The following is a 110,311-nucleotide window of genomic DNA, read 5'->3' as shown; positions in this document are numbered from 1 at the left end:
GAACATATAGACAATATCACTGCAACAATCCCGGAAACCCCCCAAAAAAATTTTAATCTAATAAACTCGAGGAAAAATAACAGTAGGATTCCAGCTGAAATTACGCATGATAGTGAAAGTGCGATAGGGGACCGAAGGGCAGAACTCTTCAACGCTTATTTTCATGGTAACTTCTGCCCCCCGTCTTCCCTTGCAGCGTTTCCAAACGTAAGATCAGTCTGTTTCTCCTCCCTAACAACGCTTGTCACTACACCCGATGAGGTGAAGGATCTATTGTCGTCTCTTTCACTTCACCGTGCCCTAGGACCGGACGATATCAACACCATGTTCCTCAGGAAAACTGTGCAATCCGTGTGCTATCCCCTCTCCATTCTCTTGAACAGATGTTTTTCGGAAGGCATCTTTCCTCACGCTTGGAAACAAGCTAACATCACACCGATTCACAAAAGTGGTAACAAAAAATTTGTTTCATCTTACAGACCAATCTCCTTACTCTCTCCTCTGTCCATCATCTGTGAAAAAGTAATCAAAGACAGACTGTACAAATTTGTTTCTCCGTACTTAAGCTCTAAGCAACATGGTTTTCTTCCTGGTAGCTCCTGTCTCACAAACCTGTCTGTTTTACTCTCACATGCTATGGAATGCATTTCAAATAATTCACAATTAGATGTAATATACTTTGATCTGGCCAAAGCCTTTGATACTGTTAGTCATCGTCTTCTGATTCACAAATTATGCAATAGATTCAACATTCATGGCAAATTTCTCACCCTTCTCACAGACTACCTTAGCGATCGCCAACAACGTGTTGTTCTTCCTGGAACTGTTTCTAACTTTCTTCCTGTCCTCTCTGGAGTTCCACAGGGTAGTGTTCTAGTACCTCTCTTGTTCATATTATTCGTCGATGACCTTGCCGACCATCTCACAGCTCCCTCTAGCAATTACCTTCTTTTCGCAGATGACTGTAAAATTTTCAGGGAAATCTCCACTTCCGACGATACTCATCTTCTTCAGAATGACATAGCAACATTTACTTCCTGGTGCCTGACATGGGGCCTTACATTACATCCTGACAAGTGTACTACTCTCACTATCTCTCTCAAGAAGAATCTGTTAAAGTCATCTTACTCCATCTCTGGCAATAACATCAAAGCAGTATCCTCTCACAAGGACCTAGGCATTGTTTTCGACCAAAAGCTCACATTTGAGGAACATATTTTATGCACCACAAAAAAGGCCATGCGTCTCTTAGGTTTACTCTACCGTTTCACTGAAATTAGTGACATCTCAGCCCTCACCTTGTACTTCAAAACATTCATCTCCCCAATAATAGAATACTGCTCTCCCGTCTGGTCCATGGCATGTCCCACTCACCTCTCCAGATTCGATTCAGTCTTTAACTTCTTCCTAGCTATAGTCCGTCACAGGGTTCCCTCATTACGCAATTTTTCATCTCCGCATATCTTGTCTTTTCTAAATTTACAAACTGCTTATCAGCGACGTTTGCAGAATGATTTCAGTTACTTATACAAAATTGTGAATGGCAAAATCCGCTGCAACACACTCCTTGAGGAATTCCACTTTAGAGTACCTATGCGCACAACTCGCAATACAAGGTTATTTTATACTAAAAAACCTAGACTCGAAATTCAAAAAAGATCTCTCTTTTATAGACTTGCAGCACAATACAATGATCTCCCCTCAAGTATTGATATATTTTCCTCCGAGTTTGCCTTTCGGTCTTCTATCAGAAGAAATACTTGTAATTAATATCACATAGTGCCATCTCTTACTTATTTTTTGTTCATTTGCTATTCACTTTTATGTTGTTTTGTTACTCTTAATTATTTCTTATTTATTTATTTTTTATTATAATTATTGCTTTCTCATTGTTGACAATTTCAGTGTAAAATGGCCACCTGTGCTGTATCTGAAAATTTCTCAAATAAATAAATAAATAACTATTTACAAATTCGTCTTAAAATGTTTCGTCACTTCAAAGTTTGTTTTTCACACATCTAGTTTTTGAATATAAGAAATTGCTTTCAAGCATGATCTGATGTCGCCTGTTTGCTCATACTTTCCAACAATTCTTCCAATCCTGTCATCCAGCTTAACGTACTTTCTCTTCCTCTTCTTGCCGTCCATGGCCAATTCCATTCTCATGTACATATAATTTGTGGCCTCAGCTTCTGTCTTCAAACACTGAACGACGTTTTTTACTTTAGGTTTTGAATGAAAAAAATGTTAATTTTGTTGTGCCAACCCTCTACAGCATTGGTAGTTCTGTGTCTCCTTTCATAACATGTCCAAAGCGATATAGGTATATCTGCATTTTCTACCCATTGATCGACGAAATAGTCAAAAAATTTCGTGAGATTCTCATTACAGAAAGCTGTGGACTGAATCTCGACGAAACCTTCTTCTACGTGTTCTGGCCGTAGAAAGGCAAGGGCTGCACACATCCTAACGTGAACACTGACGTCTTGATCTTCGCGGTAGTCAGTACTGAGTCCTAGTTCCTGCACTTTCCTCCACAAGCATTTCTTCATATGGAAGTGGCAACCATTGATATCTGTAAGAGGGAACACTTTTTTCTTTCAGGCATGCCCAGGAAATAACTCCTTTTGTATTTTCACAGTTTCCTATAAGCATATCCCATGTAATGTGCTGATTGCTTCCCCTTGGTAGTGTTGATAACTTCCATTGCAATAGAAGCTGTGTCTACAATTGACTGATCCTCGCGAATACGCGAGCAAGTTGTTTGTGACCTTGGCATGTGCAGGCGTTGTCCGCTTATGTCTTAGGTGAAAATTTGAGTATCGTCTCCGCTCTTCCCTCTCCCCCTCCTCTGTGCGCTTTTGACGCGGAATTTCCTTTGTCCGCATATGTCACTGTTCGCATTTGTCGTGAATTCAAATTTTTGTGTATAAATTAGATTCATTATTATTATTTCTTTTAAAGATATACACGCTGAAGCATTTATATTTTTTAATATTTACTCTGTCTTTTCTTCCGCTATAAACTAATCGCGGCAATGATGATAATGATGATTGCATGAAACGACAAGGGGAAACCCACAAAACGTCCTTAATGCCATCGACATGAGTGTAAGGAAACTTTAAGAGCAATGGAACAAGCGACACGGGATGTTTACACTGATGGGACTAGTGACACAGACACTTCCAGACTGTAAAATAGCATTCATTGCGCATGAGGGTCGAAACAGCAAACGACAAATCCATATGTCGTATTCGCATGCTACTTGTTACTTCGGTCGGAAAGCTCCTTAAAGGAAGGGTGCTCAGACCGAAGCGACGCGCTACAGGGGGAGTTCCCAACTAAGTGACAAGCTACAGCCTTGAAGCGGCACTTCAGTCTAGTAGCAAGCGTTTGCTGCTAATTGTGCGAACAACAGAGGCGACACGATAAGCCACACGTGTCGCTTGTGTGTCGCTCAAACTGGGCCATTTCCTCAATAGCTTGCAACGTGTTGCCGTGGTTTGTTGTTCGCGCATGCGCGATGCAATGAGTGTCTTGCTTGAGGGATATTGCGCACCAAAGCGGCACGCGACACTTATTGCTTGAGGATTTCACCAACCGAACGCTGGCCTGTGCTGCCCGTCATGCCTTTACAATGTGAAATGTTGCTCTTGATTGGATCGTTTCCAAGCGACATGTGTCGCGTCTCGCTTCGGTATGAAAGTTGCCTTGGAGCGAAGGACCCGTGTCGCTTTGGTCTAAAATCTCCTTGAGGAAACGGTGCAGTCAGAGCTTGTGTCCCTACGGTTCGAAATGCTGCATTGATTACCGACTGCTCGCTTTCAAGCGACACTTGTGGTTTGTCGCCTCGGTATGAAATATTTCTCAGGATACTATTTATACAAGGTACCTTTATAAGGTATGCCATTCCCGAGGTTCCGAGATTTTCTCCCATGATTCTGTGCGCGCTATGACGTCATTAAGAGGACAGAATGGAACTTACTTCGTTATCGTATACGGAAGCTTGAGATAAATGGGTCGATTATTTACTTATACACACTTTTTCTTGAATGCCGGTAGAATGAGAACAAATCAACCTGTTTGTGCTCTTGCCACGTGCAATAATAATAGAAAAAAATCGCCTGGAATAAAGCGATCATCGCTTCCCAAAAAGTTGCTGCAGCAGGATTGATTCAATTTGTTCCTCCAAATTTCGGACTTACTCAGTGGTGCAACCTCAGGGGAGGGCAGGGGCATTGTCCCCCAACCTTCGACGGAAGTCAATTCTAAGGGGGGGGGGGCAAACATTGATGGCCAAAGGCACCTGCAGGGGGCACAGAGGAGAAATTGTCCCCTTCTATTTCAAATTTTATACAAATAAAAATACATTTCGTAAAATTTTCTTGCTCGCTTTGCTTGCAGTGCCAACTTTTCTCAGTCTCGTCAAGTTCAGAGACGTAGCTAGGGGGCGTCGGGAGTCGGCCATGGGCGCCAAATAATCTAATTTTTAAAAAATGTGAAAGAGAGAATGCCTTGGCGCCATGTGATATTATTTGTTCCTTATTAAATCAATATTGTCTTAAATTGCAAAAATTGGATCAAAAAATTTACTTTCTCGCTTCGCTCGGAATATAATTGTTTTTTGTAATGTGATGTATTTAAATAATATGTCTTGTATATGTATAATGAAAAAAAACTTTGAATACGTACATAATTTAGTGTTAGCATCTTGCATATGTATTTTCTTATTTTATGTCGCTCCATGTTGCATATGTGTAAAACATATGAAAGTTATACATGTTATATGTACAAAAAAATATCTTCGGCATGCATTTATCATTCATTTTCTGCCATTCAAAAATACAGTTTGTGTGCTTGTTTTCAATTATTAGCTAATGTAAAATTTCTGGTGATGAAAAAATATTTCAAATCGTTTGTTCCAAATAAATGCTTTAGCACAGACATCTACCTACCTTTTGCGTAATTTATGAGGATAATAACGTCTTTGATACTACCACTACTACCACTAGTAATAATAATGCCATTATTAATGTTATTATTATTACTATTATTTTTGTTTTGTATTTGTATTGCTTTTGTTTTATTTCAAGTATAATTTACCCCTTGGCTAATCGCAAAGATGAAAATGAATGGTGAGTAGATGAAATGGATGATCACAAATCCATGTGGATCACAAACAGTACAGAGTACTACACAGATTGTTGGCCCATATGCCAGAACCTAATAAGCCCGCAAGAATGAAGTTCCTAGGATATATTACCTGGAAGAAATATTGCTATTTGAATGTTTCCCGAAAAGACACCCTTTATACAATAGCCATCATCTAATTCATTCTCCGGCTCGGTAGCCGAGGGCGTTAAGTGGTCGACTTTCGATTTCGCCTCCGAAATGCCCGGTTCAAGTCCCAGTATGGGCATAGGTGTTCTCTGCGAGTCAGGCACGTATCCAGGAATTCCTTTCGTAGGGGGCTAAACACCATATTTTAAGGGGTATAGATAGAACCTCACAATTGTATGTTTAAGGCCATTGGTGGTAATTAGGTTCAAAACGGGAGTGGAGGGTGCAAGAAAAGTTTACTTTCTCTTCCCTTGGTATACAAGGGTTAGGATAAAGAGGTCATAGTGTGAAGGCAAAAAAATGGGGAGCAACTATCCCAAAAATCGTCGCCACTGTTCAAGGCTGCCAAATTATTCAGAACGTGAAATCGGAACATTTTTTACCACTCAACTCCTCTGTTTCCATGCATTAACATTGTGTGCCGGAACCATCTCAGTATGTGTGTTGGTCCATTTCTTGTCATCAGACATCAAAACATCTATGGCGTCTTCGAGTGTTTTTACGAAGCTGTTACACATGCACGGGATGGACAATCCACTCGACAACGCGAGACTCAAACTGTGGGCTGCGAACTGGACGCAGAAATTTCTCGAATATTTCTCTCTGATTCGAGCCTGAACACCACTACTGTGTCTTGTCCTCCCATGTTTACAGTTCTTATAAAAGCCGAAACCCACCAAATTATTCATATTGAGGCCTAAGCACTCGCAAGTGTTCACAATTGTCTGTCACAACTTCCGCAGTCTTCTCATATATTGGCACAAAACAAAGTAAGTCTTCTCGAATACAGTTCGAAACAATTAATTCACAATGAAAACCCTTCCGATCCCAACACATCTAGTGTTTCTTCTCCCAATATGATTAAATGCTTACTCATTTATCTCCAGTGACGTGCCCAAGGGAGGGTTGGTGAGGTCATAACCAAATTTGACCAAGTATTCTTTAAAAAAATGAACGTCAAAGAGAGGAAAAGATGGCAAAATGAGGAATGACCACCAAAAAATAGTATGCATAACCCTCCTCTTCTAAAATTCTGGGAAAATTTGGTCCGGGCACAACTAACTCATCACTCAAAACTTTGATTTTCAGTTGATCTGTGCAGCTTATTTCTTTTTTAATTAACCGCTCCAATACCCGTTACTGCTTAAATATTCACTTTAGAGAGAGACCTTCGATCTCTTCGGTCCTCGACCCGAACTAGCACTACACTGAGGCTCCGGAAATTCCGCTGTCGTTAATGTCTTCTGCTTTGGACCCGAACTGGAACTAGTAGTAGACTTCGTTACTTTATGCTATTTAGTCCTTTTCATTTTCGAATCACTAGATCTTATAAAGCCACCAATAGACACTGACTGATCACTAATCGACTGTATGAACTATCACACTTATCTTTGAATACTCATTAAGCGATTCTGTTGTACAGATCAACCTGGAAATTGAAGCCGCGTATTTTAACCTCATTATATTCTAGAACGTCCCACAGATAAAACGATTCGTTAATGTTGCCAGTAGTTCGACTCCTTCTCTTATTCAAGAACGTTCCCTCTCGCGCTTTCCAGAGATTAAAAAATTACAATGAATCGCCCTACGTGTGGCGCTACGTTTGCAGCTTCCAAATGCTGACAAGTCTTTGCATAGTGTTGCGACAACACCGAAAGCGCAAGAAAAGTTTTAATGCAATATTATCAACAGGGTTATAGAACATTCTCCGTGTTGCCTTGGTAAGTATTTCTCTCCTTATATATTATCGGCACACTATTCAAGAAAACAAAAACCTAATTTTGCCGGACCCTGTGGTTGAGTGGTTAGTACATCGCGCTGCGACGCCAAGGGTCCCGGGTTCGAATCCCGCTCGGCCATGGTTGAGTGTGAATGTCCATTTATCATTTTCATAATTTCATCACTCATTCCCATCTTCGTAAATTAGCTAAGAGGAACAAAACGAGAAGTAAAATGAAATAAATCAAATACAAAAAATAATTTTATGTAGTGTAAACTGAAAAAGTAAAGGGGGGGGGGGGCTCCAGCCCCCTGATCCCACCTTGGGTGCGCGCTATTAACAATAACAGGGTTATAGAACATTCTGTGTCTTGGCTAGAAAATTATTTATCCTAAATTATCATCACATTATTTAAGAAGCCATGAACCTAATTTTATGTAGCGTAATTTCCTGAATGGGGTGCTGGAGTCCCCTGATTCCCACCTTGCATACGTGCTTGACTCGATAATTATTTCTCTCCTTAAATTATCGTCACGTTATTTTATTTCACACCACAAGAAACCAAAAACCTCATTTTAACTATTGTAAACCGCAAATTTTCGAGTGGCTCGAGCCGCCTAAGCTCCCCCTTGGATACGTGCCTGCTGCGAGTGTCCCTTCATCAATTTAAACTAATCATCACTCATCCTGTTCGTCGCGATTAGCCAAAAGTGGAAGAAGACGCTAAATAACAAAAACAAATTTATCCTCACCGTGGCGATCAACTGGAGAATCTGAAAAGTAGCGTAAAAATATTAAAGGGAAATTCCAGGACATTCAGTAAAAATTCATATCAGAATATGCCCGAACAAGAACTTTACTTATAATTAGACATTTAAAATAAATGCAATAGGTTAGCTGGAAAGAAAAGCTGGCAGTGGAATATAGCCTACAGGGACAAGATATCACGCATATAGTGTATGAAAAATAAACTATGCATTGTTTCGGAATAAGTGTATTCTTCTATCGCGTATTTGATCTCTTGTTGTCAAATTAAATTAACAGCTTTGGTGTATAATATCAAAAGATGCATGAAAACACATCGTTTCCTGAGCCATCTGCTACATTCTACGCATAGCTTTCTTCCGCTCGTGTCCGCTTGGTGACGTCACAAGCTCTAGCCAATAACGTGCAAGTCGCGGAGTGGCCCCCTCTGCTATTTATATTCTAATAACATAGAAAAATAAACTCTAATACACAGTCCAAGACCTGACGTCCGTAATCACATTGCGATGTTTCTTCTTGTGTTGCGCACGCATGCTATTTATTTATTCATTTTATTTTACTTTTCTTTTCAAATTAATGCCATTTCGTGACTGCAAATCACTCCACAAATATAACTGTTTCCATCAATTCACTTACCGCCTTTCAATACAAATAAATCTACACAATATATTCAGGGCCGTATAATAATAATAATAATAATAATAATAATAATAATAATAATAATAATATATCTTTATTGAGCGGGCGAGGTTCAGCGTACGCTGTTCTCCCACCTAACCCTTGTCAGAATACAGTCTACAGTTACAAAAGGTATATAGTATATCCCATAAGAAAAAAGAAAGAAAAACAATAATAATAATAATAATAATACAGACAATAGTAAATAAGTAAGAAAGATGAAAAAGAAAAAAAATGCATGGATAATTTGAAATCAAATAAGAACTGTAAAGATACAATTAATGAGTATATGTATACACAAAAAGAAAAAATACATAAAACTAAATTCTAAATACAATTTTAAGTATATATATATATATATATATATATATATATATATATATATATAGGCACACACACATGCACACATAAATGCATATTTGTTAATGTTTGAAGGCTGCAAGAATAGAAATATTTGACATCAAGTAATATCAAATTCTTACATTGACATTAATACATTGTGGGATGTATTTTTATTCGTGTGTGCTTCTAGATTCAAACTGTTTACATAGTAGATAGTCCTTTGCTGTGGATTTAAGAGCATGCAGTGTTGATTGGTTAGTTATTGTTATGGGCAATTTATTCCAGGTTGAAACTGCATTTACCGAGAATGATGATTTGAAGGAGGCGGTACTGTGATGACATGTAAAAAGTTTGTTATGCCCTCGCGTGAAGTGTGAGTGTATTCGAGTGCCTACTTTAAGTTTTCTAAATAGATAATCTGGTTTACTTACTTTCAAAATTTTGTTTGTGAAGGTGATATAGTGCAGATGCCTTCTTCTGTCCATTGTTAATATTTTCTTTGTGTTCAAATGAGGCAGGATATGTTCATATTTCCTTATGTTCAATGCAAATCGTATCCAAGAATTTTGCATCACCTGAATTTTCCTTTTATCTCTGACTGAGACCCCAGGACCATAAACTACATCACAGTAATCAAAGAGTGACCACAATAAGAGCTCAACGAGCTTCAGTTTAACTTTTTCTGTTAGATAATTTTGAGACCTATATAAATTTCTGAGAATGTAGAATGATTTTCTACACAGTCCATTGATGTGTTCTGTCCAAGTGAGAGAACTATCAATCACCAAACCCAGGTTTTTAGATGTTGTTTTATGCGGTATGCACGTCTCACGTATCTTCAAGACTATGTCGTTATACTTGTCGTTTGTAATTGTTTGTCTGTTCCCCAGTAACATGTATGTGGATTTTTTGGGATTTAATATCAGTGCATTGGAGTCACACCAGGTGGAAATTCTTTTTAATTCATCGTTGAGGACCATAACATCACGTCTAACTGTAATTGGCGTGGTAGGTAGGTATATCTGTGTGTCATCAGCATAGAAATGATATGTACATGTTTGTATTGCTCTCGATAAGTCTGCTGTGTATAAAGTAAACAGTAGTGGCCCCAATATTGATCCCTGAGGCACCCCAGTTTTTATTGGCACAGATTTTGAAAATGATAGTGGAGTGCCAGGCATTTGTACTTTCTGGTGTCTGTCTGTAAGATAAGAGTTGAACCACTTGATTGCTAATGGGCTGAAGTTATAATATCTGAGTTTAGCTAAAAGTAGATCATGCCGTACACTATCGAAGGCTTTGCTGAGGTCTAAGAGGACTAGTATGACTGCACACCGTTCATCCATGAAATGAAGGAAGTCATCTACTACTTTTGTGAGTGCAGTGGCTGTACTATGTTTACTGCGAAAACCTGACTGTAATTTTGGTAAAATATTGTTCGCATCAACAAATTTGGTGAGTTGCTGACACACTACTTTTTCAATAATTTTGGAGACAACAGGCAGCAAGCTTATTGGTCTGAGGTCATCAAGACTTTGAATATTCTTCTTCTTTGCTAGTGGGATTACGTGAGCTTCCTTCCATACGGAGGGAAATTCTCCAGTGCAAATAGAGAAATTGATGATTTGTGTTAGTGCAGGTAGTACAAAGGGAAGCGATAACTTTAACATTTTAACTGTGATTTTATCAGCTCCAGCTGCATTTGAGTGTATACTATGTATTGCCTTATATATGTCAAGTTCTGTTATTGTTTTAATTGTGAAACATAAATCTGTGGTATTCTCATTCCTGTTTGTCATGAAGTAATTGTACTGTTCTTGGATAAGTGTTTCAGAAAAATTGAGATTCTGTGTTACACTAACAAAATGGTTGTTTATATCTAGAGGGGGACAGTTGCCCCCCCCCCCATGAGACCCTGCCTTGCCCCCCTATTTAAATATAGAACACATTCTTATCCGGAATTCTCACTATTCTTATTGCTATCCTATATTGCTCTAGCAACACAACAAAGACACTCATTGATTTGGTGATTTATTAAGGAAGGTGCGTTGGATTCCGTACTGTCATACAGAATTGGGAAAAAATTCCTTTCCAGATCCAGATTTCTGAGAATGATTTCCAGATTTTCAGTATCTAGAATAGTTGGGAAATTCTGAATGGTCTTGTATTATTGAAGGTGTGTAATGTGCTTGGATGTTTTTTTTCTTGGATTTCTATGAAGTTTGAAATGCTCATTTTTTTTGTTTCTTACATCTACCTTTTGGTAATAGTGACGCATGTGGTAGAGAGAGAGAGAGAGGATATTTGATTTTTCTTACTTAACGTCTGTTTTCTGCCACTTCTAGTTAATCGCGACGATGAGAACGAGTGATGATATGAAATTGATTTAGGGACACTCACAAACAACACCCATGCCCAGGCTGGGGTTTGGACAGCGGCCCCTGTGTAACCACCCCACCACGGAGGTCGGCTAGTGAAAGATGTAGAACAGATTACTGGGCAAGTTATCAAACATGACGAAAATGTGATAGTGTTTCACATTTATTATTTCTGTTAGAAAGCAATAAAAATTGTGGTGTGATATGGGTTACGCCAGGTAGCTTTAGAGTGTAAATAGAAAAGGTTCTAGGAAGGTTTTGCAATACACCTTTCATTTTCAAAATCTTTGAAAATACTTTCCACCACTTCTTCATCCTTCAAAACCATTAGTCGAACCAACTCTTCCATATATCCTCGGGGAAGTGGGTACACTCGTCATCACACGCCCTAAGAAAGTTCTCTTAATTGAAAAACCTATTTCTTTAAGCCTGTTATTGGCGTGAGGAAACAGCGCAGAGTCACATGGAGCGAGGTCTGCACCGTAGGGAGGATGCTCCAGCACATTCAGCCCCGTACGTGCCAAATACTCGATGCAAACTTTGGAGTGGTGCTCAGGAACTTTGTCATGGTGGTAAAACTAAGCGTCTGTTTTTGAGCGTTGACGAGTGTTTTTGAGAGCTTGAACTACTCTGGGCAGGCACTCCTCGGTGCACCACTTCGCGGTGACGGTCTTTTGTGTTAATAGCACTACGTGCTCCACAACTCCCCTTACAGTAAAGGCAGCCACCATCCTCTTCTTTACTCATCGAGATTCTTGCACAGAGACGGGCATGTTTTCATCGCCGAAAACCCAGCTTTTTTCTTAGGTAAAGCCAGGTTTCATCGCCTGTTAAGATGCTGTTGGCGTAGCGAGATGTTGCATTTTCCTCAACACGCTTCAACTTGTCACAACGTGCGACCTTTGGTTGCACCATATTGCAAAACTTTACTAGTACACTTTGTATCAATTTCAAATCTTGTAAATTATTTCTGTTATGCAAACGCATCAAATATGATAAGCAACATGGGTGTGTGTTATGATAAATGCATTTTATAAAGGAAAGGGTAAGTGTTGACTTACTGTTGGCATGCTATCATTTCCATAGTATTCTATTGCTTTTAGAATTTTAAGCGGCAGTAAAAATAAATGCCATTTGAAACCGTGAAGCTAATTGGGATTGTATACATTAAGAATAGCAGATGATGCCATTTTTCGATGGCTTGTATTGTAGCATCGAAACAAGAACTGGACGAGCAAATATAAGAAAGGTCCTTTACACACTGTGAAAATTGCCCTGCGTATATAGGTTCAAGAAAATGATGCTGCGTTGTCAGAGGTCCCGGGTTCGAATCCCGGTTTCGACATGGAAGTTTGTGTTTGTCCAAAAATGGGAAAAACAGAAAATGTAGTAAAAATGACAACCTGATAAAAAGTGAATAACAGGGCATACTACCGCTTAGGAGTATTCCTTTAAAAAATAAAAAAAGTCGGTACGGCGTTTGAATGCCACGTGGGAGACCCGGGTTCAATTCCCGGGGGGATCTAAGATCGGAATTTTTCCGGTCTTGTCCCGCATAAGACAGCTCTGGGACTCATCCAGCCTCAAATTAATGGGTACCTGGGGGCAACCCTGGGTAGTAAAGGCTGAAGGAGAATGGTGCTGATTACATCACCTTCAATTTGGCCGACGTCGAGAATGTGTGGGGATCTATCCCCACATCACCTAAATGTGTCTTCATGGCACGGTGTACAGGAAACTTTGCCTTTATTATAACCTAATTTTTTGCCAAAATATTCTGTCAACTATTCTGCTGTGGAGTGGATTTTCCTAATTTTACTCATCTTAAGCCATTCTGTGACTCACAGAAATCAGTATCAGTATTAAGAAACCCTGATATATTTGGGGTTTGTACGCTTTGATGGTGACAGGCATCTGTGAGACCTCACGCAGCAAGGATGGAGTAAGGTGAAGGAGGCCCCTTATACACTGTATAGTTGATTTCATTTTATAGTCATTAAGGAACATATTTTTCGTAATGTAAAGAGCATACGAGATTCCCCTGTATGCAACTTAATATGAAATGACACATTAATCCAAGAAGTCATTGATCAATCAAAGGGATTCCCATTTGTTTGTCGGGTGTCAAAGAAATCTGTTATCAACAATAGAATAATACTATTTACACAATATTGTGCAAATTGGTTAACGTAACCAGTAAGCCAACATTTTCTGTAGTGATGTAACAGTCCCCCTTTGAAGCAAATGGGATCCGTGGTAGTCCTAAGAGACCCATGTTTTAATGTACAAAAAATGTAACAGACGTTGTACGTTACAAATTTTACAGTCTTCATCAAAGTGTAGATAATATGTAACCATTATTATTAACTTTATTCGATTTTTATTGCTTAACACAACACATTGGTGTTATTGAATTCTTATTTATACGTTTCCTACTGGAAACTAGAGAAAAACATTGTGAAGCACGATTTATAAAGTTGGTACGTGTTAATCGTCTATTAACATTATCGACCTGCAATCTAAGCCGCGCGTCAGGTCAAGTTTGCAGCAGGTTTTATGTATTAATCCGCGCGAGTACGGCATGGTAAGGCGCTCATATCAACCATGCCGAGCTCTTCGTATCGCAGACAATGAGAGAATTGGCAGTATTGCCAACCCATCAACACATCAAAACCCGTACATGCATGTCAAGCGGAATGTATTTCTACCTCTTTAGTCTCCTAAACCACACAATTTTTAATTTTTAAATCACTTTCTGTGCATAAACTGTGTAATAAATGTGTTATCGTTTAATCGCGAAATATCTTCGAAACATGAGGGTGCGTGTGCGGGGGAGAATTAGGTTGTATCGAGCGATCAAAAAGAAAGAAAGTAAAAGTAAACGATAGGCGTCCCTTGAATTTATGGTGAGTTATTGCTTTCGGTTTACAAAGATTAAATTTATTAAAAAGTTTGTTGCACCATTTGCAAGCATCCGTTCCTTATAAGACATATAAACTTGAAGTTTATATACCACAAAAAACAGCGTGATTTGTTATTGATGGTGTTATACAATGTACCAGTTAACGACAAGTATGTTACGTAAAATAACTTTTTGAAAATCCGGAATGTGCAGTACAATTTTTGTATTCAAAATTAAACTAATTTTTTGCTAGAGAAGGGCATGCACTTCTCACAAAACTATGCCACTTGTGCTACTGATTCCTTACAATAGCAGAAGTTACTGTTTGCGCGATAATATTAAGGGGGGTGCTAAGCAAGGATAATGATATTTCATACATCAGCACGGGTGTTCTTTGAGTGTCCCTTCATCAATTTTTCATATTATCACTCATCCTCATCTTCGCGATTAGCCAAAAGTATCAAAAAAGCTAAGCAAAATAAATCAAATAAAAAAATGTTAAAATAACTTTTTGCGAGGAAGAAAGGTTCTGCTACTCTCCATTTGTTTGTGAGTGTGTGTCTTCGTTTTCGACATAAGAACTACTGAAAACATTGTGTTATGTTCATAAATGATCATGCTTCCTACACACATGCACGCCCGCACACATTTCTTTTGTTAAAAATGTCATTAATCAATTTTATTCTCAATTTTAAAACGCGCTACGACGCCAGAGGTCCTGAATTCGAATCCCTGCCTGGGCATGAATGTGTGTGTGTCCATTCATCAATTTCATCATATCGTTACTCATCTCCATCTTCGTAATTAGCCAAAAAGTGACATAAGAGCGAAGTAAAATAAAGCACATGTAAATTTTAAAAACAAGCCTCATTCAAGCAAAATATTATCTTTGTTTCAAAGTTGGTTCATTCATTCACGGTAGAAAAAAAAAAAGTCCAGCACAGTTATACCCCAAGTCCTGAATGTATCGCCAGTTCGGCATCTTTGACAGAACCCCAGACGAAGCCGACCGGAACCGTATCTGGTTTCGAGCCACCACCTGTTTTCCGGCAAAGCGCTGTTGTCACTTTTACCTCCAGTGTTTAGACATCCATTCATTCACTGTGACGTTTTACTCCCAAGGTCTTTATATTGCATGAAAAAATAGCAAAACACAATAACACAACCTAGCAAAGATAGAGAACCGCAACCTCGCGTTTAGAAATCTCTAAAGAAACTGAATTAGCAACATCTCATTTAGTCCACGTGGACTTGATGAGAGCTGTCATTTCTTGGAGGGACGCTATTGGTGGGAAAGGTTTCAGGGGACGATTTATTGCAGTCCACGTGGATCTGACATGTTGTTCTTAGGGGGAAAACTGATCTTTCGGAACTTTCTTTGAAGTAAAGTGAGGTTTCTTTGGGGACCAGCACTATAATTCTGCCGTGCGATGCGCGAAACAACTAAAGAAGCAGTGTTGCTAATGGAGCAGATAGAAAAATCTCTGCAGTGCGCCGATGCACAGCTGTTACGTACAACAATAAAATTAGAGAATTCAGGTCTATCTAACGTTGAGTTTTAAACGTCATGCATTATACCAGGACTAGGATTAATATGTACTAACAAGTGGCTTTGTATGTAGCTACATACATATGAACTAAAAATTCGCAAAATATGAACTAACACATAAGTAAAATTACCAAAAATGCTGCAAAGAAGACTTCTTCATACGATTCCTTATTTGAGTGATTTCAAACAAAATAAAAAAAATATATACGTATATATTATTTTTCATTGCATTAATGCACTGGTGGCGTTCTAACTTTTCACTCCCAAAACCTGTATACACTGGTATGGAACTGCAACGGCAGATAATAACATGCCAACGTGTTAAACCGCTACAATTGCACCATAACACTCCTCCTCAAACAGTATTATTATTTCCTCTCTGAGATCTGCGACAGTCGGTTGCCTTTGTTGTACATTTACAAAGGATGCCGGCTTCGACAACAATAACAAGTACATATACTCTCACTAGACGATAAGCTGCGCGGCTTTTTCTTTTGTTATGAACCAGGGCCGGCGCTAGTCATTTTGCCTCCCTGGGAGGTGGCGGCAGATGCCGCTCTATTTCGACCCCCCCCCCCCCGGTCATTACGCAGCAACGGAAAATTGAAAATCAATATATTCCTAACTAAAACATCAAAATATAAAATAAATAATGAGACTTCTTATGCTATTTCAATACTATTCAGCGCAAAAGAATATCTCGCTCGATCACAGTTTTCAATAGGCTTATTTTTTCTTGTCTTCAAATTTTGCCGCTCGGTTTTGCCCTTCCGCCGGCCCTGCTATGAACTTGGTCACCCATCAAAGCATGGCAATTTTAACACAGAAAACAATATGTATCGCATTAAGCAGCAAAAATGACAGCCTCCTCTATGCAATTTCTACAAGAACATGTGCCGGAACCAGAGTTGAAATGATGTTGGAGCCACATAATTTATTTATTTTGAATAATTCCAAAATTATGAAATATGAACAATTTGTTGCTGCTGTTCGCTGCTCTCTTGCCAAAATGCCCTATTGGGATGCTAACACCACGACTGGCTTCCTCCTTCATGAACTCGTGCACGTTGCTTAGAATTTCCCGAGCTTGGCTATGCAAGGTTTTTGATTTCAACTTCGACAGAACTGGAGGCATTATGGAATTTAACGTTCATTAGCAAACACACACTTTTACATACACACACGCAATACACGCACACAACGTCAAACCGGTCAAATACTTAGTATAAAATAAAAATATGGTGCTTCCAATCCAACAAAACTCACCGCCAATTTACCTGCCTTTTCCCCTTCCGTGACAGAAATAGTGCTTCATTATTACAGTTGGCAACACTAGTTACTAGCTAGCCAATGAACATGCACTGCATAAAAGAAGCAAGCACTACGCCGTGCTATATTGCCACATTAGCGTCCCTACCGAACGGTGGGAACCGCGAGCTGGAGCGCTATTCAATTGTTTTCAATGATGTTTGCGCGAGTGTGTCCAGAAATGGAGTGACAATGTGGCAACAATAGCGAAGGTTTTCGAGCAGGGTAGAACACATGATGCTAAGAGAGAGGGAGACGAAACGAAAATTCGTTTCTACGCAACGGCAAATTTACGTGTGTGGCACTCTACAGTAAACAAGCGTCTTCGACAAAGCCTTCGTTGCTGCCAATGTGTGTAACAATAAGCCTCCTACCCCCCCTCCCAGTCGGCTGCTTTAATCCAGTCCTCAGTCCTTCAACGAAAGCCTGGCGGTGGTTTCGCACAGTGGTATCCTCCCACGCTTTATTCAAAGTGTGTCCCGCGTTGACCCATGTCTCGTCCAAATAATAAATGTTTCTTTTTCTTTTTCGCGGCGGTACCTTTTTATAGCGCGCAGATACTTGTGTCGCCAAACAACAATATCTTCCCTCTCCAGCAACACAGATGATCGTTTCCTCCCACTAAACTCAAAACCCAAATCATTCAACACCCGACGCACAGTTCGGGTGCTCATCGGCGGTAAATCACTCTTCCTTCTTATTGCCTGCGCCAGTTTTTTTGAGGTTGGAAGTTCATTGCGAAGGTAAAATTCGTGTACTTTCTGGCGTATAAGTCGCTTGGAGAAATCATCCAACACCACCATTCTTGAACGATTTCCTTTAGCAAGGGGCCCCCTTCTTGCCTGGTGTTTCCATATTAACCATTTTCAAAAAAACACTCTTCGCCGCGTAAATGGAACGTTCACTGACACCTATCAACACCGACGTCATGCTCATCGCCTCACGTCCTGTCTTATACGGATATTGTTGCCTTAAGGATGGATGAATCTACATTTAAAACAACTTGTTTGGCTTGACTTTGGAGAGCTTTCCCTCTTGAATGCTGCTTAAAATAACATTCGGGTGAAACCGCGCGCTCAACAGGAGACCTCGATTTAGCCATTCTCGTTGCTGTGCAGATCGATTAGCAATGAATCACGATACATGTAGGGTTAAAATAGTACGATCTTCAACACTGGTGTAAAACGGATTGGTGATTCCACGCGTACTGCAACCGTCTTCAAGTCCACCTCGACTCGCTCTTGAGTTTGTGTTCATTGACCGCTATCCAGTGGCGCAGGAACGTTTTTCATTTCGGGGGGTTACAGAATTCAGCCTCCCATATATATATATATATATATATATATATATATATATATATATATATATATATATATATGTGTGTGTGTGTGTGTGTGTGTGTGTGTGTGTCCAATCAAGTGTCGCAATAATAATAATTAGGATAATTATATTAATTAATTAAATATGTACATTAATTAATATTGTATTGTTATTATTACATGAATAGGTAAAATATAGTAAAAGAATAGAAATATAACAGCAAGTATTCATTATCTAGCGTACGTGTAGTTAAGATCGCCAATATTTGCACAAAAACAACTGCCCTGGCAAGGAATTTAATGTCAGATAGAAAAATAATTGAATATTTATTGAATAACAAAAAAAGGAGTTAGATCCAATTAACGAAAAGTAAAGTTCCTGATTAATATTTTATGGATATTATCATTAGTAGTGTGCATAAATCTTTGGAATCCTTGAAAGCCGTATGAGCCAAATTCCTTGCCTTCCAATAAGTTCAGCGGAGAAAACCATCGAGTATACAGGGTGCAGCAGAAATAACTCCCGGATTTAATTTGTGAATAAGAAAGCAACGATAGATGTTATGCAAAATTGTATTTCACAGTTGGAAAGAACAAGGATTACCATTTTGTTTCCCATATGTACCGAGACAACTCCACGAACGCCCCTACTTTTTTGATGAAGACGGCACGCAGTTAATGTAACGTCTGACCGTTATGTATGGATGTTACGCAACTTCCTGCAGCCGAAATCGAACGAAGGTGGCAAATTGGCTGTGTGGTTTCAACAGGATGGTGCCACAGCACGCGTATCGATGAACGTGCTACGTGAAATGTTTCCAGGGCGTCTGATCTCACTTCGAAGTGACCTTCCATGGCCAACTCGTTTCCCCGAGCTCGCACCCTGCGACTTCTTTCTGTGGGAGTACCTGAAGGCTAAAGTTTACCAAGGAAGGGCGAGGACAGACAATGATCTGAAAGATGGTATCAGACAGGAAAGAGCGGCAATACCGACCAGATATGACTAGGAGGGTAAATCAGAACTTCAGGGCGAAACTTCAGAAATGCGTACACTGTGCAGATCGGCATTTAGACGATATCATTTTAAAACAAAGTCAACTATGTCACACAAAATGGTGACTTGTGGCAATTTTGACAAAAAAATAATTGGAACATTTTGTTCTTTGCAAATGTGCAATAAAATGTAAACCTTGTTCTTTCCAACTGTGCAATAAAGTTTTGCATAACATCTATCTTTGCTCTGTTATTCACAAATGAAATCCGGGAGATATTTCTGCCGCACCCTAACTTTTAATTGTTACGCTGTTCAAGCATGGTATTGGCATTGATGGAAACTGAGTATAACAAATGCTAAACAATTATATTTTGATAAATTACTTTTACTACTTGGTAAGTCTTTTTGGGGGGAAGGGGTCCGGACCCCCTGGACCCCCCACAAAACGTCCTTGATACCTAGGTATAATGCAAAGCCAAGAGAAATATTCTCTTTTAGAACAGCACACACGAATGTCCTGTTATTTAATGCAAAAATATGCATAAATATTTTTCATTGTTTTTGTTAGAATTTAAGTTTAAAAAAACAAACAAAAAAAAAAAACAGATTTTAAAATCAGATAACACTCTGAAACATATAAGGCTAAGCTCTGGACCTCATTCTGGGCTTATTTGGATTTCACGGAACGGAAAATCAGGAGTGAGGGGGATCTTGAGCCACCCCAACCAGGAATAATCATCTCCCACCCACTGGATATAGAAACTACATTATATAGAGTTCCACTTCCGATCCGTTCATTCTAATTTTAAAAGTCCCATAGCTACGCATAAAAATATCTTTAAACAATTTATGGCAGATGTGTACCACATCCAATGCCTTTTAGAAGCCATGTATTTGGTATTTTCTGACTTCTAAAGGGCGTTGTATTAAAAAAGAAAAAAATTAGTTCAGATGGTTCCCAATCAACTCGTAAGAAGTCTAACTTTGAAATATTTGTGAAAAATTTGACAAATCATTTATTTGTAATATAATTAGCTGTACCTAATGCCGCTCTTCAAGTACTGAAAGTAATATCATTCGGTACATTTACAAAACCGAAATCTTTCAGCTCTCAGAAGTAGCAAGGAAAGCCATACGCTCAAAAGTTTATTCTTTCTTTTCAATTTTTGGTGGACAATGTGAAGAGCCGGCCAAGGTTTATTTTCGTATGTAGTGGTATTAAATGCAGATACATGCGTGTGTTTTAGGATGACATGTCAATTTCTCGTTTATGTGAAAAGGTAAACTTTAATGTAAGCAGAAGCATGTGCGCGTCACAGTTAAAGATTTTCGCATCTACAAAGAAAATCCAAAACACATTCCCACCTCGCCGGACTCCGTGGCGGAGGGGTTAGCATAGCGCGCTATGACGCCTGAGGTCCCAGGTTCGAATCCTGGCCTGCCCATGGGTGTTATTTTTGAGTGTCCATCAATTTCATCATATCATCATCACTCATCCTCATCTTCGCGATTAGCCAAAAGTGGCAGAAATGCGAAGTAAAATAAACCAAATCAATCAATCAAATATTCCCATCTTACTCCCAGAGACCTTGTAAATCCAATCCAAAATCTACCAATAAAACCTGCAGTGAGTCTCATTTATCTCGTCCATTTATCTGACTAATGTAATTTTCTTACAATTTGACTTTAGACTTTAACATAAAATGGCGTTGTGTTTGTGTTGCATTCGATATCACAATTAGATTTTAAGCAATTAATGTCCAATTATAAGTATACCTAATACATAGGTAAAAAATAGTCCCTTCTCTGATAAAATCGCAAATTGCACCCTGTTTAAATGTCTAGGAAAGATTTCATTTCACCTAGGAATGATATCGCGATGCGATGAGTCGAGAATTGTCACAGCCTCATCTCGTGTCCTGTGTGGTGAGGTCCTTCTCGTTCTTGTTTGTGCTTATTTTTCTTTCGGTTTCCACTCTGAAGTTATGAAAACTTATTCCAAATTCACCTCATTCTCAGATAGGCTAATCGGCACTCTATTTAAAAATATATATATATATATATCTTAATATATAGGTTTAAGTATAGTTTTCCCAACACCCTCTTACAAATTTATGAAAAATATGGGTGAGGTACAGGAGTGCATTGTAATCCCCCCCACCCCCCAAGTTGGTCTGTCGTGTCTCGTCTCGTTCGTGTAAGTGTTCCGTTTCGGAAAATTCCATTATAAATATTCAAAAGAAAATGGGGTTAGTCATATACTCTTCTGATGAAGATTTGTATCTTATCTTCGAATCGACGCGACCACTGCTTTAGAAATGTGTACCCTCCCTTACGCAAAGCAGCAATCGTCTGCAGCGTAATTGCCTGAGAGTGAATCTGATTCCATCGTTCCACACACATTTTAAACAATTTTTATCTCCTTAAAGAGGTTTCCAAGAACATAGGTCAATGAACTAACTACTAGCAAGCACAATGTAGTATAATAAGTTTACAATTAAATGTTTTGAATGTCTGTGGTAAGGACTATAATGCTTAAAATTTATAAACAATAATACATTTTTTTATTGGGCGAATTGATAATTGGTAATTTTAACAGTAGCACCTTCCGTCTGCTGTCAAATTACCAAAGGGGGGTACAACTCGATTTACGGATTTAGGGGGGTACAGTACCCCCCTTCAAAAATTTGCGGGGGTACAATGTACCCCTGTACCCCCCGTTCCTGCGCCACTGCCGCTATCGACAGCTTAGTTGGCGATCTGCGGTTCCAAGTTCGTCTGCTCAGTGATTGCAACCGATCAGGTACATATCTGCTAATGTATATACTATTTTGTCTACATATTACAAATTTATTAACTGTTTCCTTGCAAGTATGCAGTTATGTCGGAATAGAACCCGTCTCAACGGAACTATATTCTGCGCACACGTTTGGAACAACATGTGCGAAAAGTTGCTGCAAGTAAAAATGTAAACATAAACATTGGTGAGGTCTTGTCCGGTCCCCTTGGAACTTCCGGTTTAGGTCAGTCCCCGTTGTTGCCAGTGCAGATTCACCGGCATAGGAAGTAAGAAATGGGCGCTTGTTTTCATCAGTTGTGCGACGATAGTCAAGAAAGGTATTTGTTAAAGTTCTACCATGAAGGGGTGGACGTCTAGAAACCGTCGGGTGATCAACTGCAGAGCAGATTATTGAAATATGACGTGTCTTTGTGGCCGCCAGTTGTACCTATAGCATAATACATACAAGCATGATACAAGTATCTCATGTACGCGCACGACGAACTCAAAAGGTACGAAAGTTTAGATATTGTAGAGATATGGAGACTATTAGACCGAGAAAACCTCGTCATGTTAATATTCACACTTGTTCATTTCCTGAACTTGTCCGACCAGCGAGTGATCTCAAGAATGCGCTAGCTTGTAACTTCCGTAAAACCAGGAACTGGAAAGGCAAACGCGTGGATCTAAACAGGATCTACCGCGTTTGAAAGGTTTAACAACCTTTCGACGCCTAGAATGATAAAAGCAAGCTCCTACCCGGAGCTCGCTCTCTTTTGGATTCTGACACTCATCGACGCTACATGGAGAACTAGTCCGATTACATTACAACACGTTACACTGCTAACTACGACGATGGAACATGGAGTTACCGCTGCCTAGCATGCTACAAGGCGCAAGGGATCGCTTGGCTTGGTGAACTGAGGGTCGCTGGATAGAACCTTGGAACTGTCACGATTCGGTCTGCGAGAAGCATTAGGACAAGACATCACACACATCTACCAGGTATGAACAAGCGTGAATAACCTTTTACACCAACTTTCCATATCTCTACCCTCCTACGGAGCAGGTTCAGCCATCAGATATTATTAAGCTCTACCTAAATGTTTAAATGAAACTTCCCTGTGACCTCTCAGAGCCCAGGTAAACGGGCTTACAACATGGTGGAGGTGCTTCAGGCCCTTTTTGCAATTAAGTACCCTCCTGTACGAATTGCTTTACATTAAATTATTCTCTCCCCCCTCCCTCCCACTTTGGGAGCATTTTTAAAGTAAATTTTTAGTAATTCCAACTCATACTCCCACAAAACGCTTAAGATGCGTCAGACCCAGTGACAATTTTGTGTATTACCCTATGGAAAACAACCCCTCTTTTTCTTTTATGCCGAGACCCCCCTTTTTCAACAAAATCTAGTTCTTCTGCATAACATGTATTCAAGCATCATTCACACAGGAATGAGAACACTTGCTTATACTTATTTGACCAGCGATATCTTAATGACATAAATAACTGTATACCCATACTTTCATTTGTTCTTTGGTCAGCACGACGAACCTTCGTTTATGAATACGTCACAGATAGCGTTGCACGAACACCTAGATTCCTCCCTCGACCAAATCATAGAGTTAGCAACTGCAATCACGGCAAATCCAATAAATTCACGACCTTTATCCCCAATTCCCTCCCCTCCACTAACACGGTTAAGGTCTGCTAATAGAAATTACCCTCAATTTGTCCTTGGACTAGCAACACCCGACAGAAACCAACCCCAACCCTTAGCAAGTACCCCAGCTCCCGTTTCAACTTCCTCTAACACTGTTAATAGTTCTAGTAACGTAGCTGTACAAATTTCCACCACTAACATGGCCACCCCAATCCCAACTGCGTTGTACCCGGCACCATTTAGCGGAAATGACCCTAAGCACATTGACTCATTTTTCCTCAAGTTTCAAAACGTAGCACACGCCGCAGGATGGTCGGAAGCTAAGCGTAAAGAAATGTTACCTTTATTTTTGACTGACACCGCTTTAACTTATTTTCATGACATACAGAAACGACCCAATTTTGTAGACTTGACATACACCCATATCAAAGACGAGCTAAATACGCTATTTAAGGGATCATACTTGTCAGCAGATCCTGTACAGATAATTCTCCAGAGAAAACAGGTGGTAACCGAGCCCATTCACACCTACGTTATTGCTAAAAAGGCATTAGTCCAGCAATACTTCCCGAACGCCACTGAAGAACAAACTCTCTCTTACATCATCACGGGACTGCGAGCCAAATACATTGGCTGTTTAACCAACAAACATTTTGCTAGAACAGAAGAATTAATTGCCCACCTACAGAATTTCGAACGCCAGCAGTCATTAATTAATTCACGTATGTTGGAAGAGAAATTGGAAATAGATCAGGCAATTGCACAGGCAAGCTTACCCCAGACATTCACCCCGTCATCACTTCACAGCTGTTCGCATGCACAGGTCTATTCCCCCCTCCCCAGTAATTCTCACACCTTGACTCAGCACTTTGTACCATACAACCAATGTCCATCTCCTTCTCTCCCACCATTAACACATCAAGTCCAAAGTCCACAGTCCAATCCGGCTCTCATAAATAATTCCCACACAGTGTATCAAGGAATGTATCATATACCGAGTTCTGATAATGTCCGCTGCGCGGCGACACCATCCATAGCCGCTGTAGAACACGCTCAAAATGCCGCCTCTGGTGACGAAATAAACAAACTTTCGTCACAACTCTCGACCTTAGCTCTGCACTCAACCGAACAGATGAACGCAGGGTCTCTCTTCAATCTTTGCTCAAATGTACTGAAATTTGCGAAAATGGCTAATCAAAACGCACATAACAGAGGTTTCAACAAGGGGAATAATACGTCCTCTTCCTACAGAAATAATAATAATTCTAGAGCTAATCACAGAGGTAACTTTCGATCGAACTCTCGAGGCCAATTCAGAGGTAATAGTAACAAGAGGTTTCAACGTCGAGATCAGGCTAATCGCGACGATGCAAATACCTCAGCCTGCAGGTTTTGCGGTCGTTATAATCACGAGAGCGACAATTGCTTTTACAAGCCACAACGAGACAGTGATTTAAACTAAAATCGTCTTCGACTTGCAGGAACGAAATCGAAGATAATAGCAGATTAGATAAAGTTCCTATAATTGAGAGGAATGGCCTATACTTTATTAATAGTAGCATACAAGGACAACAGGTAGATTTACTTATTGACGTGGGTTCCCAAATCTCAATTTATCCTTCCCATCTTCTCCCTACTGAAAGAAAAACATACAAGGTACAATCCACAATCCAAGGTGTGTCCGGATCGAAACTGAGTGTGTCTGAAATTGTAGTTCTTCCAATCATAATTGGAAAGCGTAAATATTCGCACCCATTTAGAATAGTAGATTCACCTAACGTCCCTCCCCTTTTAGGAAATGACTTTTTACGAACGCAGAGGTGCGAAATGTCGCTAAAAGACAATACAATAACTATTTATCATTTAGGACGTACTCCTAATTATAGTATTTTAAGATCAAAGTACAAGACTCACCAGCTGTCGCATGACATATTTACCCAAATTGAGAATGTAAATGTGTATGAGGGAAAAGCTACCCTTTCAAACACAGTTCAGTTAAGTCCACGATCCAAGACTTATATCAATTTGAACATTACCACTACGACACCTAATACCCATAAGCCTGTCCTTTTTACACCATCAGCTTCCCTTATGAGCCAGCATCCAGTAGTCCTTCCCAATGCTGCAGTAAACCCGCAGTCACCTGTCATTCACATACACAACCCTACGGAAACCACAATCACTTTGGAAAGTGACACAATATTAGGCGAAATATCGACATGTGAAATTTTAACTGACGTTACTTCCGTTTGGGAACATAAAAGTGAAGATGTTGCATTTTCATACTCTTGTAATGAAAATACTACAGTAAAGCAACAACTTAGTGAAAGTCAAAAGAAATTTGACCCCTCCCTCCTCACAGTTAACCCTGATATTCCCCGAGAAGAAAGAGAAAAAATCCTAAAGCTCGCATACACGTATGCAGATATTTTTCTCTGGCCAGGGGATAAATTGACTAAAACTAATGTTTTGGAGTATGATATCAAACTGACAGATGACACCCCAGTGTATGCCAAAACCTACCCTATTCCTTTTCATTACCGAGAACCCATGAAACAGGAAGTTCAGAAATTACTAGACCAAGGTGTTATAGAACGCTGTGAAGGGAGTCCCTATCGACACCCAGTCTTATTAGTTAAGAAACCCAATGGGACCTACCGTTTTATTTCTGATTTGCGCGCGCTTAATGAGGTAATAGCTCCGATTTCCTTACAATCCCCAGACATAAAAACCATCATGACAGAGATGGCTGGAAAGAAATATTACTCAATTTTAGATATGTCCTCTGCATTCTTTCAGGTATCATTAACAGAGCGTTCTAAGGACATTACCGCCTTTTCTATTAACAATCTGGGTAGTTTTAGGTATGCTAGGTTATGCCAGGGATTGAAAACATCGCCCGGTGTAATGAACCGCGTAAGCGAACTTGCCCTTAGCGGAATAGACAGTTCAGAACTTTCTGTTTACACTGATGATATTATTATTTACAGTTCAAATCTCCCCCACATGCTTAACATACTGGACAGAGTGTTTCAAAAGTTACGAACAGCATCCCTTAAATTATCACCCTCTAAGTGTAGGCTAGCTTTTACCGAAGTAAAAGTCCTTGGTAATTTGGTATCTCAAAAGGGAGTTAAGATTTCAGAACACATTCTTAAAGCTATTTTGGAATATCCCACCCCTACCACCAAACGCAAGCTTCGTAGTTTTCTAGGACTTGTCAATTTCATTCGACGATTTGTGCAAGGTTTTGCAGGACCAACAGAATGTTTATTTAAGCTTCTTAAAAAGAATGTTAAGTTTCAATGGACTGATGAACACCAGAAGAGCTTCGAAACACTGAAAGAAATGATTACGTCCGCCCCTATCCTCCGCCCTTATGACCCTAAACGCCCCTCATATGTATACATTGATGCGAGCGGAATTGGCATTGGAGGAGCCTTGTTACAGCCTGATGAAGAAGGAAATTTACATCCATGTGCCTATTGTTCACGAGCCTTAACAGACACAGAGAAAAGAGCTGACACATTTTCACTCGAAATTGCAGGTGCATATTATGTTTTGAAAACTTTCAAATTTTTTCTTATGAATCAACATTTTGTGGTTCTCACAGACAATAAAGCCTTATCTTATCTTCGTTCAACTAAACACCATAGTTCTATTTTAGGAAGAAGAGCCCTTTATTTTCAGAATTTTGATTTCGAAATAAGGCATGTCAGCGCTAGTAAAAATGAACTTGCGGATGCACTCTCCCGTGCAAGTTTACCGCTTGACAAAACTAATCATGACAAGAAAAATGATGATGATGATGATGATGACTTATTCTTTCATCAAGTATTTCATGCACAAGCAGCAGATTTTGATATTAGTTCAGAACAACGTAAAGACCCCTATTTCAGAGACATTATTGATGTATTAGAAAACAAAGATAAAGCTAGTGACCCTAAACTAGAAAAGCTTTCGTATTCTTATGTACTCAAAAATGGAGTCTTATATAGGACTAATAAAATCAAAACTGGTAATAGGGATAGACTTTGTATTCCTCATGCAGTAAGAAATCAAGTTTTCGACCTTATTCATGCACACAAAATGAACGGAAGTCACCAAGGTGCTCAAAAGACATATAATTTAATGCTTATGCGTTACTTTTTCCCTAATATGAAGAAATTTGTGTACGATAAGGTTCGACATTGCATCCCTTGTCAGATCTCAAAGAAACCACAAGGTTCTAAACCGCATACGCTGCAAACATTTCAACCAGCCCAAATCCCTTTCCAACGAATTCATATTGACGTATGTGGTCCTTTAGTCTCTTCAAAAACGCACAAATACAAATATTTCCTATCAGTAGTTGATAGTTGTACAAGGTACGTAATTACAGCTCCTTTGGCTAATCACGATGCACAAAACATAGCAACAGCCCTAGTTGAGAAAGTCTTTTTAGTCCATGGCATCCCAGAGACGATCTATTTAGATCGTTCAACACCCAATTCAAGTTTACTCTTACGAGAATTAGCTAATATTACAGGCGTACAACTAAAATATGTAGATACTTGTGCCCATTTCACGAATGGATTAGTTGAAAGTTCATTTAGTTACTTGAAGAAAGCTATGAGAGTTTTTGTGTTGGAAAAGAAGGATTCATGGTGTGACTATTTAGCTAGCGCAGCGTTCAGCCACAACGTTACAATTCATTCTGGATCCCTCCAGAGCCCGTATTTTACTTTGTTTGGCTACAACCCAAGGATCTTAGCTGACGCAGTCCTTCCTTCGAACCCCGACAATGTTTCCCAGACGAACGCACAGAGACTTGAACTCCTGACCTCCATACGTAAGACAGCACATGACAACTTGCTGCAAGTTGCTGCAAGTAAAAATGTAAACATAAACATTGGTGAGGTCTTGTCCGGTCCCCCTGGAACTTCCGGTTTAGGTCAGTCCCCGTTGTTGCCAGTGCAGATTCACCGGCATAGGAAGTAAGAAATGGGCGCTTGTTTTCATCAGTTGTGCGACGATAGTCAAGAAAGGTATTTGTTAAAGTTCTACCATGAAGGGGTGGACGTCTAGAAACCGTCGGGTGATCAACTGCAGAGCAGATTATTGAAATATGACGTGTCTTTGTGGCCGCCAGTTGTACCTATAGCATAATACATACAAGCATGATACAAGTATCTCATGTACGCGCACGACGAACTCAAAAGGTACGAAAGTTTAGATATTGTAGAGATATGGAGACTATTAGACCGAGAAAACCTCGTCATGTTAATATTCACACTTGTTCATTTCCTGAACTTGTCCGACCAGCGAGTGATCTCAAGAATGCGCTAGCTTGTAACTTCCGTAAAACCAGGAACTGGAAAGGCAAACGCGTGGATCTAAACAGGATCTACCGCGTTTGAAAGGTTTAACAACCTTTCGACGCCTAGAATGATAAAAGCAAGCTCCTACCCGGAGCTCGCTCTCTTTTGGATTCTGACACTCATCGACGCTACATGGAGAACTAGTCCGATTACATTACAACACGTTACACTGCTAACTACGACGATGGAACATGGAGTTACCGCTGCCTAGCATGCTACAAGGCGCAAGGGATCGCTTGGCTTGGTGAACTGAGGGTCGCTGGATAGAACCTTGGAACTGTCACGATTCGGTCTGCGAGAAGCATTAGGACAAGACATCACACACATCTACCAGGTATGAACAAGCGTGAATAACCTTTTACACCAACTTTCCATATCTCTACCCTCCTACGGAGCAGGTTCAGCCATCAGATATTATTAAGCTCTACCTAAATGTTTAAATGAAACTTCCCTGTGACCTCTCAGAGCCCAGGTAAACGGGCTTACAACAATATATATTCAATTATTTTGTAAATGGAAAAGTGAGGGAAAGAGAATTCTATAAAACTAGTGATATTATTATATTATAAAGTATGCTTAAGTGAATCTTTGCCAACAAATCTGCAGAAGTAATGAAATGACACATAACAAATGCTAGTAAATATATGTGCTTTCAACGTCGCCTTTCCGCCTGAGGGATTTAGGGAAAACCTATGATATGGCATGCCTCTTTCACTTGCACGAATTTACTTCAAACAACAAGGGAGTTTTCAGACTGAAGCTAACTAACTAACTAACTCCCTAGCCTTCTTAAACCCGAAGGTTCATGGCTGCAGCAACACAGGACTTCCATCTTTCCCTATCTTGAGCAAGTTCCATATACTCTTTTCCATCTCTACCGATTTCCCGTAGGTCCATCTCAACGTTGTCCCTCCATCTTCGTCTTGGCCTTCCTACAGGTCTCTTACCATCAGGTTTCCCAACAAGAATCCTGTAAACTCCTCTTTCCTCTCCCATTCGTGCCACATGGCCTGCCCACCTAAGTCTTCTTGAATTAATTATTCTAATAATATCTGGACATGAATACAAATTATGTAGTTCTAAATTATGTAACCTTCTCCACTCACCTGTTTCCTCATCCCTTTTAGGTCCAAAGATTTTCCTAAGGATATTATTTTCAAATACTCTCAATTTATGTTCCTCTTTCAATGTAAGGGACCAAGTTTCACATCCATATAATACTACAGGCAAAATTACTGTTTTGTATATTTTAACTTTTAGTTTCTTAGATATTAAATGAGAAGACAAAAGTTTATGAAGAGAGAAGTAACATGCATTTCCTGAATTAAGCCTACTTTTTATTTCCTCTTTAATATAATTTTCATTTGTTAATATTACTCGTAAGTATTTGAATTTGGAAACTGGTTCAAACGAGTTGTTATCAATAATTAGACTTTGATTATTACCTAACACTTGGTTTCGGCCTGTAAGCATATATTTAGTTTTCTCTTTGTTAACTTCCAAACCTATCTCTTTAGCAGTTTTGAAAAATATTTTAGCATTATTCTTAATTGTAATCACATCATCCCCTAGTAAGTTTCAGACTGAAGCGATATCCCGATTTCGCATAGAAGCATTCCATTCACCAGTCACGCTTGCGCAAATAACAGGCCGGGGCAACACAATGCACGGTATTGATGAAACGGCTCATTCCGAGAGCTTCCTTTCGAACCGATTCACCACGAGAAAATGCACGTGTCGCTTGGACTGGACTGTTGTTTTCTCAGTACCTTGAATCGTGTCGCCTTGGTAGAGTAAAGGGGCTGCTGCTTGTTGCTTCGGCGTGATCAATGAAATTTTTCGAACCGAAGCGACACGACAAGCTGTACGTGTCACTCAGATTTCAAATGGCGTGTATTGTGGCGCCTGAGACTTGATTTCCCATGAGCGGTAAATGCTTATTTATAGACTAAATGTGCCTGTGTCGCTTGTCACTTCGGTTTGAAATCTCACTAAGAGGCGTGCTTTTCACCACAACACAATACGCAGATAAACGATCAACATGTTTGTAACAAAATGCAAGTCGTACAAATTTGCAAGGGTACCAATCCTTTTTTCGTTCTGCTTGTATCCACAGGTTTCGTCTCTCTTCGGAAACCTATGAAGTGATACTTGACTCAATAAATTTGTTCCCGATCGAACTGTGCAACCATATGCTATGCAGCTGACACGCTATTTCCTTGTAAAAGAATATCCACTTTGCCGTTTCATATTATCGTCCATAGCACCGTAAGCGTAACCGGATGTTCGAGGGGGACCAGACGAGTGCGCATGCTCCGCAGTAGCTCCGCCTTTAACACCGTCTATTAACATTATCGACCTGCAATCTAGTTGCATCAGATTTTATTTTCGGTGGCAGCACATTTAAATTTCAAGTAGATACAGTCCGGATTATCCTATTTATCTTAAAGTTTATTGATATTTGATGTTGTTCGATTTTTGTGTGTTTGTTTGTTGGAGTTTCACGAAAACATCCCTTTCCGGTTAGTAATTACTTTGTGTGTGTGTGGGGGGGCAGATATAGTGTACCCCACTATATCTGCCAATGCGACACAATATATTAAAAATTTGCCCTCTCAAGAATTGACTTTGTCCCCCCCCCCACTAAGAATTCCTGGCTACGGGCCTGAATATATTCCAAAAACTAACAAAGCCGCATTACTTTCATATGAAAATTAGCACCGATACTGATCGCACTGCCATCTATCTTCTCATCCGTCTCGGGAAGCAGTTTCTTGGATCGTTTTCAACACTACGTTATTCAAGGCGCTGTAATTTGAAACCATGATTTCGCTGAACAGACATATAGGAAAACTCGTCGACCATGTTTGACACTGTTTGACAATGACATTGACAATTTGAAGTTTGCTTTCGACGTTAGACGTGAAGCAACGTGAAGGATGATTGCATTTACTGTATATTATATTTTTTAGTGCAAGAGAATTAAAAATGAGTAAAAAAATATCAAACAAATCTATGAATCGGCTCAATGAAATCGGAGAAAATTACGATACATTGTGTCGGTTATGTTTATCAAACACCAATTGCAAAATCCATATACATTACGAAGGCCAGAATCGAGATATTCAAGGAAAGATTCTGAAGTGCTTGTCACATATTGTGAGTACATTTCTTAGAGGGTGATAGTTGTGTGTAGTGGTGCGAGAGTAACTGCAGAATGTAATTAAGGGAGCGATTTTACAATTCCGGGAATTTCTCAATTTTATTTGAAATTCGGCACACTCACTAATTTTGGCCCCCTAATCACGAATCTGCAGTTAAATTTTGGCGCTCACACGTGGAAATAGGAAAAATAATCTAAATTAAGTTCTTATTTCTACACCCTCGATTTCCAAATTTCCCACCGATTCCGGGCTCCGCCCCTGGGGTAATTGACCTACCGCACCCAACCGCTGACGCGGCCCCGCCTCCGCTCCACTCCGGCTCCCCGGCTTTCACTACAGAGTCGCTGTTGGTAAACATTTAGGTACTTGTTTACTATTCTTCGGACACATTTATTTATTTTTACAGAAGAAACTGCTTACCGTAATAAGTTCCTGTAGCATTGTCGAACATCGGGAAGGTGTTTTGTGTGATGTGGGAGTGTTTCATAGCTGAAATTCATGTTGTTCGTTGAAAATTAATTCTCCGACGGAGAATAGCTAGCCCCACGAACCATTGGCGCGTGGATAGGTTAGTTCTGTTAGGTTAGGAAACATAGTTAAAATTTGGTGTCGTGTTAGTATCAGGATCTAGAAATTAGAAATAATTGCGAACCATTGGCGCTAGCCCCACGAACCATTGGTGATAGCCCCATGAACCATTGGCACGTGGTTAGGTTAGTTCTGTTAGGTTAGGAAACATAGTTCAAATTTCATCAAAACAACGTTGATACACCTTCAGGGATGTTCCGCGAAGCAGATACATAAGTACGAATGTCAAAAATTGACGAAACAAAAAAATTAGAGGTGTCCGAAGGATAGTACATTTTTACCGAAACACTGGATTCCCAATGAACATGAACAAAACACAATCACGACATGTGATGATGTACGAAGGTGTACGCACCTAAGGCTATTGTCCGTCGGAGAATTAATTTACAACAAAGAACATGAATTTTCGCTATGAAACCTTTCCACATCGCACAAAACACCTTCCCGATGTTAGACAATGCTACAGGAACTTATTATGGTAAGTAGTGTCTTCTGTAAAAATGAAGAAATGTGTCCGAAGCATAGTAAATGAACAGTTTAGTATATCGGAGGCACTTTTCTTCAATTTAACAGAAGAAACTACGGTAAATTTCCCATATCCGGAAAACTGCTGAAATTTCCTAGTTCATTTAATTTCAATATTCGTACTTACGTATTCTGCATTGAGAAACATTGTTGAAGGTGGCATTTCGCTTATTTCACGGAAATATGCTCTATTTGAGACATATCGAGTAAGTTTTCTTCGTTGTTTCTTCCCTTCCGTAACACGCGAAATGGAGGTCAAAGTTTCACTACCGTAGTCGGCATGCAGTGTTTCCACCCCACTCTACCCAAAAATACCTAAGCCCCACAAACCATTCATACATAGCCACACGAACCATTTCTGGTAAGGTTAGGTTAGAATAGTTAAAAATTGGTTTAGAAAATAAAATGCATAGCCCAACACAACATTCTCGCATAGCCCCACGAACCATTTGCTGAAACGTATCTTCTTCAGTCACAAAAACACGTGTTTGTAAATATTGACCGGGATTACGTCATCACACACAGGCAACATCCGGCTGGAAGGAAATGGATGCAACAGCTTTCGTTGATCGGTCACACATTTATATCGAAAAATATATGATTTACCAGCAGAATTCAATGAACGATGCGCTTCCCCGAACTTCCAAACTATAAAGAAACTGCATTCGGTAAGTAATTTCTCCTAAATTTGAAGAAATCCATTTTCCGGATATGGGAAATTTACCGAAACTACTTACGGAAATGAGTTTCTCCAGGGTTTACAACGTTCGTCGAGGTATTTTATTTCATCGTGGAATATATTTGACCCGGAAATCATGCATTTTTCAAGAGAAATATCTCACCGACGCACAATTGCCATTGCTTTCATTTGCCTCCCGTACTTAAACCGGATGCAGCATACGTTTCATGACATAACCCCCTGTCAGTGTTTCCAACCCCGTTTTTTTTTTTCACTATGCTTGCCTAACCTAACCAAACCTAACCTTATCGGAAATGGTTCGTGGGGCTATCCGTGAATGGTTCTTGGGGCTATCCGTCAGCTACCCGTGCATATGCACAATTTGCACACGTGACGAACACGATAGTAGGTATTTTTCGGTGAGATGGTTGGAAACACTGCATGCCCACAACGTGAGTCAAGATGTGCCTGCCATATTGTGTGTTACGGAAGCGAAGAAAGGAATAAAAAAAATCACTGTATGTGAAAAATTGTGTTTCTTTTCATGTAAAAAGCATAATGGCACTTTGGACTATGTTCCGCAATACACAATTGGTAAGTACGAACCATTCGAAACACAAAATATTCGATTTTAATGTGTGTCTGATATACTAAACTGTTACCAAATGACTAATTATTGTAGAAATTTTTAAATCATTGTCACACGAAATTTCAACCTTCTTTAAAGTAAAATGCACAATTTGGATTTCGAAAAAAAAAGTTAGTTATGTTGAAAAAACAACTTAAAAATTACCTTATTCAAGCATGCAGGTTTCCCATGGACAATGTATTTTCCATTGACAAGCGACTGTAAGTATCTGAGACTAGTGGGAATAAAATAGAATCGGAACATTAGTAGAATGGATTTAGGGATTTTATTTTAATGTTAAGAGAACAGAATCTCACGTGCCATACATTACCACGAAGCATAGCCTATATTGCACAAAATCTTAAGTAATCACTAAAACTCTGCAGTATGTGTTAACAGATGTGAATCGAAATCAAACATGTAAAAATTGCATTTGTAGCATGATGAAATTGCAATAAAACCAAAGAAACTTGGGCTGCCCTTTATCCCCACAGAGTTTCCTCCAGGTACCCACTTGATATGACACTGGGTGAGCATCGGACCCACTTGAACAGGTGGATAAATTCCCAGTTCTCCCACACCCCCTATATGCCTTCATGGCATGGTGTTAAGCATAGTGGAGCACTTTTCCTTTTTTTTTTTTTTTTTATCCCAGCCGGGTATCAAATCTGGGTGTCTCACATGGTAGTCAGGCACCATAATGACAGCTACCATATGTAAATAAAGTCAAATTTTGGAATGAAAATTCACACTGGTACATTGAAGCACTTATGAATTAGAACCATAAATAACAATTGACGGTCCTTGGACAAAGGGTAAAACTTCGAAACGGTCCCAACGGATTTCTTAATTTTTACACAAGAAACTACTTACAGAAATGAGTTTCTGTAGCATTGGAATCTATTTCACCGGGAAATCATGTATTTTTGAATAGAATTATCTCTCCAACGCACAATTTTCGTTCCTTTCATTTCCTTGCAGTACGTGAACCAAATGTTGCGAATGTTTGATGACGTAACTTCCTGTCAGTGATTCGAACAATGCCATTTTTTGCAAGAACGTGAAAATTTTAACTATGTTTGCCTAACGTAACTGAACCTAACCTAACCTTACTGTGCATGGTTTGTGGTGCTATCTGTGCATGGTCTGTGGGGCTATCTGTGAAGGGTTTGTGGGGCTAAGCATGCATGGTTCTTGAGGATTTTTCAGTTTCTGAGGCTATACATGCATGGTTCATGAGGCTATTCATGAGTTGGGGCTATCAGTGCATGGTTTGTGGGGCTATCCGTGAATGGTTCGTGGGAATTTTTCGGTTGACAAGGTTGGAAACACTGCATACCCAATGATGATGTACCATGCTAGTCAAGCTGTCTCACCATAATGTGTCTTACAGAAGCGAAATAAGGAACAACATTAATTACTCCTCATGTCACAAATTGAAATTATTTTCGTGAAAAAAGCAAAATACCAGTGGCGAAGCTCCTATGAGGCTTTTGAGGCTTAGCCTACCCAAAAAAATGTTGAAATTAAAATGTTCTTATACCCTGTAACAATCAAAGTTCGTTAAAACGAATTAAACTATGTAATCCGAACGTTTGGTTCCGCCGATCCTTCCATATATCTCGTCAGGCAGGCCAGAAAGAGAGAGCGTGTTCGGGCCGAACAGTGAGGCTTTTGACGAAAAGCCTCGCGTTTAAAAGGCAGCTACAGCGTGAGCTCTGTGTACTGGGAGGGGAGGGGAAGGGGAAGGGACCGCCGATTCGCTGGGTAAAAGCGGCTAGCCTCAGAACCAAACCTGTTGTGCTTCTTCTCGTGCAAAGTGCGTCCGTCGTTCACGTGCTGCATTGTTGAATGTTAATTTACTTCAAGTGCATCCGCGCGTGTGTTTGTGTGTGTGTGTCACATAGTGTATTTATGTTATAAAAATATAATACTGTGAAATTGTGTTGGAAACTCTAAGATGATTTGCAGTAAAATAAATGTAAGTGGACAAGACTTCGTGGCTCTCAGATGCTTAACCTACGAAATATTGGACACACTGACTGTGCAACTGGAAATACATTTTGGAGATCTTGATAAGATAAAATTTGTTGAATTGGTAGACCAAAATAGCTTTGGGGAATATAAACTACATTTTCCTGTGATGAAATTAATTAACCTTCTGTCCACATATCCATTTTTCAACAAAGAACGATTAAAAAATGATTTAAAGAATATCTATGATGATGAAGAAAAGCATTTACCTCCTGCAGACCTTCTAAAATTCATAGTTAGCAATGATCTTCAAACAATCTACAAAGAAGTAACACAACTTATCAAGTTGGTCTTGACATTCCCAGCTTCCTCCGAAAGAAGTATGAGCACCCTCAAGAGAGCAAGAAAAATATCTCCGTAATTCAATGAAAAATAAAAGATAAAGTTCTCTCAGTACAATAGCCATTGAAAAAAAAAACTGGTTAAAGAATTTTCTATTGATCAAGGCTTCAAGGAAAGAGTAATTGATACTTTTGCGACCAACAAGAATCGACGCATGAACCTGCTGTATAAAAAAATATAAGCAGATTTTTCAGCCTACCCAGTATTTACGCCTTAGCTTCGCCACTGCAAAATACCACCTTGAACAATCGTTCGTAATGCAGAATAGGTAAGTACAAATGTTAAAAATGACTAAAGAAACGAGTGAGAGGTGTTGGGACCATACCGAAGTTTTACCGGACAAAGAATTTTTGAACTAAAGTTGATTCAAACAAGTGCCCGTGTCTTTGCGTCGATGTTAACAGCATACCAAAATTGCAGAAATTTTCAGCTTTCGTGTTGTAAGGTAGAAGGTGAAGTTCCCAATGCACCTTGCACCATGCCATGAGGCATATCTAGGAGAAATGTGGGGCCAGGTTTTACACATCCTGTGATGTTGGCTGTTTTGGAGGTGCTCGCTCCTGGTGCCTTTAACACCCTCTGCACCCATTCATTTGAAGCTGGGTGAGCCCCGAGCCATTTTATGTGGGAACATGGCCGGAAAAATTCTGACCTTAGATCAACCACAACAGTAATTGAACCTGGGTCTTCCTGTTTCAGTCGCTCTACCGACTAGATCACTTTGGCTCCATCTTTTGTGTTGTGTTAACCTGCATTTTTTACTCAAATGGATGATATTCAATTTGAAGACAGCAGCGCAGGGCGATATAGGAAATCTGACCAAACCAACACGATGTATGGCAAGCAATAACAAGTATGTAGCAAAATAAGTGCTGTGTGCATTATTCTGTGTGTGTGGATGGATGTGTGGCATAGTTGATTTGCAAGAGATCATGCCTTCATGCTTTGTTTGGTGATTAGGATAGTGCGATTTTCCAAATGATGTTTCTTTATGCTAAGTTTTATGTTATCAATCAGCATGTGCATTGAACTACACATACAAAAAATGACACTATGTTGCTGCGTTTTTTAAAAAGTGCACAATTTGACACTTTCGGAACATAATTCTCATATTCACAGATGGACTGGACAGTAGGCCTCCAGTTAAAAATTTAATATGGTACTGTAATGTTCCAACAATCATGCAAAGTAAGTCATGTTTAAAACAGTTACATACTTGGTAAATAAAAATATTAATAAAAGTTCAGTTCCTGCTGGATATAGCACCGTGCCATGTAGGCTCATATAGAGGATGTGCGGTAGGGACCGATACATTCTCAATTTCATCCATTTTGGAGGTGATGTGATCAGCACCACACTCATTGATCTGCCCCCAGGATCTGAGGCCGTTAAGCCCCAGAGCCATTTTAGGAGGGGACAAGGCCTGAAAAATTCCAACCTTAATTCACCCATCCCTGGAATCAATCGGGACTAATCGACACTAGGCCTACAGTTAAAAATGTGCCTCCACCGGGAATCAAATCCTCGACCTCTTATTATTATTAGGTGTCAGCATTAGCCACTGTGTTACTGGAGAGGCCCAATTTCCACAAGGAACTTACAGTGGTTCCGGCCAAAGAATGGAGTTCTATTTTTATCTTTTCTGTTGAAGCCAGGGAGGGTCACATGAACCGCAAAGCCATAGCATAGCAAGCGAAGGGGGCATGTTGACAGGAAGAGGTGTTGTGTACAACTGGACAAAAATCAGGCATGAAGAAACCGGTACCAACACCGGTTTTTTCCACATTGAATGGAGGTGGAAAGTCTGGGTTTCCTCAAGTCCGTTCTTTGGCCAGGCAGACTTTAGTGTCTATCTAGTCTTGAATTTCTTTCGGGTGTTACTTACACACAACATAGTTTTTGGTCAAATAACAACCTTTTTTTAGATACTCTGGTCATTGTTAAAGGACTAGGCAAAATGCTAGGCTACATTTAGTCGATGCTTGAAATGGAAATTCCTTGCTGGGGGAGGTGGGTGGTGCTGTTTGTTCGAGTTTGGGATGAGAAGGTTCTTGTATGATTCAACTTGGAGATTATGGATCGAGTTAGGGATGGTTTATGCATATCTTAAATGGGGTATAGCATCCGTTTGCATTTCCTCCACTTTGAGCACTGTATTTAACTTGCAATTCTTATCAAATGTGTTTACAACATGCTAGGAAACATTTCCTGGAAACATGGTGGTGAGTGTAATTTTGCACAATGAATTTAGGGGAAAGTTGCAAATTGAATATCATCCATTACTGTGAAATATGTCTCCTGTTTGGCACAATTCCACCCTCTTTTTTGGGTTTCTCTAATTCTTATTTTGTCTTCTCTCACCTAAAAGGTTTGTAATCAAACTGAAATCACTTTACCCTCTCAAACACATGCTGAGCAATGAAACAAAAACTCACTTAAGGGGAGGAGTTATAGTTTTGCACCAGTTGGGCATTTATTTCAGTATTGTCTGAATGGGCACTGCGACAAAAAAAAACTGGGCATATGCAAGAGTATGAATTTTTTCCCCATGTTGCAAGTGGAAGAATTTTTTTATGTTGATTATTAAGCTAAACACACTTTTGAAAAATATGTTCAATAAGAATTTTACGAATCCCATTTATGCCTTATGGAGAATGAACTTCAACATCAAGTTACGGCAAATCAAATAGAAGTTTTGATGTTTTTCTAATCCATCGGAAGTTTGATATTCCCAAGAGAAAAAATCAAACAATACTCCCATAAGTGCAATGCATTTCTCCTTGCCTCCCATGGCAATCCTGGCAGTGTTGCCAAACCTGATGCACATGACAGAGCTAAATTTCTCCTTAAATGGAGTTAAAACTGACTTTCAAGGAGCAAGTATTATGAAGGCTGGATAATGTGCCTCCTAGTGTAATGTTAGTTGTCAATGGGGTGGGAGCGCTTCTGTTACCGTTAACTTTAAAGTGATGACACTTTATTGTTAGTTTTCACCGTCTTGATCTGGCAAAATCACCAATGTCAATAATCCACCAATGGTCGTATGAAATCGAAAATAAGGGATTCTCTGATAACAATATTATGTCATTCACATCAAACACGGCACTATAAAACAGTTGCTGGGGAGGTAAGAGAGGGTGGGGCAACTCGGCCAATACAACAACATTACGTCACGTGCAAAATATATATTCATGGCAAAAGTTGGTCTATGTGGGCCGGAGCCTGTGATTGCATCATAGATAGTGGGGCACGGGGGCAGGTGCCACAGTTCATAGCCAAACGAGTACACAAAAGAGCCAGATCTGGCTCCAAGAGAGTTAAGATGGCAACATTGCCATGGAGGGAACGGCCTCGCGGAAACTGTTCCACATGCTCTTCATCAACAAACTTCTTATGACAAAAATTGATTCCACATCCCCCGTATATCCCCACATAATATCCACAATCCAACTAGATAAGATTACCCTGCACTGATTGCTAGTTCATGTGCATGCACAAGTTCATCTTTTCATGTTTACCATGGGGTGGAGCTACACTGGTGTCCCACCAAGCAGTAATCGGAAACTTGTTTCCCTACATTTGATGAACGAAAGAATGGTAAGGTTCAGGGCAAAGTCACAGCTGTTACAGACGTAAACTGATAATGAGTTAGGGCTCAATAAATCTAAAATGTCTTAATCGCTATAATGTGAAGTTATTTTTTTCTAAAAACTTAATATTCTGACCAAGGCAGAATTTATTTTAAAACATAAAATAGACGACGTTTTAGTTGTTTTAAAATAAAATACATTCTGCCTTGGTCAACATAGGGTCAATCCATATGAATTCATACAACCTGGTTGCTTGACCATTTTTAAAAACGTTTATTTTTTGTGGGGTGTGAGCCTCATATATTGACAGTTCAGAACCACTCTTATTTTATTTTTACTATCACCGATTTGAAGATGGCGGGCATTTTTTTATCATGGCGCGCGTCATTTTCTCCATTCGTAAGCAACAGCGGCAACTTTTTTTTCTCAGCTCTGGTAAGTCCTACGACAATGAGACAAAATCTGTGATGTTAAGCACATTATAGGTTACAATTATATTTCTGTGTAATTTTCTAAATATTATTCCTTCATAATAAATTTGAAGGTCAAAATTGTGTATTTTAATCGCTCAAAATGACATTTTCGGACATTTTTTTTGGGGGGGAAGGCAGTTTGACACTTGAATTTTTTTGTGCAAGTACCTTTGTACCAATAAAGTATGTCAAAATTATTAGAAGCTTGAGACTTTAATATTTGTTTTTCTACAGGGTCATAAACATGTACTTTTTCTTAAAAAATAAAATTCCAAGTTCAGGGTTAAATATCTCTGGTGGGCAGTTGTTTAAAAATCTGAAATTTGTACACAATACAGTACTTCATGATAAGTAACTTCAGTAAAAATTTTGAGTTTGAGATTTAATTGGTTTAAGAGATACAAAACTCGTGAAAAAATTCAACATTTTGCATTAAATATGGCATGTCTAATTTCATTTCTTATTAACATTTTGTGTTGAAATTCTGCAAACTGTAATTTGGAATGTCAATGAACAACATTACAATCCTGAAATGGCTCTGCAATAAAGTATATATACGAGGGCATGCTGAAAAGTAACGCTTCCTATATTTTTATTTTCTTTGTTACCTTGTAAACGCATTTTGGATTTTGAGCAACCATACATTGCACTTATAAGACTTTCCCGCTTCTCAATTGAAGGTTTCAAACTTCTATCGCCAGGGGGTGCTGAACTATTGCGAGGAAAATGGCAGCATGTAACCATGCAATGTCGGTGAATCGCCTGAAGTAGCTTGCAGTGATCGATTCCGATGACCTCCATCAGTTGCATTTCGTGCCTTTCATTCCATTCTCTCACATAGCTGAGATTTCTTTAGCTGGGGTTATCTTGACGAGCATGAACAGCCCACGATCGCACAGTACTGATGTCTACACATTCATCCCCATAAAGTGCCCTCACTCTCAGATGAATGTCAATTTGTAGCACATTTTCTGCGTTTAGAAACTCAATCACTGCACGCTACTTCAGGCGATTCACCGACATTGCATGGTTACATGCTGCCATTTTCCTCGCAATAGTTCAGCACCCCCTGGCGATAGAAGTTTGAAACCTTCAATTGAGAAGCGGGAAAGTCTTATAAGTGCAATGTATGGTTGCTCAAAATCCAAAATGCGTTTACAAGGTAACAAAGAAAATAAAAATATAGGAAGCGTTACTTTTCAGCATGCCCTCGTATATATACTTTATTGCAGAGCCATTTCAGGATTGTAATGTTGTTCATTGACATTCCAAATTACAGTTTGCAGAATTTCAACACAAAATGTTAATAAGAAATGAAATTAGACATGCCATATTTAATGCAAAATGTTGAATTTTTTCACGAGTTTTGTATCTCTTAAACCAATTAAATCTCAAACTCAAAATTTTTACTGAAGTTACTTATCATGAAGTACTGTATTGTGTACAAATTTCAGATTTTTAAACAACTGCCCACCAGAGATATTTAACCCTGAACTTGGAATTTTATTTTTTAAGAAAAAGTACATGTTTATGACCCTGTAGAAAAACAAATATTAAAGTCTCAAGCTTCTAATAATTTTGACATACTTTATTGGTACACAGGTACTTGCACAAAAAAATTCAAGTGTCAAACTGCCTTCCCCCCCAAAAAAAATGTCCGAAAATGTCATTTTGAGCGATTAAAATACACAATTTTGACCTTCAAATTTATTATGAAGGAATAATATTTAGAAAATTACACAGAAATATAATTGTAACCTATAATGTGCTTAACATCACAGATTTTGTCTCATTGTCGTAGGACTTACCAGAGCTGAGAAAAAAAAGTTGCCGCTGTTGCTTACGAATGGAGAAAATGACGCGCGCCATGATAAAAAAATGCCCGCCATCTTCAAATCGGTGATAGTAAAAATAAAATAAGAGTGGTTCTGAACTGTCAATATATGAGGCTCACACCCCAGAAAAAATAATCTTTTTTAAAAATGGTCAAGCAACCAGGTTGTATGAATTCATATGGATTGACCCCATATTGAGTTTTTGGTTATCATGGAATCAAGGCTTAAATGGTGTTATTATTTTTTCTCTCAAAAATTCTTTCCTTGGGTGATTTGAGAAAAAATGGCTTTATAAAACACACTGTGACTTGTGTTATATTAATTATTTTGAGTATTATAAGCTCTGCTGAGCCTTTTATTTGTATGTTTATTTCAAACTGTTGACAATTGTTGAAGAATTTTGTTAAAAATTATAAATGGGGAATATTTGGCTGGACCACTTGGTTAAGGCGTGGTATGTAAAGAAGTCTACTTGAATATGTATTAACAAATTTTTAATAAAAAATAAAGTATGTAATAAGACATCACATAAAATATTATTAACGCTAAAATTGAAAAAATGAAAAATATATGAGTAAATTGAACAATTTCTTCACACCACCTTCCAGCCTAACATTTTTCATATACTATGCTGCAAAAATTACAACAACATGCAATTACAATGATGATGATGATGATGTATACAAGAATTATGGACATAACAATGATGATTAGGTTAAATATCATGTTACTCGCTTGATTCCACAGCGATCAATCATAAAAATGTCACATTAGAAGGGCAAGAACCATTTAAAACAATGCAGTGTCCGACAGACACTGCTTGCCCGGACACGTTACAAAAATAGCTTGCCCGGATAAGGGTTAATGTGAGAAGTAGAATTTAATTGTTATTGATCGTGCATGTTTTCGGGGAAGACTTATGACTTCAGTTTCTCTATTCCAGGTTGAAAAGGATGACAGTTTGCCAAAGTTTGTGTGCTATTCGTGCATATACATGCTGGAGGAATTCCAAGACTTTTGCGACATGTGTCATGAATCAAGAAACCTCCTCAATGAGGATATCTTATCTGTAGAAGAGGGAAGTAAAAGAAAATCAAGTGATGAGGTAAAGGTTTTTTCTTTTCTTCTTTTTAAATGGTGAGAAAGCAAAATGACCATGCGTGTTTTACGCGTTGGTTTCCAGTGATCTTAATTTTTTTAAAAAATGAAATATTTATTTTATTATTTTTTCTTTTAATATGAATGAAATCATTAACAGGGTGATAGAAATGATGGTACAAACTAAATACACATAAGAAGAAACAGAAAACAGTTGCATTGTACAGGGGCTCACAAAGGAACATGCTGAACAATGTGTACATTTTATTTGTTGTTTTTTTTCTGTACTCTATTTATACTGAAAGTGGCTGCGGTGGCTCAGTTGGTAACGCGTCTGACTACCATGCTAAAGGTCCCGGGTTCGATCCCCGGCCAGTTCAAATCCGGGAACTTTTCTAACGTTGGAAGCGGCCTCGGTGCCCACCCAGTGTCGAATGACATGGGTACCTGGGGGGGAAACCCTGGGAGGTAAAAGTGGTCAGGCATGGTGCTGATCACATCACCTCCACTCATGACCGGATCAAGAAAGTGTTGGGCATTACCCTCACACCCCCTATATGCCTTTATGGTGTGGTGCTAAGCACAGGGGAGCACTTTTTTTTTACTTGTTTATTTAGACTGAGGCACCCAGTAGTGCACATATAGTGGGCAAGTGTGCAAGAATTGGATTGATTTGTTGTTTTAAGTCCACTTTATGCACAGTAAGGCTAATCGGGACTGGACCTACAGTTTAAAGTGGGATCCGAACCACTACGTGCCTCCACCGAGAATCGAACCTGGGACCCCTTGATTACAAGGTGATGACGCTACCACTGCGCCATCGGGGAGGCAAGTGTGCAAGAAGTTGATTGCATTATAAGCATAGGTCAGTGACGGATCATAACAGTACATTCATTCATGCATACATAGAACACGCAGGGGGGGGGGGGTCTATCAGTCTAGAAATGTCAGGAAAATTTACTGTTTTACTGGAAAATTACAATTTTTGTAGTAGTGCACTAAGAGGAGGTTTTTGAACAAGCAAAGAAAGGGCAAGTAAGAAATTCAAAATTTGTTGTGAACAAACTATACCTCAGTGTAATTTACTGAGTATTGCAGGTAGTTACAGTTGAAATTGTATATTAAATGCTCTAGGAAAAGGTCATGTTTTGAACTATTTCACGTAGAAATCAACTACAGTGACTATTGGCATTTATCCCTTTCATGTTGTAATTTGTGAGTTGTGTTTGGTTGCATTGAGATTAATACGTATAATAATACTCATATTGCATTACTAAACTTTGCTATATACAAGGGTCGTTCAAGGTTGATCGGGACTTTTATTTCTGCAGAGGAAATAGGTAGCAGAAGAAACACCAAACTATGTCAGTTTTTCAAAGTATTCTCCGTGCGCGCCGAGGCACCGTTGCCATCGTTCTGGCAGCTCCCGAATTCCTTTGGCGTAGAAAGAACTTGGTTGTTGTCGTAGCCACTGGAGGACATCGCTCCGCAGTGCTTCATCTGTCGTGAATTTCTTCCCTCCCAGATGGTCTTTAAGGGGTGCAAACAAATGATAATCACTGGGGGCTAAATCCAGACTGTAGGGGGGATGGGGCAGAACTTCACAGCGCATGTCGGCCAGAGTTGTTGTTGTCACATTGGCCGTGTGAGGGTGGGCATTGTCATGGAGAAGAATGACATTTCCAGACAACATCCCTGGTCTTTTCTTGCGAATGGACTTTCGTACAGCACCACTCAACAATGTGGAGTAATACTGGGCATTAATCGTGCTCCCTTTGTCCACAAAATCCACAAGGATAAAGCCCTTCATGTCCCAGAAGACACTTGCCATGATCTTTCCAGCGGACGGCTGCGTTTTGCTTTTCTTGGGGGGCGGGGAACCTTTATGCCGTCACTCCATGCTGCGTCTTTTGGTCTCTGGGGTTGAATTGTGCAACCATGTTTCATCACACATGATGATGGATTGCAACAATTCATCACCTTCTGCTCGAAACCGATTCAGAAGCTGTTCACAGACCGTCCTGCGTGTCCACTTCTGATCGAATGTCAGCTGGCGGGGAACCCACCTTGCACAGATTTTCCGGAAGCGTAAGTGGTCATGAATGATTGTCTCAACACTCCCCACACTGATATTCACCTCGGCAGCAATATCCCACACTGTTACTCGCCGGTTCTCAAGAATCATTTGCTCAACACGTGCGATATTCACTGGTATGACTGCAGTCGGGCGAATGTGTCCATGCACTTCATTTGTCACCAGCTCCCGTCCTTCGCGAAACTGCTCACACCATTCGTACACTCTTGTCCGCGACATCGTTTGTTCACCATACTGTGTTTGCAATCGTCTGAAAATCTCAGCTGGTTTCACTTTCTCCTTCACGAGAAATTTGATTACACACCGCTGCTCCACAGCCACAGACACACTGCTTGCCGCCATGTTCGCTGCAACTGCTGCGCATGCGCGAAATACATCATGCCAGGCGCTAGTTACTCGCGAAGGAATACATTACGTCACCCGCACGTTTCATCATGATCCGGCTATTCATCGATTTTTTACGTACGAAAATCCCGGTCAACCTTGAACGACTCTTGTATATAAAAAAAATAACCATTGGTCAATACATAAGTGCTCAACCCTGATTGGCCCTGTCCAGCAGTTAGTATCTGTTCAGTTTCCCGTGTCATTATTAACTTTAACATATGAGGTGAATATTCTAAAAACTATGTTAAGGGGAAGAGTTACAGTTTTGCACCAGTTGTGCATTTATTTCAATATTGTCCAAATGGCACTATGTCAGCAATCTACTTCGGATAACTTTTGTTTTGCAGCTAGAACATCAGCGCATGCAACCGTGTACAATTCGGAATGCCGGGCCGAGGAAGGGGGCTTGGGGGGCACGAATCCTGAATTTCAATGCAAAAAACATAAAAATCTTAAGTTTGCCCCCCTCTTCTCCTGCTATTTTGGGGAGAAGGTGCGAACTTTAGTATTCTTTTCAAAGAATGGACATTTTTCAAGAGAATGAAACATGTTTCATGTTCTTGGGTGCCATACAAGTTGAATAATAAGCCAAAATGTGATTTTTTAAAATATTTTTTTTACGAAAAATAGGTAATTTGCATTTTTGGAGGAAAATTGTGATAACTCTGGCACTATGGGAGCAATCTACTTCAGATAAGTTTTATTTTGCAGCTAAAACATCAGAGGATGCAACCATGTACAATTCAGAATGCCGAACCGAGGAAGGGGGTTTGGGGGCTGCGACCCCTGAATTTCAATGGAAAAAAACATAAAAATCTGGAGTTTGCCCCCGCTTCTCCCGCTATTTTGGGGAGAAAGCGCAAACCTTAGTATTCTTTTCAAAGAATGGACGTTTCCAAAGTGAATGAAACATGTTTCATGTTCCTGGGTGCCATACAAGTTGAATAACGAGCCAAAATGTGAAACTCTGTTCGGAAATGTGGCATGGATATGTTGCAGAGGGGGAGAGGTTGGTTATCAACGTGAATTTCCCAGGCTTGCTTCAGACCTGTGTCAGAGTTTCCACCCAAACATAAGAGTATGAAGGTCCAAAAAGCACATTCCTTTCGTAACCAGCACCATGATACCATAAGGGATCGTTGGACCAGTATGACTTTACTCTGATGATACCATATGGTATCATGGGGGAGTAAAGGTTAAGCTAGATATGATATTTGAAAAATCTATGATGAATAAGAATTTTCAGAATCCCATGTATTCCTTATGGGGAATCAACTTCAAGTTACTGTTAATCAAATGGAAGTTTCAATTATATCTTCAATTTGTCCTCTTTCCGTTGATATATTTTTCTTTGCCATCAGAAGTTTGATATTCCCAAGAGAACAAATCAAATGATACTCCCATCATCACAATGCATTTTTGCTTGCCTCCTACGGACATCCTGGCAGTGTTGCCAAACCTGATGTGCATAAATGAGCTAAATTTCACCTTAAATGGAGTTAAAACTGACTTTCAAGTAGCTAGATTTATGAAGACTTCTAGGGTAATTTTAGTTGTCAAAGGGGTGGTGGGAGCTGCTATTACTGTTAACTCTAAAGTGATGACAATTTATTCTTAGTTTTCACCCTCTGGATCTGGTGGCATCACCCAAGTCAATAATCCACCGATGGTCATATGAAATCGAATGTAAAGGATTCCCAGATAACAATATTATGTCATCTTTGCATCAGTCACAGCGATGTAAAAAAGTAGCAGGGGAGTTAAGGGGTGGGGTGACTGAACCAATATAACAATATCATGTCACATGCAAAATGTATACTAATGTCAAAAGTTGGTTATTTGGCTGGAGCCAGTGATGGCATCATAGTGGGGCATAAGGGCAGACGACCCAGTTCACAGCCAAACAAGTGCATTAAAGAGCCTGGACCTGGCTCCAAAAGAGCTAAGGTGGCAACATTGCTGCGGAGAGAAGAGCCAGGCGGAAACTGTTCCTCATGCTCTTAAGTGGGAATTTAAGTGTGCTGTTTAGCCAAGAACACATGTATACAGGGTGTTTCTAAAGGTCGTTTACAACGCTTGGGAGGTGATTCCTCACACGAAAACAAGCAAAAAGTATAAGTTCCATTTTTATGACTGAGGCTTCGTTTCCGAGATAGGAGCCTCGCAAAAGGTGACAAAGTGAACGTCACACCTAACTGGGACGAATACTATCACAGATAGAGAGGCGGTTCCAAGGGAATCATAAAGGAATCGTATGTGCTCAGTCCGGAAGTCACTATGAAAAGTTCACTGCACGCATGCGCAATGGAGTCCTCAAAGGAATTGGGGATTTCCAGCAACAACAATGCATGGAAAAGGTATGTAACGCAGCAAGAAGGACCGTGACAATGAGAAATGCGTTCAAGACAACACATCCCGACCTCAAACATCAAAACATGACCACCGAACACAAAATCCGAAAAGTTGAGCATGGTTGCATACCCCAGTTACACGCGAGGAATGAACGAATCATGTCATGTGGCATACGAGAGACAGGAGGAGGGAAAGAAAAACACAATATCAGATGATTGCGACAACGTGTATTTTTACACGCGACAACTGCGTAATATCCCCCCCCACACACACAACAAACAACAAATGCTACAATATCTTACGCACAGACAGTCCGTGTCACTGTACACCAACTAAAGATGTCACTTTCACCTTACAAAGGGGGTGGGGAGCAATACCAAAAGTGTTCGCACGCGATCATTGTGACGTAAAAGAGACCAGTTTTGGAAGCGCTGCACAGGCAAGTCTGGCTCTCGTAGTCTACGTTTGACCTTCATGACTGCTGTTCCCGCGAGAGGAGCTCGAAGGGTTGGTTCTCTCCGGCAGTCGTCCCAATCGTGTTGCAGGTGCTGGGATATGATCAGCAGTTCGCTCTAGGTTGTCATACGCATTGAAGAGTACTAGTATGTTGCATTGAAAGAAGTTGACGTGGTGGAGTGGGCAAGTCAAGTATCGCAACAATTGGTCTGTGGTGTTCGTACGGTGATACGGCCAATTTGTGCAGTGTGCCAGTGTTAAACAAAAACAATACTTTGCAGTTCCAGCTCCCTATTACACAGATGGCTGCGTATACGACCCAGCAGCTAGCAGACATGCATCTCATGTATGGGGAGGCACGTGGTAATAGCCGTGAGGCAAGGCGTCTTTATGGAGAACGCTTTCCACATAGACGTTTACCGTCTCACACCTTCTTTCAGGTAGTGGACAGTCGACTGCGTGAAACAGGGTCAGTGTTACCACCGCGACAAGAAGTTGGAAGACCCCGAAGTGTACGCACACATCAGTTTGCAGAAGATGTGTTAACAGCGGTCGCAGAACATCCTGGCACCAGTACGCGAGTGCTCGCTCGGGCACGAAACACGTCTCATGTGAATGTTTGGCGAGTGTTGTCAGATGAAGGAATGCACCCTTTTAAACTGCAGAAAGTACAAGAACTGTTACCTCGTGACTTTCGCCCTCGTATGGAGTTTTGCCAATGGTTGTTGCATCAGCTGGACACAAACCCTCACTTCGGGGCAAACGTATTGTGGACAGATGAAGCCATTTTCACCAGGATGGATGTCTTCAATAGTAGAAACAGTCATGTATGGGACTTTGACAACCCACATGCACTTTTTGTGGCCCATCACCAGCACAGGTTTTCAGTGAATGTGTGGTGCGGGATAGTACATAATCATTTAATTGGACCATACATTCTCCCTGTTCGCCTGAATGGTCGCACGTATCATGCATTTCTTAGTGAGGTTCTGCCTGAACTGTTGGAGACCGTACCTTTGGCACTGCGGCAAGAAATGTGGTACCAACACGATGGTGCACCAGCTCATTTCGATCGTAATGTACGACATTTCCTGCATGACGTGTTTCGCAATAGGTTCATTGGTAGGGATGAGCCTGTGCCTTGGCCACCGAGGTCGCCAGATCTCAACCCTCTCGATTTTTTCTTCTGGGGAGAAATGAAAACCCTCGTATACGACACACCTGTCACATCAGCTGAGGACCTCGTTGCTCGCATCAACGTCGCCGCCGCGACGGTAGCAGATACACCTGGCTTGTTTGCTCGTACTCGACAATCCTTGATTCGTCGCTGTCATCTCTGCGTAGAAGTAAACGGCAGACATTTTGAAAAACGTCTGTGATTATTGCCCTCGGCAAATACCAGTGAGAACACTTTTGGTATTGCTCCTCACCCCCTTTGTGTGGTGAAAGTGACATCTTCAGTTGGTGTACAGTGACACGGACTGTCTGTGCGTAAGATATTGTAGCATTTGTTGTTTGTTGTGTGTGTGTGGGGGGGATATTACGCAGTTGTCGCGTGTAAAAATACACGTTGTCGCAATCATCTGATATTGTGTTTTTCTTTCCCTCCTCCTGTCTCTCGTATGCCACATGACATGATTCGTTCATTCCTCGCGTGTAACTGGGGTATGCAACCGTGCTCAACTTTTCGGATTTTGTGTTCGGTGGTCATGTTTTGATGTTTGAGGTCGGGATGTGTTGTCTTGAACGCATTTCTCATTGTCACGGTCCTTCTTGCTGCGTTACATACCTTTTCCATGCATTGTTGTTGCTGGAAATCCCCAATTCCTTTGAGGACTCCATTGCGCATGCGTGCAGTGAACTTTTCATAGTGACTTCCGGACTGAGCACATACGATTCCTTTATGATTCCCTTGGAACCGCCTCTCTATCTGTGATAGTATTCGTCCCAGTTAAGTGTGACGTTCACTTTGTCACCTTTTGCGAGGCTCCTATCTCGGAAACGAAGCCTCTGTCGTAAAAATGGAACTTAGACTTTTTGCTTGTTTTCGTGTGAGGAATCACCTCCCAAGCATTGTAAACGACCTTTAGAAACACCCTGTATAAACGTGGATTAACCTTATGTCTTGGTCTGGAAAATTTTGGTGCTTGTTCTGTAAATCCTGTAAAAGTCGGGGAATTTTGTTTTTACGAAATTGTAGACACCCTGATTCACCATTTTCTAGAATTGCGAAAGTTATAGTCTGTACTTTTCACTCCTACAGTTAGTATTATCAGCGGCACGCCGTGCCATGGCTCTACCCTCAGAAAAAGAAATAGCACTTGCTTTGCCAAAATATAGTTAAATTAATACATTTACGAACGAGGAGATTTTAATCTCGTAAGCGTTCCAGCTTACGGCCGCCTCAATTCCTTCGCCGTATCCCCAGCTGTTCTCTCACTTGCTCTGGGCCAGCATAGTCTGGTCTGCGCACAGAGGCATGCGCGGAGGCATGAAAAAGTCTTCGCAGTCAACGAGCGAGGAGGTGGGGTGGTAGCCCAGTGGCAGCCATGAGACAATCAACCGAGCCAGGTCGCGTCGTGCCACAACACAGAGCTTTCGCATTGTGTTGACATAGCTGCAAACTTCACAGAGAAGTGACTAATCCTGACCGATTTGTAATACTCGTTGGAGAAATAATTCGCGAGAAAGATACTTTCCTGCATACTTGGCAAGAATGAACGTAATATCTTCCCCAAATTTATATAACCATTTAGATAGATGCATCTAGAGAGCCACCCAGACTTTTTTGTTATCGATTTCTTCCTTAAGAAAAGATATATCCCTTGCTGTCACGCACACAGACACTCACGTGTTGCAACTGACGTTGACAACATTGAAGACATTTACTGTAAGTACAAAAGAATTGCCTAAATATCAAAGGGAATTCGCATCACCAGGGGATTTTTTACTTTAATATTCGTAAAAATCACACAGAAAATCTATCAGTATAAGAATTTCACATGGAGATATAATTCAATTTCTTGCATTGAATTCTAAAAATTGTAGATCTACAGTTCATTTAGCAGATAATCATATTTCAGTTGTTAGTAACACCGATTGTTGATGTACCGTCTGCCGTACTGGGGTTGCAAATTATAAACAAAGCAAGGCGAGAATACCGATCGACTCGGTGTCTCTAATTGTCCAGTGTTTTTTTTTTTTTAGTGAAGTGAAAGTGTCTGATGGTGTGTGAAAGTAAGGGTAGTTAGTAAAGATGAGTCAGATTAGAACACTATTACATACACAGTTTTCCAAGGAACTATACGATATTAAATTAAAAGTTAAACAACTTGGCTGTCCCACGCCAGATTTAAACATCAATTCTATTTAAAAATATCAAAAAAATGGTAAAGGTGACAGGCGTCTAAATTTTAATTGTCGCATTTATTGCTTAGAAACTCTGGCCAACCTCCGCACAGCATGCTTCGACGCCAGGGATTGCAGGTTCGAATCTCGGCCTGGGCATGAGTGTTCTTGGTGAGTTTTCACTCATCCTTATCTTCGCGATTAGCCAAAAGTAGTACAAATGCGAAGTAAAATAAACCAATCTTAGGAACTCTGAATTTTTGTCTGCAATTTTAGTAAACAAAGTTCCATTAAAATGACCTCTTTCATTAGATTTCTATGACATACGGTAGCGAAAATTTTTCGATTTCTTGATCACGTTGGCACTACCCATCATACTAGCTGCCTTGCCGCCACTGAGCATTATCACTTCTGAAACACCCTTTATTCTTTCATGAAGAACCAAAGTGAGAGGCGTAGGTAAGTATAAGGTCCTTGTGTATAAATTTTTGTTTCATATTACGTTATCTGTCGGAATGTCATCAAAGTACAAAACCTAGTGTGGGCATGGGTGCTCTTTGTAAGTGTCCCTTCATCAATTTTATCATGTGACCCATCCTCATCATCGCAATTAAACAAAAGTGGCAGAAAAGCAACAGAATTACCAACGCAAAATTATTACCTTAGTAATCCTTGTATTTTGAATAGAGATTCATTTTTGCATGTTATATGGGTCTCAATGTAAATTATTTCAAATTGAATTAGGAATGTAAAATATATGAAAAATATATTGTATTCTTTTAAAAGTAATTGTAAATTAAACGAAGTTACATAAATTGCATGAATTAGGCATATCTGTTTCTTTATATCTTACTTTAAATTCTTAGCAAATGTCCATGTTATTGCACTTATTATAATAAAATAATGATTAAAGCATAAATGGAAGTACTAAAGAGACCAAATTTAATGTTTCTTCTAAACAGGGCTGCTCAAACAACAGCATCTGGGCTTTACTTATCCCACCAATGTTCTTTAGTACTGAAAAAAGCAACATATTTTCCCGGTGGAGGCACATAGTGGCTCGGATCCCACTTTAAACTGTAGGTCCAGTCCCGATTAGCCTTACTGTGCATAAAGTGGAGTTAAAACACCAACTCAATCAATCAAAAAACATATTTTATTTTTAAACATTATCTTGAGTATAAGCTAAATGCAATATACCTCGTGACAATTTCGTGAAATTTAATGTAGGCACTGAATACAAAGCTGTTTGCACACCCCTGTTCTAAAGAACCTTCATCGTGAATCTTGTAAAACCGGGAGGTTAAAAGCTCTTCAGGGTACTTCCCAATTTTGTAACATTAATGATAAAGACCTTCATTGAGAGGTTCGAAACATTAAACTTATATTAATGACTCAAAGTATATTGGATGTGTTTATACATAAGACTAAGGTTTGGCTGATACTGATGCCAGTCTATCACTATCGCTTGATACCCAGTGCCATTAATAACAGTCCAAGTGGGTGTCTTGCTGAGACTGCAAAAATGCCATGGAGTGTAAATATTGTGGAAATAATGCAATCTCGCAATTTTTGCAACAACATTGTGGGAAGAAATAGATTTTTTGATTGAATGATGATTGGATGTACAATTATAATTATTTTAAAACAAAATTCTGGTAGATTTCTGTAGTTCCAGTGGAAAGCTAACATTTTGAAATTGATAAATATTCTTTTGTCTCCTTGGTTCAAATCTTGGCCTAGTAGTGGATGTTGTTCTTGAGTGTCTTTTCATCATATCATCACTCATCCTCATTTTTCTGATTAGCCAAAAGTGGCAGAAAAGTAAAGTTCAATAAACCAAATTAATGGAAATTCTTATCTACTTTCAATTGGTACAGTTTTCAAGAATTGTTATCAGATGAAAGTGGAATCAGCTCAGCCTTAGATAAAACCAATTTATGGAGTTGAGGAGAATAAGTTTGACCTCTCAGAAAACATACTGGCTTTTAATGGTTCCTAATGTGCATGACCAGGATATTGGTTTCTGTAGGACAAGTGATGGGTCAGCAAAATTTCAAAAAGTTAAAGAGACTATCATAAAATTTATATATGTATTATGTTTTTATTTCAGAAGTCACCTCCTTCATTGTCTCATGATAGTCAAGAAACTGATGTTGCAACAGTGTCTGACACAGGTTGCCCTCCTGAACTGATCATAAAGTCTAAAACGGAAAAGGTAAATCCATTAGTTTGTGAACAAGATATGTGGCCTTTGGATCAACTTTATGTCAAGACTGAAACTGCATCATCCCTTATGCCTCCTGATGTTGATACCTCAGTTGACTGCAAACTGTCCAATCAGTACAAGCAAGAGACTTCAGTTGGTAAAGTAGAATGTTTGAGTGATGGTAGTCTGATAAATTTTGAGGGCACAACTCGGGTGGTTCCTGTTGGACAAGATGTAACTGGAAGTGAAGGATTTTTTCGTTATGATCGTAAAATGTTTGTCAAAAAAGCGCCAGCAGAAGATAGTGATGATGAAGACATGAAGAATATGGTAGCAAATCCTGAGCAAGCGGAATGTGAAGTACCAGATCATGGAGAAAGGTAGGTGAAGGAAATTTTAGTACGTGCATTGAAAATAAGCATGGGAGTACTGAGGTTGAAAACTGGACCTCATCATTTTTGAGTTATGGTTCACGTAATTTATTGTATGTTGCCACTGAAGCTACGATATATCCACATCCATCTCTAACTTCTAGTAACCAGCTGGGACGACTATCCCAGAAGCTGTAAAACCCTTAAGTCTCAGCTGAACCTTTGGCTGACGCAAGGGCAGCTTTCATCGATTTTTCCTCACCGCTATGATATTCCAAAATCTGATAAATTACATCTTAGAATTTCGTCTAGAGCATTCACATAAATGTTCATGTTCTTTGTTTTTTATGTTGCCTACATATTTCATATTAGATCACACATATATTATCTTTATATTGCAATGCTAACTGATCTATCAGATACTTGGTTAATGGATGAAAATAAATCCAATCAAATAACACACTTATATTTTGTGTTCCGTTTTGCAGAGCAATATATGTATTATCAATATTGTAATATTTCCATTTTGGAAATTTAACATGAAACACATATCTTTGTTTAAAAAAAGAAAAATAATTTTCTGTTGCCTTCTTTATGCAGTTTGGTTTTTGTAATAATGATAAACTTTCGACCGGAATAAAAAAAAAAAAGTATTTTACTATGCCAGGGCTGCCGTTAGGGGTGTGCGACGCATGCCACAACACAGGGTCTCACACTTTGAGAGGCCTTGCGCTTCCAAAATATTTATATAATATTATTGCATCTTGTATTCACAATTACTTCTTGTGAAAACGTGATCAAAAGAAAAGAAAAGGCATCTCTGTTTTTAATTAAGCTTACGTACTATAGAAAAAGGAAACATAAGTTTCACATGGGGACCGCATGCCTGCTGCAAAATGATTTTGTGTAAGAAGAACTTCCAACATCCGTAACACATTTGAATTTCTTGTTTGTGACTCCAACCTTCTACTAATTTCCTGTCATAAACATTATTGTTCAAGAGGGTACAGCACTGTCGTGATTCTTTGTGTGGAGGCTGAGATACACTAAATTACATGGTGCACCGCCTCCTCTTCCTTGGCTAAACTGAGAAATGATGACACGAGGGTAGGCCGTGTTAGGGACACTCATCTCTTTGGTGTGGAACAAATCCGCAACTAAAATTGAAATAAAGACTAGAACCATGCATCACATTAATGGATGCCACTATCATTTTCTTCTTGACGAAAAATAACAAAATCTTTAGGACGCAGTGGACAGACAGAAAAGAATCGCTATCAGAATATAAATATCTTCGAATAAAGCTTAACAATGAATAGATTCTCTCGGGCTATCGACCAGGTGAGTTCTGGAAAATATTCTAATCTAACGTCAAGATGAGAGTTACGTTAGCTCTTGAAAGCTTGGAATATTTTCCACAAATCACCTGCTCGTTAGACCGAGAGAATTTATTCATCATTCATCGCCAAGAAAGCTTCGAGTCTTACTTAAAGCTTAACAAGTCTCTCATACAAAGGCATAAAACATAATAATCAACGATGAAAGGATTGAAAACCAGGGTTTCACCCTAGCAGCTTCTCTGCCAGCATAATCTCGCTTCCATACAGTACTAATGTGTGTAGTGTATCTGACAGTAAAAAACTGTCAGTTGTAAGGATGAATCTGTAGTGCATGGTTACATACACACAGGATAAAATATTGTTTCTCGAGGGCAGTAGTGCCGCAAAAACTGAACTAGGAAAACGTTAAGAAGAGCTGTATGCCTTGATTCCCTCTAGTCCTTGTCAAGTTTTGTCTGAAGGGGGTGCCTGGAGCAAGTTTGAGTTAAGTTTTAAGTTCATTTTATGCGCAGATAGACTAAACGGGAGTACACCTACAGTTTTAAATGGGATTTGAACCATCATTTCCCTCCACCTGGTATTGAATCCGGGTCCCCTTGATTTGAAGGCATTGATATTACCACTACTCTTTCGGAAGGTACAAAAGGTAAAGGGGAGGGTAATAATTACCTTGGTTGTGTTGTAGGTGTACAAATTTTTAAGTTTCATAATATTAGGGCCTCACGAGTATAACTTGCACAAGGGCTCGCATTTCCTAACAGCGGATCTGTACTATGCACACCTGAAAATTCAGACTAGTGAGTGATATGTAGATTCTTTAAATATCTTAGAAATGATAGTGTTTGCTTCTGAAATGTGTAATTAGAAGTGTAAAATGTACTTCAAAAGTGGTTGTATAATATATAAAATTCGAAAGAGTTATCAGCAGGAATCCTGAATTTTCTCAACCTTGTTGAGTGGTTATAAATGAAAAATAATAATAAAATGCCATGTGCATTTTTAATGCTCATAAGTTGAAAAATAATGCAGGTTTGTCTTATTCTTTGCAAATACTATCAGACTTTCATGTGCCTACATAGTGAAAACTAGTGTCAATATCTGAATTTCACTAATCTTATAAAGAATGGCTAATATGTCATATTTTTATTATGGATGCTATAAGAAACAAAAGTGAGGTTTTAATCTGGACAAAGGTTCTTTGGACAATCTGTTTTTGTAATTAACAAGCCTCAGTTATATGTTGGTTAGTTTTGGAATTCTGCCCCTCAAGTTGTGTAATGAGTACAAAAGGTTAAATAAGGAATTAAATGTTTTATTCTAATGCTGTGCACATGTATCAAAAAAATGAAGTATTGCAGGTAAATCACTGAAAAGTGAAGATATAATAAACACCATTTTTTGTGAAAAATAACACCAAAAAATTTAGGTTCATTATATTTTGTACTGCTGCAACATAGATTACAATGTGTGCTAAGTTATATAACCATAGATTGAAGGGCTTATGTGCTAACAGGACAAGTCAATTGATAAATCTGGATATCTGCTGCAAGTGGAATGCAGACTGGGAAGTAAGTTCCGTGAAATTAGTAAAGGTGCTGCAGTGTGAAGAATTGAAAAAATTGAATACAGACAAATGATATGTTGATTTGAAGCCCATGTTTCCTGCAGATTTCCTCCTGCTTCCATCTTCCAAGTTGAGATTCAGCTACTCCTCCACTGTGTGGCCTCCCCCATGGCGCAGTGGTAGCGTCATTGTCTTGAAATCAAGGGGTCCCGGGTTCGATACCCGGTGGAGGCACAAGCGGTTTAAACTGTAGGTCCAGTCCCGATTAGCCTTACTGTGCATAAAGTGGACTTAAAACAGCAACTCAAACCAAACCTACTCCTCCACTGTGTACACACCGTTTCCAGATTATCTTCCAGTTCTGGAATGCCTGCTGGAACTCCAGTTTTGGAATGGCCTGTAGGTCCTGTAGCGAATTCTCCTTGATATCTTCTATTGTCTGGAATCTCTAACCTTTGAGGGTTGATATCAACTTGGGGAAGAGTAAGAAGCCTGCTGGTGCCAAATCAGGGGAGTAGGCCAGTTTTGGGACAACGGGTGCCTCATAAATTCCCGAACAGCGAGTGAGGAGTGAGCACATGGATTATCGTGATGAGACTTCCTACACCATTTTCAAGTTTCAGTGTCAGTAGAGGTGAATGGGCATCCAGATTTTTGATTTTGTTCTCGATGGAGTTTCGACCCCATCTGAAATGTCCATACCATTCGTAACACTGTGTTCGACTTAAACATTCCTCATCATAGACTTCATGTAACATGCCATATGTGTCTCTAAAAGTTTTCTGCAATTTCACACATATTCGCTGCTTTTCATTTCAGTGTAACTGAATATCATGTGGGCACTTAACGTGATCTTCTATGTTACTGAAGCCCGGTTCGCTCAAACATCATTAAAACGTTCTTAGCAAGCTGATAGTGAACGCATCACTAAAATCTTAGCAGCATGTTAAACTTTTAATGTTCGCTCAAGCGATTTTATAGGCCCATTAACTAATGACATATTAGAGGGGTTTTGCTTTGATTCCTTGCTTTTCTCAATTTTGATACGAGAAATGCAACGTTTTGATTGGTTGCACCATGGACAGTAGACTGTGTGTAAGCGCGTTCTCCCGAGACATTTGTTTTGGGCTTTTTTGTATGAAATCCCAGGAACAACAATAATTAAAGTTATGTGTAACACATCAATACATGTTTAAGAAATGAATGTTAGTTAGGTATTTACGTCTGCACACCAAAAATGTTATGTATTAAGATTAACAGTCACAATGTAATTTCGTAAGTTAGATTTAAATGCGTGCCTGCTGACTGCCAGTACAAGATCATAAATATACAAATAAAAACTACTGTTCTAGGTTAGGGTAACCTGTTTGAAGTTTGATAAATTTAATTATATTAAAATGGCATTTCAAAAGAGGCCTAAAGGTGGAAATGAATGTGTGTTTGCTATAACAATTTTCCTCAAGAAAACAGAGCATTTCACGAAATGTACACCATGCATAACTTAACTTGCTGTGCCATGGCAATTAAAAGATATGTAAATATTGCAAGTCACTTCTTTTGACATTGATGTGAATGTGACACTGCAAACAAGTAATCTACTGTTTCCAAATAATCACTGACATAAAGAGAAGGCGAGTATAATGTTTACCAACGTGCTTACCGTTCATGCATACGTGCAAGGGACATTTCTGAATGAATGGTTGTGTGTTTTGTTTTGTACAAATATTTTTTAAAGAAAACATATATATATACAATACAATATTTTATATTTGATTTAACATAAATGGTAAAAAGAAGGACAAGTACACTGTTAGACAGTATCCTTACGAACGTACCATACAAGGAATAATTTCCGAATGGATGGTAGTGTGTTTTACAAACAAATATGCATACTTTTACAATGTCCATGCACAAAACTACAATACCTGAAACTGCATAGGATTGAGTTTTTTGCTTAATGAAACATACATGTGTAGTACGGTACTTTACATTATGTTTGGTTATTCATTGTGTGATGAAATGGTAGTCATTCAGAAAATGTACCTTGTACATGGAAGAGTTGATTAATATGACATTTTATATTATATTTGATCCTGCATATGATTTATCATAACTGGTGAAAAAAAAAAAGTGCACTGTTACACAATATCATTACCACTTGTACGCATGTACAAGGAATAATTTCCGAATGGATGGTATAGTGTTTTATGTAACTGCACAATGTCAAAATGTTACAATGTCCATGCACGAAACTATATACCTGAAACTGCTTAGGACCTCGAGCTTTTTTTCTTAATGAAACAACATATGTATAGTAATCTATATTATGTGGTGAGATGGTAGTCATTCGTAAATGTACCTTGTACATGTAACGGTTGATTATTTCTTTCAATTTTTCAGTGCTCCTTCAGTTTGTTACGAATATGATTTAATTTCCATTTGCACCGTTATTAGTCAGCTCACTTTCAGTATGCTGCATAATAATTGTTTTGATTTCGTGATTATATTAAGACTCACATTATATTAAATAATATGTTTTATTGTACAGTACTTAAGTACAGCTACGAGCTAAATAAGTAAATAGGTTACGCAGGTTTTCTTTATTTCTGTTCTTGGTTAGGTTAGGCATGTCAGGTTTTGTGCTTTTAGCATTTATCTCCAGGTTGCTACAGCTGTCTGCTAGCTGCTTGTGGTTGCACACACTGTGATTCAGAATATAGAATAATGAACATTTGTGTCGAGCATTCTCTTCACTGCAAAATCATTTTTTTCCATTATGTTAATTGGAGTAGGTTGAATAGTTCGAAAGAACAATTCCCGACTACTTTGAAAGATTGCAGGCTACATTGTGTAATGTCACAGGTTTCTTTTACATTAAATGAGAGTACAGGACCTGTATTGACTATTTCTAGGACAGTTGCTTCATTTTAGTTTTATCTCTTACGTTTTCTGACATTTTTCAGTTAAAAAAAAGAACATAAAATTGGAATGGTAGTTATAAGCAGACATAAGCATAAACACAACAAACCACGACTTTCTCCAGTTTCTATGTGATTGTGATCCACTGGAAAATGGCGTGGACGACGACACCGAAATATTTTGGTGAATAACTTTACTTTATATAAATTGAAATATGTAAAAGGAGGTTACATTATTTTAAAAAGTCATGAGATATTTCGTGTTTGTGTTACAGTGCATTGAAGGTGGAAAACCAATATGCATTTTAAAAAAAATCAAGTTCGTATAATATAACTATAAGTATATATTTTTGGCTTGAGAGGCAAAATTAATAAAATTTGGATATTGTGTGATGATCACGATGCCATTATTGACAAAACTTTAAAAAGTACATTGATACAATATTTATCATTTAATATGAATTTATAATATGAAATACGAAATGGGAAAATTATTTTTGTTGTAGAAGGAAATCAAACTAGTGTACGTTTTGCGATGGTATGCAAATAATGTGTTCAAATCGGTTTGGGATAACCTTTCAACACAACAGCTGGCATACGCAATTTCGCCATCTTATTTCCGACACAACACAATGCGCTGTTAAGCATGTTAATGAAGCCAAGGAGTGCCTTTAGATTTAACGATGACATTAGAGGTCTGTTAGCCTTAACGAAGGTTGGAGAAATGCCTCGATGTGCTAATGTAGCGTTAATTTGATTTAACACTTTTTTAAAATTTAACACATGTTGGGCAAACTGGGCATGAGTTTAGTAGCAGTTTTGAAACTGGACCCAGTTAACTCTTTCGCTGCGGTCGTCGCTTTTATGCACAGCATGCCAGGTGCCTTGCTCCGCGGAAGTCACATTATTGCGAGTTCATACTTCCATTCGCTGCGGGTGTCGCATTTCCGAAGTACGTCGCTTTTAGTAGCCTTCTGACATCTGTTGATAGTATTTTGAACTATTTGAACTTGTAGTTTTGTTTTTATTCGTATGATGTCGCTAACTACGCGTCCGTTTAGAATTCTTTGACATACGAGCGTAGAGTGATTTGACTTGTCAGTTTCAAATGCATGTTCGAATGTAAACAACATAGCTTCGTCAAGTCGTCAACACTTGTCTGATAATGATGTTACTCAACTGTTATTTGCCGACTCAGAATCAGAAGATGAATTGAAGTTGTGACGATAATAGTGACAGTTTTTATGAGACATCAAGTGGTGACAGTGATTGTGTAGTGTCTGATGAAGAATTTGTACCGCCGTCCATAACATCATGGAGCAGAGTGCAAAACAGCATTGATCTATGTGCGGGAATTTCAAAATTTTTCAAAATATCATATCACCAGGGACTACAGAATGGTTTGCCGGTGCAAGAAATGACTTTTGCAAGTTCTCTATAACATATTTTGCAATGTAATTTTGTAAAATTATTCTTTTTAAAAAAATGGTTGTTTTTTTTCAGAATTTCAAAATTTTTCAAAATATCATACCACCAGGGACTACAGAATGGTTTTCCAGTGCAATGATTGACTTTTGTAAGTTCTCTCTCATATATAATGCAATGTAATTGTGAAAACTATTTTTTTTATAAAAAAAATATATTTTCAAATTTAATTACGCAGCCAAGGGATATTGTGTGCCAGAGAATTCCGCAGCGAAAGAGTTAACAATGAATTTATATACAAACTTTACAAAAAGAGTTCGGCTTCTCTTTGAACAGGCCTTGTAATAAACATTTATTACTGTTTGAAAATATTTATCTTGATGTAAGGTACAAACAGATACTCATTCTCTGATTCTTATGTTTAGTCTACCTTTTTCTGCAAATAAGGCACATTTTCCTGTTATAAATTTCATTATTAAGATGACAAAGTTGAGGAAGTTCTGTAAAAAAAAAAATCCATATCTGTAACTTATTATTTCTTCTTTTTTCATAGGCACCAAAACAAAAGTGACATGGAAAAACATTTTGAGATGGAAGATAGCTCAGGATCAGATAGTCATCTGCCATTATCTTCCAAAAAGTTCAAAGAAACAAGTGTGCAAGAGCAGCATAATAATAATTTAGAATGTATCGGTGAAAAAGGATTACAGGACCATGTATCTTCACCCAAATCCTCTGAAATTGAAACTCATTATAATCACAATGCCAGTAGTAATAACAAGAGGAAGCAATATTTATGCTCCATCTGTAACAAATGTTTTGTATACAGAGCAGATTTCAGGAATCACAGAAGATTTCATGCCATGGAGAAGACCTTTAATTGTTCAATTTGCAACAAAAGTTTCACTCAAAAAGGATCTATTACTGAGCATATGAGGATTCACACCAAAGAGAGGCGTTTTAAATGTTTATTTTGCAACAAAGAATATAGAAGTAAATATAGCTGTAAGGAACATATGAGAGTACACACCAATGAGAGACCCTATAACTGTTCAATTTGCAATAAAAATTTTGCCTATAAAACTAGTTTCAACATGCATATGAAGCTTCATGGCAAAAGGAACCCTTCTAACTGTTCCATTTGCAAGAAAGAATTTAGCTCTACAAACAGTCTCAAGAATCATATGAGGATTCACACCAAAGGGAAGCCTTTTAAATGTTTATTTTGTAACAAAGGTTTTAGACTTAAATATAAGTCTAAGGAACATATGAGGGTTCACACCAAAGAGAAACCCTTTAATTGTTCAATTTGCAATTCAAACTTTACCTATAAAGATAATCTCAGAGTGCATATGAAGCTTCATGACAAAAGGAACCCTTTTAACTGTTCCATTTGCAAGAAAGAATTTAACACTAGAAGGGGTCTCATTAGACATGTGGAGGTTCACAACAAAGAGGAGTGTTTTAATTGTTCAATTTGCAACAAAGATTTTAACACTAGAAACACCCTCAAGATACATATGAGGATTCACACCAAAGAGTGTTTTAATTGTTCAATTTGCAGCAAAGATTTTGACCGTAAAAATAGTTTGAATATACATATGAGGATGCACACAAAAGAGAAACCCTTTACCTGTCCAAATTGCAACAAAAATTTTCGACAAAAAGGCCATCTCATTATGCATATGAGGAGGCTTCATACCACAGAGAAGCCGTTTAATTGTTCAATTTGCAACAAAGATTTTGCCGATAAAAGAGGTCTTAGTATACATATGGGAGTTCACATCAAAGAAAAGACTTTGAATTGTTCAATTTGCAACAAAGAATTTAAGAATAGAACTAGTATCATGGTACATATGAGGTTTCACACCAAAGACTGTTTCAATTGTTCCATTTGTGACAAAGATTTTGGCACTAAACACAAACTTAAGAGGCATATGAATGTACACACAAGGCAGAAGCCTTTTAGTTGCTCAGTTTGCAACCAAGATTTTGCCTACAAGGAATGTCTCACTTTGCATAATATGAGACTTCACACCAAAGAGAAGCCTTTCAATTGTTCAATTTGCAACAAAGATTTTATCTGCAAAGGAGAACTTAATATGCATGCGACAGTCCACACCAAAGTAAAACCTTTTACTTGTTCAATTTGCAACAAAGATTTTGCCTTGAAAGGATATCTTAAAAATCATATGAAGGTACATACAGGAGAGCAACCTTTCAATTGTTCAATTTGCAACAAAGATTTTGCCTTCAAAGTAAATCTTAAAAATCATATGATGTTACATACAGGAGAACAACCTTTCAATTGTTCAATTTGCAAAAAAGATTTTGCTTTGAAAGTATATCTTAAAAATCATATGAAGGTACATACAGGAGAACAACCTTTCAATTATTCAATTTGCAACAAAGATTTTGCTTTGAAAAGAACACTTAAAGAAACACATGAAGGTACACGTTAGTCCCATCACATCCGATAACCATTAGTTGTGATAAGTCCACATTATGAGTATTAATGTAGCTCATAATTCCTTCAGCAATATCACTTGCACATGACCGTGTGAGAGCTATATGTCCGAAAAACAAACTTCCTGGTTCTTCAATTAACGCTACGTGTTCCTCAGTTTTAATACTCCGGCTACCATTTTCCAATAACATGGTTTGATCTTTTCTCCCGTCAAAGTAGAGGCCTTTAATAGAAGCTATCCCATCCTTTTTAACTTCTTGAAATTGACGTCTATTTTTATTTACTTCTCTTTGAATTTTATTTTTATCCACGACTAAGGCTGCTGAAATAAGATTTACATCTTCCAAGACGGCATTTGCTATTTTAGCTGCACTAGACACACCTGTCAAATCGATGGCTTTTGCCGTATGGGCCAGAGAAAGTCTTTTTTGAGAATTATTATCTGTCAGTTTTGGTCACTTTTCAAGGGAATAAGACCACATGAAATCTTTATCATTTGAAACTGTACTCAAAGAACTGTCACTGTCATTGTCACTAGATACCAAAGTTATATTAGAGACCTTGTCATCACAGAATCCACTGGAACCTGCAACAGGTTCGTTAATCACGTTCTCAAATTTTGGCTGACACACTTTAAATTTTCTGTCCATTTTCTTTTTCAGCTTAGCCGTTACCTGTCTGTCTATGTTACCAATTGCCATCTTTCTTTCACTTCTCTGATCTATGAATCTCCATTGTAATTCAGGTATCTTCTTTGTCTTCTCGCAGTTGCAGGTAAATCTGTTCAAACATTTACAAGAACAAATATCAAATAATTGTTTGTCGTAATCTATAAATATGTGTAATTTTTTATTTAAAAATGTCGTATTTCTACTGTTGAGTGGCTTAATATCGGTTTGATATTTATTATTGTACTGTACAATCATATCCACTATTCTTTTATGGGAAACAATTGGAAGAGATGCTCTATTCCAAATATCTTCAAGTTTTGTGGAAACAATGTCAGCAACCGATCTTGTTTCTGGCTGCTTGCTTCCTTCGCCTTTTAGCTCCAAACGAACACTTTGAAAACATCGTATCATGTCTTCAAAAGTTGGCAAGTTTTTTCCGGTAAAATGTCTTTTTCGGTTCCGAATAAGTACATACTAACATTTGCATGTGTTTTCTTTGACATTGTTAATTAGTTCAAAGTAATGACATTTCAATTAAACACACAAACTTACTTATTATGCAGTATGAACGAACGCACACTAGTTATAACACAACTTAATACACAACACATCCGAACAACAGTGCTAATAAACATCAACTGATTCGTGAATATTTAAAGGTAATGCATTCATAGACGTAAACGTGTCTTAACTTGACTGTGTGCGCTGTTGCTAGCTTGTATGTAAATTCTGTTAGTATTACAGGCAATATAATAAAATTATATTTTGTTGACAGGGTTAGGTTGAATGTTTTAGAATAGTGAAAAAATATTTTTAAGTATTACTGGGCTAGTTTACTAGCCTTTCCTTACTATCCCGGTGAACGTTTGGAAATATTCAAATTTCAACTTCCCAGGGCCCGGCTAATTTTTGTTTAAGAATCTTCTTATTTGGTGAGGAATGTAAGTGATACTAGTCACAACTTTTCCAATATAGCCATAGTTGAATTTAAAAAGAAAAAAAAAATTCGGCCCACCCTACTGGGCATCCTCTCTTATCCAAGCATATCCTTCATACCAGGTGTGCCGGTTAATAATTCTTAATTTCATCGCTGGATGGTGCTGGAAGCAAGGGTTGGTGCACAGTCTCAACTGTTACGTCAGTGTGTTGCCAGGACAGTACCTATCAAAACGCCGTGGATGTGCAATCGAGTGTGAGTGATTGCCATATTGGGTTTGTGTGGGAAACATGTTGACCTTGAAACCAAATAAGGAGCATGTGCAGCACGTCCTGCTTTTCTTGTTCAATCAAAAGAAAAACGCGAGTGAAAGCCATCATATCCTTGTGGAAACGTACGGTGACAAAGTCCTAACGCAAGATGCGTGTGCGCGTTGGTTTCGACGATTCAAAAGTGGTGATTTCGACTTGAAAGACGAAGATTGCCCGGGCCAGCTGAAAAAATTACAAGACGCCAAATTGCAAGCACTGTTGGACGAAGACGATACGCAAATGCAACAACAACTGGCAGAGAAGTTAAATTTTGGTCGCCAAACCATATCTGATCGTCTTCATGCCATGGGAAAGATCCAGAAGGCAGGAAAATGGGTCCCACATAATCTGAACGACAAACAAATGGAAAAGCGAAAAACTGTGTGTGAAGTGTTGCTTTCTCTGCATGAAAGAAAGTCTTTCTTGCATCGGAGAGTTACTGGGGACGAAAAATGGATCTACTTCGAGAACCCAAAATGCAAAAAGTCATGGGTTGACCCAGGACAACCTTCAACATCGACTGCAAAACTGAATCGCTTCGGAAGGAAGACAATGCTGTGCATTTGGTGGGATCAGAAGGGTGTGGTGTACCATGAGCTTCTGAAACCAGGTGAAACATTGAATGCCGTTTGCTACCGTCAACAACTCATCAATTTGAACCATGCATTGATCGAAAGGTGCCCAGATTGAGCGACAAGAAACTGAAAAGTGTTTTTGCAGCACAACAACGCTTCATCACACACAGCGAAAGGCATCAGAGACACCATTTCTGCACTTGGCTGGGAATTCTTGCTCCACCCGCCATACTCACCAGACTTAGCCCCTTCAGACTACCACTTGTTTTCATCGATGTCTCACTCACTTTCCCAGCAACACTTTAACAATTACGAAGATGTCGAACAATGGTTTGCTGACTGGATCATCTCAAAATGTGAACGATTTTTCTGGAAGGGCATCCACAATTTGACGGACAGATGGGCACAATGTATAGCTAGCGATGGTGCATACTTTGAATAAAGTATTTGTTACCTTTCTCCTCAGATAAACTTGTTTTCTTTCGGATCAATTAAGAATTATTAACCAACACACCTGGTATATTCAGCTCAGGCAGGAAATGTCATCATATAAGTAGCATTACAAACTCATCTGTCAGTTGTAGAAACAGGGATATGATTTATTTTGTGAGCACATTTATTACCCTACTGCATGGCATCATTGGTCAAGTACCAATACTTATCGCAGTGCAAATGTTTAACAGGCTTTCCCATAGATGCCAGCACAATTGACTGATAATAGAAATTTTTTTTGGATAATTTTGTAAAATGTTTGATATTAGTGCAGAATAACATGAAACATTTTAACTGTCTTCAACGTTTTAGAATTATATTTTGATCCCAAACTGATGTGTTGAGAAATATTGTATATTCAAGAAGTATGCTTGAAAGCACACATAGCAGAGGAATTGTGTATAAGTTTGTGAATTTTGTAATGAAGGATTCCGTAATTTTCAAATAAAAATATATCAATTTCACATTATTCACAAGCCCATTTCTTAGTCGAGTGTATTATTTACTGTGGATGATTGTGTCCTATTTTTGCTTACTGTGATCTGGTAGTCCTAATTTTAGTAGGCTTTTATTATGTTCAGTAGAAAGACAAGTGAAAAATGTTGTGTCAGATTCATTACGTGTTTGAATTTCTTTACATTAATTACAATTTGAAGAAATTGTAGTGTACGAATAGTGGCTAGTATTATAATGATTGAGATTAGTTTATTTTCCTTGAAAATTATAATTTTAGTTTTAGTTTATGTTTGGCTTGCTTGTAGAGTTACTTTTTGTGTATTATAACTAGAGCCCAGAAGTTCAGGCATTTATTTTCATTAAAATAGGGAGCCAAAAAGGCATTTATAATGTGGAAAATAGGCACTAAAAATTAAAAAAGGCAAAATAAACAAAAAAAATGGCACATTTTGAAGTCGCTTACTTTTATCTATAATTTCTGGCAAAATGTTAAAATCTACATTGGGAAGAGCATTTCAATTTTCACCAAATTCACGCACGTAACCATGTAACTTACCACTTAATGGCACACTAAATTTTGGCATGATGACAAATACATGATCGTTTCCCTCCAAAGTGCAGAACTAAACTAAAGATAGAAAACTTGATTTTGGAATCCATGCAAAGGCCCTTGGGCATTAGTGCTGTTTCGTGTCAATAACGTCCTGACACGGACACTGGACGTGATGACGTAATTGTGCAGATGTTCTGCAACAGGTTTTCAGCAGTCAATCATGCACAAGGAAATGTTAACCGAAAGGCAATATCCTAACTCAACATCAAATACTTTTCTCTCACACTTTTCTCCTTCAGCAATGTTGAAACATGCGTGAGTTCAATATTACTTAAATAAAGCGAAAATTATTCACATAATAAACGGAAGTAAAATAAATGCCAACAACGTTTTTTGGGAGAAAAATAATTTATATACACACTTTTTTTTTAAAAAAAATGGTCCAATTTCATTAAAAAAGGCATTATAATTAAAAATAGGCAGTGGGGTCCCAAATAGGCAAAATGAAAAGTCTTCTAAAACACTCGAAACAACATAAAAAATGTATATCCGGAAAAATTTTATCAATATATCCAGTAGATAACAAGAGGCATTTTGCCAAACTTCCGGGCTCTAATTATAACATATTGGTTTTTGCAGGTTGAAAAATTCTGTAAGTCGGTAACATAATATTATATTTCAAGCACTTCCATTTGTTGAGAAATCAGCATTATATTGTTAATGAAAACTTACAGAACATGAAAATATGTTGTTTCTTTTTATATTGTTATCTCTATGCAATATCATGGCTTTGTATAATAAAGTACTACATATGACTTTATTTAATTATTACTAACACTGCACATCATGATTGGTGTTGAAATGTACATGTAAGTATTCATCACAATGAGAAGCCTTAAATTCTCACATTCAAATTTCATGTATTATAGAAGAGTGGAATTAGGACACAAACTGGAAGTAATAACTAGGGAGATGTTTTTTTTTTAAAGTGTCTACAGGGTGATACAAAAATCCCTTAACACCTCCATAAAATGTAAAGGAGTTAGACTGGGTACAATTGGTCATAATAGAAACAGGTTAAGCATAAGGGTAACCATGTTGGTATGTTCCAAGCGGACATCCACTATATTGTTGGTCGTCATATTGAATTCAACTCACAATTTTTAAGTGAGAAAGAGATGATGTGGCATATCAAATCACGTTAGAATTTCATGAGAAATGCAATGGTGAAAATTTTTTCTACCTATCTTTAATTAGGAAATTGTTATGGCTGCATGATTGTAACAAATGTCGCATACTTCATGGAACAAACTGATGCTTCATCGGTTGTAATTGAACAAAGATGCTCTTCTTTAAGCCTCCACTCCCATATTATTGGGTCTTATTTGCTGGTTGATAAATTTTTACATTGTTGAACTTGCATGTAGGTTCTCAAACATTTGTAATGTATAGCTCTGGGTGATTGGGTGGTGGTGGTGGGGGGGGGGGTGCTCTGGTATTGGTTTATTATTGTTATTTTTCAATTTGCAGGGATTTCTACTGTTCATTTACAATATCATAATACTGTGTTTCAGAGAGATTAACCCCATTTTAAATAATTATAGTCAATAATGAAAATGTGTTAACAAATTACAAAGTATCAAGTTAGTCCTCAAGTTTCCCTCACTGCATTATGAATGCTCTAGGTGCCCTCCACCATCAAGACAATAGCTTAATTCGTTCCAAACATGTCTGAGAGTGTCTTCTTCCACAGAATTTACTGCAGCCGTGATTTCCTTGAGCTCATCCAAGTCAATGAGTAATGGTGGAACAAAACCTCGCTGTTTTACGTATCCCCACAAGAGAAAGTCACAGGGTGTCTAGATATCTTGGGGGCCACGAATGTAGTGCCAACCAAGTCTTCTGTTGAATAGATGCCATCTTGTGAACAGCTAAGGTTAGTGTCTATTTGGGCACTACTAGTGGTCTCTAGCAGCAGTCATTTAAAACTCTAGGCCAGGGGTTCCCAAACTTTTTCGTTTCATGGTGCCCTTGGTCTCAAAAATTTTCTGGAGCACCCAAGTCAGAATGTAGGCCTAACACTTGCTACGCTCAGTTAGTGAGGTTAGGTAACTTGCCTGAAGTAAACACATATTTCGAACATTTCATGTGTAAAATGTACTAAATAAGCACATATTTGGAACAATCATATAATTTTAGTGAAAGTATTGGAACATTTCGCGGCACCCCTGTAAGCCAGTCATGGTGCCCCAGGGCTCTGTGGTGCACACTTTGGGAACCACTGCTCTAGGCCATGGTGGTTCAAGTAGTGCAAGTTCCATTCACGGTTGCACAGATATAAAGTTTTAAGGTTTGCTTCATTCTTTCTTATACACACTGTGCAATCAAAACTTTCATATCACATTTTTTCACTTTATTCCAAATTGCCCCTTTATTTGCAGCTTAGTGAACTCTAGTGCAACTTTATGCATTGACAAAACTGGAAACTTCCGACTTTTGATTACCCGCATCTTCAGTGTAGCAGTAAAACATCCTATCAACGAAAATGCTGTGGCTCAAATAAGTTTTCAATATATTGTGGGGAAACCAGGAAAACTGCAAAGTTGCCTTCTATGAAAAACATCCGGCCCTCAGTTTTTAGAAAAATCACATATTTTGATTGTCAATATGCAATGCCATCATTAAATCCAGGGTGGGATTTGAAGGGGGATAAAGGGGAATTTCCCATTCTGGTCTCAATGTGTACATGGGAGATGAACTGGATATAAATTTCTGTAAAAAAATGTAGTTTCGAACAGGACTTGAATCCAAGAATCTGGAATACCATGTTATTGTCGTACCAGGTGCTTTACCAAGCCAGCCTTGGTTTAGCCTGATTTTTCTCTGTTATTTTTGTACCTGTGTAGAATTGTCTCTTGTTAGTTCAACCAAGGATAGTATGTAAGAGGATAAGAGACTCCCATGAGCCATCGTGGACGCAGAACTCACTAAGAGGATATGGAAGCTGCTATACGACATTTCTGTTGGAGACTGAAGTGGCTAGCGCCATCAAATTGCTTGGACGAAAACTAACAACCCCAAAAGTGATGGACAAGTAATAGGATCTACCCTGACAAGGTTAGCAATATGTCCATGATAACTTTAGAAACACTAATAATTCCTGAATGGAAACGAAACAACAATCGATCAACGTGCGGAATAAATAACAAGAAGTATTATGTTTGCAGTAAAGGAAACTAACAACCAGCAAAGAACACAAACAAGCAAACCATACATGCAATATTCAAACAAGTACACACCATGGACAGAACATTTAACGCTTCTCAGGAAGAAGTGCAGAAGAGCTAGAAAGATATACCAACAAACAAGACAGGCACAACTACGCATGAGGGCTTTGGACCAGTGTAGACGGTCAAAGGAAACATATCTTATGAAACTAAAAAAACATGCAGGAGAAATATTGAGAACATTTCATTGAAAGCAAGCTACAAATGAATAAATGGGGCTTCCCATATAAATTGGCTACTCAAAAACTGAAAACAGCAGAACCATTAACGACAATGAAAAATGGACACTTCACAAGAGATTGGACAGAAACCACAAATTTACTTTTACACAAACTACTGCCAGATGATACAGAGGAAAATGACACAGAAGCAGACTTACAAGGGGATATTAGAATACACACATAGGGATAAACAGTATTACTACTCCTTTCGAAATCCAGGAGGTGATGACCGCAGTAGCGGAACTCAAAAGGAAAAAGGAACCTGGACCTGACCAAATAACAACAGAAATTCTTCAAAACGCAATTCACATAATAACACTACATCTAACAGAGTTATACAATGTGTGTGTGATACATAGTAGGATACCTCTCAGCTGGAAAAAGGCAAAGGTGCTGATCATCAGAAAAGAAAAGGACAAGTACCCAACAAATTCAAAATCTTACAGACCTATATGTCTGCTAAATATAATGGGAAAAATAGAAGAAAAAGCACTGGTAAAATGACTCTGAGACATAAGAATAATGAAGGGACTTTCTGGCTGCCAGTATGGCTTTACGAGGGGCAGAAGCACACAAGATGCCATTTGCAAATTACAACAAGTTGTGCACAGCTCTTCGTCCAAATACGTAATGTCGATACTTATCGACATTTCAGGAGCCTTCGACAACCTGTGGTGGCCATACATTTTAAAGTTCTTGGCACCATGGGTATTTGTTTGTCAACGAAAAAATAAATTTTGACTAAGTAATAACCTATTGTCAAAATTAGGTATTAGTGATCAGCAAACAATTTCCTACAGAGTTACTTATACCCAGAAATGAATAGAGATCAATGTATTTTCCAATTACATATCCCAGATTTTTATGTAATATCAAAGTACAAAATATGTATGTAAATATGTAACAATAATTGATAAAATTTGTACCTAAATTTGTATTATCAAAAGGATATGTAGCTAAATATGTAGTTGGCTATCAAAGAATATGTAATATTAATAATAATAGAATATGCAGGCAATTTCAATAATTCTGCTAGATATTTATTTTATTTGAACATATTCAACATAATTTTAAGCACATATAAGTTGTTCAAATTAAAATTTGTATCAAATTTATAAACTCTAAAAAGCACAGCAACATGTACATATTGCCAACTATTAATTACTTATCACATCACAAATTATTGTAGAATATATAAATATGTAAGAGAGCTCTTTGTAACTTTCAAAACAACTTGTTTAAAAAAGCATCTATGGAAAGAATAATCGAATGAAAATACATAGCTACTTTTGTACTATTTTTACAAGGAAATATATTGTGTAACTTGCTAAGAAAGTAGCTTTCTTGTCTATCGATGCCAAGTTTCTAGGTGCTTTGCCTAAACCTAAAAGCGAAATGAAAATATGTAACCAAAAGGTTTGGGGGCAGGGGGGAGAGGTACTACTCCAGCACATTTTGATAAATAACAGTTCCCCTAAAAAAATATTTTTTTGGTCTTCAGTCTGTCTTTCGACTTGGCAGTCAATTTTAGGTGACAGTAAGCACTATGCATCTCATTGATTAGACAGTGTGACATCACATGAGCTACAAATTTTCTTCTTCATGTTTCAGAGTTTGACAATATAGGGAAAAGGATCAAGATAGAAAAAAAATTACCAAAATATGTTGTTTTATGTAAAGTAATTAAGCAAATATGCAATCCTGGCAAATATGTAACATAAAACTTGTGCCAAATCACATCAGTTACATAATTCGGTAACATTTTCCTGTTCAAGAAAGGAATAATATATATATATATATATCTACTAGGGAACGGATTTTAAGGTGCAGCACCCTTCTAAAAATATAGTTGTTTTATACCAATCGTTTAAGATATGTATTTTAGAGCATGAAATGAAGTGATCACACTTTGTTGCACGATTTTCCACCTTTTCGTGAGATTATTACATTTATATAGCCCAACACATATATTTCTGCCGTGCGATGCGTGACACAACTCAAGAAGCAGTGTTGCTAATGGAGCAGATAGAAAAATCGCTGCAGTGCGCCGATGCACAGCTGTTACGTACAACAAGAAAATTAGAGAATTCAGGTCTATCTAACGTTGAGTTTTAAACATCTTGCATTATACCAGGACTAGGATTAATATGTACTAACAAGTGGCTTTGTATGTAGATACATACATATGGACTAAAAATTCGCAAAATATGAACTACCATACGTAAAATTACCAAAACTGCTGCAAAGAAGACTTCTTCATAGTGATTCCTTATTTGAGTGATTTCAAACAAAATAAACACTTTATTATTTTCCATTGCATTAATGCACTGGTGGCATTCTAACTGTTCACTCCCAAACCCCATCTACACTGTTACGGAACTCAGGACCGTAGCCAGGAATTCTTTGTAGGGGGGGCAAAGTCAATCCTAGAGGGGGAAAATTTTTAATATATTGTGTCACATTGGCAGATATAGCAGGGTACACAGAGGCACTTTTTTCCCCTCCCCCAAAAGATATAAGTATCAGAAGAGGGATGATATCTTGAAACTGCAACGAACAAAAGAAAAAAGAAACCTTCCAGCAACATCAAATAGCAATAATTCGATGCTGACCTTTCCAGATTGCTAAACAATATAAAGTTTAACATAAATAGGCTAATAGGAACTGAATCTACTTGATATTTACAGGTCGATAATGTTAATATGCAAATTAATATGTACTACCAACAGCTTTGAGCCTCTCTGCAACTGATAAAGGAGCCCTTTATAAATCGTGCTTGATAATGTTTCCCTCTAATTTCCAGCATGCAAGATTTTTACGCACAAAGGAATCTAACGAGAATCCAACAACACCATTGTGTTGTGAAAAACTAAATATGCTGACCAAGGCAGTAATTTATTTTATTAAAAACATAAACTAAACGTAACGTTTCAACCTTCTAGCAAGTTCTTCTTCAGACTCTGTATCAAGTACAAAAGTAACAAGATACAAAAACAGGGTATTATATATACACAAACATTACTCCCTCCAGACTATTTAGAAAGTTGTTTGGAACTTTCTAGCAGGTGACTTTCACTTGCCAACTTTACTTTCACCTAAAAGGCTAAACACAATTACTTCCATATAGAATGTGGATGGACTTTTAATCTCACGCTCTTTTCCCTTCATTTTTCTTCCTTCTCCTCTCCTCTTTCTCTCTTGTCCTTTCCACTCTTTCTAACATCTTCTTCCATTCTTTGTTTAATTTCAGTCCCCCATTCCAGTTCATTGTGTCTTCTTCACCTTTCTTCTCTATTTCCTTGGCTTCCTTCCATTTTCTCACTAGCATTCTCTTCTCCCTTCCTATCTGCTTAGCCTCATCCCACTCTATGTCATGTCCTCTTTCTCTCGTGTGTTTAAATATTGCATTTCGCTCTCTCTTAAGTCGTACATCATCCCTATGTTGTTTCAACCTGTCTTTCAGCCTTTTTTTTCCGTTTCTTCTATGTACACACACTGACATTCTTTACATTTCACTTCGTAGATAATCCCTTCCTCTTCCTCTTCTCTGTTTTTCTTTTTCTTGTTTGCATTCCTTGCTATTCCTAAGATGCTTCTCCCTCCCTTCCTGTAAGTTTTAATTCCCGCTTTCCTAAGCACTTTGCATATCTTTTCTGTGGTCTTCCCCATACTCCTTATTCCAAAGAAAAAAAGAAAAAAAAAAGGTTTGGAATAAGGAGTATGGGGAAGACCACAGAAAAGATATGCAAAGTGCTTAGGAAAGCGGGAATTAAAACTTACAGGAAGGGAGGGAGAAGCATCTTAGGAATAGCAAGGAATGCAAACAAGAAAAAGGAAAACAGAGAAGAGGAAGAGGAAGGGATTATCTACGAAGTGAAATGTAAAGAATGTCAGTGTGTGTACATAGGAGAAACGGAAAAAAAAGGCTGAAAGACAGGTTGAAACAACATAGGGATGATGTACGACTTAAGAGAGAGCGAAATGCAATATTTAAACACACGAGAGAAAGAGGACATGACATAGAGTGGGATGAGGCTAAGCAGATAGGAAGGGAGAAGAGAATGCTAGTGAGAAAATGGAAGGAAGCCAAGGAAATAGAGAAGAAAGGTGAAGAAGACACAATGAACTGGAATGGGGGACTGAAATTAAACAAAGAATGGAAGAAGATGTTAGAAAGAGTGGAAAGGACAAGAGAGAAAGAGGAGAGGAGAAGGAAGAAAAATGAAGGGAAAAGAGCGTGAGATTAAAAGTCCATCCACATTCTATATGGAAGTAATGGACATTTCCACTTTGACATGTAAATCGTTTTAAATCCATTCATTTTACAGATAATGACACAAACATGAGATGTGCAAAATATCTCGGCGATATTTGTTTCGGTTCTCGAGAAACACGCCTTCAAACACCGCTGAAATTCACCTACTATGTCACGGATTTGAAAACGTCCTCTCCACAGACAGGAGGTCCTCTGACGTCATCACTTAGAAATGCGTGGAGGCGGGGCTTCTGCTCGTCCCGTCAACTTAGCATGAGCCACGGAAGTGACAGAAAATTCACTTCTTACTGTGTAAAACAAGTATGTTACAACTTCCAGTGCAAAAATCTGTGCTCCATTTCTTGGAGATGAATTATGCCCTAGCAGTATAGTAGTATTTACTATAATTCAGCCACTCGGTAGAGGGTTTTCCCATTAGGGTGACAAAGCAAACCTTGTAACAGTCAATGACTGAACACGTGAACAGCCTTGTTCATTGCGAATACATAGGTTAGTTCTGACTGGCAAGAACTTAATGTTATAGGAATGCCTTTATTGGAATTACAGTTATTTTCGTCATAATATTTTCTTCACAAATTTTAAGATAATACTTTTAGAACACACTGGTTTACACGCCAATTTCTGCAATATAAGAGGTAATACGGTATAAAAAGATACGGTGAGTTTTTAAATTTCCTGCAGTAAATGACAGTTTTCTTCAGTTAATATATATATTGCAAATTTTTGTATTTAGCCTACTTTTACGTCGCTTTTCCGTTCACTTTATTTAACCGCGATGAGAACGCATGGTTAATTTATTATGTATCATCTCTAACTTCACATTTCTTCCCACTTTTGGCTAATCGCTACAATGAAGATGAATAACTACAAGCTGTATTCGAAGTCGGGGTGCAGGAGTACACCCCCCCCCACACACACACACTACCACCAACTGCACAATCTAAGTATCACCCAACCTGCCATGGTAAGAGACGAACTTTTTCTTCTGTCCCATCTTATTTCGAAAACATTCACTTGTCCCATCTCCTTTTATGAGACGAGACGGAACATGCCTCCTCTCGTGAGCAACACTAACATTAACAATAGAAGCTGTCCCCAAAGTCTCGAGCAAACATCCTCCCATGTAAGAATTTCCAGTTCAATGAAATGTCACTCACAAGGAAACAGTCATGCCCAGGTCGAGAGTCAAACCTGGAACATGCGACTTCCTCAGATATATCATGAATTTTGTGTATAATAATTACAACGCTAGTTCATTCCTGCTAATTCTGAATCTGCAGTTTGGTTTGCATATATAAGCAGGATAATATTTAGTTTTCAAGGGCTGTACTGTCGAAACGAGGAATCAAAAATAATAATAATAATAATATTAAGAAAGTTTTTTTTGTATTTATAATGATAAGCCTCTGCATACGTTGGTAATTCTACATTTTTCTAGACCTGAGACGAGAACGAGAATTGCCCTCCCAAACCGAGACGGATGTTTATAAATTGAGACGAGACTGTCAATGAGACATTTACTAATAAACACGAGACAGACATTTACAACTCTCAACGAGAACGAGACCAAGGCTGCCATGTCTCGTCTCGATAGGATCCTTAGTGGTGAAGTTGTGAACCAACCAATTAATGCGTTCGGGGTAACGAGATGAGGCTCCTTTTTTCGCAGTACAAAATTCAAAATAATTATATCGTACCATTTCAGTATGGGATATTGTTATACACATGGGCGTATATATAGTTCAGGGGGGGAGGGATGGATCAACTTTTGGTATGATTAGGGTTGCTTTATTTCCTAAGTGAAAATCCAGGACACTACTGGCCGGAAGCTTGTTGGGGAGCATGGGGGGAGGGGATGTTGGACCCGACAAAGTTGTGTGTTTGTACTCACGAAGTATTGATACTTTTCTGTTCATCTTGTGTCACTACGTTTTTAAGAACCAAATTTCTTTAATATGATTCGAGGGGGAAAGATAACTGATTTGATAGTCTCAATGCAGTTTCTTATCGCAGAAATTCCGAAACTATCAGGAAATTGCAGATATTGGTCTGTAGTCCCATCTGGTGTGTGGAATTACGAAATTTCCTTTCCATCCGTATCCCGTCCTATATGTCTCTAATTTAAGAGAATGAAATAAGTCCGAAGGAATTTTTTATGAACAAGCGGATAGAACAAGGAAACTGGTAATTTTAGTGAATAAGAAAAGAGGGGGGGTTGACCCGTTGAATCTCCCTTAAATACGGCCATGGTTATACACATTATTTCCTTGTAATAATTATACATAAACTAAGTATAGATATATACTGTGCAACTAATGTAATCTTCTCAGTGTATTTTCTCTTATCTGCACAAAAATATTTGATCATAATTTGCGCAACAGAAATGGAACACAAACTGAAATTGCTTTATGGAAAAGAAAGTTAAATAGGCTTTATAAATAAAGTGCAGAATGTGAAAATTCCTATTTTGCACTACATAGGTTACGGTAAATATCGATAAATATAAGTTTAAAAAATATTTTTGACTGTCTGGTCAGCAACCAATTTTATAAGCAATATTTTTCGCATGGCCTGAGAACACACGCAGCTGAACCCTTTCATTTATCTTGCACGTGAGCAGCACGGATATTTCATAGAAGAATGATCATTACAAAGCATAGCTTTCCTTTCTCCTGTCGCTCCTTCTTCCATTATTTAAATCTGTACAGATTTGTAAAACTGCTGCGCACGTGTTCGCTCACCGTGGGCTAGCCATCCGGAACTGGACGCTCGAAGCAGACGACAAACGAGCTGTCCCTAAGGAGTGATGTAGTAACATGGCGGCGGCATGTTTTCAGCGCAACGCTAGCCTCGCAACTTTGGAAGTCTCGTTTCTGCCTTAAACCGGATGCAGAGAAATGCGAGAACTTGCAGGGGTCATTTTTCCAGGGTGAAATTTTTAAAATTGTTGTAAAAAAAATTGAGTGGAAATGTCCATTGTGTTTAGCCTTTTAGGTGAAAGTAAAGTTGGCAAGTGAAAGTCACCTGCTAGAAAGTTCCAAACAACTTATGTTTTTAATAAAATAAATTACTGCCTTGGTCAGCATATTTAGTTTTTCATAATCATGGAAACAAGGCTTAATGGTCTTAACATTGTGTTGTGTTAATAAAATAATAATGGTTACATATCTACACTTTGATGAATTGTGTAAAAATTGTAGTACTTTTTTGTACTTGCTAAAACATTAAAACATGGGTCCTTAGTCCACCACGGACTCTATTTCCTTCAAAGGAGAGAGACTTGCATCACTACAGACAATGTTTGCCTCCTGGTTACGTTAACCATTTAGCAAAATAGTGTAAATTGTATTATGTTATAGTTGAAATACATGTTTTGACACCTGACAAATAGGAATCCTTTGATTGATCAATGACTTCTTGGATTACAGTGTCATCATTAATATTTCATATTAAGTTTCATAGAAAATTTTACGAAATATATTTTTATTTGTATAAATTTTGAAATCGATAGGGTGCAATTGACCCTCTGTGCCCCTTGCAAGTGCCCTTGACCATCGGGTAGAGAAATGCAAGGAACACGTAAAAACTAATTCCATCATGGGTATCCAATTGTCCTGCTATTCTTAGATTCTCCTAGTCTTGTTTTTTTACTTCAATGTTTGCTTGCCCTGGAATGAACTTCAGTCCAAGGTTGTGGGGGGGGGGGGACAATGCCATATCTGCACACCTGTGGTTGCGACACTGTTTACTGTTTATGAGTGTCTCTTTATCAATTTCACGTCATTACTCATTGTTGCGATTAGCTAGAAGTAGCAGAAAAGCAATGCTAAGTAACAGAAATCAAATATCCACTCCCTCTCTCTACCACATGCATCACTATTACCAAAAGAAAGACTTGGGAAACAAAAATTTAAGCAGTTCCAAGTTCATAGCAACACATCCAAGAAAAACATTCGAACACATTCGAACACAACTGTTCTAGATACTGAAAATTGCGAAATCATTTACTGAAGTCTGAATCTGGAAGGGAATCCCCCCCCCTCCCAGATACGACATTATACGGAATCCCATACATCCTAATAAATCACAAAATCTTTGTTGCTAGAGTAACACATGATATTATTGTAAAGATTAGTGAGAATTCCAGGTAGGAGTGTGTTCTGTATTTTTCATAGGGGGGGCAATTACACCCCTCCCCCCCTCTAGCTACGGGCCGGGCGGAACTGCAAATACACAACCGTCACTACCACTGCTTTGAGAACTAATAACATGCGAACGTGTTAAACAGCAAAAATTGGACCACAACACTCCTCCTCAAGCAGTATTATTACCTCTCTGTGATCGGCGACAGTCGGTTGCCTTTGTTGTATATCTACAAACGATGCATCAAAAATGACAGCTTCCTCTATGCAATTTCTACAAGAACACGTGCTGGAGCCAAGAGTTGAAATACTCATGGAGCCACATAATTTATTTCTTTTGAACAATTCCAAAATTATGAAATATGAACAATTTGTGAATTTCCCGAGCTTGGCTATGCAAGATTTTTGATTTCAACTTTGACAGAACTGGAGGCATTATGGAATTTCATACAAATCTGGACTCTACTTATAAGTGCTGTAGATCATATTTACAATAATTGAAAACAGCGGTAGCACCAGGATTAATCATCTAGGGGTGCAGAATGAAATATAGGGGGTGCAATGTTGAAAGTAAAGAAAACATAAAATATGCATATACATATGTTTTAGTCCCTCAATCAAATAACAATCAACTTTTGGTAGGCATCTATGATAATGTGCTAATGAAACTGAAGAATATTAGCGACTTGCTTAATATTTGCCAAATTTAGCACAACAACGACGTTTGGAAATTTGAAAAGAACAGTTTGTTTCATGGAGGCCAATGACATGTATGAATGACTGGTGGATTTTTTCCATCAAGAGGCAAGCAAGGCAATGCATTTTTAGCTGGAGAGGGGTCGAGGTATATTTCTCCCCGTAATAGTGTTGCTCACTCTCTCTCTCTCTAAAAAAAAAATCCTTTTTCAAAAGCGTTTATTAAAAGTAGAAATAATAACTGTTATGTTTTGTTATCCGAATATGTCATACACTCATATGTATAAAAATGAAAAAGAAAAAACTGAAATATCACATGTAGTGTTGAAGAAATGGCGTGTTATTCACTACCATGTGGTGGTGGGAGAAATTTCTCCCGCGTGTTCTTAGCACAATACACATGGTGGAAGAAATTCTCCAGTCAGTTGTAAGGAGATTAAACTTTTAAGGAATTGCCAAATTGTCATATTATTACCATGGATCTACAAGAAATAAAAATGAGGTTTTAATCTGAACAAACATTCTTTGAACAATCAGGTTTTGTAACAAATCAATTTGAAGTTTCAAGGCGTAATATGTTGCTTAATTTGGAAATTCTGACAAGTTGTGTAGCGACTTGTAAAGGCTGACTAAATAAGTAACTAAATATTTTATAAATACAGAAAAATTAGTACTAATTTTATCCGCAAAATGGTTTTCTTCTTCTTTGTTCTATTAATTTCAGAGGCCACTGCCACCATCCTTGTTGGAACTTGTTGTACTGGTTCCATATTTATCTACTACTGCAACTCTCTTCTCCCAATTACAAATAAATATTTTATTTTTATGTTGAGGACAGCATGGGTCAAAAAATTGAATTTTTTCAGGTAAATAACACCAAATAATGAGGAAATAACAAATACCAATTTTGGTGAAAAATGACAATAAATTTAGATCCGTATAATTGGTACTTCAGCAACATAAATTACAATCTGTCTTCTAAGTCATATAACCATAGACTGAAGTGCTTATGTGCTAACAGGGTAAGTTGACTGGAAGAACCTTTGATGTCTGCTGCAAGTGCAGCAGACTGGGAAATAAGTTCCATTTGAAATAAAAAAAAAATTGAATACAGACAAATGATATATTGATATGAATCACAAGAGATATTTCCTCCTGCTTCCTTTTTCCAAGTTGAGATTCCCCCACTTCAGCTATGCGCATCATCTTAGGTTGGATAGTACCTTAATGTACCTAAGATGGATTAAACACAGCACCCTAATACTAGAAAATGAGAATAAACAGTAGACTATAAGGAAGAAATGAAAACTTAAGAAGGTAATAAATAAATAATAAACATTTATTACTTCTTGAAAATATTTATCTTAATGTGAAGTACAAACTGATACTCCTTGTCCCATTATCCTGTTAAGATGGCAAAGTTTCGGTTGTCACTTAAAGAAATTCATGTTTGTAACTTATTCTTTCTTCTTATTTCATAGGCACCAATACAAAAATGGCATGGAAAACCATTTTAACATGGAAGATAACTCAGGATCAGATAGTCATCAGCCATTACCCTCCAAGAAGTTAAGAGAAACAAGTGTGCAAGAGCAGTGTAATAATTCTAAAGAATGTATTGGTGAAAGATTACAGGATGATGTATCTTCACCCAAATCCTCTGAAAGTGACACACATTATATTTACAAGGCAGTGGGTAATAAGAAGAAGCAATATTTATGCTCTGTCTGTAACAGATGTTTTGTATACAGAGCAAATTTCATGAATCACAAAAGATTTCATACCATGGAGAAATCTTTTCGTTGTTTAGTTTGCAACAAAGATTTTACACGTAAACATAGCTCTAAGATCCACATGAGGGTACACACCAAAGAGAGACCCTTTAATTGTTCAGTTTGCAATATAAATTTTGTCTATAAATCTAATTTCAATAGGCATATAGAGCTTCATGGCAAAAGGAACCCTTCTAATTGTTCAATTTGCAAGAAAGAATTTTACACTAGAAGGGGTCTCATTAATCATATAAAGGTTCATAGCAAAGAGGAGTGTTTTCATTGTTCAATTTGCAACAAAGATTTTTCTTGTAAATATAATTTGAATGTACATATGAGGTTGCATACAAAAGAGAAACCTTTTAACTGTCCAAATTGCAACCAAAATTTTGCCCATCAGTGTACTCTCAGTAATCATATGAGGAGGATTCATACCAGAGAGAAGCCTTTTAATTGTTCAATTTGCAACAAAGATTTTGCCAGTAAGGGAGATCTTAGTATGCATATGCGAGTTCACACCAAAGAGAAGACTTTTAATTGTTCAATTTGCAACAAAGAATTTAAGAATAAAATTAGTATCATCATACATATGAGGCTTCACAACAAAGACTGTTTCAATTGTTCCATTTGTGACAAAGATTTTGTCACTAAACGGAACCTTAATAGGCATTTGAATGTACACACAAGGGAGAAGCATTTTAATTGCTCATTTTGCAACAAAGATTTTGCCAACAAGGGAAAACTCAATATGCATATGAGGCTTCACACCAAAGAGAAGCCTTTCAATTGTTCAATTTGCAACAAAGAGTTTGCCCGTAAAGATTGTCAAAGAATACATGTGGCAGTCCACACTGAAGAGAAGCCTTTCAATTGTTCAATTTGCAACAAAGGTTTTGCCTATAAAAATTATCTTAATGTGCATGTTAGGGTTCACACTAAAGAGAAGCCTTTCAATTGTTCAATTTGCAAGAAAGGTTTTGCCTATAAAAATTATCTTAATGTGCATGTGAGGGTTCACACTAAAGAGAAGCCTTTCAATTGTTCAATTTGCAACAAAGGTTTTGCCTATAAAAACTATCTTAATGTGCATGTGAGGGTTCACACTAAAGAGAAGCCTTTCAATTGTTCAATTTGCAAGAAAGGTTTTGCCTATAAAAATCATCTTAATGAGCATGTGAGGATTCACACTAAAGAGAAGCCTTTCAATTGTTCAATTTGCAACAAAGATTTTGCCCATAAAGGAAGTCTAAGAATACATATGGCAGTTCACACTAAAGACAAGCCTTTCAATTGTTCAATTTGCAACAAAGATTTTGCTTTGAAAAGAACACTTAAAAAACATATGAAGATACACACAGGAGAGAAACCTTTTAATTGTTCAATTTGCAATGAAGACTTTGCCAATAAAGATAAATTTAATAGACATATGGAGGTACACACAAAATAGAAGTCTTAACAATTTGTATGATAGATTTTACCCATTGCAAACTCAATATACATATGAGGGCACCCACAGAATGGAAAACCTTTATTGCAATTGTCCAATTTACAACAACTTTTGGCCAGTAAAAATGAACTTGATATGCATGTAAGGACATGTGCATAAGAGAAACCTTTCAATTGTTGAATTTGCAACAAAGATAATGCCTGTAAATGAAAGCTTATTACACATGTGAAGAGAGTGTATACAAGAAGGAAAAAAAACATTAATGCAATATGCACGGTGATTTGGCAGACATCCCAAGTAACCAAAACTGGTTGGCACAATGTTGGGCCAACCATACTGAAAATGATTGGCCAACGGTAGTTTTGGCCGTGGTTCCAATGTTGGGTCAACGTATGGTTTTACTACGTTGGCCCAACGTATGGTTTTACTACGTTGGCCTAACATACTGAAGACTAAAGAATGGATAGGTTTGTTTTCTGATATATATATAATTTATTGCGAGGCCAAATGTAAACAATAGTTCAAGTTATTTAAAAAAAAAATTACACAGCACTTTCTCAGACACATGGTATCATTGTTTTCAAGGCACCATACCTTCAAGTGGTAGCACAAAGACCTTCTAGAGTTCACTTAGTTTTCCACCTTTCATGGAATTTAGTGTGCACATAACATTGCTTAACCGCCTTCACAAAATTCCTGTAAGAATGTTCTTGTTCTACTACAGCAAAAGAGAGAAACAGTAAGCTATTCCCAACACATCTTTCATCCATGGCGGCTGACAAAGGACTGGTGAGTGACTGGAAGTTAAAAATAGCTTCTACTTTCCATAAAAATATATTATATTTCCAGTATGTGCTGTGACTGAAATATTTGAAAGGAAACACTGTTACATATCACTTATTGTACACTCCAGAATTTTCAGCATTCTCCTGAAAGTTGTCTTAGCATTAAAAAGGTGTGTTTAAAAGCGATTTTGACTCACGTTTCCATTGTTGGGCAAACGTTGGCCCAACGTAAGACCAACGTCAATTTGCCAACCAACGTATAGCCAACCTTTCCCACATAAAAACTGACGTTGGCCCAACGGTAGTGGTTACTTGGGATTTAACTATTGAAGGATGTTCCTAATGGAAGTCACTTGAGAATCTCTCGAGTCTGTGCACATCTCACTTGCAGTAAGATACAGATGTCTTTGTCTACAACTCTGGAACAGTATTTTTATTGTCTGACAGGGATCTCAAATGAGTCTGCCAACCAGTAGCAATAGTTGCAAGATGGTGGCCATAAATTACAGGGTGGGGGCTTTTTAACTGGTGAGGCCATAAATTACAGGGTGAAGGCTTTTTAACTGGTGAGGCTATTGTTTCTTCTTTTTCCTGACAGGTATCAAGCAAGGAAGAAAGCTGTCACCTGCATAGATGGATAGTTGTGGTTAAGAGATTTTATGACTGAATTTGACTGTCAATTCGATGTATCCTTAGATGCTCAGTATGTGATAAAACACACATTAGACCGACATGGTAAAATTTTGGTTTGAAAACCACATATGTAACATCTGCAAAGAATGTTCCTATGAACATAGAGAACTTTTGTATTCTTTCCAGCGCTGTTGCAATGGGAAAAATGACTGAATATTATTATATGAGGTGAAGGTACAGTTTAAAATATTTAACCCTCAATGTTGTACCAACCGCGATCTGCTATGTGGGACATGGAGGACAATATGCTGAATTGAAGGTACATAAGTTCTTCATGTTATATAATGACCTGACAACTATCTTGTTGCCTTGCCTCCCCCATACCTCATTCTTTCTCAGCATGTGGGAGGAACAGGTCAGATCAACATGGCTTGGTGTGTCACAAATTGTGACCAGAATGCAGAAGAAAGTAGAGCATGATAACAATATGATCAAATTTATCTTCATAAAGCACTGATTTGCATGCAATTTCTGCAAATTATGTGTTCACAATATTGTTACTTTCTATTTCAACCTCAAACATAGTGAATATCATAACTAGGACTGAGTCAATACTACTTCTAATAATCTTACTCTTTCCCACACTGAACACTGTAACTATTATGATTGTTCAGAATTTTTATAAATATTGAAATATATATATTCTGTTGCAGAGCTAATCTTTAAATTTTTCATTGGTTCAGAAATGATAAAATCAGAATATTAAAATAGGGATATTTAGGTTTGGAGTATCTGCTGAAATCCCTCATCATGGAAATCTACAACAATGACTGTGGGTTCATCGTGCTAACCACACGTCACCCTGTAACTTGTTGGACGATCGCTGCCTCTGCTGAGGCATGGAGTGAGACTGGCAGTCGATAGGTGTGCCCTGACCCTCATGGGTTGTTGCACCACAGGTTATTTATTATCTGTTGAAATCATTTAAATTTAGACACCTGCTGAGCATCTAGCTTTTCAAGATCTTGATGAGTTCAAAAAAGTGATAATGAAGTAATCACTTGTAAGTGGTAATGAAGTAATATCTCCCCACCAATGTCCATAATATGCAGATATTGTGGTGGTTAGTAAGGGGCCAGGCCTATCCTGCAGAGGAATAATTGTTGTAGGTTCACACACACAAATGCTAATCGGGATTGGACCTACACTTCAAAGTGAGATCTGTACCACTGTGTCATGTGCATCCACTGTGTATATGCCATCAAGGAGGCCCCTATCCTGCAGAAGAAGGATTCCATGGTAACAAAACCAGGTGGTCTCTCTCCTGCAAATTGACAGCAGGTTATCTGTTGATTAGTCAGTGTCTCAAGTCATAATTGATATGTTTGATATTTTTATCAATAGATGTCAGGGGCTTTCAGTTTTGTCTTATGTTTACTCTCGAACAGAGAGAGAGAGAGTAACGCTCAGTCAGTTCGCGAGACAATATGGCCGAGTGTGCCAGGTGATTTTCATTCAGTCCATCGCGTTGCATTGCAGCAAGTTTGTACATACATGTAATCTTTTGTTTTAGTCAATATATCTTCGTTACTATCAGCGAGTGTCATTTGCAATCATCCAAGTCGAATCACCTTATGGAGTACAATATGTCCTCCACTCCAGAGGTATGGGTTTGTGATAAAGCGACACACAGTAAGTACTATCATTTTCTTTGGCATGCATCGTACAAATTAGACAGACCCATCTCGGCCCAACAGGCAAGCACATTTTGGTTCATCAGTGGCCACATAAAAACACAATCCATTCATTTTGGTCCTCCAGTGACCGGATTCATTCAGTCAGGATTAGACACTTTACATACTGAATGTTCTATGGATGACTCCTGTGGGCTTTTAACCATCACAGCTAGAGTTGGCACTCAACAATGGTCCGTACGATGGCATTGAAAGCATTTCAACCATACAAATATTTTCAGCAACTGATTATCCCAGTACTGCACTGTGCCTGAAGTCTGTAAACAAGCATTCTTTCCTAAGGAACTTCATCGGAATATACTCCTATTCATCTACACTATTGCCCACCACTTCCAATAACCTACTTTCAATTGACTTGAGATATCCATGCTGCCTAATGGTTATAGAAGACCCTTATCACTAACTACATTGAGCAGCACATCATGGTTGCATTCCTTTTTTATGCATATGAAACAGAAAGTACAGGTTTGACGTGAGTGTTCCTTGTCCAGTATAAGAATAGAGTCAACTTATGCCACACATATTTTGAATATTTCCATAATATTTACACTCCCCAGAAGTTTCATGTAATATTTTATAGAGTCCAGGAAACATCTCCAGAAAAGTATATGATGAATTGACTTAGAACCAGTAGTTTCAGACATTTCTTTGTCTGTTCCCTGTACTGACTTAGTCCCAGTTATAACTTACGGTCTTGTTAAATTCAGAATACTTTATGTTTACATTGATGAAAAGTGCTATGCAGTGTAAAGGTATTTGTAACTTCGTAGGAAAAATTCACTATGAAAATTATACTGCATATTTCTCTGTAGTTTTACATAATATGTACATGGAATACTGTCCTGATAAATATTAGTGAAAGGTATATAATACCCTGATTTGTATTAATATTTCTTTTATTGTTTAAACATATCATATTTGAAGCCATTGCTTAAAGATTCAATGTGTTTAGAGAAATTTGTAAGCAAAAAAAATGTAACATTATATTTTAGTGGCTTCCATGTTTGAATACTCAGCATCTTTGTTTAAAGCAAACATTAAAAAGTTAAAAAATATGTTTTGTAGTTTTTTACCTTCTGTATGCAAATTTCATTTAATTTCATAATAAAACAATTTGTATCCAAAATGAGGTGTTCTGTTATTGATACTACTGCACATCTGAAGATTGTAGTCTGCTTGATTTGTCATTACTCATTATAAACTAATTTTTGAACCCATCATTATTATTTGAGCCAGGGGTTTATCCAGGATTTTTCCCTTGGGGGGTGGGGGAGGGTGTTGGAAAATTTTGGGGTGGTGTAAGTTTGGGGAAGTTAAGTGCATATTTTGGACCGTTTTAGAAATGTTCGCCCTAATTCAATTTGTTCATGGATGTTTCTAGAGATTTACCCCCTCCCTTCCCTTCACGTAACATTTCAGAAGAAAAAGATGTCAAATACAGGAAAAGATGGAAAATAGATTAATGTTAACATTTCAGTTTAACGTTTCGAGTATTGCTTTCCTTCCGATAATGTTCAGTACTTTATTTAATCAATCGTTAGACAAAATACAAGGGATGACATTAAAAAACACAAAATTTTACATATTATTACCAGGAATCATTTCATGCAATTCTTAAGCTAGTTATAAAGAAATTAGGAACACTTGCGCAATATTTAAACTGTATTTGTATCGTTCTTGCCATAGGTGTAACTCTGAGTTCAACTTGGGAGTGCCCAATTGAAATATCAGTGAGAATGCATTGCATTGCATGGGTGTGCGCGCACTTGCCTCTCTGACGTAGTAGTAATAAATACAGATATAACATGACTTAAATAAATTATGACACTGGCAGTGAAGCGAGCGAGACATTTTTTAGGACTATTTCTTTGCAAACTGATTATGCATATCATTAGTTAAACATAGTGACAGTATCCCATGATGTTTACTCTTTACAATCTTACTTTACTCATTCGTTGAAGACTTCAACATGAAATTCCTTGACCGATTTGGTTCAAAAGCAATACCAGGTATCTATCAAACGTGCATCCCAACTTCCCAAGTTTCATTACTTTATTTCAGTTAGTGAATCATCGTTTAAACAGAGATTTGAAAACACCAGCAGAATTTGGAACTCACTCGCTACATAGAACTATTAAAATTATACATGCATATTTTCTAACTGTTAGAACAGGAGGGGGCAAGGGGCACGTGGTGAGGTAAAGAGGATGCCGAACGAGCAAAGGAAGATTGTAAAGAGTAAACATAATGGGATACTGTCGCTATGTTTAATTAATAATATGCATATGCATTATACCATTACAAAACTTTGGAAAATACGCTTGGCGGTTTTGAGAGTTTATCTTTCAAATACTAAATGAGAAACTCTAGGAAATTAGGAGTCACGTGCCTCTTTGCCTTAAAAGAAAACAAAATAACATGTGCAAATAAACGCATGGCATGTTAACTGCAAAAGGAAGGCAAGGAATTTTCACTTCTAAATTAAGGAAATGCTTTATTTTGAATTACTTAAAAATTTAATAGCATTTATTTCACTATCCAACACAAAGGGCACAATGAACCAAACAAATTTTCTCTCTCCACGTTTTCCAGCAGGCAGTGGCAAGCGCGTCATGCTCTCACTGGTGCACCTATGGTCAGATATAAATTTGGGACTTAATGAAAATTAAATTTCTTTTATGTTTAATTCCTTATACTGAGGCCCGTAGCCAGGAATTCTTTGTAGGGGGGGGGGCAAAGCCAATCCTAGAGGGGGCAAATTTTTAATATATTGTGTCGCATTGCCAGATATAGCAGGGTACACAGAGGCTGACACCTCCCCCAAAGGATATAAGTAATAGAAAAGGGATGATATCTTGAAACTGCAACGGACAAAAAAAGACTTCGAGCAACATCAAATGGCATTTTTTCGATAATGACCTTTCCAGATTGCCAAAGAATATAACGTTTAACATAAATAGGCTAATAGGGACTGTATCTACTTGATATTTACAGGTCGATAATGTTAATAGACAATTAATGGGCCTCTCTGCAGAACTGATTAAGGGAGCCCTTTATAAATCATGCTTCATAATGATTCTCTCTAGTTTCCAGTATGCAAGATTTTTCCGCACAAAGGAATCTAACGAGAATCCAACAACACATTTGTGTTGTGTTATGCAAGAAAAATCGAATTAATTAAATAATAATGGTTATATATTATCTACACTTTGATGAATTATGTAAAAAAAATTGTAATACATTTTTTTTGTACTTGCTAAATCATGGGTCCCTTAGTTCACCACGGACTCTATTTCCTTCAAAGGGGAGACTCTTCCATCACTACAGACAATGTTTGCCTACTCGTTACGTTAACCATTTTGCAAAATATTGTGTGAATTGTATTATATTATTGTTGAAATATATGTTTTGACACCTGACAAACAGATAGGAATACCTTGATTGATCAACGACTTCTTGGATTACAGTGTCATCATTAATATTTCATATTAAGTTTCATAGAAAGAAATTGTTTTAATAGGGTGCAAATAATTTTACGGGGCGCCATGGTATTCTCTTTAACATTTTTTTTTCACATAGATCGTTTAGCTCCCAGAGCCGACTTCCACCACCCCATAACTATGGCTCTGAACTTGGACTATAAGAATAGAAGATATTGCGAGCGAAGCGAGCAAGAAAATTTTACGAAATGTATTTTTATTTGTATACAATTTGAAATCGAGAGGGGGGGGGCAAATGCCCTTGGCCGTCTAGAAGAAAAATGCAAGGAACTCGTAAAAACTAATTCCATCATGAGTATCCAATTGTCCTGCTATTCTTACATTCTCCTAGTCTTGTCTTTTTTACTTCAATGTTTGCTTCCCCTAGAATGGACTTCCGTGCAAGGTTGGGAGGGTGGGGGGAGGGGGGACAATGTTCTTTGGTTGCGGCACTGTTTATGAGTATCTCTTCATCAATTTCACGTCATTATTCATTGTTGCGATTAGCTATAAGTGGCAGAAAAGCAACGCTAAGTTACAAAAATCAATTATACACTGCCTCTCTCTACCACATGAATCACTATTACCAAAAAGGGAATTCCCCCCCCCCCCCCAATCCTGATACGACATTATACTAAATCCCACATACCTTCATAAATCACAAAATCAATAAGTGTCTTTGTTATGTTGCTAGAGTAATTGTAAAGATTAGTGAGAATTCCAGGTGTTCTGTATTTTTCACAAGGGTGGGGGGGGGGGGGCAAGCAGGCTCTCAGGGGCTACAGGCCTGCTTACGCTTCCTTTGCTTCCTCTGAAAAGTCGAATAAAATTAAACATGTCATTATGTCAGGGAACCGACTAGATACAAAGAGAAAGACAATTTTTACTAAAGCTATAACTTTGCAAACTGACAATAACTTTAATTTAATAGGGTGCCAGTAATTTCACAGGGCACCACGACGTTAACGCTTTTCTATTTTTATCTGTTTTGCTTGTTCGGCACCCCATTTGTACTTAGCGCCCAGGCAAGCACCCCACGTGGACCCTCCCCCTTTTACAACTCTCTTTCTAATAGTATATAATTTCTTTTACAAAGGTAAGAACTCTTGGAGCCACAAAAATGGTCATCAACTATAGACGTGAATGAATCACTTAGGTTCTCCATAAAATACTTGCCATTTATATTGAATATTCGGTTAGTAAATTTTATATTGGTACTTTATGAATATCGGTTGGAAGAAATTATACCTACATATAGTGTCACTGATTTTCTACTCACCACTTTTGGTTTCATTCTGTCTGGTTTTTCATTTTCTCTATCTTCTTCAGACAGTTTTGCAGTAAAGTTTCGGACATTGTTATACACTAAACAGAACGACAACACACGAACGGAGATGCTACACTGAGACTGACCTAAGGCCAAGGGCATTTGACTGTTCTTTTCTCTACCACTCCAAAATCATTCATCTCGCCAAGTCACAGAAAATAGTGTTGCTAACCATAGTAACAGAATTCACTACAAGGAGTCAAACCTGTATCTTTGAATTTCTTCCCTTACTTTTATCGTACATTTTTCACATGAAAGAATCGAAAGGAAAATGCAACAAAATGTAAATTTCATTGACTCAGGGGTTGAATAATTGAATTTACGAATCTCTAACGTATTTAAGAAATATATAAGGTCTTCAAACGCTGAACTGTCAACACTGTGCGCGGAATGTGCTCCCTGGAAGGAAGGCGAGAGGTCAGTTTGACATTTTCCAGATGGCAGTGTCCCTTCCCTAGAGCTGACCGAAGCCTTGTCAAGGGAGCTGCTGTTTCCAGGAAATGAGGATGCTGCACATTCCACCCTCCTTCCTTGACACTTTGGTTTTAGTTGATTGAAAGGTCCATTGGACTACGCTTCTTGAGAGCTACAAATGATTCCTTTCTGTTAATGTTGAAGTATTGTCATTCTATTGTTGATATAAACATCCATATTTACACCCCCCCCCCCCATAGGGAGGTGTTCCACTTTTCTGCTTGGGGGGTGTTCACCAAAATTTGGGGGGGTGTTAGGGGTGTGTGGATAAATCACTGATTTGAGCATGTTAACCCTTCACTGGTATACATGTAATAATGGCAGTCTGTCTCCCTAGGATATAATCACAAAATTTTCAGGCCAAGGCAGTGGTATCACTTTATGGTTTTGTCTAACTGTCATTTGTAATGTAGGTAGCCAGACAGTATCACTTGTAGGTGGTGTCACTGCTTACAGTCTGTGCAAACATATAATTTTGATGGCAGTCCATGTAAAGGGTTTGACCATTCGTCCGGGAGACCGAAGTTCCCAGTTCGAGGTGCCAAACAACTCTACCGCTGGTCCGTAGGTTCAGGGTTCCGCAGCCGCCCGATTGGACGGTCGTCGGTCCTTGGTTCGCATCTCCGGTTAAGGAAACACGATTCCTACCACCAGCTAACGGTTTAATTCCAGGTTCATGTCACCGGGTCGGTTATTTACACCTCCGGCGGTAAGCCACGTCATGCATAAAGTGGTGCTGTTATTCATTTATAGCTATAATAATAATAATTGTAATAATAGAAAACTATAACCCTTCTGGTCAATGGAGACAAGCTATACAGCTTCAAACTCAGGACTAAAACCAAAACAGTATTGACCATACGAGGATATACATCTATACATATATATAAATGAATCAAGAACACCTGTAGGATAACGAATATATACGTGTATTCGGCAAAATAAACACAACAATGATAATATAACACATTACTTGTACATATCCCCTCGCACTCATTCCATCATGCACTCACACACACACGCTGCAGGGGTGAACACAATATACCATTACATGATAAAATATCTAATCGCCTCTTTGGTTTATCTCCCGTGTACCTTCGAATATTTCAGATTTCTATTAGCCCCTTGGGCTTGCTTTCAATGTAAATACGCGCGGCTAGCGCTCTGTCGCGTATGAGACACGATTAGCTAGGCGTCATAGTTTCCAAAAGTAAATAATAATTGACATTACACATTGTTGAGGCACTGCTATGCAAAAAGAATAAGCATACACTAAATGAGTGACGAGGAAATTAACTTGATTACAGGTACACGAGTGCTGATAATACAAACGACTGTAATATAAACTAGGATATATTAAAAATGATTAAGTCGGTTATACTAATTAGTACCTAGTTTTTCTAATACCTATATATATCAAAGAGCATGGTAAAAGTCAAATAATTAATTATATAAATACTCGGCGCGAGAATAGGAAAAACAATAACAAATAGTAGGTCTTTTACATTTACAGAATTTCGAAGGGTGAGTGAAATAGGTTCTTAATTTTTTAAGATTTATAGTACTTTTGATTGGATTGGCCAAAATAATTAGTAATTGCAGGCAACATTGTTCGATTTCATCTCGCTTGTGACGAACCAGTGGCGACGTAGGTGGACAAATGTTCACTCTCGCACATAAAGAGATAACTGGAGGATACTATACCGACTCATTGGCGGCACGGTCCTCGCTGATGTCAACGGTCCTTGTTGCGGCATCCCGACGACACTCGTGGCTATGCCAGTCTGTCCTCCTGGCGGGCGAAAACTGTCTCTTCGACTTAGACGTAACATTAATTTTTCTTCCCTTTTTCCATCGCGGCGACGAAGATGGGCGGAAAAGCACCTCGCTTCCATCTGTCTGCTCGGGGCGTTGCATCCGATCATGGCTTCAATGGCCGTTTGGGGATACGCAGGGCGTCGGGTCGTCTAAGGGCAGATGTCGTTTCATCTCTCTCTTTTTCTTCATCTCTTCTCTTTTTCTCGACGTAACATCCGTCTCACCGTTGTCGTACTGTCTCTCACCTGGGTTGGCAATGCGAGTTGTCGCTGCGGCGTGGCTTTCATCTCAGACGCCGTTATGCAAGCGTTGTGGTGCGGTTCTCTTGACTTAAGGCGTCGTATAGTTAAGCAAGGGTCGTGGCTTCTTCTCTTGGCTTCATGGCAGCAGTAATCGGAAACCCGAAGGTCCCGTCCCTCTCGTAGTTTTCAACCACCCATATTTATTCAATGTCCCTCCTTACAAAAAGGGGAAAAACACTACTGGAGCACGTGAAACACGTAATTAACACGGCCTCAATTCCTGGCACTGTCACTGTGATCACACACTCACGACAATTAACACGATGCGGTCGAAAGGTTAAAACAAAGCAAAGTTCCGTAACTCGCGCAAAGTGACGCGGAGATGGTGTTCGGTCTGAATATGGCGCTAAACTGTGTCGGTCTTCTGGAGTCCAGGGGTATTTAAGGAAAACTTGAAACTTCAAAAATTAACTGCCTCGCAGTTCGTTAGCTTAGAAAAAATGCTGGACGGTGGTCTTTCTTCCAGGCTCGTTGTCCACTTGGGGGGTTTGGGGGTGAAGAAAAAAAAACAGAGCAGTCCTCACGAAAGAACTCCCCCTCAGTCGGCAACTAGGACGTTCTTCCTATTGCTGCACAAGTAAAAGTCACCCTTAGTGTCAAAAATTCCACAACTCGGTATTGTTTTCCTACCCTCGCCGTCTAGAACCGAAAATCCAAGAAAAGCCCAAAAAGCACAACTGGCTACAGAAAGTTGTTAAGAGTATTTACGAAATTCTAAAATACACTCACATAAACTACAAAAAAGACTGGTGACAAAAGTAATTGTCACATCCATTTTTGTGAATGCAATGTTCATGCATGTACACCCAACGGCGAAAGAAACTGTAGGTGAATTGTCCACCACCATTTTAATTTGGTCTGTATTACACAATGTGATGATGGTGAATTGAATTAATGACGTCAAAAAGCAGAGAGCAATTCCTGCTTCGAACCAACATAGTTTCATTCCTTAAAACAACTTGGGGTGTAGAATAAAAAAGTAATGAAAATAGCGGTGGACAATTTGCCTACCGTTATCTTTGCCGTTGATTGTACCACTGCATAATCATTTTCTTCAAAGTCTTATTAGGCACCTATTCACAATTTTGTTTCAGTTACCTGATATTGTGTAATGGGCAAAAATAGTGTCTGTGCCCATCATAATATAAAAATCAATCGATAGTCCTGTGCATGTTGGGCATACTACAAGGAGGAAGAGACATGCTCCTGACAACCAGCCCTGGCCCATATCCATGGTAACGGTTGAAGTTTTTGTGTGTGATGACGTGTAACAGGCCAAGTGAATGCATCACTTCAATGTGAAGTCACGTGAAATGACAGAACGACAATGCTGCAGTATGCAGATATTAAACGCCAGAACAAGAACAATGTCTAGATGAGGATGTGTACTACAGGCTGTGGAATAGGAGATACAATAGCCACTAACGCCGTCAAACGGTTGGGTGGGAACTTTACGTCACATACCATGAAGAAGTAATAGGATCTGAGCTGATTATGTCCTTTGCGATTAGTCCACTCAGAATTAGTGCACTTCATCGAATGATTTACTAAATCTCATCAATTTACATTGTCGAGTTCATTATTTGTGTTCTTTTTGGTTTAGGTTCAATATCTTCTCCGAAGAGGAAATTATGCTAATTTCTTTGTTTTCCTTGTCCCTGCACATCCAGGGTCAAGGAAGTCAGTAATAAGGTGTGTTATATACAGTGTACACCTATAGATTGAATTGTATCTTGTCCAAATATGATGTATAAAGAAACAAACTGCTGGAGAACTAAGTGAGGTGAGTGCACATTTTTATATTACTATTATAGTGGAACCACAAGCAAAGAAACCTGCGCAGACTTGCGACTCCTGTGCACCGTACTCCAGTGTGGAGGGGAGGGGGAGAGTGGAGCATGCTCTCTTATAACCCGAGTTGAACGGAAGAGGAGGAAGGTGTGCGGGAACTTTTCGACGAAGGTTCTTTTTCTTGGGGTCGCTCTTATAAGTAAGGTGAACTGTGATTGGTCATTCATCTATTTTATCACTTCTTCATCATCTCAATTGACTTAAATGGTCGGAAGAGCAAAGTAAATTTATCAAATATAAATGCAAACACGTACAGTTTAATAAATAACCAAAATAGAATGAAAACTTAGAAGTTTGTATTTTTATTGCTTTATGTGAATATGTAGGGAAAAACGAGAGAGAATTGTACACCAATGGCAAAAGAAAATGGTAGGCGAATTGCCCATCACCAGTTTCCTCCAGTCTGTTTTCCCCAATCTGGTGATCACAAATTGAAATAAGCAGAGGACAACATCTGTTTTCCATTATTTAAAACAACACAGGATGTAGAACCAAAAAAAAAATGAAAATAGCGATGGACAATTTGCCTACTATTATCTATCTCTCCAAGAATAAAAATACATCTAAATTTAGAACCACACTACAGAGCTTGCGAATGTAACATTTGTTTTATTGAAGATTATTTGTGTCACATTTTCCATTAATGGACATTAACTTTAAAACTTTTCCGAATTATTACAAAATACACTATGTTACTTTTTAACTTTCTTAAAGTATTATTGTTTTTACTAATTTAATAGATATATCTAGACTATAGGTTAATTTCCTTGTATTCAAAATTAGACATTAATATTATTGACATATCCCATATCATAGTGAAACTTATACTTGTATGATCAAGTGAATGAAAATCAATGAATTAATCTTTGTAGTTGGCTGTACGCCTTTAATTTTGTTTTAAATTAATGTTTCAAGAAAACAATATTTCTGCCCTGAAGGAAAAAGTATTAACAGATTGAAAGTATTCCAGTCAAAATTTATATGTCTTTACTCTTTACAATTCGTTTAACTCCATTACATGCCCGGCCATGAGTAATTATGCATAGGAGCGCACAATTCCTCCACCTTTCTCCCAATTCATATTTCATATGATTGTTAAGGTCCACTCCTGTGAGGCTTCATATCGCAAGTTATTCACGCTATCTATTGTCATGATTAATACTACTGTTCATTTTCATTAATTTCTACATAATTCCCACATAGGTATGAGGATGAGTTTAAATAAATATACCTTGTATCATCTTAAACGTAACATCTGACATGCAAATGAATGATACTATCATTGCTTCAAATGTTCAAGTTATGTGTTCAAGTTATGAAATATCAAATTTATTGCTTATTTGCACGGCATAAATATATGATTAGCGGATGAGAATGTGAATATGTTTTACATTTTATAACAATTAACAGTTTGTCAGAAACATAAGTGGAATGCAAGTATCATCATTTGTTAAAATAGAAACAAACAAACATGGAACAGTGAATTTGTCTTTGCTATGAAATGTATTTAATCAAATCATCGTTCATCCTCATCATCGAGCGTGAAGGGATAAGGGTTCTATAGAGCAGAAATTAAAAATTTATTTATAAATTTTAAAATTTATTATACAAATTAGTAATAAAAGGTAAAAAAAGGTAAAGGTAAAGTGTTCCTCTGATCTTAGCACCACGCCATGAAGGCGTATAGGGGGTGTGGGGGTAACGCCCCACACTTTCTTGATCCGGTCGTGAGTAGGGGTGATGTGATCAGCACCACGCCCCTGACCGCCTTTACCCCCCAGAGTTTCCCCCAGGTACCCATGTTATTCGACGCTGGGTGGGCGCCGGGCCGCTTCCAACCGTTAGAAAAGTTCCCGGATTTGAACCGGCCGGGGATCGAACCCGGGACCTTGAGCATGGTAGTCAGACGCGTTACCGACTGAGCCACCGCGGCCACAAATTAGTAATAGTATTTTAAATATTTGTGGCAACGTATTCAATTCACTGAAGTATTCTTAAAAATGTATACTACTATGTAAGACCATTACAGACAAAGTAATATTTATTTCATAGAAAGTTAAGCGATATTAAAAAATACAATACTTCTGCAACTGAATTCTACCTTATGGCCAAGTTACAAAGCAAAAATTAAACCATTAAGCTAAACTCCTACAGCTGATGAAAATCTAATTACGGCTTCGCAGTAACGCAACTTAGCTTTGAACAAAAATTTGTGTATATTTTGTGCTTATAAAATTTCGACACGGAAGTTGTCGTATTAATCATTTTACACATCTGAAAGAAGCAACACTTGGTTTCTACTGCAGAAATTAAAGACTACACATCAAAAGGTGGAAAAAATGTGCCCTTGCATGTTAACCTGAGACTGTAGTGGCGTGCCCAGGATTTTCGAAAGGGAGGGTTTACGTACACTATTTTTGGTAGTCATCCCTCATTTTGCCATCTTTTCCTACATTTGACGTTCTTTTTTCTTTTTTCTTTTAGGAATACTGGGCCAAGGGGGGTTGGGTTATAACCCCTACCATTTCCCCCTTGGGCATGCCACTGCCCGAGAGAATGAAATATTTCTTCATGCCAAGTTTGCATGAAAGCAAAGTTGAACAATATTACATTTCATGTTAGGCACACTTTGATATATTCACGGAAACATGTTGTGCACAAGTGCATAGCCTAGTGTAAATATAGCATACATAAATGCTCATTTGAACTTTTCTTTTCTGGTATGCACAATATATTATGTTCAACGTACTTGGAAGATGTATCTTGTGCTGAACTAAAATAAATAATAATAACAAGTGGTGTGCGGTATCTCGAAAAGTCGGGACCGGGATCGGAAAGAAAAATTCCGTCCCGATCCCGACTTCAGCAAATGACTTCCCTACTTTTCTGGATCCCGAGCAATCGGGAAATACCGAATGGTCATTTAAAACTGTATTAATTCTTGACGTTTTCTATTTGAAAGTGTCTGGAACTTATCGGAAATTGTTAGTTTTCATTCCAGAAATGCAAAGACAATCACTTAAGGTGAAAATGACGTGTAGAATTTGAGATTTCCAGAGCCTCGGGAAATTTCAGAAATTTCCCCTCCCGAAAATTTCCCGACTATTCGAGAATTATGAATATTTCCAGTCCCGAATGTCGGGATTTAAAAAAAAATACCATTCCGATCAATAATATTCTGTCCCGCATAACAATAAGTACCCATCGATATTTATTTTCAATTTGTCTGAAGCCAAAAAATGTAAATGGGTGGAATTGCTCATTTGTGTACTCGATTTCGTGTGTTCAGTTTCTGGCATGGTTTTCTATCTGCATAGTGCAACACTAGCGCATAGATTTGGAATTCATTTCATGGATAAATTCACTTCTTACCGTCGTTTCGTCATCACGAGTAAACAACAGATTGGCTCAACCTATACTTGTAATAACCTTGCTGACAACATGGTTGGAGGTGCAAAAAAACATTGTGACCCATCCTTCCTGTGTGAAACGTGATGCCAGATGCGTAAATACACTATCCAATTCATGCAGACTTATTTTTCATGGCCTATCTGATTGAGGAAATTACACATCACAATAATACACGCCTCAGGATGATTAGAGATAAATATTCAAGTGCTAGCTCAGTGTAGTAAATCAACTGTGATGATGTTAGTTAGAGCTGTCTTCAGTTGTACCTTGCAGATGATCCGTGTGCTCATGATGGAACTGCACCAGAGTGTTTTCAACTTTGCATGTCAGCAAATCATGCACTTACTACTTAGAACAATTCATTTAAACAATGTAGCTTCAAGTGAGGCTAGGAAAGCCATTGCCAGGTTTGCACCTTTGCAAAATGTGTCTGATGAGTTTGTACAGCTGTGTGCAGTGGTGTGCCCAAGAGTGGGTTGGTGGGGGTTATAACCCCCTCCCCCCCTTGGCCCTGCATTCCTAAAAATGAAAAAAAGGATCGTTGAAGGCAAGAGAAGATGACAAAATCAGGGTTGAGTACTTAAAAAAGTACACATAACCCCATCCTTTCAAAAATCCTGGGCACGCCACTGGCTGTGTGGATAACACTATAGTATCAGTCTTCACTATAGTGGATGTAAGGGTGTTTTACACATCCAAGATTAGCATGCGACCAGGTGGACCATTCTTCCAGGACAATACACCAGATTCCATAGTCAGGAGACTAGCTGAGTCAATTTTGAACTCTGGAAAAAATATTGCCCTGGATAATTGTCTTTCTTCAGTAGATTTTGTAAATGATCTGGCAAGAAATCATAATAGCACAGTTGTAGGAACCATTGTAAAAATGAACTGGCAGTTCCACTAAAATTGGTGACCACTAGAGCCAGGCCTATTCAATTCAGTGTGTTTGCATTTGGGGAGAATTGCATGCTGATTTCCTATGTTCCCGAAAAATATACCACTGTAATCTCAGTTTCTAACATCATGACTCCGATGAGACTGGTGAAGCTTGAGGAGACTTGATGAAACCTTCAGTTTTCATCTTTTATGATACCACAGAGGGAGGTGTAGATAGGGTGAAAGCTCAGTATACTGTTACCAGGGTTTGTAATGGGTGGCCTCTACAACTTTTATTCACTCTTCTTGGCATTAGTGGAATAAATGCCAATATTATTCTGCATGGCAACACTGGCGAGAAAATAGTAAGCAGACAGTTTCTAAAAAACTTGGCATTCAATCTTGCATGGCCTCACATGATAACTCTAGCATCTACACATGGCATGCACTCTGATTTGAGGAGGATTCAGAAATGCATTCACATCAATAAGCTGTGCCACTGATAGATAAAGTAAAATGCAGATTCTGCCTGAAAAGAAAGTACTGTAAAACACAAAGAAATGTGTTATTATATGTTTATAAGCCATTTCTGATGAATATTCAATTAAATTATGTCATCTCTCCCCCCACGTGAGTGATAGATTCAACTAAATTATTATCAGAAAGGGTGAAAATAATTGTAATAAATTATGTGATTTCTTACCAACTTTATGCAAATTAATAAAACAATACATAATTAGTCAACATCAAAAGCAAATCAAATATTATAAAAAATAGGAATTGTAGCTTTCCTTGTGATGTGATTCGAACCAGTGTTCTTGGGTTACCAGCCAGGTTATGTCGGCGTTAGCATCTAATGTTTCGAGTCCATACATTGATCTCGTTACCAGGAAACGAAGACCTGGAGACCAGTATAAGGTTAAATACAGTCCAGCCAAGGGAAACGAAACTAGCTGGAAAGTACGATTCCAAATGCGAGATGGGAAGCGGTAGAACACTTACCAAACCACCCTGCATAGGCATGTGCAAGGTGTGGGGGGGTATGGGGGGGCAAATGATTTTTTTCCACGAAGGGACAAGCAAGGTATTTTTCCATGGGGCATATTACCCCGATAATAGTGTTGCCCCCTCAAAAAATACCACTTAAATTTGAAATTATCGCATAATAATTAGTGTAAATTAATATGAATGAAATCAAATCATACGTGTAAAATATATACTTTTAGGTTGACATTGGTTTTTGAAGGGGGAGATGTGGCCATCCTTGCCCCCCCCCCCCTTCCAGATGTTTCATGCCCCTATATTATTATACTTTCACTTAGAAATTTAGTGTAGAGGAATCTTATTGCTGTTATTAAACGATATTATACTCTTAAAGAAAATGTATTTTCAAGCCGATGAAAGTTTGAAGCACCTACGGGGTAGGGGATTCAGTGACGCAACCACAAAGGGGCAGGGGGCATCGCCTTCTCCAAACCTTGGACGGAAATCAATTCTAGGGGGGCAAACATTGAAGTAAAATAATGCAAGACTAGCAGAGTCTAAGAATAGCAGGATAAAAAGATATTGAAGATGGAATTATTTTTCACGCTTTTCTTGCATTATTTCTTCCAGACGGCCAGAAGCATCTGCAGGGGGGCACAGAGGGGCAATTGACACCTCGACTACAAATTTTATACAAACAAGAATTCATCTCATAAAATTTTCTTGTTTGCTTTGCTTGCAATATCTGCTTTGCAGTCTTGTCAAGTTCAGAGCAGTAGTATCTAGGGGCTGCGAGTGTTGTCCCTCTACGCTGAACGATCTGAATTAGAAAAATTTTAAAAGAGAATACCATGGCATCCCATGAAATTTTATGCACGCTATTAAATCATTACTGTTTTCAATTTATATAAATTTCGATCGACAAATTTTCTTGCTTGCTTCGCTCGCAATTTCTTTCTTCTCTGTAATGTACTATTGTGAATTACCAGAGGGACAAGTAAGAACAACTAAGTACTTCAGACAGTTGCTGCTATAACAGTTTGGTTTGGAGGAAAAGGAGCACGCATATTTCAAAGACAATTTATATCATTTTTGCATTTGGTTTGTTATGGGGCAGATGAATTTATTATGTAATGGATTTAAATATGTTTTATACACACACACACACATCAATGCAATAAAACTAAAAGAGTGATAAAATCAGATTTTTCTGTCCCGACTGAACTTTCATCAAGGCTTTTGCCCCCCTAATCAAAAGATATGTGCACGCTTATGCCACCCTGTGGCATTTTGCTTGCATGGGTTTGCTTGTTGTGTGTATTACTGCTTGCTGTGTTACCGGCCCCTGTGGTGGAGTGGTTAGCACATCGCACTACGACGCTAGGGGTCCCGGGTTCGAATCCTGGCCTGTGCATGGATATTTCTGAGTGTCCATTCATCATATCATCCCTCATTCCCATCTTCACAAATTAGCCAAAAGTGGCACAAAAAGCGAAGAAAAATAAATCAAATCAAATTGAAACTTCATTGTTGTTTCCACAGCAGACCATTTTCACGGAATCTGCTTCCTAACCAAAGTGCCGTCACCCCTATTTTGCCAATGAAAACACGTAGTTGGCACATGTGCACTTCCGTCCATGGTCTCAGCTAAGGTAGCCAGACAATATGTGAGTGTGATAGGGTGAAGCTTATTGGTTTGCTCTGGATCATGGTGATTTATTGGTAGATGTTGTGCTTTAACAGAGAACTGGGTTCCAGGTGCGACTGATCTGGAGTCCCACATTCTTGTTGAGATTCAAGCTTCTATGAAAAATGGTTATGGCTTCCTTCAAACTTCGGTCCCAATAACTGTAACATATAGCTATGATTTTGGCATCTGTAAATAAAATTCTGTGGCCTTTTGAAATATTGTTCTGCTAGTCCTTACTTTTCTGGTTGGAACATTCTGATGTAGTTTGGATGTTCATTTCTTCTCTGATGAATGATGCATTCAGTTTGTCCTATTTATTGTGTCCCACATTCACAGGGTATATATGATATTCTTTTGGAATGCTAAGTTCCAGGTTATCTTTGCCTGGGCAGCTGCTCAGTAGAGTATGCTCTTGGTCTTGGGTGGTGTCATGTGGATGGTCTTCACCCCCCGCCTGGCAAGAATTCTGCTTAGTTTCCCTAAGGTGTGTCCAATTAGTGATAAAACTATTGTAGAGGGGCGTTCCTCTCCTGTGTTGCCACAAACAGTGGGGGTTGTGCAGGGAAGAATAATTCCTTGCAAGTTCCTTGTCCACATGTTCGATTGCTTTGGGTTGTGAACAATCGGTGCTTCTAAGGACCATACTCATGTCCGTGGTTGCTCTCTGCTGAGATGCAACTGCCTTGGTAAGGGCCCTGCTGATACCTCTGATGTTGTATCCACTCTGTTGGCATAGTTCTAAGATGGCTAAATTCTGATTATAAATTTTCCTGGTTCGAAATAGTTACTGCCCTGTGAGCTAGGGTGTTCAGCACAGCGAGACAATTTGTGTCTTGCGATGGAAAGTATGTATCTCTAGGTGCATCAGTATCTGACTGGTATGTGAGAGACCCAGGTTCGATTCCCGGGGTGTGTGATCTAAGGTTGGATCGGAATGGGATATTTTGAGGTCCCGACTTTTTGGGTTTTTGCACATCCGTTGTCATTACTGCGCAGTCTGTCTACTCCTGCTAATGGTCTTCCAATATTCACGCCTGACAGCTTGAATGCAATAATTTGGCGCCTAGATCTCGAGGAAATGGATGAAGAGAGATCCATGAAAGATTATTTAGCCCTGACCGTAGTTTACATCCTCCTTGTACACACTCCAAGGAATATAGAAGTATTTTAGGAAGAGCATTCCGAGACACGGAGCTCTCCCATTGGCCAGAAGCCGCAACGAGCTCTGACGTGACCAAGGGGATCTGTCAAGGGGCGAGGCTCGCGTAGCAATGGAAGCTTACGGGAAATATTTTCATTTTTAATTGTCCATATCTTGGTTCTATTAACCATTTGCAGCAGAATAATAAGCAAAACGCAAGGAATAAGACCTAGGCAATAATATGAAGAAGTTTACAGCACGCAATTACAATAAATGGCGTTATACAAATCAAACAAAAAGTAATCACGAATATCCTCTTATATCGCCCCTACATTGAAATCTGAAGTTGCGTATGGGTAAATAAATACAATTTTACTTATTAAATATTTCGCTACCACACCAATACTTATTATCCTTCATACCTTCAAATTTTCACAGATGTTTGTTATTAATAATTTGTTCATTATAATTTATATATCTAGTATATATAGGATGTCGCTGTCGCTGTTGTTATATGACGTCGCTTTTCTACGTATTTAGGGTAACCGCAACAATAACAATGAATGATGAAATGATAAATTTGATGGACTAGATGAGTGTGGCAAGCACTGGTGTACGCAGGGGGGGCTTAAGGGGCTGCAGCCCGCCGAAATTCTTAGAAAATAAAAAAATCAAATGAAGACAGTAATGAAGTAAAAAAAACAACTTTAAAATGACCCCCAATAACTATTTTTGTGTTTGAATAACTTTTAAAACGAAGGATTAAAATGGTAATTGGAGCTCGTATCTAATGAAAATAGAACAGCGACAACGGGATATCAGCGAAATTGATTTTCGGCGATATATTCTATGAACCAATCTCATTCTGTTCAGTAAAGGTTAGATTCATGTCACTGAACCCGCGTACAATTTGAATTGAATTAACATAATCCTTGAGTGAGGTGGAAATGGGTTTTGGATATTTTTTTTGTAGATGTGAAAATCTTTAACTAGTGATGCAAACATGCTTTTGCTTACATTAAAGTTTACACTATGGTAAAATTGCAGAAATATTCTACCTAAACTGATTTGTGTTTAAAAAACCGTAACATCAAAATATGTTTTTTAGAAATTAATAAATAAATAAAAAATGGATAAAATGCAATGTCGTGGGATGTCGTGTCCCTTAATAAATTCAAGGAAAATCGTGCCAGCTCGATGGCGAATCTGGTCAACCGCTTGTTCGACTTTGAATCCCATCACTGAAGTTCCCGACTTGGAGTCACGTCGTGGGCATTGATGTTCTTTGTGCCTGCCCTTTCATCAATTTTATGTGATCAACACTCATCGCCGCGATTAACCAAAAGTGGTAAAAAGGCGACGTCAAATAACAAATACATGAACAATAGGCCTGGCCTCTGTCTTGGTTTAGCAATGTGATTTGTTAATCACTATACGGTGGAGGCCGAGGCGGAAATAAATATCAGTAAGAATAAAAATTCATTACAACTTACCCTTCCTGGAGACTTATGATTTTGAAGACGATGCTACCCACTGTCGTCTTTTTCTCGCTGCACTTGCTTCCATGGACTTGAGTTTCGTTAGTTTATTCAAATGTCGAATTCTAATAAAAGTTCTTGTTCTGACATACAGGGAAATAATCTTTTCGTTAACTTCAGAAAATTTTGACTGAAGTACTGTCTTTAGAGTGTCCATAACTTTATGTTGCTTGGAAACAGTTGACCCATGGAAGGATACAAACACAATCTCAAATTGAATAACTTTTTCCATATCCGAACCACTACGTGCCTCCACCGGGTACCGAACCGGAATCCCTCGATTATAAGGCGATGACGCCACCACTACGCCATCGGGGAGGCCCTCAAAATAGAAATAGATTTGGTGCCAGATTCCTTAAAGCCCCAATTGGTACACTCTGCAACAGCACAAGAATGTTTACCTTTGGCACGCTTATTCATGGTACAGACACCGAATACACGTAATACGACCTAAAATTACTCGCTTTAATATTCAAGACAAACAGCACAAGCACTTCTGTAAACGAATACCTGATCGCTACTACTGGACCTGCAGGTTTTTCTGACATCTGGGAGAAATTTGTGCCTCGAAGTTGGCTTATACCGAACAATGAAAGCCATGTCGCTTTCGGAAACTGGAAGCAATTACTTTCCATTTGAATGTTCCCAACTGCAGGTATGAACCCCCTCGGTGTACGTCAAATCGTCTATCGTATATCCCTTACCTGGAGGAATCGCTAGCGTAACGATCTATGAACTCAGAAGCGAACCTTGGTTGAGGCATGGGTGTGTATCATTGTGTGTCTTATCTATTTCATCTTTCATTTTCATTTCATTGCCCTAGTTTGCTCTATATGTCAAAAAGCGACGTGAAATAATAAAACAGATTGAATTGGCGTTTTAAGTCCAGTTTATGTACATTGAGGCTAATTGTACCTACAGTTTAAAGTGGGATCCGAACCACTACGTGCCTCCACCGGGTACCGAACCCGGGATCCCTCGATTATAAGGCGATGACGCCACCACTACGCCATCCGGGAGGCCCTCGAAATAGAAATAGATGAGAACGTTAATTCGTTCAGTAACGATCTCGCTACCCAGCGAAGGTTTAAGGCTCGAGTCCCTTTGCGGGTGTCCATCTATTTCATCTATTCATTACTCATCCTCGCCTTCGAATTAGGTAAAAGTTACAGGAAAGCAACCCAAAAATAAGAAAAAAATATTTGCCTCGTAATGACGCAATTTGACAAGGACGCCCGCAAGATTTTTTCACAGGAGAGGCAGCAGTGCTCAAAGAGGGAAAGGTTTTGGAATGTTATCTCTCTAGTTAAGAATATCCTCTAAAAGAAAATTCCCCCACTAGGATAAATTGCATAGACATCCTCCACCCACTGCATTTTGTCTATGATTTTGCAATATACTCGTACTTATTATGTTATGCAGCAGTAACTTCAATTATTTCTTGTCAACAATAAGTCGCCCCTGCAAAGAAGTTGCTGAAATTCTACTGCTGGAAATTTTTAAAATACGACACTACCTGAATATATGTACAATATATTGACATAATTTGATGCATGTTTCTTCCGTATCAAAAAAACACTACGTGTTAAATAAAAATTAAATAAGAAGGATACTGTTATAGAGATTCGTATTATTGAAACTGATGGCAATATTTGCATTCATACGGCTTAGAAGTTTATTATTGCGTAAATGTAACTTCATAATAATTATAGTTTTATTCACACGCACACAACACCGAAATTTTGGAGCTTCCCGTGGATGCAACTCGACAGGATTCATACCACTGCATTTTACATACTAGTGACTAGCGAGGCTCTGGCGTCTGGACTCGTGGCCATTATAATCCTTGTTGGGGCTCGTATTGTGTTGTCCTTACATGTTTATGATTGTCCCTTCATCCGCCTCATCTTATCACGATTAACCCTCATCTTCGCGATTAGCCAGAAGTAGCAGAAAACGAAATAATAATAAATCAATATGTATGTATGTGTCGTTCATTTAAAAACGAATTTCTACTGGGTTGATCGCTACAATGAGGATGAATGATGAAGTAATGAGTGGAGAATGAGACAAACATTGCTATATGCCTTACTATGGTTCAAACTGGGGCCTCTGGCTTCCTAAAGCGTTATGCTGTCATGGAGACCCGTTATATACATGTAGAGGGACTTACTTAATCATTTCCGTTCAATCTTACTCTCTCGATCCTGTTGCAGTTATGTCCACGCTATAATTAATTAAGTTAGTAATCTATTTGCATGAAAATATGCGAACGAGACTCTACCCCCCCCCCTCCAGCACACACAGGCATTTCAAATTGTTTCACTTTACGATTTTTCGGGTGTTCTCTATTGTGCTCGTCTCAAGATGAGACTCTCATCTAATAATCATTTAACTTCATTGCTGTGTCTCGTAATCAAGGGGTCCCGGGGTCGATACCCGGTGAAGGCACATGGTGGTTCGGATTCCACTTTAACCTGTAGGTCCAGTCCCGATTAGCCTTACTGTGCATAAAGTGGACTTAAAACACCAAATCAACCAATCAACCAACCAACCAACTTTATTTGTTGCGTGTAGAAGTGTAGACAAATAGTGTTAAAGAACCAAAGACATTGATTCCCTTTTTGCTGAATTCAGCAAGAATTTGTTCGTTTGCCAACCTCAGTTAACTTGAGAAGGTACGGGAAAGCAGCGAAGAAGAACTACATGTTATAAACATTGCTTCCCAAGAGTTATAATCGCCTCTATGAGGCGATAAACTTGTATGATTTTACATGTTATTAAGCGGCCCTCAGCTGAGGGATCCCCCTTTTGACGTCACTCTAGCAGAAGACCTTCACGTGCCGCCGTAGCGCGGGAAGCCGGAATAGCACCCCCTGTACACACTCATTCGTTCCTTTCATACATGACACAATCTCAGCTCCCTTTAGCGGCATGTTGTGAGCCTACGAACCGGAAGTTGTTGTGCTACAAGTATGGCGTCCGCGCGAAGGCACTTCCTTCCGGTGGATAGCCCCTATACGTCTCTAATTTAAGAGAATGAAATAACTCCGAAGGATTTTTTTATGAACAAGCGGATAGAACAAGGAAAGTGGTAATTTTAGTGAACCAAAACAGAGGGGGTTGGACCCGTTGAATCCCCTTTAAATACGCCCATGGTTATACACATTATTTCCTTGTAATAATTACACATAAACTAAGTATAGATTTGTACTGTGCAACTAATGTAATCTTCTCAGTGTATTTTCTCTTATCTGCACAAAAATATTTGATCATAATTTGCGCAACAGAAATGGAACACAAACTGAAATTGCTTTATGGAAAATAAAGTTAAATAGGCTTTATAAATAAAGTGAAGAATGTGAAAATTCTTATTTTGCACTACATAGGTTACGGTAAATATCGATAAATATAAGTTTAAAAA

The 110,311-nt window shown here is 38.4% G+C and overlaps 1 protein-coding gene and 1 non-coding gene across 2 annotated transcripts; both read left to right on the top strand.

Annotated features, from left to right (window-relative positions):
• Positions 1 to 31,972: 31,972 nt before the first annotated feature.
• On the top strand, positions 31,973 to 66,673 carry LOC145999622 (uncharacterized). The gene is made up of 4 exons (XM_083136715.1): positions 31,973 to 32,256; positions 43,899 to 44,060; positions 54,805 to 55,280; positions 63,072 to 66,673. The coding sequence occupies exons 1-4, from the start codon at positions 32,086 to 32,088 to the stop codon at positions 64,978 to 64,980; spliced, it is 2,718 nt and encodes a 905-aa protein (XP_082992841.1). The 5' UTR covers positions 31,973 to 32,085; the 3' UTR covers positions 64,981 to 66,673.
• TRNAS-UGA (transfer RNA serine (anticodon UGA)) lies at positions 58,335 to 58,409 on the top strand. Its single transcript has one exon. It is a non-coding gene; the product is annotated as a tRNA-Ser (tRNA).
• Positions 66,674 to 110,311: the final 43,638 nt, after the last annotated feature.

This window comes from Lepisma saccharinum, chromosome 15, assembly GCF_977018435.1.
Source record: "Lepisma saccharinum chromosome 15, izLepSacc3.1, whole genome shotgun sequence".
Classification (NCBI taxonomy): Eukaryota; Metazoa; Arthropoda; class Insecta; order Zygentoma; family Lepismatidae; genus Lepisma; species Lepisma saccharinum.
Note: the sequence above shows the minus strand (reverse complement) of the source record. Positions and strands in the feature narration are given on the sequence as shown.

Excerpts from the sequence above, each read along its gene's own strand:
- LOC145999622 (XM_083136715.1), top strand. The coding sequence starts at position 32,086 with ATGAGTAAAAAAATATCAAACAAATCTATGAATCGGCTCAATGAAATC. Across the intron at positions 44,061-54,804 it reads AAAGAAAATCAAGTGATGAG|AAGTCACCTCCTTCATTGTC; the intron begins GTAAAGGTTTTT and ends TTTTTATTTCAG. Across the intron at positions 55,281-63,071 it reads GTACCAGATCATGGAGAAAG|GCACCAAAACAAAAGTGACA; the intron begins GTAGGTGAAGGA and ends CTTTTTTCATAG.